Below are 121,896 nucleotides of genomic sequence, written 5' to 3'. Positions count from 1 at the left end.
AAACATGTAGCAAAAATGTTGTGTCATTAAGGCCAATCTACTACTACCAATGACAATGCAGTAATAATAATTAATACTACTACTTTTTATTATTACTTTGTTATTTTGTTATTTTTGGAGGCTTCAGTATACTTCATGGTGCTGCACAGAAGTCAATAGCCCCCTGTATTATATAGTGTACCATTATCGTACGTCTTATCCCTCATGATAACAGCATGGTTTGTGGTGTACTTGTGCTATCACAGGTATGGAGTCTACCTGACACTCCAGGTGATAGCTATGGAAATAAACACTATACAAACAAAAAAAGCCACCTTGTGTTTGCAAGTGTTACCAGGGCTGATGCCTCCTCTGATTACTTGGAACGTCCATGACTTTGCATTGCAAAAAGAAATATTTCTCAGCGCAATGTAAACAGACCCTAAGCACACCAAGACCATAGGAACAGGGAGATTTTCCAATACAACCAGTATCAAGCAGTCCTAACATCCCTCATCGCATGCCCATGCTTCCAAAATAAATTGGATGCAACCAGTTTAAGTCAATCACAAAAATGTTCCGACAGGTTTTAAATTTTTTCTTAAAGTGAACCTGTCACCATGAAATGGCGTGCAGGCAGCACGTTAGAGAACAGGAGGAGCTGAGCAGATTGGCATGTTACATCATATGCCACGTTATGGAGCTACTCTAATGTGGCACTGTATGGGGTCATTTCTGAATACAATTTCAGGGGAGCTGTGTGATGACTAATTTGCCCCCATTTTCCATACCACAAAAATTAGGGGCTTTTCCAGGATTTGACAAAAAAGCTAAAAATGAAAAAAAAATTTATATACTATACTTACTCACTTGATAAATCTCCCACTGCTCCTGCATCACTACTGTGGTGGTCCCTGCTGATCTTTGTCTATGAGACTGTTGCAGCCACTAGCCTTTAGGCTAGGTTCAAACCTGAGCGTTTTACAGCGCGTTCCTACACTCTGTAAAACGCTCAACAGGCAAAAACCAATGTTTCCCTATGGGCATGGTTCTCACCTGAGCGTTTTACAGCGCGTACGAACGCGCTGTAAAACGCCCTACGCCCCAAGAAGTACAGGAGCTTCTTTGGGGCGTATTGTTGCGCGTATTGTGGCAGTTTTTCATTGGATGCCTCTGTGGTTAATCACACAAACGCGCGTACTACGCGCATTTCCAAAATACAAAAACGCCCCAAAATACGCCTCAAAAACGCTCAGGTGTGAACCCAGCCTAACACTGATGCTAGCATTTAGGGCATATGACTTGTGAGCCCAGTGATTGGCTGCAGACGTCACTTGGGTATGCGGCACATCACCGCTGGAGGAAAATTGTTAAAGATTGTCGGGGACCTCTGATGTGGCAGAAATTTAGCGGTGGGGGATTTATCAAGTGAATAATGGTTACCTTTTTATTTTATAAAAGGGTTGTGTAAGAATGGACACTGGACCTGTAATGGAAAGATGACTTATCTAGTTCCCGGTGCTGGCTCCCCACTCCTTCTCCTCCCAGGCTGCAATGCTCTACTGGGCTCCCTCGCTGTAAACATCCGGTTACACAGTGCTGAAGCCAATCACTGGCCGCAGCAGTGACCGGCTCCCTTACATCGTGTGACCATTTGTCGCAGGTCACCACTGCGGCCAGTGATTGATTGCAGTGATGTCAAACTGGATGTTAACATCGAGGGAGCCCAGCACAGCAGAGCATCAGAAACCTGGAGGAGAAGGAGCAGGAAATCTGCGTCGGAAAGCAGGTAAGTAATCTTCCCTTTACAGGTCTGGCCAAGTTGGGGGTTTGCCAAAAAAATCCCATTCTTGTACAACCCCTTTAAAGTGGTTGGAGGACTCCGGTCCAGACACCACCGAGCCTGCGATCGGCTATTTTCGGCAACCCCATAGAAATGAATCGAGGACAGCTGCGCATGCACAGTGCACCCTCCACCACTTTCGTAGCTCCATTCATGATATAGGTGCGGGTTGCGGCAGTGGAAACTGCACCTATAAGACAATGGGGGAATATCCTAGTGATATGCCCCCATTGTCTGAGATGAGAATACCCCTTTGGCCCCTTTCACACGGGCGAGAATTCTGTGCAGGTGCAATGTGTGAGGTGAACTCAGTGCACCCGCACTGAATCCGGGAACCTGTTCATTTCTATGGGGCTGTGCACATGAGCGGTGATTTTCATGCATCACTTGTGCGTTGCGGGAATATCGTAGCATGTTCTATATTCCTAGTTTTTCACGCAACGCAGGCGCCATAGAAATGATTGGAGATGCGTAAAAATCGCATAGCATCCGCAAGCAAGTGCGGATGCGGTGCGATTTTCACACATGGTTGCTAGGAGATGATTGGGATGAGCAACCCCGGACCCCATTAAAGTCTATTCACTGTATTATTTTCCCTTCTAACATGGTTATAAGGGAAAATAATAGCATTCTTAATACAGAATGCATAGTAAAATGTGCCTTGAGAGGTTAAAAAATAAAAACTCACCTCATCCTCTTGATCGCGCAGCCGGCATCGTCTTCTTTCTTCTTCTTTCTTCTTCTTTCTTCTTCTTTCTTCTTCTTTCTTCTTTCAGGGCCTGCAAAAGGACCTTTGGTGACGTCAGCGCAGGTCCTGCTGAATGAAGATAGAAGATCAAGTGGATGAGGTGAGTTATGTTTTTATTATTTTTTTAACCCTCAATTGACATTATACTTAGCATTCTGTATTAAAGAACGCTATTATTTTCCATTAGGAAGTCTGGATTCGGGTCTGAGTACCACATTCAGTTTTTTCTCACGCGTGTGCAAAACGCATTGCATTCGCGCGGAAAAAACTGAACATCAGAACGCAATCGCAGACAAAACTGACTGCAATTGCGTGCCTACTCGCGCTGGTTTCCCGCAATGCACCCTGAACGCATCCGGCCCTCACCCGCGACGCCCGTGTGAAGGGGGCCTTTAGGTAACCTACACACATTGAAGATTAAGTATGGAAAACATGCAGCTTTTTTTTCCATGCTGGAAACGCCGCAGAGTAAAATAGCACCAGCAAAGTGAATGGGATCTGAAAAATCTCATGTACACTTTGCGTATATAACATAGTAACATAGTAACATAGTACATAAGGCCGAAAAAAGACATTTGTCCATCCAGTTCGGCCTGTTATCCTGCAAGTTGATCCAGAGGAAGGCAAAAAACCCCTGTGAGGTAGAAGCCAATTTTCTCCACTTTAGGGGAATAAAAAATTTCTTCCCGACTCCAATCAGAATAACTCCCTGGATCAACGACCCCTCTCTAGTAGCTATAGCCTGTAATATTATTACGCTCTAGAAACACATCCAGGCCCCTCTTGAATTCCTTTATTGTACTCACCATCACCACCTCCTCAGGCAGAGAGTTCCATAGTCTCACTGCTCTTACCGTAAAGAATCCTCTTCTATGTTTGTGTACAAACCTTCTTTCCTCCAGACGCAGAGGATGTCCCCTCGTCAGTCACAGTCCTGGGGATAAATAGCTGATGGGATAGATCTCTGTACTGACCCCTGATATATTTATACATATTAATTAGATCTCCCCTCAGTCGTCTTTTTTCTAAAGTGAATAACCCTAATTTTGATAATCTTTCAGGGTACTGTAGTTGCCCCATTCCAGTTATTACTTTAGTTGCCCTCCTCTGAACCCTCTCTAGCTCTGCTATGTCTGCCTTGTTTACAGGAGCCCAGAACTGTACACAGTACTCCATGTGTGGTCTGACTAGCGATTTGTAAAGTGGTAGGACTATGTTCTCATCACGGGAATCTATGCCCCTTTTGATGCAACCCATTATCTTGTTGGCCTTGGCAGCAGCTGCCTGACACTGGTTTTTGCTGTTTAGTTTGCTGTTTATTAAAATTCCTAGATCCTTTTCCATGTCAGTGTTACCCAGTGTTTTACCATTTAGTATGTACGGGTGACTTGCATTTTTCCTTCCCATGTGCATAACCTTACATTTATCAGTGTTAAACCTCATCTGCCACTTATCTGCCCAAGCCTCCAATCTATCCAGATCCCTCTGTAGTAGTATACTGTCCTCTTCAGTGTAAATTACTTTACACAGTTTAGTGTCATCTGCGAAAATTGATACTTTACTATGCAAGCCTTCTACAAGATCATTAATAAATATATTGAAGAGAATAGGGCCCAATACTGACCCCTGTGGTACTCCACTAGTAACAGTGACCCAATCTGAGTGTGTACCGTTAATAACCACCCTCTGTTTTCTATCATTGAGCCAGTTACTTACCCACATACAGATGTTTTCTCCCAGTCCGAGCATTCTCATTTTATATACTAACCTTTTATGCGGTACAGTGTCAAATGCTTTGGAGAAGTCCAGATATACGACATCCATTGATTCGCCGCTGTCAAGTCTAGAACTTACCTCCTCATAGAAACTGATTAAATTAGTTTGACATGACCGATCCCTCACGAAGCCATGCTGATATGGCGTTATTTGCTTATTTCCGTTGAGATGCTCTAATATAGCATCTCTCAGAAAACCTTCAAACAGTTTACCCACAACAGATGTTAAACTTACCGGCCTATAGTTTCCAGGCTCTGTTTTTGGCCCCTTTTTGAATATTGGCACCACATATGCCACGCGCCAATCCTGTGGGACATTCCCTGTCAGTATAGAGTCTGCAAATATCAGAAATAAGGGTCTGGCTATGACATTACTTAATTCCTTTAGGATATATACTCTACATTCGTGTGGAAATTGATTTTAAAATCCACAGCCTGTCATTCCACACCTTAGACATAGTGGTTTTCACCATAGACTTCAATGGAGTCGTTAACATAAACAGAACATCTGCAATAAAAACTGTTTTTGCTGGTTGGTGTGGATTTTCTGCAAACAAATCCGCCTCCTGTGAAGATAGCCTAACCATTTTTTTCCAATACCAAAAAACCTCTATAACTTGCCATTATGAAGACTAGGAAAGCTGGATGACAAAAACTAACGTGAGCTTTAATGGCTGCCATTAGTGATTGTCATTTCTGCAAAAGAGAGATATATAAGAAAGAGAGGAATACACAGATATATGAGATATACAGTTGCAAGAAAAAGTATGTGAACCCTTTGGAATGATATGGATTTCAGCACAAATTGGTCATAAAATCTGATCTGATCTTCATCTATGTCACAACAATAGACAATCACAGTCTGCTTAAACTAATAACACACAAATAATTAAATGTTACCATGTTTTTATTGAACACACCATGTAAACATTCACAGTGCAGGTGGAAAAAGTATGTGAACCCTTGGATTTAATAACTGGTTGAACCTCCTTTGGCAGCAATAACTTCAACCAAACGTTTCCTGTAGTTGCAGATCAGACGTGCACAACGGTCAGGAGTAATTCTTGGCCATTCCTCTTTGTTTCAGTTCAGCAATATTCTTGGGATGTCTGGTGTGAATCGCTTTCTTGAGGTCATGCCACAGCATCTCAATCGGGCTGAGGTCAGGACTCTGACTGGGCCACTCCATAAGGCGTATTTTCTTCTGTTTAAGCCATTGTGTTGTTGATTTACTTCTATGCTTTGGGTCGTTGTCCTGTTGCAACACCCATCTTCTGTTGAGCTTCAGCTGGTGGACAGATGGCCTTAAGTTCTCCTGCAAAATGTCTTGATAAACTTGGGAATTCATTTTTCCTTCGATGATAGCAATCCGTCCAGGCCCTGATGCAGCAAAGCAGCCCCAAACCATGATGCCCCCACCACCATATTTCACAGTTGGGATGAGGTTTTGATGTTGGTGTGCTGTGCCTCTTTTTCTCCACACATAGTGTTGTGTGTTTCTTCCAAACAACTCAACTTTGGTTTAATCTGTCCACAGAATATTTTGCCAGTACTGCTGTGGAACATCCAGGTGCTCTTGTGCAAACTGTAAACGTGCAGCAATGTTTTTTTTGGACAGCAGTGGCTTCCTCTGTGGTATCCTCCCATGAAATCCATTCTTGTTTAATGTTTTACGTATCGTAGATTCGCTAACAGGGATGTTAGCATATGCCAGAGACTTTTGTAAGTCTTTAGCTGACACTCTAGGATTCTTCTTCACCTCATTGAGCAGTCTGCGCTGTGCTCTTGCAGTCATCTTTACAAGACGGCCACTCCTAGGGAGAGTAGCAGCAGTGCTGAACTTTCTCCATTTATAGACAATTTGTCTTACCGTGGACTGATGAACAGCAAGGCTTTTGGAGATACTTTTATAACCATTTCCAGCTTTATGCAAGTCAACAATTCTTAATCGTAGGTCTTTTGAGAGCTCTTTTGCGTGAGGCATCATTCACATCAGGCAATGCTTCTTGTGAAAAGCAAACCCAGAACTGGTGTGTGTTTTTTATAGGGCAGGGCAGCTGTAACCAACACCTCCAATCTCATCTCATTGATTGGACTCCAGTTGGCTGACACCTCACTCCAATTAGCTCTTGGAGATGTCATTACTAGTCTAGGGGTTCACATACTTTTTCCACCTGCACTGTGAATGTTTACATGGTGTGTTCAATAAAAACATGGTAACATTTGATTATTTGTGTGTTATTAGTTTAAGCAGACTGTGATTGTCTATTGTTGTGACTTAGATAAAGATCAGATCACATTTTATGACCAATTTGTGCAGAAATCCATATCATTCCAAAGGGTTCACATACTTTTTATTGCAACTGTATAAGAAAGAGAGGAATACACAGATATAGGAGATATGTAAGAAAGAGAGGAATACACAGATATATGAGATATATAAGAAAGAGAGGAATACACAGATATATGAGATATATAAGAAAGAGAGGAATACACAGATATATGAGATATATAAGAAATAGAGGAATACACAGCTATATGAGATATATAAGAATGAAAGGGATTCATTGGTAGTGGTTGTACTATGTATAATGCATGTTTTGTATGTATAGCCTGAATTGTAAGCAAGTTGGAGTTTTTTGGCACCTGGAGGGTTACACAGTAATACCTACATCACACATACATATATATATATATATCACTCAGTGTAATGATAGGTAACATCTTCCCCAGAAATGCAAATGAAGTTCTCACTAGCTGGTGTAAGAACACACCACCCCCTCCTTCAGCGACCCCTCCTCAGCTCACAGTTCAAGCTAATCATTGACAGGACTTTTACAATCCAGTTCTATAGAGAAGCTGAGATAAGACAGTCCTGCGCTGGGAGCAGAAGACAGCAGAAGGAGCAGATCTCTTACATTCTCTCTGCAGCAACTGAATGGAAGTCTCTCCATCCTTACACATGAAAAGAGCCCCATAGTAGCCAAGAGATCAGGGGGGACAAGATGGCTTATTTTTGGCTGAAGGGTTACTACTGGATTTTATTGGTTTTGACAAGAGAAGTCGTTGGAAGTCCTGGAGATGGCATACAAGTCTGGGAAAGACTGAGTCAAGTGAACCCTTTAAATGAAAGTCAGCTTTTCACCTATGGGACATTTCCTCCTGGTTTTCTCTGGGGTGTAGGATCTTCTTCATTGCAGATAGAAGATGATCACTCCAGTAGGGGACCTTCTGTGTGGGACCAGTTTATGAAGACCCAACAGTCATGGAAAGGCATTCCTTCTATGGACCAGCCTGCAGACATCTCAGACAGTTTCTCTAGCAAAGAGATGCCAGCTCTGGATTTTTTAGGGGTGAATTTTTACCATTTCTCAATTTCTTGGCCAAGACTGTTTCCACAAGGAAATAGTGTCCCCAGTGAGCAGGGTGTGCGCTACTACAACAGCACCATCAATTTGCTGATCAGGAAGGGCATTCAACCGGTGATCACCCTTTACCACTGGGACCTACCTGTGCCCATACAGGAAAATTATGGGGGCTGGGAAAATCAGAGTGTCATCCATCTGTTTAATAACTATGCCACATTCTGCTTCCAAAAGTTTGGAGATCGGGTCAAATATTGGATTACCATGCACAACCCTTACCTGATCGCCTGGCATGGGTATGGCACAGGGATACATGCCCCTTGGATTAGAAGAGACGATGCTGCTGTGTCTGAAGTGGCACATAACCTCATCAAGGTAAATCACTGTGTGCAATAGCTGAATGTTTTTGACTGATCTCTACGGAGTCAGTGCATCCAAAGTAATTCCTAAGTATAGTTCATAGGGTGTTGAGTTAAAACTGTATCCAAAACACTTGTAGACTTCCATATCTGGTCATTACACGTTGCTATCTAGTGCATTGATTGACCAAATACATGGAAAAAGCATGTCCAACATAGTCCAGGTAATGGGGCACTGTACTGATCCAAAATGGAAAAAAAAAAGGATTAGTTATTGGCCGGTCAAAAATCTTTACATCTATGATCAATTAATGATACCTGTATGTTTATAAAGTTATGGAGAAATATGTAATAAGACAGCCTGAAAGACAATTACAAAAGTGCGTTTCTATCATAGTTTACCAGTAACCCCAGTAGGAGTTTACATAAATGTGGCAGATATTACAATGGATTTCTTTAGGCAGGGTTCACACTTATAGATGTACTATCCATTGACTTATAATACATGAGCCGATCTACCAGGGTTCTATGGAGATGCACCCTCCCAGACGTGATAAATGTACCGTAGTTGGCCCAGGGAGACCTGCTTGTTTAATATTCTAACATGATCAGATCAGATTACACAGTAACAAAGTTTATCTCATCTTTTTACAGAATTTGGGTGACATTTTGCTTTTCCAGATCATTTGCATTCTGAACACTGCAAATGATCCTGCACATTGATAGCATCTGTCCAACAACAATCTTTCGAAAACTGACCATAAATGATTACTGCCAATGCAAACAAGTTTACCATCCATAAAGATAATTGCTTTGTCCGTGGTTTGTAAAATGAAAAAAATTATGTTTCAGAATAATGGAAATCTGCTTCATTGGTTGGAATCAGGGGTGCACCACCAATGAGGCCAGGTGAGGCGATCGCCTCAGGCAGCACCAGGTATGGGCGAGAGGGGGTCAGCCGAAGGGCCATGAGCTGAAGGGAAGGGGTTAGGTTAAGACATTGGCATTGGGGAAGGGGTGCGCCGTTTCAGTTTTTGCCTCAGGCAGCAGAAAGGCTAGGTGCACCCCTGGTTGGAACACTTATTCATCCTTCCAAATTCCTGAGAAGAATGCACGTGGGCAATGCATGATTATTTTCATGACGCAAATTGTTTTCCATAGGAAAAATCATTTTAAGGCAGGGTTCAGATCTGCATTCTGTTCTGTCGTAGGTGATATTCAAGCTGACAGATTTGTCGCCGGATAGAGCCTATTGTCTTATAATGGGGTGTGTTAGGTTTCAACATAGCGTATAGCGCATGCTGCACTAATATTTTTCAGCAAATATTACAGAATACTCGACAGAGGATCTGAACTGAGCCTGAACACAGACGTGAACAGATCCCTTCTGTATACTCAAGTGTGTAGCTACGAGAGGGTTGGCAGCACTTGGGGACCCTGACAAGCCACTTTCCTTTGGCCACATTATTAGGGCTCATGCACACAAACGTGTGTCAGCTGGGCCCCTGCTGCGGACCGCAAAATTCGGTTCGCAATGCACAGTCACCGCCCGTAGGGCCGCCGTATGTGGACGCAGGACCCATTCACTTGAATGGGGTCCGCAATCCACATTCGACGGTCTGCACCGCAAAAAAGTAGTGCATGCAGTAGTGGAACAGAGGCACGGACTGAAAGCCCATGGAAGCACTCTGTAGTGCTTTTGTGGGCTTCCGATCCGTGCCTCTGTTCTGCACCGCACCGTATCTCCCGGATTGGGGACCCATTCAAGTGAAAAGGTCCGCATCCATGATATGGTGTGCACACGGCCGGCTGTTTGCGGGCCGCAATACGGGCATGGCCGGGCAACGGCCATGTGCGTGAGCACTTAAGATACAGGGGCTAAGGAGGCAAACTATCTCAGGTGACGGAAAGACTACCTACCACTCTGTATATGCTTATTCCCGTTGAGATTTCAATTTTTTTTTTAAAAAGCAGACATTCCCAAAAGGCAATTTCATCACTGAAAAAAATGGGAAAAAAGTATTAGCACTTTGTACTTTTCCCAAGATGAATGTAGAAAAAGTAAAAATGATTAGACTTCCAAGGAAGAGTATGCAGTGTATGTATGTCAGCTTGATGCCATGTGGCACCGCATAGTCAAAGCGTGGCACAACCATTAGAATACTGCGGCTGCGCCAGAATTGCTCAGTTTGTGACTTGTCCCGCTGGTCAGTGATGAGATATTGAATGCTTTATTTTGGCCACTGTCCTTATTGTATCCATTGTCAGCCTGGACACTATGGAGTGTCCTCCACGGAATCGTCCATCTCTGACAAGTATATTTTGCAGTCCTGCAGGTGGCTAAACTGCTTTCAGCATGTCAGTGTGACTGCGCCGGTCCGAATCAAAGAAAATTGCAAATAGAAGCCTATATACTGCATATTAATTCCTGCTGTTTATCAATGGGGTCACAAAAAGCTAGGAAATAAAACTTAACTTTTAATAACTATCTCAATAATACTTTACTTCAATATACTCAAAAACTGCAATTAAGCAAAAATCCACATCTCATAATCTCATATCAATAGATCATAAACATAAATCCTAAAGTTTACAGGGGAGACTGACAGGGGTACACTTGGGGAAAAAAAGATGTCCCCGCCAGATCCCTGGCTAGTACCTCAACCCACAGGAACACCCTGATGGTCCCGTACCTGCCCTGTCTCACCCTCTCATTACCCTAAACATACCCAACGTGTTTCCCCACATAGCGGTTCATCAGGGGAATAATATGGGGTAATTATTCATCAACACAAGATAAATCAAAACTAAGAATTAATAATGAAAGAGTTAAAAACATATAGTTGCTAGTACATAAATCTCAGATAAACATGATCACAGTGGGGATACCAGATCTCAGAGATACCAATAAAATTATTTCTAGTTTTTATGCCCACAGGTTTATACAGTTAAATCCTTCAAAAACCTGACATTTCAAGACCAAGGACAAAAGGACCAAGCATATCAATCAATCAATCAAGTATATAATTTCAACCATCTGTGGTCCCACAATTCATAATCAATTAGATAAATAGTTAAAAAACCAATATATAGTTTAGAATTCATGGAGCCCTAGAGGTTTTTACTGCCAGATATCCACCGGACATAAGGGTATACTCCCCCTACTGCAATATGCTTAAGAGCCAGGCCAGTGATTGATTAGTCCGAAGTTATGTAATAGATAAATAACAGATAGTGGTCCAAAGGACCTCTCACGTATATGTTCTGCGGGTTCCTATTATGTCCATTGCTCTGGGGTCCTTCCGCGATATGGATATGATTCCGCCTGCCCATTTATGTTTTGTAAATGTTGCAGGACTGCATGCGGAAAATCCACTGCATTTACAGTAACAGCACTGCAGAAAGTGTCTGCATCGGAATCCGCACGTAACTTGACAAGCGGTAAGGATTTTTAAATCTATAGCATGTCAATTGATGTTTGCAGATATCTGCCATAGATTTCACTGTGAAATCTGTTGCAAATGTGCAGCATTTCTGCCCAAAAAAATACAAAATCACAGCAAAATCTGCATGATTTGGTGCCGATTTTGCACTTCCTCTAAAATGCAGGCAGCAGGACTAGATGCTCCCAGTGTTCCCAGCCGTGCCTGTAGTGAGGTGAGTATAGCCACAAATGGGAAGTATCATAAATATATGGGGGCACATAAGAAAAATAAGAGAAAAATAAATCTTTCCATTATATTTCCCCTGTGTAAAGAATAAAGTATCTTTTTGACCAAAAATACTGACCGTTTATTTATTTGTCTCTTCTTTGCATCCATTCACAATTGTAGCTTCAAAATACTAAATCAAAATACTGCAATGTGTGAATGAGGACTAATGACTGTTGCTAAAGGGCTTTTTCATTGCTAACATACTGATGACCTATGCTAGGATAGGTGGCTAATATCAGCTCAGTGGGGATCTGATGTCCGGCACCCCCGCTGATCAGCTGTTAGCAGTAGTAAACAGTGCATGAAGCTGCAGAAGCACAGCGCTGTACAATCTGTAGTGGTCGTTCTCTGTAACTGCAGCTCAGCTCCCATTCACTTGCATAGGAGCTGAGTTTGCAGTACCTGAGAACAGCCAGCACACAGAGGGCCAGATTTACTAATCTTCTAGATGGTGTGAGCTTGTCCAGACCTGCAGCAGATTTATCACAAGGGCTCAGGATGGATGATACATGTGGTGCAGAGATAGACACTTCTCTGACTGTATACTAATTACACCACGCAACAACAAAAAAACTTCATCTGCTACTGGGCAAAAACCATTTGTCCTATACTAAATCGATTACAAATCCAAAGTCAGAATTGTTGTAACACGTCATGAAATTTTGCTATGCATAAGTATTCCTAAATGAATTAAAGAGGACCTTTCACCGATTCTTACCCTATGAACTAACTATACAGATATGTAGAGCGGCGCCCGGGGATCTCACTGCACTTACTATTATACCCGGGCGCCGCTCCGTTCTCCTGCTATGCCCTCCGGTATCTCCGCTCACTAAGTTATAGTAGGCGGAGATACCAGTCCCTAAGTTATGGTAGGCGGAGTCTGCCCTAGCGCTGGCCAATCGCAGCGCAGAGCTCACAGCCTAGGAGGTTATTTTCTCCCAGGCTGTGAGCTCTGCAATGCGATTGGCCAGCGTTAGGGCAGACTCTGCCTACCATAACTTAGGGAACGGAGATACCGGAGGACATAGCAGGAGAACGGAGCGGCGCCCGGGGATAATAGTAAGTGCAGAGAGATCCCCGGGCGCCGCTCCACATGTATGTATACTTAGTTCATAGGGTAAGAATCGGTGAAAGGTCCTCTTTAAGCACTTGGAAAGCATTGAATAATGTTGAACAGAACGAGTTTTACTCCAACAATTACCTGATCTACATCAAAGTTTGCGTAGTAAATAGTGTATGAAAATGTAATGGAATTACAAAATTTCAAAAAGTCTCGTTTTTCAGTTTAAAAGTCTTACTTGAGCAAGGCCCATTACTGTTAAAAGTGCTTCAGGCATCTGCTTTTGCATTTGTGAACGGTCATATTTTCCCGTTGTAAAAACCAGCAGTAGTTCCCCATCATGTTGGGATTGCAGCGGCCTTGATGCCTGTTCTCTATTGTAGAAATATCTTTATGGAACCGCTCTCCATGTTTGTCACTTACATGTCCCAAATTGGGTGGGAAAAAGTCAAGACGGGAATGCAAGAAATGCACTTTCAATGACATTCGGCAGCCAAGTTGTTCATATGCTGTAAGCATGTTGTCTACTAATTCAGCATAGTTTGCAGCTCGTCTGTTCCCAAGGGAGTTCTGCACTACTAGCACAAATGCATCCCAAGCTGCAAGTTCCAGAGGGTTGAGTTCTGTTCTGAATGTGTCATCATGCATTTGTTGATTTCGGGCCCAATAAAAATTCTAGCCTTTATTTTAGCATCAGTTTTCAGTGTGCTAAACTTCTACTTCAAATACTGGAAACCATTTCCATCACAATCAATTGCAATTACAAAATTTTTCATTAAATAAAGTTTAATGTGAAGTGGTGGAAGATAAACTTGAAGTGGATCGACCAGTGATTTGTGTTGTACATTGTACTGACCAACTGTGTGCTCGACTCTGAGAGGCCACTGTCTCATTTTGTAATGATTGTTGTCATCACGACTGTTCCATAGGCACAAGAAACACATATGCTTTGTGTACCCTAACTGTAGGCCAAGCAGCAGTGCTACCACTTTCAGGTCAGCACAAATTTTCCATTTATGTTCTAAATATTAGATCATTTTCAAAATTAACTCCATAGAAGCATGGGTATCTTTCATTCCAACCGCATGAGCCAATGGAACAGATGGTTTTTCGTTACCATTGTGCAACAAGACAGCTTTCAAACTTGTTTTGCTAGAGTCTATAAATAGCCTCCATTCATCGGGAACATGTGTACCATCTAACTCCATCATAAGACCATTTACATCAGTACAGAAACAGACATAGTATGCAGCTAACTTGGTGTGTCGATGATAAAAGTGTGAGTTTTTGGTGCCTCGTTGTAGCAAATTCCATTCCTGAAGTCTAGAAGCTAGCAGTTCTGACTTTTCTTTACATAATGACAGATCTCTTACCAGATCATCTAAATCTGATTGGCTCAGCAAGTGCGGCTGACCCTCCAGTTGTTCTGGATCAGGAAATACATTGTGACAATCAACATCTTCTTTTTCATCAGGATCAAAACCGTCTGTTTCAATTGTCGTTCCTGCTGTGGGAGGGGCAGGCACTGGATTCTCTACATCATGTGGTACTGGTTTAAGAGCAGACTCACTGTCAGGATACACAATTTGTGACTTGTTTCTCTTTGAATATCGGGCGATTTTAGTAATGCAAAAGTAACAGTCTGAATGGTGATTTTTCTGCTCACACCAAACCATAGGCACTGCAAAAGCCATTCCTTTCCTTTTACCATTCAACCACTGCGTTAGCCCAGAGTAACACACAGTGCAACAAACATGAGGTGCCCAGCTTTTATCTTGATCTCCAATTTGTCAAAGTAATACTTGTAAGCAAGACGCACTCACTTTGTCAGATTCTTGCATTGATCATAAGTAGTGTATTTGCCACATATGTAGAAGAAATTGTCTGGATCGTTAACACATTTGCATTTATCCATCTTAAGTTTCAAAACTGATAGCACTATAACAGATCACTTTATCAAAATCTGTCCAGCTTGCCTTATATACTTACTGCTGACATCAGCCTGAGTGCGTCCGGTCAGCCAAATTCCAAGTTCATATTTGGAATCAGCACGCTCATTTTAGTATAAATCACATGTTTTTCTCTCAGTAGCAAAATCATTGTTGCGCGGTGTTATTGGTTGGCTTACTTTTAGACTGAATTTTTACGCCAGAATTTTGGTTAAATTTTAGCGCAGAAGGGTGCATTGTAAGTGTCCCTTTCAGATAAGCCTTACCGCCTTGTTGTGCATGTCTCAAAAAAAAAACAGATTTGCCATATTATGCCAATTTGCACCACTTTGTAGGCAGTTTTTCGGAACAGACACATTAACAAATCTGGGCCAGTGTATGGAGCTGCAGGATTTTTTCGGCTCCGTACACTGTTTAGTTCCAGAACCACAGCTGCCACTAACCCTAGATTGGTGGGGGTGCCGGGTGTGGACCCCTACTGATCTGATATTGATGATCTATCCTATGGATAGGTCAGCAATATGTTAGTCCCAGAAAATCCCTTTAAAAGGATTATTCCACAAAAAAACAAATCCACTATCCACAGGATAGGAAATAAATGTATGACTGGCAGAAGCCCAACCACTGGGCCCCAACCATTCAGGGGTCCTGTGTTCCCTCTTTGGGAAGAGTCAGTAGCTCATGCCTGCTACTGTTCCAGTCAACTCTACAGGACTGGTGGAGAAAGCCGAGTACATCCCTTGGCTAACTTTGGAAGTCCTATAGAGGCATTCACTCAAATGGTGGAACATGGGTTCTCTGTTCTCATGGGGGCCCCAGAGATTGAACCCAGACAGCTGGATAGGGGAAAAGTGTTTTCATGCGACAACTATTTTAAAGGAAATGCGTGTTTAAGGTCCATGCGTTGTCTTCGCTCTTATACTATGCCATTAATTATTACTGTTTGTAGCTGTTGTAGCCTTGACTTTTGGATCTTGTGTGCTTACTTCAGATACTCATTCCATGTTTGCTTTGTAAAGGCCAGCGCTGACCAGTCTCAGCTAATAGAACGGGTGATATAGTGCTGTTTTTGCTTGATGTTGCTAATGCTAACTAGTTTCTTCTAAGTAATGTGTGATGGCCATCCAATATACTGCACAGTAACCTGCGGCGCTCCATCTGTTGTAAAGTAGCACTGCTGGGAGTTGTAGTTTAATAAGCATCACTCTGGTTATTTTCCATGTTTCAGTATGTTCCAAGAGCTCTTTCCTACTCCAGCTCTTGACTCCACGTCTTACATATAAAGACCACTGTAACATCTTATAGTCATCTGTAGGTCTGTGAAAAGATTGTCTTTGTTACTATCAGGAGGGGACCTATAGAACTGTTCATCCTGATCTTCCTAGTTATAGAATATAAGCTCCACGGTGAAGAGACAGACATATGCAGCAAATAGAAAATGAGAAAAGGGGGTATTGTAATGCACTGTAACAAGTATACATGTAAGTCCATGTAAATGTCATTTGTCATTACCCGTGTATTAGGAATATTTACTGGTGGGACAGTCCCTTTAATTAAAGGGGAAATCCACTTCATGTTTTACTTTTATTGAATTGGGTATATAACGCCACTGGGTTCAATTACTATTTCTGCTTACTTTGCAAATAATTCTTCACCACTATAGCATACAAAGTTATTTTTGGGTAGATAGAATTTATCTTTGCAGCAAACCTTGGTAAAAAAAAAAACAACATATAGTGTATAGTATTTCATCAACTAACAGTCAGATAATTAATTCTACACTTCCTATGAGTAGGTGTAGATTTGCAACAAAATGCACCCCATTTTCTGGCTTTCTACTTAATAAATTTGGAGACCATGCCAATATTCTATTCCTTTTTCTTGGTGAGTGACCTGCAAAGCTGCAATTTTTTAATGCTAATTTTTTTTGCATATTAAGTATATATAAAATCTGCCTTGGAACAGGATAGTAACCAATCAGATAACAAGATTCCAATCTTAAATATAACTTCAGTAAACTACACTTTAAAGATATACAGTAAATACAGATATGCTTCTTGTGCCGTGCTGGCCCGCTGGGGGTCTGCGTGGGGAGTGAAGCTGGATGGGAGTGGTGGTTGTAGTCCTCATGGTGGCTAAGCCTAGATCCAGAACTCTCCAGGGCTGTGCAGGTAGTGAATGGAGGGGTGCAACCTTTGCTCCCTTTGGGGCGCACCCTAGACTTTTGGCTTCTCCTGCCTGATTGTGGCTGGGGAGCCCTTGATGTTAAAATAAGCAGTGGGGTACAAGGCAGAAGAGCAGGTGGAGGGCTAGAGGATAGTAAAGGCAATGGTCAGGCCCATTTGGATGGAGAAATAGAGTGTCCTTACTTAATAAATGATGGGAGTTACAGTATGAATGCAAGCAGCAAGCACAGTTCTCATATATTGTACAGAGTAAGTTTTTCCCAAAGGCTGCATGTAGGAGGTGGCAATGATAGTAGTAATCCTCCCTGAGACTCTAGAGGTTCTAGCAATCTTGCCAAATTAACCAAAGATTATCAATTACTGCAATTACTATCAATATACTTTCTGCAGTGCCCAGTTGCAGGGTGCAGACCGAGATTGGTTGGTCAGTCTGTCTCCGAAGTGTGGAGGGCGCCGGAGGCAATTGCCCCTTTCCACATGCAGTAAAGTATTTTGCCATATACATACATTTACCTTATTGTCTCAGTCCTCCACCACCTGTAAATATTCAGCATTTCCATCTCTCAGGAGATAATCCTTAGCAAAATTGCTTTTCTGACAGTTTTCCACTCTCAGGAATGGTGTTTTCCTACATAACTGCTGTCTTGGCTTACTTTTCAGCAGGACATACAAAACAAGTCTCGTCTCTTGCTTGTGCAGTAACAGACCCTCTACTAACTAACCATAGAAACATAGAATGTGTCGGCAGATAAGAACCATTTGGCCCATCTAGTCTGCCCAATATACTGAATACTATGTATAGCCCCTGGCCCTATCTTCTATGAAGGATGGCCTTATGCCTATCCCATGCATGCTTAAACTCCTTCACTGTATTTGCAGCTACCACTTCTGCAGGAAGGCTATTCCATGCATCCACTACTCTCTCAGTAAAGTAATACTTCCTGATATTACTTTTAAACCTTTGCCCCTCTAATTTAAAACTATGTCCTCTTGTAGCAGTTTTTCTTCTTTTAAATATTTTCTCCTCTTTTACCTTGTTGATTCCCTTTATGTATTTAAAAGTTTCTATCATATCCCCTCTGTCTTGTCTTTCTTCCAAGCTATACATGTTAAGGTCCTTTAATCTTTCCTGGTAAGTTTTATCCTGCAATCCATGTACCAGTTTAGTAGCTCTTCTCTGAACTCTCTCCAAAGTATCAATATCCTTCTGGAGATATGGTCTCCAGTACTGCGCACAAAAACCAGGAGATCATGGGACCAGTCCACCACCTGGTAACGGTAACTAACAACTGGCAGTTTACTATTTCCTACCTATACATAGCCTTTTGGGATACATAGTATCCAGATCATCTCAGTAAACATTTTAACAGCTTTTAAAGTGAAGTGTAAAGCATTAACCCTTTAGCAGTGAATTTGTTATTAACCTTTAGCAGTGACAAGTTACTGCACTCGTAGATCTAGGTTACAAATTACCATTTACATGTAGTGTGCAATGTCACTTATTGTCTGTCCATTATAATATATGCACCTACCATAGAAACACAGTTAAGCAGTGCTGTACATCACTTTGATCAAAGGTCATCTGCCCTTGATTATTTCAAGTAATCTCTTTGACTTAAAGGTGAAAACAACAGATCCGTATTTTACACTTATGGTGAATTTTGACAACTGGATAATTGTTTAAGCGATTAATGACTTAATCACATTTACCTCTTTAAAGGAAATCTGTCAGCTCCAAAACACCCCCACAATGGAGTAATATGTGTATAATGTAAGTGCTGCTGAGTCCGGTTGTGCAGTTTTTATCTTTATACTCACTTGCATTCTGACACTGTGCTCCTACAAGCTAGCAATAAAATGCATCGAGAGGACTCCCATGCCCCCACACATAATGGAGAGGACTCAAAGAGGAGTCCTCTCAATGTATTAGTTTGTGGTAGTACAGCATCGAAACTAAAGTGAGTATGAAGATAAAAATTACATAATCAGACTCAGCATCACTTACACTATAGACCACTTACTCTAGTTTGAGGTCATCAGTATGTGATTGGTGGGGGTCCGACACCTAGGACCCCCACCGATCAGGTGCAGCCTTATCACAGCTCACCAAACAGAGAGTCATACATTGTATAGCAGCTATGCTTGGCATTGCAGCTCATCCCCATTCACTTCAATGAAACAGTGAGTGCCGGTGGCTTCTCCAACAGCTGATCAGCGGGGGTTCTGGGTGTCGGACCCCCACCGATCATATACCAATGACCTATCATGATGTCTATATGTAGACAGCAACGATTTACATAAAACACATCTGTTTTTATATTGCTGAAAGATCATACAATATACCTTTACATTACCACAATTCAATAGCGACAAACTATAATTTATTAATTCACATAGACGATTTTACAAGCAATGATTAAGCGTTTTCAGTACAATATTTCAGGCACCACATACAGTACATTTACCCAATTATCATGAGTCATTATCATTCAAATTTTAATTATTTTCTGCTAAGCTAAATCCGCCAATACTACTACATGAGTGGAGTATTACTGGAGCACAGCAGCTAGTATTTCTGTCAGGCCTGCGGCTCACATCTGTAATACAGCACCTATACATGTTTATGGGTCCACACTGCCCCTTACTGTGACTCCAATTTTATACAGAGAGTTTTTTTTCTCTACAATCTAATAGAAAAAGTCCCAAATTTTGGCCACAATGTATGTCCTAATTTCAACTGTATCTGCACCGATCAGCTCTCTTCTTCACCATTCCCCTGCTGTTGGCAGTTCAGTTCAGGCATGATGCAGAGATCCATTGCTCCGTTTGTCCTGGAACATGGGCTAAAGGTGCAGCATACTCTAGGGGAAGTTAAGGGGTCATCATACTGTGTGGGGACACCTAAGGGGCTTCCTACTGTGTTGGGTACACTTATGGGAGCATCATACTATGTGGTAGCACTTCAGGGTGCATCATATTGTGTTGGAGCACTCAAAGGCTTATGTACACTTTCGGAGGCAATTTTTGTTTATGATTGCATTTGACTCATTTTTGGCTAAAAATCATATTTTCATTTGGCTTTTATTGAAAATATTGAGCCATTCTGTCACAAAGGGTTAACTGTTTTTCAAGCTGTGTGACTGGTACTTTCACTTTCACTTTGTGCCGGTCATCTAATATCCCTTTTCTCTAAGCTACTGAGCAGTGGTGTACATAGATAATTAAGGACCCCATAGCAAGGATGAAACCAGGCCCCCCACACAGGGCATCTTTCTGCCTAAACCCTTTTCAATGACCCTTCGGCCATTTTTCCACTGCTTCATTTGCTAGAAGTTGTTCCTTTAGAGGGTAGAGTCCTGACCAAGTGTTCACCCCGAGTAGAAGAGGATATAACCCCAACTAAGACTGGGTCCTCTCTTGCCCTGGGCCCCATAGCAGTCGTATAGTCTGCTGCTACGGTAGTTACGCTCCAACTACTGAGAGGTCATAATCACTCATTCTTATCAGTAAGATAAGAACTGAGTTATACTGAGTGTTTAGGAGAGCAGAGATAAGGAGCCCGGCAGCTCCCCAAATGACGGAAAAGAAAGAAAATCCACAGGCAGCTAGTAGAGCATGTTATCTTTGTTCACAGAAAAGGATTCTATATTGTTAATAAAGACTAATTCAATAAATTATTTTTAACTCAAAATAAGTACAATGCAATAGTAAAAAAATTGCCTCCAAAGGTGTACATAGCCTTTAAGGGTGCATTATACTGGGTGAGGGGTGCTAAAGGGGCATGGATAGAGGCACAATGGCACTACTGTGAACAGGAACTTAAGTAATCTTTACTGTGAGGGGCGCCATTACTGTGAGGGGCACCATTACTGTGAGGGGGCACCAATACTGTGAGGGGGCACCATTACTGTGAGGAGGCACCATTACTGTGAGGGGGAATCTTTACTGTGAGGGGCACCATTACTGTGAGCAGGCACCATTACTGTGAGGAGGCACCATTACTGTGAGGAGGCACCATTACTGTGAGGAGGCACCATTACTGTGAGGGACTCATCATTACTGTGAGGGGGAATCATTACTGTGAGAGGGCATCATTACTGTGAGGAGGCTCCTCCTTACTGTTTGTGGGTCACAACAGGGAGGGGGCAGTGTTGGAGTCCTGGCATATCTTAAAAAATTTCAATGTCTCTGTGTCCTGATTTGTCCCTCTTTAATTTCTTTCAAATTGGGACTATAGGGTGGCACCCGGAATAGACAGGAATATATGGGCAGAGGTTACCCTACTGTGACCCTTTTAACCATACTACAAATATAGTACAGTATTGAAAAAATAAAAATTATATATTTTAATGGATCGCTCTGTCTCAGGGGTTGCAATCACAGACTTCTCTGATAACGGGGATCAAGTCCAAAAGGTGCTTTATTTTGGCACTTAAGCACCATCACACACATAAACATCAAAAATAAACAACTGCCCGTCTGGGCTCTACCTAATACTAGTGATGAGCGGCATAAGCAATATTCGAATTCGCAATAATTCGTGAATTTTTGGCCGAATATTCCCCATAAATTAGCAAATTCGAGAATTCGTGATCTCGTCATTGTTTACTTGATTGCAAAAATCGGCAATGTAATATATTCACGATAAATTTGCAATTAGAATATTCAACACTATTCGCGAATATAAATATATAGCACTATATTCAAAATATTTGAAAATTCTCAAAGTGGCGATATTCGCAATTAAAATTCGCGATTCAAATATTTGCGCTCAACACTACCTAATACACGTGTTGTCTCTACCTCACCTATAGAGCGCCGTTCACACATGGGATTAGATCCGGCTTCCTCAGCCATATATGGTCCAGCAGCCTCCAGGCTGTGACCACACCAGCTGGTCAACAAGTCCTCCCAACTCTGATCGTGCGACCCTCTTTCCGTAGGCTTCGCTGGGCCCCCCAAACTTCAAGCTTTACAAAGCCTCTCAGGCTCTCCTCTCTCAGGCTTCCTCAGCCTTTCTCCCTCCAAGTCATCCACAGAGGATTGTTTTATCCTTCCTTGATTACAGCAGCAGGCCTCATCTGCAATCACCTCCGATAAAAGACAATACATGTAGTGGAAGGGTGTGGACTGGCAGATCCCACTACCAAACCTATCCCCCAGTCCACATGAAATCCAGCCCAGAACAACATCTAGACAAAACTGTCTCAGCAAACGACACTTTGCTGAAACCACTGCAGCTTTCTGGATTTCAGTTATGTCACCCATCTGAGGTATCTGGGTGGGATATACACGCCTCCCAGCACTTATACTGTTATACCAAAAGTTTGGACACACCTCCTCATTCAAAGAGTTTTCTTTATTTTCATGACTATGAAGGCATCAAAACTATGAATTAACACATGTGGAATTATATACATAACAAACAAGTGTGAAACAACAGAAAATATGTCATATTCTAGGTTCTTCAAAGTAGCCACCTTTTGCTTTGATTACTGCTTTGCATACTCTTGGCATCCTCTGATGAGCTTCAAGAGGTAGTCCCCTGAAATGGTCTTCCAACAGTCTTGAAGGAGTTCCCAGAGATGCTTAGCACTTGTTGGCCCTTTTGCCTTCACTCTGCGGTCCAGCTCACCCCAAACCATCTCGATTGGGTTCAGGTCCGGTGACTGTGGAGGGCAGGTCATCTGGCGCAGCACCCCATCACTCTCCTTCATGGTCAAATAGCCCTTACTTTCAAAGTTTTCCCAATTTTTCGGCTGACTGACTGACCTCCATTTCTTAAAATAATGATGGCCACTCGTTTTTCTTTACTTAGCTTTCTTTTTTCTTGCCATAATACAAATTCTAACAGTCTATTCAGTAGGACTATCAGCTGTGTATCCACCTGACTTCTCCTCAACGCAACTGATGGTCCCAACCCCATTTATAAGGCAAGAAATCCCACTTATTAAACCTGACAGGGCACACCTGTGAAGTGAAAACCATTTCAGGGGACTACCTCTTGAAGCTCATCAAGAGAATGCCAAGAGTGTGCAAAGCAGTAATCAAAGCAAAAGGTGGCTACTTTGAAGAACTACTTAGAATATGACATATTTTCAGTTGTTTCACACTTGTTTGTTATGTATATAATTCCACATGTGTTAATTCATAGTTTTGATGCCTTCAGTGTGAATCTACAATTTTCATAGTCATGAAAATAAAGAAAACTCTTTGAATGAGAAGGTGTGTCCAAACTTTTGGTCTGTACTGTATATATATAAAATAGAAAAATGTGGCAGCACCAAAACATAACAATATAACGGGTGCTATGTCCAGGGTTGTCACTGCTTACCCAAGGTATATAGATAGAAATGGACAGCACATCCAGTAGAAAAAAATTTCAAAGTTTAACTTTGAAATATTTTTCTACTGGATGTGCTGTCCATTTCTATCTATCTATCTATATATATATATATATATATATATATATATATATTGTAGGAAGGCGCAAGGGGCCGTCATTGACGGAAGGTATGTGTCACCGAGGTCCCTGGCCTAGGTGAGGTAAGAGCCGGTAATTTCAAGGGTCAGCGGCAGCTAGTGCTGATTGACACTGTTTGCTGTTAGTATGGCTGTAAAGCTGATCCGGGCCGGCTCTTACTGGGAGTAGCCAAAGTGCTGGGTGGGTGGCTTCTCCCCACATTCAAGGCCGGGTCTTTACTGGCCTATATCAAACCCATGAAAACCAACCAAAGATAATGGGTCAATTAAGTACAAAAACACATGTAAAACTAGAGTAATCACAAAATAGCATAATTTTATTAAAAATCACATAACGACATAATTAGCACAAGCCACAATAAACAATTAACACAGGCCACAATAAATGTAAAATATTTAAAAACCAAGAGGACTGATGGTGGGCTGTTGGTATATGTTGAAAGGTTGGTTCAACCAAACCACTACAGCTCAAAAATACATGATAACAAAAATTCATATGCACATATATACAACAAACACTTGACCATGTGGGTGATGATACACACCACAGTGACTAGAGCAAAGAAACAACAAAATGTAATAGGCACATACCAAATACTGACCAACCAAACTTGTATACCGCACACGACCACCACCAGTCCACTCCCCAACGCACGTTTCGCGTTAGCTTTTTCAAGGGGGTACTTTTTGGGCTATATATAGGTTTCCTATATCAAACCCAGCCAGCAGTCTCAGCTGAGTGTGGATTACTCCTCTCTGACAATGGAGCGCTGTCAGTCTCTGTGTGTTTGGGAACTGAGAACTTGTGCCGTGCTAAAGGGCTGAGAGAAGCCTGCTGGTAAACAGGCCCTAAAGCCTGTTGTGGACTGCAAGTGGAGAAACTGTTGACCAGGTGAAGGCTTTTGTTCCGTGGACTTTTTATGGTGTGAACAAATACCAAGACTGCAAACCGTTACTTTTTTGTTTTTCCTTATGTGTGAATAAAACACTGAACTGTTATTAAAGCGAACCTTTCACCTCATTTTCACTTTATAAACTAGCAACAGTACCTTATAGATTATCTTCAGTGTGTTCTTATACATGTTAGTGCCGCTTTCCTGCGCTGTTTATTCTTGAAAAAATCGTCTTATAAAGTTCAAATTTTCTGCTCCAACAGTCACGCAACAAGTCAAGGGGGTATCCCTTCCCTCACCTCTGGCTGTACCTCCCCTGCCCTAACCCCGCCTCTATGCTCTGTAATTGACAGCCGGCTCAGTCGCCGGGACCGCGCTTGTGAATCCTGCGCATGCGCTGTCCTCCTCATTCGCCGCCCGTCTTTCTTGCAGACACAAGCGCGATCCTGTAACAGAATCGCGCATGCGCCGTACACAATGCCTGCCTGTCTGCTCTCCCTCCCGTCCGCGCGCCCCACGTGATCACTGTAGACTTGCCATCTACAGTAACGCCCATATAGGAAGTCCGCCTTCCACACCCCGCGTCCTTTCCTTCCCGATGCGCTCCACATTGGAACGCATCGGCACTACCTTCCCTGGTGCGCTCCACCCACCAGCTTACATGCTGGAACTAGCGCCTCCCAGTATACCCTGCCCTCTCATCAAACACGCCTCCTCTCCCTTGTCTGCCCAAACTCACCAGCACACAGCGGCCCCTCAAGAGTCCACACCTCCCCCTGCTTCAATCCACGGAACGCATAGTAACAATCCTATAATAGAGTTCTAATGCGTTCCACTGTGGAACGCATCACAGTCATTTCCTGTGGATTCACAAGCGCGGTCCCGGCGACTGAGCCGGCTGTCAATTACAGAGCATAGAGGCGGGGTTAGGGCAGGGGAGGTACAGCCAGAGGTGAGGGAAGGGCTACCCCCTTGACTTGTTGCGTGACTGTTGGAGCAGAAAATGTGAACTTTATAAGACGATTTTTTCAAGAATAAACAGCGCAGGAAAGCGGCACTAACATGTATAAGAACACACTGAAGATAATCTATAAGGTACTGTTGCTAGTTTATAAAGTGAAAATGAGGTGAAAGGTTTGCTTTAAGTTAAATACTTTGTTGTTGCCTCTATCCTGCGTCCGCTAGCCTGTCTACCAGAGCAAATCCCTACAATATATACAGTGGATATAAAAAGTCTACACACCCCTGTTAAAATGTCAGGTTTCTGTGATGTAAAAAAAATTAGACAAAGATAAATCATTTCAGAACTTTTTCCACCTTTAATGTGACCTATAAATTATACAACTCAATTGAAAAACAAACTGAAATCTTTTAGGTAGATGGAAGAAAAAATATTAATATAAAATAATATGGTTGCAAAGTGTGCACACCCTTAAACTAATACTGTGTTGAAGCACCTTTTGATTTTATTACAGCACTCAGTCTTTTTGGGTATGAGTCTATCAGCATGGCACATTTTGACTTGGCAAGATTTGCCCACTCTTCGTTGCAAAAACATTCCAAATCTGTCAGATTGCGAGGGCATCTCCTGTGCACAGCCCTCTTCAGATCACCCCACAGATTTTCAATCGGATTCAGGTGTGACGGTCACGTACACTACACACAGGGGGGAAGATAGTGACCACTGCGCTCCACCCTCACCCCTGGCCCTTCCTACTTGCCTCGCAAGTCCTAATGACAGGGGACAACTAGACGGCAGTCCCTAACTTAGGATACGTGCTGGGAAGACAGACAAGACAAATAACGGAATGTGAACGAACCGGGTCAGAACCAAGAGAGCTACGCAGTACAAAGGGTTAAGCAAAGAATGGTCAGGAGAAGCCGGGGTCAAATACCAGGAGAGTAGAGAAGTACCAGAGAAGTCCGCAAAGAGTAGTCAGGTGGGAGCCGAGGTCACAATACCAGGAGGGATGCGCAGTACAGGAGGAGCAGGCAAAGGATCGTCAGGGAACAGGATCAGGTGAGTAATCAGTAGTCTAACAAATAGCCAGGAACCTAGAATTAACAGGCAACCTGTGGCCAGCAGGCTGCCTGTATTTATAGTGGGGTCTGAGGGTCATGTGACGTGGCCAGCATCACATGACCGACAGACAGACAAGTCGAGCACCGAGTGATCAGCTCGGCGCTCAAGGCAGACCTAGGAGCAGGGAGCCTCCCAGCTAGCAAAGCCGCCCTGGGGACGAGGCCAAACACAGATCCTCGCTCCCGAAGCTAAGCAGCAGGTCTGCGGCTGATGGGAGACCGAGTGCGCCTTTGGCACCCCGGGACAGTACCCCCCCTTTTACGAGGGGCCACCGGACCCAAGACTTCAGGCGATGGCCTTTCAGGATGTTCTAAATGAAATTTTTGAACCAGTCTAGGAGCATGAACCTCCCTAGCAGGAACCAAAGATCTCTCTTCGGGTCCATACCCCTTCCAGTGAATCAGGTACTGTAAGGAATTACGCACTATCCTGACATCCACTATCTTAGACACCACATACTCGACAACATCATTAACAAGAACCGGCGGAGGCGAGGCTTTCGACGGTACAACAGGCTTTCGACGGTACAACAGGTTCAAAATATTTTTTAAGTAGAGATTTATGAAATAAATTATGAATGTGGAATGACTCGGGCAGCTCCAACTTAAACGATACCGGATTAATCACCTCTGTGATCTTATAAGGTCCAATAAAATGAGGAGCAAATTTTCTAGAAGCTACCTTGAGAGATAGATTCTTGGAGGACAACCATACTTTATCCCCAACCTGAAAGTTCACCCTCTTGGAACGTCTCCTATCGGCCTTGAGTTTTTGAGAACTTTGAGCCTTTTCTAGGTTCAATTGAACCCGGGCCCAAACTGTGCACAGTTCGGAGGAGAGTTTATCCGCTTCAGGGTTAGAGGAGGAGACGGACGACCCAGAATGAAAATGGGGATGAAAACCATGGTTACAAAACTCTCAGGGTGGTAGGCGGAGGAAAAAGACAACGAAATCTGACACCTTTGACAGAAAGCCCTCCAAAATTTGGACACAAACTGCACAACCCTGTCAGATACAATATTTTCCGGGATACCATGTAACCGTACAATTTCTTTCACAAAAATAGACGCCAGGGTCTTGGCATTCGGGAGTTTAGACAGAGGAATGAAATGAACCATCTTGCTAAACCTATCGACCACTACCCAAACCACAGTCTTACCCTCCGCCGGCGGCAGGTCAGTTATAAAGTTCATCGAGATATGGGACCAGGGTCTACTGGGAATGAGTAGGGGTCGTAGGTTACCAGCAGGGCGAGTCCTAGGTGTCTTAAACCTAGCACAAACCTCACATGCTGACACATCCCTAAATAGAGTGGGCCACCAATAAGATCTAGAAACCAGCTCTCTAGTGCCCTCAAAACCAGGATGTCCACAAAAGGCAGAATCATGACACTCACCCAACAGCTGGAGACGAAATTGTATGGGGACAAACAACTTATCTGTTGGGGTGGTTGCCGGTGCCAAATGTTGTTCAGCCTTAATAAGAGCCGAGATATCTTGGGTTAAGGCTGCTACGAAGATATTTGCTGGTAGGATGGATTCAGGCGGTGCCTCTGTAGGCTGAAAAGCATGGAAGCTCCGAGATAATGCATCAGCCTTCACGTTTTTACTTCCAGGCCTGAAAGTAATGGCGAATTAAAAACGAGTAAAAAACAATGCCCATCTAGCCTGACGGGGATTCAACCTCTTAGCAGATTCGAGAAACATAAGGTTCTTATGGTCAGTGACAAGAGTTACACAATGCCTTGCCCCCTCCAGAAAATGCCTCCACTCCTCAAATGCCCACTTAATGGCCAGCAACTCCCGATTCCCTATGTCGTAGTTTCTCTCGGTGGAAGAAAATTTTCTGGAAAAGAATTCACACGGTCTCAGGTTAGTTAGACTAGCAGGACCTTGTGAAAGGACTTCTCCTGCGCCGTCCTCAGACGCATCCACCTCCACAATAAAAGGTCTCTCCTGATCTGGCTGGATCAGAATGGGAGCGCTACTGAATGCCTTTTTTAGTGTTTCAAACCAAGTAATGGCCTCAGTAGACCAGTTCTCCAAATCCGCCCCTTTCTTAGTAAGGTCGGTCAACTGTTTAGCAATTACTGAAAACTTCTTAATAAATTTAAGGTAGTAATTGGCAAAACCTAAGAACCGTTGTAAGGCCTTTAAGCATGAAGGCCTTACCCATTCCTTAATAAATAGTACCTTACCAGGATCCATCTTGAAGGCGTGAGGGGTCAGGACATGCCCTAGAAACAGTATCTCCTGTACACCACAGACACATTTCTCTTGTTTAGCGGACAACTGATTCTCCCTCAACACCTCTAATACTTGTCTAACATGAGACACATGAGATTTGAAATCAGGGGAAAATATCAAAATGTCGTCAAGATAGACAATGACAAATTTACCTAAAAACTCTCTAAGAATATCATTCATAAAGTTTTGGAACACAGCTGGGGCATTGCTAAATCCAAAAGGCATAACCTGATTTTCTAAGTGTCCTGCCGGAGTATTGAACGCCGTCTTCCATTCGTCTCCCTCCTTGATTCGGATTAGATTATATGCCCCTTTCAGGTCAATCTTAGAAAACCAGGTTGCCCCCAGAACCTGGTTAAATAAATCTGGAATCAATGGGAGAGAGTATCTATACTGGATAGTGATCTTATTCAATTTCCGGTAATCGATACAAGGCCTAAGACCACCATCCTTCTTCTTAACGAAGAAAACCCCCGCTCCCATAGGAGAGACAGAAGGTCTAAGGCTTTCCTTAATATAATCCTCCATGGCCTTGCGTTCGGGCTTAGAGAGATTATAAATACGCCCCTTAGGAAACCTGGCACCTTCTACTAACTCTATGGCGCAATCACAAGGTCTATGCGGTGGTAGAACCTCCGGGGTAGGTGATGAGAACACATCAGAATATACCCTAATGACCGTGGGTAATATATCAGATTCTACTGAGACCCCAGCTTGTACCACAGACAAGCACGAGTCACACTTTGGTCCCCATTTCACCAACTCCCCCCTGGACCAATCAATAGTGGGGTTGTGTAATTGGAGCCAAGGCAACTCTAGTACCACCTCGACCGGTAAGTTCTCCAGGACTAAGAGGGAACATTTGTCAGAGTGGCACACCCCCACGGTTAAAGAAATCTCTGAGGTACATGACCTCACCATACCACCTTCCAGGGGAGTGGCATCAATAGCCATGACATGGATAGTTGTAGGAAGAGAAAAAATTGGAATACCCAGTCTAATGGCGTACTCAGCGTCAATAAAGCTGGCCGCTGAACCAGAGTCAATAAAGGCCTTACCCGGCCATTTATTAACCCCCAGAGATATTGTTATAGGTACCAAAAGCTTACATTTTGTAATATCAGGGTGTACCTGGTCTTTAGGTTGCCTTGCCTTGGGAGACTTAACGGAGAGGGCCTTCTTAGGACACTGGTTGATCCAATGGTCAGGATCTCCGCAGTAAAAACACACTCCACGTCTGCGGCGCTGATTCCTTTGAGTTATGCCGACCTGCATGGGTTCCTCGGTAGAGACCTCAGTGTTGTCTCTGGGATAGTCCTCAGGCTGGACCACCATCTGAGAAGAGAACTGTCGTTCCTGTCGTCTCTCTCTAACCTGTCGGTCAAGTCGGACTACAAGGGTCATTATCTCCTCTAGAGTCTCTGGAAGCTGATAACTCACTAGAAGATCCTTTAAGTCATCAGACAGACCTGACCTGAACTGACTCTTAAGTGCTGGTTCATTCCATCCTGAGGGAACACACCACCTTCTGAATTGGGTGCAATACTCCTCTGCAGGTAGATCACCCTGAACCAGAACCTTTAGAGCAGTCTCGGATACCAGTGTCCTGTCTGGTTCATCATACAGGGTACCCAGGGCCTGAAAAAATCCCTCCACTGATGTTAAACTACTGGCGTCAGCAGGTAAAGAAAATGCCCAGTCCTGGGGATCACCCTGTAACCGGGAAATGACAATGCCCACGCGTTGACTCTCGGGGCCAGAGGATACGGGGCGCAAACGGAAAAAAAGTTTACAATTTTCTTTAAAGGAAAGAAACTTCTTCCGATCTCCAGAAAAGGTCTCAGGAAGCTTAATCTGGGGCTCTAAATGTGGACTGGAGGCCTGAGGGATGGAAGTACCTTGTCCTAGCTCAAAAGAACTGAGTTTCTCCCCTAGCTCCTGCACCTTCTGCGTCAGGTTAGAGACATGGTCAGTCAGGGTCACCAGAGGATTCATGATACAGTGGTTAGGTTACGGCCTGTTAATCTGTGACGGTCACGTACACTACACACAGGGGGGAAGATAGTGACCACTGCGCTCCACCCTCACCCCTGGCCCTGTCTACTTGCCTCGCAAGTCCTAATGACAGGGGCAACTAGACGGCAGTCCCTAACTTAGGATACATGCTGGGAAGACAGACAAGACAAATAACGGAATGTGAACGGACCGGGTCAGATCCAAGAGAGCTACGAAGTACAAAGGGTTAAGCAAAGAATGGTCAGGAGAAGCCGGGGTCAAATACCAGGAGAGTAGAGAAGTACCAGAGAAGTCCTCAAAGAGTAGTCAGGTGGGAGCCGAGGTCACAATACCAGGAGGGATGCGCAGTACAGGTGGAGCAGGCAAAGGATCGTCAGGGAACAGGATCAGGTGAGTAATCAGTAGTCCAACAAATAGCAAGGAACCTAGAATTAACAGGCAACCTGTGGCCAGCAGGCTGCCTGTATTTATAGTGGGGTCTGAGGATCATGTGATGTGGCCAGCATCACATGACCGACAGACAGACAAGTCGAGCACCGAGTGATCAGCTCGGCGCTCAAGGCAGACCTAGGAGCAGGGAGCCTCCCAGCTAGCAAAGCCGCTCTGGGAACGAGGCCAAACACAGATCCTCGCTCCCGAAGCTAAGCAGCAGGTCTGCGGCTGATGGGAGACCGAGTGCACCTTTGGCGCCCCGTGACATCAGGTCTGGGCTCTAGCTGGGCCATTCCAAAACTTTAATCTTCTTCTGGTGAAGCCATTCCTTTGTTGATTTGGATGTATGCTTTGGGTCGTTGTCATGCTAAAAGATGAAGTTCCTCTTCATGTTCAGCTTTCTAACAGAAGCCTGAAGGTTTTGTGCCAATATTGACTGGTATTTGGAACTGTTCATAATTCTCTCTAGCTTAACTAAGGCCCCAGTTCCAGCTGAAGAAGAACAGCCCCAAAGCATGATGCTGCCACCACCATGCTTCACTGTGGGTATGGTGTTCTTTTGGTGATGTGCAGTGTTGTTTTTGCACCAAACATATCTTTTGGTATTATGGCCAAAAAGTTCAACCTTGGTTTCATCAGACCATAACACATTTTCCCACATGCTTTTGGGAGACTTCAGATGTGTTTTTGCAAAATGTAGCCTGACTTGGATGTTTTTCTTCGTAAGAAAAGGCTTTCGTCTTGCCAATCTACCCCATAGCCCAAACATATGAAGAATACGGGAGATTGTTGTCACATGTACCACACAGCCAGTACTTGCCAGATATTCCTGCAGCTACTTTAATGTTGCTGTAGGCCTCTTGGTAGCCTCCCAGACCAGTATTCTTCTCATCTTTTCATCAATTTTGGAGGGACGTCCAGTTCTTGGTAATGTCACTGTTGTGCCATATTTTCTCCACTTGATGATGACTGTCTTCACTGTGTTCCATGGTATATCTAATGCTTGGAAATTCTTTTGTGCCCTTCTCCTGACTGATACCTTTTAACAATAAGATCCCTCTGATGCTTTGGAAGCTCTCTGTGGACCATGGCTTTTGCTGTGGGATGCGACGAAGCAAATTTCAGGAAAGACCAAGTAGAGCAGCTGAACTTTATTTGGGGTTAGGGCTCATTCAGACGGCCGTATGCTGTCCGCAAAAATACTGAATGCTATCCGTTTTTTTGCGGATCCGCAAAAAAACGGATCTGCAAAAAAACGGATAGCATTCAGTATTTTTGCGGACCCATAGACTTCAATGGGGCCATGTCCTGATTTTCACGGACAAGTATAGGACATGTTTCATTTTTTTTGCGGATCCGCAAAAAAACGGATAGCATTCAGTATTTTTGCGGACAGCATACGGCCGTCTGAATGAGCCCTTAATCAGAGGCACTTTAAATGATGGCAGGTGTATGCTGACTCCTATTTAACATGATTTTGAATGTGATCGCTTAATTCTGAACACAGCTGCATCCCCAGTTATAAGAGGGTGTGCACACTTATGCAACCACATTATTTTAGTTTTTTTTTTTCTTCTTCCCTCCACCTAAAAGATTTCAGTTTGTTTTTCAATTGAGTAGTACGGTTTATAGGTCACATTAAAGGTAGAAAAAGTTCTGAATTGATTTATCTTTGTCTCATTTTATTACAGCACAGAAACCTGACATTTTAACATTTTTATATCCACTCTATATATGCACACACAATATGTATACATATATCTATTTTATCCATCCATCTATCTAAATATCTACCTATCCATATATATATATATATATATATATATAACTTTCTAAAGTTGAATATTGAGCAGTACAACTAACAGATTTGGTGTCCTGGACAGCATTCCATTGGACTTCTACTACTAGAAGAATGTGGGGGTTCACCACAGTTATATATATATAGATTTTTTTAATTATTTTATTATTCTCTTTCCATTTTCTTGCATTATTTTTGAATTCTTATTGCATTATGAACAAGGTTTGTAAAGCAGAAGACGCAGAACATACTTTGGATTAAAAGCCTCCTGGAGTGCCCATACATGTTTTATGTAGTCTGTGTACAGATGACAAGCAGTCTGATAGCAATATAACCGCTATCTGTGAACCTTGAGTGCACACCTGTTCTGTGAGTGACATTCTCACTGCAGCTTAGTCCTTTGGCTGCAGAGTGCAGGATCAGGAGCTCATGTACATGGTCATATTAAGGGCCTATGCTATATAGACCTAATAGACTACTATGGGCCCACACTGTCCTTCATGTACCATTGTATGGGATATTACATATTCAGATATTAGATATGCATCCTGGAAAGCAGTGACGCACCAAGGCACCATACGGTCGCCCACCGGATGCCTAGTGCTCTGTAATATATAAACGTGAAACCACATGGCGGTGTTCAGACTCCATGCACACCGCTCCGGGGGCAATATTTACCACAATCTAACAACCCACTTTCTTGATTTAGCTGTGTTTAAAGGGGTTGTCCCAAAAGAAATATTCTATATGTTTTTAGACCAGCAGCTGGATCTGAATACTTTTGTAGCTGCTTCTAATGTGTTTGGCCACCTTTAGAATATATGGAGAGTCTGTGAATCCTGACTGATTCTCTGTAGAAATGTTGAATGATTATATTAAAAGGGTATTCCTATCACAGACAATGGGGGCATATTGCTTGGATATGCCCCTATTGTATGATAGGTGCGGGTCCCAGAGGTGGGTCCCGCAACTACAACGAGAACGGAGCGGGGAGAGCTGTGGCTGGAGGACCCCAGATTTCCTGGGGTCTGTCCACCACCAAGCGCTGCTCCCCGCTGCTTCCATATAAGTGAATGGGAGCGCACTGCACACGCACGGCGCCTGCTCCCATTCATTTCTATGGGGCAGATGGATATGGTGGCCCCATAGAAATGAATGGAGGGCGGCTGCGCATGCGCAGTGCGCCCTCCATTCATTTCACCGCTCCGTTCTCATTGTAGGTGCGGGTCCCAGAGGTGGGACTCGCACCTATCAGACAATGGGGGCATATCCTAGCGTAAAGGGTTTCTCCCACTGACTAATGTAAAATGTGAATATCAGACATCATATAGTACATGACTATCTCTTTCTAGCAAAGCTAGAACCAGCCCTGTACTTCACATGGATCCAGAGATCTCCTCATTCATTGCTCTGCTAGATTTATATCAAGCTGACAGCTCAAGGGGCGTGTCCATTCTGCTGCAGCTCTCACCCTATCACAGCTCAGGAGGCAGTTGAAGGATGAGACTGAGCATGTGCGGCCTTCTTAGTGAGCAGGACAAAGAAATAAGAAAATAAGAAAACAGCAGGTGGCACTATACAGATAGATTTCAGTGAATAACTCAGTAGCTATAATACATTTTTAATTACATACAATTAGAAAAGAATTCAGATCCAGTTGCTGGTTTGAAAAATGTAGAATATTTTTTGTGGTTTTGTGGTTTAAATATGGCCATAGACGTTAGGTTTCGGTCATACTGATACACATATTTTCAATAGGATTCATCAACTGTGTGTCAGACAGTCCTCAAAAAGAAGGATGAGAGAGGTTAGATTTTTATCTTTATTTGGGTGATATGGTAATTCAGATCAGATCTGTATGGCCAGCTCATAACCATGTACAGTGGATATAAAAAGTCTACACACCCCTGTTAAAATGTCAGGATTCTGTGATGTAAAAGAATGAGACAAAGGTAAATCATTTCAGAACTTTTTCCTCCTTTAATGTGACCTATAAACTGTACCACTCAATTAAAAAACAAACTGAAATCTTTTAGGTGAGGGAAGAAAAAATATAGAAATAAAATAATATGGTTGCATAAGTGTGCACACCCTTAAACTAATACTTTGTTGAAGCACCTTTTGATTTTATTACAGCACTCAGTCTTTTTGGGTATGAGTCTGTCAGCATGGCACATTTTGACTTGGCAAGATTTGCCCACTCTTCTTTGCAAAAACACTTCAAATCTGTCAGATTGCGAGGGCATCTCCTGTGCACAGCCCTCTTCAGATCACCCCACAGATTTTCAATCGGATTCAGGTCTGGAGTCTGGCTGGGCCATTCCAAAACTTTAATCTTCTTCTGGTGAAGCCATTCCTTTTCTGATTTGGATGTATGCTTTGGGTTGTTGTCATGCTGAAAGATGAAGTTCCTCTTCATGTTCAGCTTTCTAGCAGAAGCCTGAAGGTTTTGTGCCAATATTGACTGGTATTTGGAACTGTTCATAATTCCCTCTAGCTTAGCTAAGGCCCCAGTGCCAGCTGAAGAAAAACAGACCCAAAGCATGATGCTGCCACCACCATGCTTCACTCTGGGTATGGTGTTCTTTTGGTGATGTGCAGTGTTGTTTTTGCGCCAAACATATCTTTTGGAATTATGGCCAAAAAGTTCAACCTTGGTTTCATCAGACCATAACACCTTTTCCCACATGCTTTTGGGAGACTTAAGATGTGTTTTTGCAAAATGTAGCCTGACTTGTGTCACATGTTGTTGTCACATGTACCACACAGCCAGTACTTGACAGATATTCCTGCAGCTCCTTTAATGTTGCTGTAGGCCTCTTGGTAGCCTCCCAGACCAGTTTTCTTCTCGTCTTTTCATCAATTTTGGAGGGACGTCCAGTTCTTGGTAATGTCACTGTTGTGCCATATTTTCTCCACTTGATGATGACTGTCTTCACTGTGTTCCATGGTATATCTAATGCCTTGGAAATTCTTTTGTGCCCTTCTCCTCACTGATACCTTTTAACAATGAGATCCCTCTGATGCTTTGGAAGCTCTCTGTGGACCACGGCTTTTGCTGTGGGATGCGACTAAGAAAATTTCAGGAAAGACCAACTAGAGCAGCAGAACTTTATTTGGGGTTAATCAGAGGCACTTTAAATTATGGCGGGTGTATGCTGTCTCCTATTTAACATGATTTTGGGTGTGATTGTTTAATTCTGAACACAGCTGCATCCCCAGTTATAAGAGGGTGTGAACACTTATGCAACCACATTATTTTAGTTTTTTTTTTTTCTTCCCTCCACCTAAAAGATTTCAGTTTGTTTTTCAATTGAGTTGTACAGTTTATAGGTCACATTAAAGGTGGAAAAAGTTCTGAATTGATTTATCTTTGCCAAAAAATTTTACATCACAGAAACCTGACATTTTAACAGGGGTGTGTAGACTTTTTATATCCACTGTATGCATAGGATAGGTGATACATGTCTGATCACTATAGGGCCAAACACTGGGACCCCCACTGATCACTAGAATAAGGCCTCATGCACACGACCGTTCCGTTTTTTTGCAGTCCGCAAATTGCGGATCTGCAAAACACGGAAGCCGCCCCCGTGTGCCTTCCGCAATTTGCATAACGGAACAGGCGGCCTATTGTAGAAATGCCTACTCTTGTCCGCAAAACGGACAAGAATAGGACATGTTATATTTTTTAATTTAATTGAATGGGTCCACACCCGAGCCGCAAAAACTGCGGCTCGGATGCGGACCAGAACAACGGTCGTGTGCATGAGGCCTAAGGGTGATGAGTCCCCCATGCCTCATTAAAGGGGTTGTCTCATCATAGACAATGGGGACATATTGCTAGGATATGCCCCCATTGTCTTATAGGTGCGGGTCCCACCGCTGGGACCCACACCTATATAGAGAGGACTCCAGTCTGGCCACCACCAAGCCGGCTCCCCATAGAACTGAATAGGAACGTACTGCGCATGCACGGCCCCCGCTCCCATTCATTTTTATGGGACCGACGGAAATAACCGAGCCAGTGCTCGGCTATTTTCGCCGGCCCCTCAGAAAATGAATGGAGGGTGGCTGTGCATGCGCAGTTCACCCTCCTTCACTTGCGGGGCTCCGTTCTCAATATAGGTGCAGGTCCCAGCGGTGGAACCCTCACCTATAAGACAATGGGGGTAGTGATGAGCGGCAGGGACAATATTCGAATTTGCAATATTTCGGGAATATTTTGGCAAATATTCGTCATATATTCGCGAATTCGAGAATTTGTGATCTCCAGTCATTATTTTCTTGATTGCAAAAATCGGCAATCGGAAAATCTGCGATAAAAATACGCAATACGAAAATTTGCGATCAACACTACTCCTAAAGTCAAAGATATTGCAGCCTTCTCATTGGCCCACATGCAAGAAGCAGTGAGGGATCATGGGTACTTATGAAAAAAAATCTAGAGTATTTGAGATTACGAAGATATAGCACTATATTCTAGATATTCGCAAATTCTCGAACTGGCAATATTCGCGATAAAAATTCACGATTAGAATATTCGCGATCAACAGTAAATGGGGGCATATCCTAGTGATATGACCCCATTGTCCATGATGAGACAAGCCCCTTTAGGGCCATAGTGTGGAGGAGTTTGAATGGAGCAGCTGTCAATTATACATTTATCAAGTAATAGCGGCCATCTCCTATAGGCCTCTTTCACACTACCGTTTTATTTTCCATTTTGCGGGCCGTTTTTTGCGTTCCGTATACGGTCCGTATACGGACCCATTAATTTCAATGGGTCCGCAAAAAAAAACGGAATGTACTCCGTATGCATTCCGTTTCCGTATCTCCGTTCCGTGCAAAGATAGAACATGTCCTATATTTGGCCGCAAATCACGTTCCGTGGCTCCATTAAAGTCAATGAGTCCGCAAAAAAAATGGAATGCATACGGAAATGCATCCATATCCGTTCCGTTTTTTTTGCGGAACCATCTATTGAAAATGTTATGCCCAGCCCAATATGTAATTACTGTATACTGTATATGTCATACGGAAAAACAGAACCGAAACGGAAACACAACGGAAACAAAAAAACGGAACAACGGATCCGTGAAAAACAGACTGCAAAACACTGAAATAGCCATACGGTAGTGTGAAAGAGGCCTTAAGAACAGCTTTCTCTGTGCTGATTTGATGCATGTAGTGTCCTAAAAAGAAAGTTAAATAATATGATTGGCTCCATCCATTGTTCTTAAAGGGGTTCTCCCACGATTAATTTAAAAATTTAAAAATGAAAATCCGACATCATATAGTACATGACAATCTCTTTCTAATAAACTTAGAACCAGCCCTGTACCTCACATGGATCCAGAGATCTACCTATTCATTGCTCCAATTGCTGTGCTAGATTTATTGCAAGATGGCAGCTCAGGGGGTGTGTCCTTTCTCAGGGGCGGTGTCCTTTCTACTGCACTTTGTGGCAGTTGAAGAATGAAACTGAGCATGTGTTCCACCTCAGTGAGCAGGACAGAGAAATTGGAAAAAGAGCAAACACCGGGTGGCGCTATACATGCAATTACAAAAGTATTCATATTCAGGCACTGGTTTGAAAAATGTTGAATATTTCTTGTGGGACAACCCGTTTAAGGAAGATAAGCCGCCACCAGAGATGTCTGGCACTGGCACTATTCCCATCCAGAACACGTCCACGTTCGGCTGCACTTCATGCATGACCATTCATGGGGCTTTGTTCTTTTTATACAGACCAGGTGTGGTATGTGTTTGGTAGCTGTAGAGTCTGACCTTCTTATCTGATGAGGGTATTTTTCACTGTAATTAGTAACAGGTACAAAACAGAGATAAAGAACTGTGCAGATCTGGTGTAAGAATTTACAACATGTGTCCTATTGAAGTTCATTCTGCCAGCGCAGACCATAGAGATAAGATGCCACATTTCTTTTTTCCCTGATCAGCATACCCTCCAGGTTCTCAGCTGCCAGAAGGCAGTACCCTCCATCACTAGACAGTGAGCAATGGGCTATGATGCCTGGCCTTTCCCTCACAGCTCTGTATGACTGGAGCAAGCCTTCAAGGCAATGAGAAAATTCAGAACATTTCTGGATTTCCAGAATTCCATGAACTATGTAACCCAAATGCTTGTTCAGCCTATACCTGTGAGGACAGCTTATCTTCCCTGAGACCAAACTAATTACAGACCTCCCAGGTGTCCCTCTTTTGGAGGGACAGCCCCTCTTTTTGACCCAAGTCCCCCTCTCCCTCTTTGTTCCTTAAATGTCCCTCTTTTTGGGGGACACACCCAAAAAAAGCCACACGGCCCAGAGATCCATAATAATGTGCACATCCATGAAGTATAAAATCAATATAGCAATTTTGTTAGATTACCCCTGAGGAAGCTGGACTTTACCGGCATTACGCGTGGGGCGTTGTTCTATTGACTCTATTGATCTTAGTACATCATTATTTTTTTTTAGGTATCATTTCATGTTATTTGATGCTACATTATTATTTATTTATTATTGATTCTTTATTTGATATTGCATTGTATTTCATTTTGTCTCGGACTTATTTGTGGACTTTGGTGGATGCTGTGTTTTTGTTTGGTTTTATTCTTACCAGCACATGGTTTAGTGTATACAATAAAAAAAAAAAAGGGCTGTATGTCTATGTAGTCTAATAAAATTGCTATATTGATTTTATACTTCATGGATGTGCACATTATTACGGTTCCCTTGTGGCTTTTTTTTTTTGGGTGTCTCAGCATCATATTTGAACCGTTACTGCACTCCTTTTCATTTGTAATGTGCCCCCTACATTTATTGTTATGAGATTCCTCTTTTTGATCTGAGGCATAGATTTTTATTATTACATTCACAATATTGACCCAGGATGTGTTTCCCTGGTTCCTCTCTGTATATTTGGTCCCGTCTTGTAGATGATTTCATTATTTGACACAGTTGGGTTTTTAGGAATTTCTATATTCAGATTATTTTTGTGCTCTTTCGTAAGAGAAAACTTTTCAGGTGTATAGATATGCAGGAAAAATGGATCTTTCACACAGTGAACCAGAAGTGTCCCTCTTCGACCTTTCAAAAGGTTGGGAGGTATGTAATCGAGCATGTTGAAATCCAACAGGTCGATCCTTTTGCAGCATATGGAAGCAGATTTTCCTTTCAGGACACTAGAAAAATTGGTCGATGACATGTCTTTTCTTAAGGAAAAATTATCATGGTAGATTGCAATATATTTAATTTTAGAGATAAGAAATTGGGATGGAGATGGACAGAGAAAGGAAGGGAGTTAGAGGGAATTTTCTGGGCAATTGGATTTGGGGGTTACTATACTCCTTAGGGCTCATTCAGACGGCCAGACGCTGTCCGCAAAGATTCGGATCCGTTTTTTTGAGGACAGTTCAGCATGTCCGCAAAAAAACAAATTGCATTCTGCATTTTTGCAGACCCATAGACTTCAGTGGGGACACATCCTGATTTTCACTGACAAGTATAGGACATGTTTTATTTGTTTTGAAGAAGAAGAAAGAAAGGGCCCCAAAGAAGTGAATAGGTCTGCATCTAATCCCAATAGGCCAGGCAATGGTTCCCTTAGGGTTGCCACCCGTATGGGAATGAACCGGACAGTCCGGGTTTGTAATCCTGTGCCCGGGTACAAGCCTTTCTCAGAGCCGGGCACAGGATTAATTTCAAACTGCAGACTTGCCAGCTAGCCTCACCTGAGAGCTGTCGGTGAGCGGTGGCGGGCGGTGAGCGTGAGCGAGCGGCCGGCATGTCAGTCAGCGGCGGGCGCGGCCAGGGTGTCAGCAGCGGATGATCAGCTGAGCCTGTCACTGCCGGCGCGGCGATCAGCTGAGCCCGATGCTAGCGCAGGGTGACGCTGTCTTCAGACACAACCTCCCTCTCCTTCTCTCTGCTAGTGAAAGGAAGTGACATCAGAGAGAGAGAGAGGGAGCGTGGGAGAAATGAAATCATTCTCCGGCAGCCTGCGCGTGGAGCTGCTCCAGCAGTTTCTTCTTCTTTTCGTCTGGGAGTCAGTCGACCTCTGCCACCAACGCCGTGACTACCGTCCTTCTCCACACACCTGGACCTCTGAACTTCTAAAAAAGGTATTTAAAACATTTGAAGTGTTTAATAAAAAATATTAATTGGAAAGGGGGGGGAGGGCGGGCAGGCACGGCCCTTGTTAGTATTGCACATAAAACATGCCCCCAAAAATGCCACAGGTAACCAGTGACATGTTTTGTGGGGGCATATTTTATGTGCAATAATACATATCGTCCAATACAGACACCAAATTTCATGTTAGTGCAAAATCCATTTTATTGATAGTTGTCGTCCAATCGACAAGTGCTTTTGGGGCCTTGGAGGGTCCCCTTCATCAGGCCAAGAAATGTGCTTGTCGTTTCAATGACAACTATCAATAAAATGAATTTGCACTATAGATGTACCGAACTACCGATACCGATACTAATATCGCTGCCGATACAGAGTATTTGGGCGAGTACTTGTACTCGCCCAAATGCTCCGATACCTTCCCCGATATTGGAACTTACGGTCGGAGGGAGATGTCCCTCTGACTGGCAGCGCCAAGGGAGCATACAGCCGACTTCCTTTCCAATCAGGAAGCCGGGAGGTGGGTTATCATCCACCTCCTGGCTTCCTGATTGGCTAGGAAGCCTGCTTCACTTGTTGCTAGGCAGCCTGGCTTCCTAACCAATCAGCAAGCTGGGCAGTATGTCATGACTCGCTTCCTGGCCTCCTGATTGGTCAGGAAGGTACGCTACCTACAATATTATTTAATTACAAAATTTGTGCATAGTGTATACTTTACCAAAAAATTGCCGCGAGGTGCTGAAGTGTTCGGGTTTGGCATGAAGAAAAGGTGGCAACCCTAGGTTCGCTGCATTTCTGGGAAAAAATATACAAATTAGCTCCCAAAAAGAAAAGAAAGCTGAACCTCTGATGCCACTAGATGTAAAGTAGCGATCCTATAAGTCAATGCTCGACATTGTAAACAGGTCTTGAAGCATAATTTGGATAATAGTAAGCCAGTACCTCATTTGAAGACAGCGTTTTCAGGGTTATTGCCCCTCATTAGTCCAGAACAGAAAGAACGGGCTTAACTGGGTGAGAGGCCTAAGTCAGGATTCAGGCCTTAGTCTTATGGAGAGCACTTAGTAGGCATAAGGAGTCTTATAGGCCTGGCAACATTCCTCTGGTTATGAGAAATATATCCTTCCACACAGAGAACATGTTCAGTGTGTCAGTGGATTTAGATTAACCACCAAACTCACTGGACCAAAGGATGTATTTACAGCAGGGAAAATGCCAGCCGTCCTGCTAATGTCACACAGCAAGAGATTGTAGCAGCACTCATCATTGATCCGAGGTCTTCAGGGAAGGTAAACACATTGATCACACCATGGTCAGTAGAGCTAATTATATTAAGCATTTACGGTACGTTTTTATTTTTACAATTTGTTGTATTTTTTAAGATAAAAAATTGGTCAGAGTATCTCTAGTCCACACAACATCCCGTACTATGGAACCGTAGACCATCCATGTGTCAGCACATGTGCGTCATCAATACAGCACTGTATTACAAAGGTATTCTCCCCTGGACGCAAGCCACTACAGAAACATGGAACGATGTTCTATAGAAATTTTATAGAAAAGCATCTACGTGCGTGAAATTAGAGCCATGTGGACATATAGTATAGTGCTATAGACATCCATGGGCAATGTATTTAAGCTCGGTATAACTCACATCGTGACCTGTAATACAGCCATGTGCTTAAAGAGGACCTTTCATCTGTTTAGCCCTAGTCTAATTAGGGTCTTACCTTATAGGGCGGCCCCCACTGATGTCATCGCACTTTTTTTTTTTTTCAAAGACCCCCCCCCCTCGTTCATCCGCTGTTGATTTTGGCACCTTATATTCTAATTAGCCGACTTGGTTATACTAGGCGGAGACTGGACCGGTTCTCTTCTCCCTGGCTATGAGCGGTGCGCTCTGATTGGATGTTCTCACAGCCAGGGAGAAGAGAACCGCTCCAGTCTCCGCCTAGTATAGCCAAGTCGTCTAATTAGAATATAAGGCGCCGAAATCAACGGGGACAACAGTGGGGGCCGCTGTATAAGGTAAGACCCTAATTAGACTAGGGTTAAACAGATGAAAGGTCCTCTTTAAAGGGGTTGTCTCACTTCAGCAAATGGCATATATCATGTAGAGAAAGTTAATACAAGACACTTCCTAATGTATTGTGATTGTCCATATTGCCTCCTTTGCTGACTTCATTCATTTTTCCATCACATTACACACTGCTCGTTTCCATGGTTACAACCACCCTGCAGTCCAGCAGTGGTGGATGTGCTTGCACACTATGGGAAAAAGCTCTGGTCACTGGGACTGCAAGAGTGCACATAGGCTGGCCCTTTTTCCACTATTTTTTGGCAGATTGGTTGGGGGAGATATGGGTAAATTCAGGCACAGATAATGGAGGACAGTCGTCTAGTCATGTCACAGGGATACATTCTTAAAAGATATAAGCTCCTTTCAAGAATAGCTTTTTCTCTAGTATATTACATTATTAAATCAAGTGAGTGTTAATCTCACAAGTTTTATAGAATACGTAATGTAACAATGCAAAATTAAGTTATTCAGGTGTTTTTTCCATTCATTAAAGCATCACGCAGTTTTCTGTAAGCCCTTTCTAATTACCAGCTCAGAAGGTAATCTGCTTCCTTAGTTTACTTGAGATTGTTTTTTCCCGCAGCAATAAAACATCAGATTTCTCGTAATACCATACCGCCATGAAATGTTATCAGCTTAACGATTCAGTTGTATTCAGTTCTGTATTTCTTTAGACTCATAATTACAATCTTTGGTGGATATACATCCATGCATCTCTGTAGATACCTGTATTAGCTAAACAATATATGCACAGCTGTATAGGTGTTGCAAGGATCTGTATTACAGTACCCATAGAAATCTATGAACACAGACTTCAGTAGTCAGTGTACTTTCAATAATCTTTGTATAAATTAATAGTATGGGTGACTATTAGAAACTTTGTAATATATATTATCAGAGAAAAAAAATTCTCTTTCCCCCCCTCCTAAACTACAATTCTCTGCTGAATACATCTTAAGAGAGTAGTTGGACTGTCAGCACTCTCAAGCATCAAAATACTTGGAGGTAGGAAGTGGAGAGAGAAACACATATAGGCTGGCCATAGAAGGCTATGAAGAGGGAGGGAGAAGGAGTGAGGAAGAGCACACAAAGATGCCTATGGAGAAGGGAGAGAAGGAGGAGGGAGGATGAGAAGGGAGGTGAGATGAGTAGCGATCTGCCAGAGGAAGAAAAAAGGCATTTTTTCTGATAAGATATATTACAAAGCTTGTTATATTGACCTGTACTATTCATTTATGCAAAGTATGTTGAAAGTAGACTGATCATTTAATCTCCATCTGCCTATGTTGGTTTAGATAAGTGATAAGAGAAGCATGTTTTGGGAGCGTAGGAAAAAACCGGGCTACTCAAGAGAAAAACAACAGCCACGTTGGAAGAATATGCCATTGGGTGACTATCACGCAGGCCCCGTTGGCATTATAGCTTACAAAATTGAGTCTAGCTCATAGCAGCTTCTTAGCTAGGGAGACTTCATGTGCCCCAGATGCTGGGTGACAGGGAGCACTGAGAGGCTACGTTGCCTTGCCCAGGGTATTAAAGGGGCTGTCCTATGAAAAATATTGTACAGTTTTCAAACCACTACCTAAATGTGAATGCTTTTGTGATTTAAATTTTAGCATAGCCGAGTTATTCAATAAAATATATCTGTATAGCGCCACCTGCTGTTTGTTTTGTTTCTTATTTCTTTGACCTGCTCACTGAGAAGGCCGCACATGCTCAGTTTCATCCTTCAGCTGCCTCCTGAGCTGTGATAGGCAGAGCATGGACACACCTCCTGAGCTGTGATAGGCAGAGCATGGGCACGCCCCCTTATCTGCAGCAGAAAAGACACTCCCCTTGAGCTGTCAGCTTAATAGAAATCTAGCAGAGCAATAAATGGGGAGATCTCTGGATCCATGTGAGGTGCAGGGCTGGTTCTAGAAAGAGATGCCTCCAGCCTTCCCCACAGCGCCTATACGCTGTGCTACGGGGGACCTTATACTATTATCTCTCCTCTTTGTGACTTTTTGTGAGCAAGGTCTGGATTTCACCGAAACGTCAAGATTTATAGTCACAATTAAGAACAGGCATTTCTTTCTTTGTTTGCCTATATACCAATTGGAGGATATGTTACAATAAAAGATTTCTTATTTGCATGAAAACCCTGAGTGTGCAGTGGTACTTCCCTTACTATGTACTATATGATCTCTGAGTTTCATTTTTTTACATTAGTCATGAAATAACCCCTTTAAGAAAAAGGGCTATGGTAGCAAACTGATTCTTTGCGCTGGGTAAAGGAAAGCCTGGCTACAGCTTTTGCATAACTTTTACCCAGGTGCTGGCTCTGTCTGTCATCCACATGTAGTGCATACTATACCGTTCATATTTGCTGGTTCAATAACACATCTATATTGTTATATTGTAGGCTCATGCTCTGGTCTGGCATACCTATGACACTCATTTCCGCCCATCTCAAAAGGGATACCTGTCCGTGACATTGGGCTCCCACTGGATAGAACCTGAGAAAAGACATATTGACTCATCAACCATTAACATGTGTCAAGAGTCCATGGATACCGTACTTGGACGCTTTGCAAAACCTATTCATATTGATGGGGACTACCCAGAAAGTTTGAAGAGAAAATATGGCTCCAACCTTCCTAGGTTTTCTGAGTCAGAAAAAGCTTCTGTTAAAGGGACAGCAGACTTTTTTGCATTCTCCTTTGGACCCAATAACTTTAAGAGATCAAATGATTCCAACAAGTTGGTTCGCGCCTTGATTCATTTAAGGGGGGTGTTAAACTGGATCAAGATGGAATATAACAATCCTCAAATTCTTATCATGGAAAATGGTTGGTTCTCAAATAGCAACATCCAAACTGAAGACACCACAACAGTCTACATCATGAAGAAGTTTATCAATGATATCCTACAGGGTAAGTAGCTACCCGCTGTCCTAACAGCCTTTATAATGTCCGTACTTAAAGACAACCTGCCACAACTTTATCCACCATGACATAATATCGAGATGACAGGTCCTTGGGACATTTCTTCTTTTGATTTTCTAAACTGCCAGAACCTCAGAGTTAGGCCTCATGCACACGACAGTATTTTTTCACGGTCCGCAAAACGAGGTTCCGTTGTTCCGTTTTTTTTTTCCGTGTGTCCTCTTTGATTTTTGGAGGATCACCAGACATGAAAAGTGAAAAAAAAATCTAAGTCAAGTTTGCCTTGAAAATGATAGGAAAAAAACGGACACGGATCACGGACGCGGATGACAATCTTGTGTGCCTCTGTGTTTTTTCACGGACCCATTGACTTAAATGGGTCTGCGAACTGCTGTCCGTGAAAAAAATAGGACAGGTCCTATTTTTTTCACGGACTGGAAACACGGATCACCGACGCGGATGACAAACGGTGCATTTTCCGAGTTTTCAACCGACCCATTGAAAGTCAATGGGTCTGCAGAAAATCACGGACAACTGAGCAACGGACACGGAACCCAACAACGGTCGTGTGCATGAGGCCTTAACTGAGCTTCTCTTCTCCCCCAGATTATACTGAGAATAGGCCATAACTAAATAAAATGTAGAGTACCCCTTTAAAAAATATTATGCCCTTTAAAAAATATTATGACCTTCGAACTCTAAAGACAAAAATCTAAATTAGTTAGCATGTCCTAATATGCAGGTGACCACGGCTGAAAACCCAAAATCAAACACAGTGCAACAGCACTCTGCATACACAAAATACATATAAACTAATACTATACTCACTAGATAAATGAATGTAAAGTACTTAGAAAATACGGTACTTTGCCTGTTTTGCGGACAAAAAGAGGGTTTTTCACAGTGGGTCCCGAGAAAATTGTGGGATGTGCCTGGACCGCATCTGTATTTGCAGACCACAAATCAGACGGTCATGTGCATGAGGCCCAAGGCTACAATACCCCACAGATAAGAGTGGTGCTGTTTCTGAAAAAGTATGCCTTTATTTCTAATCTGCACAACCTTTTCAAGCTTTTGTATTGTAAGGATACTTTCACACATGCGGCAGAGGATTCCGGCAGGCAGTTCCATTGCCGTAACTGCCTGCCAGATCCGGAAATACGGACGCAAACTGATGGCATATGTCAGACAGATCCGTCTGACAAATATCCGAAATACCGGATCTGTCTCTCCGGTCTCATCTGGAAAAATGGATCCGGTATTATTAATTTTTTTGCATTTTTAAAGGTCTGCGCATGCGCAGATCGGAAGGCTGGATCCGTTTTGCCAGAACACTTAATGTTGGATCCGGCACTAATACACTAGAATGTAAATTCATGCCGGATCCGGCATTTCGGCAAGTGTTCAGTATATTTGGCCGGAGAGAAAACTGCAGCATGCTGAGGTATTTTCTCCGGCCAAAAAACGTAAGAGGGACTGAACTGATGCCTCCTGAACGGAATGCTCTCCATTCAGAATGTATTAGGATAAAACTGATCCGTTTTTTTCCGGTATTGAGACCCTGTGACGGAACTCAATACCGGAAAACAAAAACGCTAGTGTGAAAGTACCCTAACTTGTTGTCTATGTAAATGCAATGTGAATAAGTTTATTGTTAAATAACCTGTAAATATTTAGGTTTTAGTAAATACTTGTATTCCTTATAAAAATTCTGGGGAACATTTTGTGCTGTTCCTCTGTTATTCCTCCTGAATATTTATGATTAAACTGACAACTGGGTGTGCCATTCTCCTTGTCAAAAGGGTGTGTCCCAATACAGTCTGAAACTGCCAGCACTGATTGGAGATCAGAGTGTGCCGGGACACACCCTCAACTGGTAACACTCAAAAGCCAGTATATCTATATATTTTCAGGAAGAATAATGGAGGAATTCCACAGTGCGGAGTTCTAAGAGAAGACAGATTTTTAGTTAGACATATCATAAGAGGTGACAGGTCCTTTTTACTTAGCTCTTGACTAATTTTTATTTTATTTGTTTTTGTGGACTGTCAACAGCTGTCAAATATGACGACATAAAGGTCTTTGGCTACACCGCCTGGTCCTTGATGGACAGCTTTGAATGGCAAGAAGGCTACAAAATAAGACGTGGATTGTTCTACGTAGATTTCACCGACAAGAGCAAAGCAATAGCCCCCAAATCTTCTGCATTATATTTCAAGCAAGTCATCCAACAGAACGGTTTTCCAGAAGAGGCCCCAGAAGTAGCGATCCGTGGACAGTTCCCATGTGACTTCTCCTGGGGAATAACAGACTCTGTGCTAAAGGTGAATATAGAGAGTACTAACACTATATAAACTATAGAGCTCTGTAAAGATCCGAGGAACACACTGCAAATGTCTGCAATTAGTAGTCTGTCCATTACTGATTGGTCTGTAACAGCTAGACTATTGTCCCCATAAGTACGCAGCCTAATTTGGTTTTTAAAAGTTCCAGTGATATTTTTCGTTTTTTTCATCTCCCCATTTTAAAAGCCATAACTTATTCTTTTTCTGTCGTCATAGCCATATGAGGACTTTTTTAGAGAACCAGTTGTATTTTTAATGGCTCCATTGTGGAGTCCCTCCACTGTATTGTATAACTTAAAAAAAAAAATTGAGGCAACAGTGTGAAAAAAACAACACAATTCCGCCATTTACGGTTTAGTTTTTACAGTATTCACTGTGCAGTAAAAATGACATGTTATCGTTATTCCGTGGGAAGGTACAATTAGGGAAATGTATGTTTTTTGTTGCTATCCATAACTATTTTATTTTGCTTCTTTATTTTATTTTTTATTTACTTTTCTATTTATCTGCGGACGGAACTGTGTAAGGGCTCATTTTTTGGGGGGTGAGCTGTAGGTTATATGGATGCCATTCTGGAAACTTTTGATCATTTGTACTAAATTTTTTGGGGACGCATTGTTTTTTTTTGCGTTCAACATGTGGGGTATATAATCAGATAATTGAATAGTAGATCAGGTCATTACTGGCATTGCAATGGCAATTAGTTATATATATATATAAATATATGTATAGTTTGTGAAATTTTCAATTTTGTTTATAGTTTTATGGTCTCCTTGGGGGACTTGAGCCTGAAATCAGATTGCTTGTACTATGCTGTTAGAGGCAGGATGTAATAGTGGCTGGAACTTGGCAGGCCACTGGCTGTCATGACAACTAATTGGGACGCTGTGATTGGATTCATGGCTTGCCGATCAGAGAAGAAAGGCAGCACCCTCCCTCTGTCTAACCATTCAGATGCCACGGTTGCTATTAACTGCAGCACCTGAGGATTTAAACTGCCAGTATCAGAGTTATTTCTAATCCCAGCAGTGAAAGCAGGGTGTCTTCTGTAAGGCCTCTTGCACACGGCCGTTGTTCTCAGTTCCCTGCATTGGGGACCGCAATCTGCGGTCCCCAATGCACGGGCCCCATCCATGCAGCTGCCGTGATGGATCCAGACCCATTCAACAAGTTCTATTGTTTTACGGATAGAAACCCCACTGAAGGACTCTTTAGTGCTTCCGTGGGGTTTTGTGCCTCCGTCCGCACCGCAGCTCCGAAATACGGATCCATTCAAGTGACGGTGAACACACGGCCGGTGCCCACATATTTCGAACCTGCTGTTTGCGGGCCTCAATACGGGCCACGGCCGGCAATGGCCGTGTGCATGAGGTCTTATGTAGATGGCAACTGCAAGTGATGGAGCCGGTCCTGCTCCGGAGCCAGCTCTATCACTGTGATGCACTATTACACCCCTAAGTGTTAACTCACTGCACTCAGTGATGTAATAGTACATCTGGGAGAATTAAGGGGCTAATAGCTTATGTCCGACAAAACAGGTATGTCTCATTTATTTAATTTTAGTTTAATTAATTAGATATATAAGTTTGTAGATGAATAAAATAATGGGGTATATTTACTTATATTATTGCTAGATCTTGTTGTAAAATGCACCAAAATTTGGCATGTCTCTTGTGCATAATGTTGCATGACCTTTAAGACCAATGTATGTAGCAAATGAACCAAAAAGAATAATCCACCGTGCCTAGCTCACCTGTTTCGGTTTTCCAGCTTGATAAGGGGGCATGGCTTAGCAAAAAGAGGTATAACTTAAAATGTGACAATTTAAACCTAAATTCTGAAGCAATGTTAAGCAAATAAACAAACCAATGGTTGGTGCAGTTAGACAAAAGTGTCCAACCATGAACCAAATGTGTTATACAGCACAAGCTGCCTGTTCAACTTTACACTGTCTACATTTTAAAAAGGATTAGTAAATCTGCCCATATGCGTTTTTTTATGTAGCTATTTTTTTTATTTTAATTATCAAATATTTTTCCGCTGGCAGCCATATTGAAATCATATTGTCATATACTTTATGACAGTTGAAATAAATGGGAATCAACAGAGAATTGACATAGATTATTATAGTTTCCACAAAGTGGCATACGCCCCCGTCCCCAGAGACCAGGGAGTGGCAAAACAGCCTTATCCGTTTACATAGTGTATTTTATTGCTTTCTTACTTCCTCCGGTTTCCCTGCTGTCAGCATTCAAAGCTGCACTGAAATACGTTGTCAGGACTGCTGTGCTGTTTTAACATAATAGAGAGGACTTATGTGTGTAAGCATGGTAGTCCTAATAATGTATTTTAGCGCAGCTCTATGTGCTGACAGCGGGGGGAATAGGAGGCAATAGGAAAATAAAAAACAGTGATTTGGACTCCATATCTGCAGTACTACTCATGTATTACTGTAGATAATGGTCCAGAATCAGGGTGACAGATTCCCTTTAAAGATAATGAAATGACTTTTCTCATTCTGTCCCCATCTATACAGAAAAGCTAACAAGTGAGCTTCAGGAAACAAGAAGCATCATTATATTGTATCTTCTCTAGTGACTAGTGTAAAGGCAGCAAAAGCATCAAACTAGTGAACAAAGGGACCAAAAATGTAGAAAGATATGTTTAGAATTAAAACTTGATTTAAATACTTCCCTTTAATTCCCTTTAAATTGTACTTTCTTCACAGGCAGAGCTGGTCCCATCATCTCCTCAGTTTGTGGATCGTAAATTGTATGTGTGGAACATCACAGGTGACGGCATCCTGCATGCAATCAAAGGAGTACAGCTAAAGACTCGAGCAGCCCAATGTACTGACTTCATCACCATTAAAAAACATCTATCCCTACTGAAAAATATGAAAGTCACTAATTATAGGTTTTCTCTTAATTGGTCTATGATTATGCCATTAGGTGACTTGTCCTCCGTTAACAGAGAAGTCCTGAGATTCTATCGTTGCATGATAACTGAGGCCTTTAAAGTTGGAATCAAGACCATGCTAACACTTTACTACCCAACACATGGATCTTTAAGTCTTCCTGGACCACTGTTAGGAAATGGAGGCTGGTTAAACAAGACCATTACTCAGGCTTTTAGTGACTATGCTAAGCTGTGCTTTCAGGAATTTGGTGATTTGGTGAAAGACTGGATCACCATTAATGAACCAAACCGCCTAAGCCAATATTACCATAACAACAGTAGCAACGCCTACCAAGCAGTGCACAATGCACTCATAGCTCATTCCATAGCCTGGCATTTGTATGACAAGATTTATAGACCTCATCAACATGGTCAGATATCCTTGTCTTTGCATACAGACTGGGCCGAGCCTGCAAATCCCTTCCTACATTCCCACGCCGAGGCTGCGGATCGTTTCCTGCAGTTTGACATTGCTTGGATCGCTGAGCCAATTTTCGGTTCGGGTGACTATCCTACGCTCATGAGGCAATATATAACCACCAAAAACCAAAAGGGAATGACTAAGTCTGTCTTGCCCTATTTCACAGAGGAAGAGAAAAAAATGGTGAAGGGTTCGGCAGATTTTTTTGCCTTGAATCATTTCACCACCAGATTGGTGATTCACGAGCCAAAAAATGATAGCAGATTTGAAGCCGATCGAGACATTCACTTTTTGTCCGATGCAACCTGCCTGACATCATTTAACGGACTTGCAGTTGTACCGCAGGGGATTAGACGACTTCTGAACTGGATAAGGAAGAACTATGGAGACATTCCTATGTACATTACAGCAAATGGAGTGGATGACAAAGCGTCAGAAAGTGACGAACTTCGAATATATTACCTACAGAAATACAGCCAGCAGCTATTACAAGGTAAGTGGTTTCAACAACAGCTTTTCAACATACTGTATGTAGCTTTACCCTTGACTTCCACCAGGTTTGGGCGATGTTCTACCTTGAATTCACTTCCTGTGCCTATGTACAGGGCTGACCCTACAGCTGGCACTGCCAGTGGCACGAGTGCAGTCATTTTTCATGTTTAAACTGGTTATCATAATAAGCCTATTTTGAAATTGCCTGTGAAGTTCCTAGCAGTGAGTACTATAAAAAAAAAAATTACAATAGAAACTGTGGCACAAGCCCTTGTAGGAGCAGAAGTGGAGGATATGAGTGGTAGTGGCTCTGGCTGCAATAATCATTCACAGTGGCAATCCTCAGACCAATGCTCCCTAGGACCATGGCAGGATAGGAGGGTGCACCCTTTCTTCTGTGAGGGCACACCCTGATGTTGGGGCTCCTGCCTGATGGTAGTTGGGGTGCCCTTGGTGTTGTGGGTTTGGTGCGGGTGCAAGGCAGGAGATCAGGGTTGCCAACCAGAATTTTTCTTTTTTCTGGACAACTTATCCCAAAATCATGGGCGGCCAACATTTTTTACAGACAAATTGGAAAACCATACTGAATGATAAAGATTATAAGTAATACAGGTCTGTAGCTCAATATACTGATCAGAACTCATTATCAGCATTTACTGTGAGCTGTACAATGATGATAATTACCACCAAAATAATCTAGTTAAGTATCACCAGCCTCAAAAATATCATGGACACATCTATTTTTTTTCACGGACAGAGGAAAAAAGTTGCCTATTTTTATGGACTGTCCAGAAATTTCTGTACGGTTGGCAGCCCTACAGGAGATGTAGGTGCAGTGGCCAGCGAATGGTGCTGGAGTTAGAAACCAAGTCAGTTGTAGAAAATAAACAAGTCTCTCTTTACTTAAGTGCAGAATGGGAGTTGTAGTACATCCAGTGGTAATAATACACAGCTCCAAACATTTGACAGTACAAATCTTCCCAGATAGCAATGATATAGGGGGATTGTAGTACTCCTTCTCTCCAAAGTCTATCTCTGCAGAATCTAAGGCTGGCAATAACGTTCTTGCAAACTTGTCTGTAATGCCCAGCTGAGGGGTTAAGGATTAAGATATGGTGGGCCAGGACCACGTTAAAGTGTGGAAGGGTGGCTTAGCAATGTCCCTCTCACTGCAGTAAAGTTTTCATCACACTCCTGTGAGCGCCTCGGCCTTCTCGAAGCTCATCAAGTACAGCACCGTGCATTGTATGTGCTTGGTAATGCAGCTTAGCCTCATTCACTTCAATAGGGCTCAGTTGCTCCTAGACCATGTGACCGATGAACGTGTCGTCACTGGCCTAGGAAAAGCTCAGAGAAAGGCGCGGTGCTACTGCAAGTGTTGCTACAGCTAATCGGCGGCGGTCCCGGTTGTTGGACCCCCACCCATCACATTCTGATGACCTATCCTGAGGAGATAGTGATTCTCTGGGATGAAGCTTAGGTCTTTGCGGGTTGAGCACATGTAACTTCCTCCACCAGCACACTACACACTGAGCTAGGTGTGGATCTAAGTCCATCTCCTAGCTTCCTACAGCAGCAGAGGCAGGATTATTAACCCTGACTGATCCATACAATGCATTAACATATTAAATAACATTACACAACAAAAACTATTTGCATGTACCCTATTCTGGGGTATTAGAACTGATACTTAGCAGAGCAGGGATTCTCAAAAAGGAGACCCTGCTCTATGACATCCAGAAGTTTATAATAACCACCAAAACTTAGACAGTTGGAGGAAACTGTCACATGCTGGCAATGTGTAGTTAAAACTAATACTTGTACCTAGTCAGCAGTTAATCGTTTGATAAAAATAAAAAATCCTATTAAGCAATTACCCAGGTACTTTCACAGAGCCCTTTTACACAGGCTGATGGTTGGGAGCAAATGTTCCTAGGAATATTCATTCCTAGGAACCTTAAAGAAGTACTTTACAAACAAATGTTTTATTCTCTTACCCGTTAGAAAGGTACATGACGTAAACTGTTATGAAGGTAATCTTCTCTCAGTGGGAATCACAGAAATCCTTATTAAAATGGTTCTCCAGGAATTATTTAAAATGGTCACCAGCAGCCTGTCCAAGAATGTGAGCAGAACTGGTTTCCCCCACTTGCATGAGTTGCCTAGCAGGGTGGGGCGTGGGGCCTCATTACACATTATACTGCTCTACAATAGATGGTAATAATGTGATCCTGCCTGTGATATGCCATCATGGCTGAGCAGCCTGACAGGAACACTCACCAATATGTAGTATACGCAAGTGCCATAGCATAGTGCGCAGTGAGATGACACCCCCTAGACAGCTCTGCAGGTGAGGCAAATAGTGCTGATCACATTGTAGGACAGGCGGCTTGTGGTCATTTTAAATGATTGCTGGAGAGCCCCTTTAAGTAAGCCGAAATAGAGCTGGGCATTGTAGTGCTGCATTTGTGAGTGGAGCTCTCCAGAGTTTTTTGAGAGAAAGAGAAAAAAGCTTGTACTCCCTTGGTCGGATTTCAGAAGATTCTACAGATTATATAGGCTCAGAGGAAACCTACCTACTACATCCTATACACAACCTTGGGAACATGCAAATGTCAGCTGTAAAGACTGCACTGAATGTGTACAGGGCCTGTGTGAACCAACTATTGAACTGCCTCAGTAAAGTACAATGGACTTGTTGCATTAAAACCTGGTTTTATCTTTGTACGGCCTCATGCACACGACCGTTGTGTGTTTTGCGGTCCGCAAATTGCGGATCCACAAAACACGGATGGTGTCCTTGTGCATTCCGCAATTTGCGGAATGGCGCGGACAGCCATTTATATAACTTGTCCGCAAAATGGACAAGAATAGGACAGGTTATATTTTTTGGCGGACCACGGAATGGAGCAACGGATGTGGAAAGCACACGGAGTGCTGTCTGCAACTTTTGCGGCCCCATTGAAGTGAATGGATTTTAATCCAAGCCGCAAATACTGCGGCTCGGATGCGGACCGAAACAACGGTCGTGTGCATTAGGCCTACCGCACTGCACTACAGTTTGCATCATTATATCACTGCCGGCCTTAGAGAGCCTGTGGAGTGCAGCCACCATGACTACTATCACTTTAATCTGCATTACTACTCCTATCCTCCCCACCTTCCTACTTGGTCGCTGTATGGCTATGACTGTCTGTAGCAGTTAGGCCAGGCCACATATACCTAGCAACCATTCCTTGTGTTGATACTGCAATCAGGGGTGCACCTAGCCTTTCTGCCGCCTAAGACGAAAACTGAAACAGCGCCCCCCCCATGCCAATTTCTTAACCTAACCCCTTTGTCACAATGAAAGCGCCCATTGCCCATGGCCCTTCCGCTGCCCCCTCTTGCCCCTACCTGGTGCTGCCTGAAGCGATCGCCCCCCCCCCCCCCCCGGCCTCATTGTTGGTGCACCCCTGACTGCAATATTACCAAAGAGGGGAAAAAAGTGAGTTGGCCACAGTCGAGTGATTCCCATTTACATTATGCATTATTGTTAAAGATTTTTCAAGTCCTGCAAGAAAATGCTAAGATCATAAAGATTCTAATATGAAAATCTAAAAACAATGTGAGGATTAAAAAAAGTTATTATTGCTGATAGGTAGAAATATCTAAATGGTTGCACTAATCCTGTCTTGTCTTGTGATTTGTCTTCTAGCCTACCTACAAGATAACATCAACTTGAAGGGATATTATGCATTCAGACTGACTGATAAAAGTAAACCACAATATGGATTCTACAACTCCCCCATTTACAACATTAAAGCCAAGGCGTCAGTGAACGTGTACAGAGCAATAATCACCGCCAATGGCCTTCCACTTGACCAAACTGGGAATTCCTGCAAAATGACGAAGGAGGAGGACTCGTGTTCGATCTGTACGTTTCTAGAGGAGAAGAAACCTCTCATCTTCTTCAGCTTCTGCCTGTTCTCCACCTCCACACTTTTATTAACTGTTACAATAGTCCGAAAGTACAAGCGAAAGAGGAGAAAACTGCACTCTGCCAAACACCATCATAATGCCTGCTTTCTCATTAAAAAGAAGGATGGCTTTAGTCAATGCTGATCCCGATTGCACCTTGAATTGACTATTTTCCCTTAGATTCACTCCATTTGTTCTCTGAAGTCAAAGATGTATAGACTGTTGCTATTGCTGAGCACATCTACAGGAGCTTCATCCCTCCGACATATTTATATCTCTTGACTTGCTTTGCTGGCGCAGAAAACTGATGTTCTCATGAGAGGAACTTATACAGGAATTAATTTATAAACTTGAGATTCTGATGAACTATAAATTTTGCATTATTTAAAATGAAAAAAACTACCTTTCCAGAATATTGGTATTTGTTTGAATTTCTCCTGACTTTTAAAAGATTGGTAGCACTTTTTATGAAAATACTGTTATGTATGTAATGAAAATGCTGCGTGAAAAGAGGGGTTATGCTCCTTCCTTAAGAGGTCTTGTAACCACTCTTGACATGTCTTAGCAGCTACTTGTATCCTCCCTGTAATAACAATTCTGGAACATCTATTCTTATGACTCTATGGTGTGCAATTACTTTATTATTCCTTTTAGAAATTGCGGACAAATTAATAGCAGTCTGTAATAAGGGTCCAGATGGGTGTTACCAGTTGGTAGTGTGTCCCTGCACTGTCTGACAATGGCAGCACTGATTAAATGATATCAGACTGTGCAGGGAAACACACCCTACTGGTAATACCCAGCTGGATTTGGAAACCGCTAGCATTTCATTCATAGCTTCTATCAGTTATAATAAAGGAATGGCACATCATAGAGTTATGAGAATAGATGCTCCAGAATTATTATATGGGGAATGCAAGTTGTTACTTAAAAGACATGGGCCAATGATAATGGTAACTATCTGGAGGGAGGGTTTCTAGAAATACTCGTTCATGAAAATTGCCCTGAGTAAAGGTGCTGCCTCTTGTTCATTGGGTGAAAGCATCACTGACACAGTCACCTAAATTATAATTTTTGGGCAGCAGATTGTGCTGTTTAGATGACAATCTGATGGCCAGAATCAATGATTCTCTAGGGGTACGAGCAAGAGCAGAAGCTCAGTAATACACACAGTAGAGACCGCTCATTCATAGGAGAGATTGCTGCAAGTAAATGCAGTTCTCACCTCCTCTGACGAGCAGGCAATTATTGGATTGAACGGTTCTTTCCCGATAATTGCCCTTGTGAAGGGGCTTCTACCTTCTACTTTGATTATAGGGTTAAAGGGGTTGTCTGAGATAATAAAAAATTGAAGACAAGCCTAAAATGGTTTAAAAAGAAAAAAAAAATAATAATTTATTCTCACCCCTTTCAAGAGTGCAGTTCTTTGCAGTGCTGGTCCGCTTCTCCTTGGTAAGCAAACAGAGGTGATCACATGTCTGGATAGGGCACATGATGGCTGCAGCCAATAAGTTTTTTTCAGTCAGCGTGTTGCTAGTGACACATGAAAAGTCTTTCATCAGCAAATGATCTATTAACATAAATGCAGTTAACAAACACCATCAGCGATCATTAATGCGGCAGTCATCGCATGTATAAGGATGACCAATCGTTAATATGATTTTTTTCCCCATATGGTTTTCATTTTTTGACAGCATATCCCCTTTTTACAGGGCGATGTGCTGGCAACAAATTATGATTTTTATTTGCACATAAAAGAAGTAATAACCCAACAAATAAATGCTTGTTGGTTGTCAGGTGAGGTTTATATGGTACACTGTACCTTGTATTACTTGTTCCCGATCACTGGCCCATAGTTTAATAGAAAATAAGTGGTCACTAGGTTTTGGTGCTGCTTATCATATGGAAGACGGTAGATTCAGACAAGTCACAGGTCAAGAAAGCTACAACCAAAATTCCCAAAAAGTTGGACGCTGTGTAAAATGTAAATAAAAACAAAACGCAATGATCTGCAAATCTCATAAGCCCCTATTTTACTCACAATAGATCATAGAACACATATCAGATGATGAAAGTGAGACCTCTTACCATTTCATGAAGAAAAAAAAACTCACTTAGAACATAATGGCAGCAACGCATCTCAAAAATGTTGGGACAGGTCCGTGTCTACCATTGTGTAGCATCCCCTCTTCTTTCAACAACAGCCTGTAAACGTCTGTGAGGAGACCATATCCTGGAGTTTTGGGAGAAGAACGCTGTCCCATTCTTGTCTGATGTAGGATTCTAGCTGCTAAACAGTCCTGGGTCTTCTTTGCATGAAATATTTTCTATTGGTGAAAGGCGTGGACTGCAGGCAGGCCAGTTCAGCATCCGGACTACTCCTTTGCGAACCATGCTGTTGTGATGGATGCAGTATGTAGTTCAGCATTGTCTTGCTAAATATGCAAGGCCTTCCCTGAAAGAGATGTTGTCTGGATGGGAACATGTCGTTCTAAAACCTCTATATACTGTTCAGCATTGATAATGCTTTTCCAGATGAGTAAGCTGCCCATGCCATAGGCACAAATGCAACCTCATACCATCAGATATACAGGCTTTTAAACTGTCTGCTGATCTGGATGGTCCCTCTTCTCTTGAGTCCACAGGACATGGCGTTTGCGAATTACATTTTTTTTCTATTTTTGTCTCAATTTGTCCTTTTTAATTGAGCTTTGACCCATAGTGGTGTTTTTGGATCGTGTTGACATATGACTTCTTCTTTCCATGATACAGCTTTAACTTGCATTTGTCGGTTGCACGGCAAACTGTGTTCACAGACAATGATTTCTGGAAGTGTTCCAGAGCCCATGTTCTGATTTCCAGTACAGAATCAAGCCTGTTTTTAATGTAGTGCCCTCTGAGGGCCTGTAGATTACTACCATCCGATATTGACCGTCGGCCTTGTCCATATGAATTTCTCCAGATTTTCTGAATCTTTTGATGATATTATGTAATGTTGATGGTGGGATATTCAAAGTCTTTGCAATTTTATATTGACAAACATTTTTCTGAAATTTCTTCACAGTTTTTAGATGCAGTTTTTCACAGAGGCAGAGGCCCATCTGCTTCTCTGACATTCTCATTTAATACCCAGTCATGTGACTTAGTTGAAAATTGGTACCATTTACTTTTCCGGCTTTTTTGCCCCATCCCAACTTTTTGGCCATCATGTTCTAAATGAGTTATTTCTTTAATGAAATAGTAAAATGTCTCACTTTCAACGTCTGATATGTGTTCTCTGATCTATTATGAATAAAAAAAAAGGATCTATGAGATTTGCAGATCATTGCACTCTGTTTTTATCTACATTTATTTACATTTTACACAGTCTCCCAACTTTTTTGGAATTGGGGTTGAAAATTACGACTAGCTTCCGACTCAGCGCAGTCTTGACAGATGAACTGTTAGTAGTGTATTTTTTGAGCAGTCTCCTTGCCTTCCAACTGGCTCTGGTTCATCAGGTGAAAGCATCATTGATGTAGTCACCTAAATCACCATTCCTGGCCAGCAGATCATCCTGTGTAAACCGAAATGTGCTACCCAGAAAGAATTATTCTCTACGGGGAAGAGCAATCACAGCAGCAATCTCACATCCCAATATAGCGGAGATGATTTCTGCACGTAAATTTAAAAAAATTATAAAAATTTAACAATATATTACAAACATCTCAAAATAACACAAAAAAACTACAACACACAAAAAACAAGCCCTTACACAGCTACATTGTTGGAAAAAGTTAAGGATCTTGAAATATACGCCCTTTTTCTATAAAACATGCAAAAAGACCAAAATATTTTTTTAAAAATATATACTTATTTGGTATCTACATATTCATACTGACCTGTAGAATAACGTTAAAAGAATTTTCCAGGATAAGAATTGATGATCTATTCTCTGATTAGGCCATCAATATCAGACTGGTGGGGGTCTGACTGTCCATCCCCACGCCAATCAGATGTTTGAAGGGGACTCTTCATTGCTTACTTAAGTCCATCTACCTGCAGGCCTTCTATTTAGTATGGGCGGTGCTGGGCATTGCAGCTTTGTCACGTTAAGCTATAAGAGGGGAAAAGATTGCAAAAAACAATGGCAGAATAGCTGTTTTTTTGCATCCCCCAAAAAACAATAAAAGCTAAACAATAAATGATATGTGCTCCAAAGTGGTGCCATTGTAAAATACAACTAGTTCTACATACAAAATTACATCAGTGGAAAATAAGACAGTTAGTTATAACTCTTGGAAAGCGACCATGCCCCCTCCTTCACTTTGTGGGATCCATTCTGGAGACAGCAGCAGGTCCCAGGGGTGGAACCTGCACCCATCTGACATTGATAGCATAGCCTAGTGATATGCCACCAATGTCTGACATAAGACAACCCCTTTAAGACCCAAAATAGTATGTTCCTTAAGGGTTTACAAGTAAACAAACAACACTATTCCCAAAGCTTTTGTCCCAAACCTTTCTTTCAAATTAACTTTATTTCCATAAACTCAGAAAACATAGTTAATGGAGCTGTTAGCATAATATATTTATTTTTGTAAAAATTATATTTTGTAGATATGGTGGGTATACAGTACATGGGGGTTACTTGTGTTTGTATTCCGTTTGTATATTCTGTATATTTATATTTTAGTTGTCTCAGTCAAGCCTTTTAAGGCCCCTGTACACATTAGTATATTGTTGGCCGAACAACAATTTTTAGGGGACCAGCCAGGGGAGCTTCTGACTTTCCTCTGACAGATGATATTGGGGGAGAGATGAATTGGGTGAATAATTTTTTTCCATCCTATCCTTTGTTCTCACTAGAGATACAGAAGTGTCTGGCAGCAGCTGTCTCCTTTCCCCATTGACAACACATACACGTTCCACTAACTCTAGTGTGTGTTTATAGGGGAGTTAGGAGAGATAGCCGTCGGCCTTCCTTCTTGGCAAGTGGTTTGGACAAACATTTGAGCAGACAAAGAATTGACAGGATTGAATTGATAGGATTACAACTGTTGGCCAAACGCTCCCGATCCTCCCATACATATACTCGGCTGAGCGTGCATGTGTTGAGAATGAGAGAGGGGAGAAAGCTGCTGGACATCTCTGGTGGGTGTGGTATATTTCCCCAAATAAAAAAGGATTGCTCACGTTGATGGCCAACATGCCCGACTCTTCTCTTCCCTGATGTCTTGTGTCAGAGGACAGATGGGAGGCCCTATGCACATTAGATGGCTGGCTGATTCTTGTGGAAATCCAACATGCCTAATCTTTCTTTCCTCTGACATCTGTGGGGATTTGGGACACATATGGGATAGTTGACTAATCTTGCAGAAGTCAGTGGGTTCAATGGAACTTCCTGTAATGTGTATGAGCACCTTTGAGGTTTGTATTACAAAATTATTTCGTAAACAATGTCTGTTGGTGACTCTAAGGCCTCGTTCACATTTCCGTTTTTTACGAAACTGTGCTATCCACATTTTTTACAGGCTGCACACGTAGGCACCTTTTCACATATCAGTGGTTTTCCACTGACCACGGGTAAGTGAAAAAATCATGGAGACATGCACTACTTTGGTCCGCGTTGTGCACCATACATGCCCATTGAAGTCTATGGATCTGTGAAAAACTAGTGACAGAATACAGATGACATCCCTGTTTGGTCTGTTTTTCACTCACCAGTGGTAGTAGATGAGAAATACATTTTCAGCTGAACACTGTCCATGGAATATGGATGATACATAAAAGGCAAAAATGGACACACGGACAAAACATGGATCCCTCACGGATGAAACATGGACGGATTTTCCATGGACATCAAATGGACACGGAAATGTGAACGAGGCCTAAAAGCTGCTCATTGTGAATCAAATACATAAATAAATGTGTGCATCCTTTTATTAGTTGATAATGTTTCTTTTATGTGACTGTTGTAATATCTGTATAGTTGTATTGACCCCAAGAGAAAAATGTTCAGTGGACTTTAATGAATAAAATAGCAAAATATGATTCGCTTCTATTCTCTGATCCATTGTTCTGATAAATGCTGGGTCAAAGGACCACTGTAATGTTTAGTCGGCAGTTGTACATAAATTATATATCTACCTGGTCATATTACAGGTCAGAAGCTGAACCTAAAGACACACAGCACCATATGAGACCGTAACATTTTATTCTAGGGAAAACTACCCCTTCAACACTATGTGATGGAATGACAAATTTCGTAAATATCCTCATTTTTCTTAATCAACTTTGTTTCCTATCACAATGCAAAATATAAAAATAAAAAATAAATTAAAGAGCCTCTGTCAGCATGATTAACCCTATTAAACCAGACAGACTGCCTGGTAGGGTTGATCACGCTGATTAAATCAATACTTTTCTTTTGCTTTTAGCTTGAAGGGCTGCACAGAAATCATTACGAGGGCGTTCATTAAAGATTTCCCCTGACCCACTTCCTGTGGACTGAGAGCGATGAAACTTGGCACAGTTATTAGTCCTTCTCTACATAGGTGCCACCTAGGGACACACACTTCTCCCATCTCTTTAAGCAACTGTAAACACCTCGCTTGTAGAAGTTGCCAGGTTGCTCTAAAAGCCACGTTGTGACTTCGGAAATCAGAGTCTCATCATCTGGAAAATGCTTGCCCTTCAAAAATAACGTCATTGTTGGAAAGAGGTGGAAGTCCGATGGTGCCAGGTCGGGTGAATAAGGGGGATGCGGTACAATTTCAAAGCCACAGGAGCATGCTTCCATTTGTGCAACATGTGAGTTGTGAACTGGTGCATTGTCTTGCAGAAGGTGGACACATTTGGTGAGCATGCCACGTCTCTTGGTTTTGATGGCCTCCCGCAATTTCCGCAGCAGTGAAGCATACTATGCCCCAGTGATCATGGTACCCTTTGCTAGGAAATCCATCAATACTACTCAGTGCTGGTCCCAAAATACTGTGAGCATGAACTTTCCTGCACGTGCTTTCTTTGGAGGCGGTGAGTCATGATGCTTCCATTGCATCGACTGGACTTTAGTCTCCGGATCATAGTGATGTACCCAGCTTTCATCCTGTGTGATCAGTCTGTTGAAAAAGTCCTCCTGGTTTCCATGGCACATCGTCAATAGAGCCTTCGACTCGTTCCTGCTTCTGGAAAGGTGTGAGCAGCCGGGGAACCCAGTGACCGGATACCTTATGCATGTGAAGATGGTCTTGGATGATTTTTTCCACGGACCGCACACTAATCTTGACAATTTGGGCTAGATGGCGAATGGTTACGCGGCGATTTTCCAAAATGGCGACCTCCACTTGCTGGATGGTGTGTTCATCGATAGCAGAGTGGGGTCGCCCTGGAATTGGAGCTGAAGTCCGACCACATTTGAATTGACTATGCCAGTTCTTGACTACATCATATGATGGGCAATCATCACCATAAACCTCTTTCATCTCATAGAACATCTCCTTTGGTGTGCGGCCTTTCAAGTAAAGGAACTTGATGACTGCTCTGTATTCCACTGGGTCTATTATCAAGCCTCACACTGCTTCAGCACCTGTAAAATCAAGACCGGTATCAGTTCTGAGATGCAAATTGTCATGCAACCTATAGAGACTTATATCATTACACATGTGCAGTTTCAGCGTCCTGCGATAAATCGAAGTGGGTAAGGGGAAATCTTTAATGAACGCCCCTCGTACTTTTATACAATGTAGTTAGTTGGAGTTAGTTAGCTACACCTTGGTGCTCAGTACACTCCCATATCCCATTTCATTGACAGGGCAAGACATCTCGTCTTGCCTTGTCTTCTTGGGCCTGCGCTGTGACTCACAAACTCGAAGCCTGCGTTTTAGATCAGTTGCTGCTTGCCGAGCAGCGCCGATTCATAGTGCACAAGCGACAATGACATCATTCTACCAGGAAACATTCTTTCTCTGTCTCTTGAAGCCACCGGCTACTCCGCTTCCGGGTGGAATAAAATCATCAATGCCTGCCCACTGTGAATGTGCAGTGACCGGCTGCCCTTGTGTTATGACAAATGGTCATATGACACAAGGGGATCCGGTCAAACCAGATGTTTACAGTGAGGAAGCCCAGCGGAGCATCGGGGAGCCAACTCCAGAAAGCAGATAAGTAAGCTTCCCTTTGCAGGTCCTGCCAAGTAAGGGGGTTCTCAAACCCCACTTTCTTGCACAACCCCTTTAAAGGGGTTCTCCTGGCTTTGAATATTGATGAACTATCCTCAGGATAGGTCATCAATATCAGATCGGCGGGGGTCTGACACCCGGCACCCTGCCGATCGGCTATATGAAGGGAAGACACGCCGTGTGCGGGTGTCGTCTCCCATCTCTCTTCCTGCTCGCCATAGACATAGCAGCATCGAGCAGGAACAGAGAAGAGAGACGGCATGCGCACGCCTTCCCTTCATACAGCTGATCGGTGGGATGTCAGACCCCTGCCGATCTGATATTAATGACCTACCCAGAGGATAGGTCATCATTATTAAAAGCCTGGAGAACCCCTTTAAGGCCCTTTTGCATGTGCTGAGGATAGGGAAAATTATTGGAAGAGAACTTCCAAAAAACACTAGTTCCCAATAATTGCCCTGTGTAAATCTTCCACAGATCACCCAAGAAACAAGCATAATGTTCATTTGTTGGGTCATCCGTCATTTACGTGGCACATAAAATCTTCTGTGTAAACAGAAATGTGCTGCTGACAAACAACTAATCTGTATGAGGATGAAAGGTCATAGGGATGATCATTCATCTCCAAACAGAGGGGATTATTGCAGAATGTCAAAGCTGGAAATGATCAGGAATGAACAGTCTGTTCCCAGCCATTGCCCTGAGTATTGGACCCTAGAAATGGGCCCTTATGTTAACCCATATCATAGTGTTACCATTAGGCCCCATGCATTGTGCACCTATAGTGCCCATTGTGTCCTACCTTTTGCCTCTCTGCGGCCTAAAGCCGAATACTTTCAGGCCAAACAGGAAGGCGCAAGGCAACAAAAAAGCTAATCATAAGTAGAACACATTAGAATCTGTGTCTCCCTTTTAATTTAGAGGTCATCATACACTAGTTTAGGAAATCTGAATGATGAGTCGATGACTGACTGCTTCCTTTTTTCACACCAGTTTTCCCTTTCTCTTTATTTGATATATTATACCTTTATAATATATATTGTAGGAAGGCGCAAGGGACCATCGTTGATGAAAGGTATGTGTCCAGGCTCGGACTGGCCCACAGGGGTACAGGGGAATCCCCCGATGGGCCCCTGAGCAAGGTCTCCCACCCCCTGCACAAGTGGCACATAACACATTAGATTTACTGCACTACATACATATATTCAATGTACAGCACCTCAAACAGCTTATGCTCATATAAAAAACTTGTTATTTGAATGTATCCGTAAGGTGGGTCCCCACAATCAATTTTACTGGTGGGCCCTAGGTACCCCAGTCCGACACTGTATGTGCCACCGAGGTTCCTGGCCTCGGTGGAATAAGAGCCAGTTTTCATGTGTCATCAGCAGTTGCTGTTTGACACCTTGCTATTTAGTATGGCTGTAATAGCTGATCCGGGACGGCTCTTACTGGGAGTAGTCAAAGTGCTGGGTGGTCTCACGGCCTTTGGTGTGCGCCGTGATACGGTTGCCACGCATGCAGTTGCCTGTGGCAACGTGTTGCTGTTATAGCATGCAGGGGCAGTGACACGACCATTGTTGTGTGCGCCATGAGATGGTTGCCACGCATGCTGTTGCCTGCGGCAACGTGCTGCTTTTTATGCATGTGTTTACACTTCCCCTTCAAGTTGTTTCCTCCTTCTTTCTGGTAGTCGTGGGGTTAATGTCTTCTTTGGTGTGGAACTGGGTGTGGTCTCTATTTATCCTTATATTTTGAGCCTGAGATCTAGTTTTGTCTCCAGCCTTGGTGTGTGTGTTGGAGTGTTGATGTTCCTGGATTCCATCTGTCCGGTCTTAGGGCCATCCTAGTTGAACATACTGGAGGCCTGAGTTTGGGAGGTCTGCTCTGTCCTGAGCAATGCCGATCTGGTGTGAACTAACACCTAGGATAACAGGTGACTTTTTTGCTGTATGAACTGTCTAGGTGTGAACGAACACCAAAACTGCAAGTGGACTGTCGTACTGTTTTGTTGCCATAAGTGTGAATAAAACACTGAAGTTTTTGAGTTACAAACTGGTCTTTGCCTCTATACTGCGTCCGCTTGTCCTGTCTACCAGAGCAAATCCCCACTATATATATATATATATACAGTATATACCTTTTATATTTCGGAGAATGTAATAAAAACTGCATGTATAGTAAAATTTGATCCCTACTCTGTTATGTGGTGCTGTATATGAAAGGCACCATAATGGATACTGAGTCAGTGAATGTACAATAAATCCAATAGTGTGACATCTGCATAGTTGTGATAACCTCCCCAGGTCATCTCATCTGAACACACTACCTACTGGTAGCAGGCCCATTGCAAACATTGACAGAGATAAGATAGTCCCCTGTGGCACTGCACAGTACAGAGGTGGGGACTGTATCTCTCAATCATCTACCAGTCAGGAGAACTAATAAATTCATGGTATAACCTAGCGGCTGGTCCTACAGCTGGAGGGCTGGCTCTGCACTTTGTCATGGCAGAGAAGATTTATGAAAGGGCTGCTTCAGTCGTAGCATTTTTGGCTGATGGGGTTGTAAATTTCTTTGGCTGACTGATGGAATTCCAGGTTAGGTATATGGCCCAATGACATTCCATAGATAAGGAGCCCTGGAGATAACATTGTGCTTCGGCTTAGAACAAAAGGTGGACTGCTTACATACATAGTCTATCGAAAAGTAAATGATTTCTTAACAGGGCAATGTAATCTCATTTCTTTGTATTGTCCTTGGATCTCTCTTTTTATCCCATCACACCTATGGTTTTGCTCAGCTTATTTGCTCCTTTGGATTTCTGAATCTTTTATGTAGATTTTGTTGATATATTATAATCAATCTGTGGTCTTGTAAACTCTCACGGTGTGTCCTTATCTGGTTAGCACTTTTTTTTCTTCTCCATCATGTCTATTTGTTGTCCATTTACTCTTTTAAGTGATCTTAACCCATACAGTACCAGCGCCGAACATGTACGGTGTTGGAGACTGTGTTCAAAATACCATCGACGTAGAGGTACGGCGCGGTGTACACCCGGTCCCTGAGCGAAATCGCTCGGTGACCGGGGTATGACCATCCCAGATCGCTAAACGACCCTCCATCCTTGTCCCTTGTGCAGAAGAGACTTTTTTGTGGGCAGAAAATACTTCTTTTTTTTTACACATTTTTTTTCTCCTTTTTTCTCCTAAATTTAATTTCTAATTTATTACAAGCCCCTTCACGTGTGAAAACACAACATACAAACCCCTTACAATAAATAAAGGTTTACACATTTCACACATCAGACCCCAATAAAATAAAAATGGCCCGTCCCTCCTAACGAGTATACTCAGCTGAAGAGGCATACGCCATGCTTGCCTCCAATACTGAGTCTGCCAGTGAAGGAGAAGAGGATGCCACTTTCCTCTACCCCCTCATCATCATCATCCGGTGACGAGGGACCCTCTAGAAGGCACCCGAGAACAACAGCTGAGGCAGCCCCCCAGAGTGACCCCATATGGACCCCACCCCCTGAGGATTATCAGCCCCAAATTCCTGAGTTTGTGGGCAGCTCAGGAATTCTGCTAGATTGTGCGGGCTTCACTGAAATTTATTATTTTTTTCATCTTTTTCTCTGAAGATTTTATAAATTTGATGGTAAGCCAAACAAATCTATATTCCCAGCAATTTATTGCTCAGAACCCTACATCCACATATGCTAGACCCCTAGGTTTGAACCCAGTAAATGCAGCAGAGATGATTACCTTGTAGGGGCTCTTGCTGCATATGGGCGTTATTAAAAAAAAACTAAAATGAAACAGTATTGGAGTGAGGATGTCTTGTACCACACTCCTATTTACAGTAATACCATGGCCCGTAATTGATTCCAATCAATATTAAAGTTTTTGCATTACAACGATAATGCACAGTGCCCACCCCAGAATGACCCCGCATTTGACCGTCTGTTCAAAATTAGGCCCGTCCTTGACCACTTCAACGCAAAGTTCTCAGAAGTGTAAACCCCAAAACAAAATGTCTGCATAGATGAGTCCCTATTACTTTTCAAAGGGAGGGTAAGATTCTGCCAATACCTGCCCAGCAAGCGGGCAAGGTATTGCATAAAACTGTATAAAAGAGTAGCTCTGGGTACACTCACAAGTTCCAGGTTTATGAAGGGAGGGACACCCGGATTGAACCCCCAGAATGCCCCCCCTGTCCTAGGAGTTAGTGGGAAGATAGTGTGGGACTTACTGCACCCACTGCTGGATAAGGGTTACCATCTCTACGTGGACAGGGCCGTCTTTAATATTGATTGGACCCTGGGCAAGAATTTACTTGGGCCCCCTGAATCCCGCCCCCCCCCCCCCCCCGCACTTTGCTGTACTTGCTATACAGCAGCACTTACCTGTCACGTCCAGGGCCTCCCGGTGACGTCTCCTCTCTGTCATCATCTTCTCTGTAGATCTTCTCTCTCATCATCTTCTCCACTCGGTCTGGACAACTTCTCTCAGCCGCCTCGCCTCTGCAGAGTGTGACACACAGACATCTTAGCTTCCTCACATTCTATCATTATCCCCCAACTGGAGTCCCCACAGTGTTATCCTGCTGCTTGCTGTGCCCCCCCTTCCCCCCCAGGGGTGTAGGTATAGGGGGTGCACAGGTAGCAGTCGCTACCGGGCCCAGGAGCATGAAGGGGCCCAAAGACACTTGTGCCGCATAAGAAGACACACAAAGCACTGAGGGAAGGGTGGCCCAAGCTGAACTCTTGCACTGGAGCCAATGAGCCTTTAGTTACGCCCCTGCCCCCCCCCCCCCCCCCAATATCCCCAAATACTATCCTGAAGAAACATTACTGCCCCCCATAGTAATAGTGCTCCTCATAGTCCCACCAATAGTAATTCCCTTCTAGAATGCCCTCATTAGTAACACTGCCCCAACCGTGATAATGCTCCTCAACAATGCCCCCATTATTAGAAGAGCCCTCCCATATTAATAATACCCTCACAGAGTCCCCAGTAGAAATAAGGCCCCCTATTGTTCCCCCAGTGGTAATAAAGCTCCCTACAGACCCCTCAGTAGTAATAAGGCCCCCATAGTGCGCTTAGTAGAAATAAGACGGATCTATAAGACCCTCCTATAGAGCCCCCAGTAGTAATAAGACCGCCTATAATGTCCCCTGGATCTGCAGTGCCCCCTGCAGTTATAATCCTCCCTCCACCATACAGTCCCATGTAAATAACATCACCTCCTCCCCAGCCGCCTCCAACGCACAATCCCATGTAAACATCACCCCCTAAGGCTACTTTCACACTTGCGTTCGGGCGGATCTGTCCTGTACTTGTACAGGACGGATCCGCACCGATAATACAAATGAATACATCCGTTTAGGACCGATTCGTTTGTATTAGATTTGAATTTCTAAGTCCCAATACGGATCCGTCCTGACTTACATTGAAAGTCAAAGGGGGACGGATCCGTTTACAATTGCACCATTTTGTGTCAATGCAAAGGGATCCGTCCCCATTTACTTACATTGTAAGTCAGGACGAATCCGTTTGGCTCCGCAAGGCCATGCGGACACAAAAACGCTGCTTGCAGCATTTTGGGGTCCGCCTCCAAAACGGAACGGGGGGCTGTACGGAGCCGAACGAATGCATTTTGAATGGATACGCATCCATTCAGAAGGCATTGGGGTTAAACTGATGCATTTGGGGCTGCTTGTGAGAGCCTTGAAACGGATCTCACAAGCGGATCCCCAAACCCAAGTGTGAACGTAGCCTAAACATTAAGTCCCATGTACAGGGTGGGCCATTTATATGGATACACCTTAATAAAATGGGAATGGTTGGTGATATTAACTTCCTGTTTGTGGCACATTAGTATATGTGAGGGGGGAAACTTTTCAAGATGGGGTGGTGACCATGGCGGCCATTTTGAAGTCGGCCATTTTGAATCCAACTTTTGTTTTTTCAATAGGAAGAAGGTCATGTGACACAAACTTATTGGGAATTTCACAAGAAAAACAATGGTGTGCTTGGTTTTAATGTAACTTTATTCTTTCATGAATAATTTACAAGTTTCTGACCACTTATGAAATGTGTTCAATGTGCTGCCTATTGTGTTGGATTGTTAATGCAACCCTCTTCTCCCACTCTTCACACAGCTAGCACAGGCTTCCAGTATCCGTAGTTTCAGGTGCTGCACATCTCTTATCTTCACAGCATAGACAATTGCCTTCAGATGACCCCAAAGATAAAAGTCTAAGGGGGTCAGATCGGGAGACCTTGGGGGCCATTCAACTGGCCCACGACGACCAATCCACTTTCCAGGAAACTGTTCATCTAGGAATGCTCGGACCTGACAGCCATAATGTGGTGGTGCACCATCTTGCTGGAAAAACTCAGGGAACGTGCCAGCTTCAGTGCATAAAGAGGGAAACACATCATGTAGCAATTTCGCATATCCAGTGGCCTTGAGGTTTCCATTGATGAAGAATGGCCCCACTATCTTTGTACCCCATACACCACACCATACCATCAATTTTTTTGTTCCAACAGTCTTGGAGGGATCTATCCAATGTGGGTTAGTGTCAGACCAATAGCGGTGGTTTTGTTTGTTAACTTCACCATTCACATAAACGTTTGCCTCATCACTAAACAAAATCTTCTGCGTAAACTGAGGGTCCTGTTCCAATTTTTGTTTTGCTCATTCTGCAAATTCAGTGCGCCGATCTGGGTCATCCTCGTTGAGATGCTGCAGTAGCTGGAGTTTGTAAGGGTGCCATCTGTGAGTAGCTAATATCCGCCGAAGGGATGTTCGACTAATGTCACTCTCCAGTGACATGCGGTGAGTGCTACGCTGTGGGCTCTTGCTGAATGAAGCTAGGACAGCCACTGATGTTTCTTCATTAGAGACAGATTTCATGCGTCCACATTTTGGCAAATCCAACACTGAACCAGTTTCACGAAACTTAGCAAGCAGTTTGCTAACTGTAGCATGGGAGATGGGTGGTCTCGTAGGGTGTCTTGCATTGAAATCTGCTGCAATGACCCGGTTACTGCATTTACCAGACATCAACACAATTTCTATCCGCTCCTCATGTGTTAACCTCGGCGACATGTCAATGGCTGTAAACAAAGAAAAACTTGTAAATAACTCATGAAAGAATAAAGTTATGTTAAAACCAAGCACACCATTGTTTTCCGTTTGAAATTCCCAATAAGTTTGATGTGTCACATGACCCTCTTCCTATTGAAAAAACAAAAGTTGGATTCAAAACGGCCTACTTAAAAATGGCCGCCATGATCACCACCCATCTTGAAAAGTTTCCCCCCTCACATATACTAATGTGCCACAAACAGAAAGTTAATATCACCAACCATTCCCATTTTATTAAGGTGTATCCATATAAATGGCCCACCCTGTACATAAACATCATTCCCCCCCACCATCCACTTTCAACATACAGTCCCATGTAAATAACATCACTCCCTCCCCCAGCCACCTCAAGCACACAGTTCCATGTCAATAACATCCCTCCCTTCAGCCCTAACATACATCCTAATTAAATAACTACAACTCCCAGCATTGCTCTGCCTCTCCCTTCACTTACCTCTCCAGTCCTCATATACAGACATCAGCATTAGGCTCCTTCTCCGCTTCACTCCGGTCCAATCCTGCACTGGTCACATGATGGTGACATCATCCAGGTCATCCTATCACAGCCTGTTTTGCTGATCACATAACCTGTGATGTCACCACAGGTCCTTCACCTCTACACCCAGTGTATTAGATTCAATTGTATTGCCGTTCTGTGTACGGCAATACAGTTGTATCTAGCAGGCAGGACATTCGGGGCCTGGGACAAAACATCAGGGGCCCAGGCCCCGAATATTTTAACCTAGCAACGCAGTCACTAGTGAATGGGAGTCGGGAAACGGAGTTCCCTTGGGCCCCCAGGAGCAACTGGGCCCGGGGCAGCTGCCCCTTTTGCCCTGCGGCAAAGACAGCCCTGTACATGGATAATTACTACACCAGTCTACCACTTTTCCAGTCCCTAGCTTCCAGAGGTACTGTGGGTGCAGCACAGTACGCAAAAATCAGAGAGGCCTCCCTAGATCCCTGGTAGGGCAACCACTAAGAAAAGGAGAAAGCCGTGCTCTCCTCAATCAGAACACGTTGGCGGTTAAGTACAAGGACAAGAGGGATGTCCTTTTACTGACGACCATTCACAGTAACACCAGCTCCCCTGCCACTGTACGAGGTACCACAACCACTACCCCCAAGCCATACTGCATCCTGGACTACAATAAACACACGGGGGGTTGATCTTTCAGATCAAGTTCTGAAGCCTTACAATGCCACATGAAAAACAAAAGTGTGGTACAAAAAGCTGGCCGTACACATTGTACAGATGGCGCTGTACAATGCGTTCATGCTATTTAGATCTAGAGACCAGACAAGAACATTCCTAAAACTTCAAGAGGTGGTGATAAAGGCCGTAATTCTTCAAAACCAAGCAATGGAGTACTTCTGTAAGTTATGGTGCCCGAGTTGTACCAGGGCAACATTCCCTGGTGAAGTCCCCCAAACAGCGAGAAAGGGAAGGACCCCAAAAAGATGCTGGGTGTGTTCCAAATGGGGGATAAGGAAAGACACCATTTACCACTGCGAAACCTGCCCTGAAAAACCTGGCCTATGTATCAAGGATTGTTTCAGAATCTATCACTCATCCATGGAATAATTTCATCCTTGATGTACCCTGTAATTTTACCACCTTATATCTGATTTTGTCACACTCGCGTTCGTATCCGTCACGGATCTGCACAAACTGCTTCCGTTCAGATAATACAACCGCATGCATCCGTTCAGAACGGATCCGTTTGTATTATCTGTAACATAGCCAAAACTGATCCGTCTTGAACACAATTGAAAGTCAATGGTGCCAGATTGTGTCAGTGAAAACGGATCCGTCTTCATTGACTTACATTGTGTGTCAGGATGGATCCGTTTGCCTCCACATCGTCAGGCGGACACCAAAACGCATTGGGGCTAAACTGATCCGTTTTGGACCGCTTGTGAGAGCCCTGAAACGGATCTCACAAACGGAAACCAAAACGCCAGTGTGAAAGTAGCCTTACATATCCACTTTTCACCAACCAATAGTGCCCTTACCACCCCTTAAAATGTTCATACAGGGGTGCACTTTCCAAAATGGGGTCACTTCTTGGGGTTTTTAATTTCTGGGGACCTCAGGAATTATTAACGTGCGACATGGCACCTAAAATCCATATTTAGGCCTGCCAGCAAAATCCATATTTAGCATTTTGCCTGCTGTGCGCCCATACAGCAGGCTACAAGCACATATGGGGTGTTTCCATAATGGGGAGAAAATGGGTAACACATACTGGAGTGCATTTTCTCCTGTTAGCCCTTGTGAAAGTGAAAAATTGGGATCTGGTTGTATTTTTATTTTATTTTTACAGCCGTGAGCTTATAAATCCTTTTACAAGTGTTTCTGCCTTCTGTGAAACTCCAGTTTGGTCAAAGGTGCCCATTCCACCCCTTGAAATGTTCATACAGGGGTGCACTTTCTAAAATGGGGTCACGTCTTGTTTTTTTTTATTTATGGGGACCTCAGGAATTATTAACGTGTGACTTGGCACCTAAAATCCACTCCTGCAAATTCAGGCCTGCAGAATACGTATTTTGCAGTATAAATCTAGAGCCCTGCTGTGTCCCCATACAGTAAGCTACAAGCACATGTGGGGTGTTGCCTTATTCGGGGGGAAATGGGTAACAAAATGTGGGGTGCATTTTGTCCTATTACCCCTTTTGAAAGTGAAAAATGTGGGTTTAAAGCAACTTTTTCTGTACAAAATTGCAATTTTTCATTTTCACAGCCAAGTGTTTCCTAATTCTGTGAAACGCCTGATAGGTCAAAGTGATCACTACACACCTTGAAATATTCCTTGAGGGGTGTAGTTTTCATAATGGGGTCACTTTTTGGGGGTTTCCACTGTAGGGGTACCCCAGGGTGTCTTCAAATGCGACATAGCTTCCAAAATCCAATCCTGAAAAATCTGTCCTCCAAAAGCCCTATGGCGCTCCTTTCCTTTTGAAACCTGCTATACGCTCATACGTCCTTTTTGTGCACATATGGGGGGTCTTTGTAAACGGCAGAATTAGGGTAACAAATATTGATATTTATTTTCCTTTTAACCCTTGCTATGTTACAGTAATAATGTAAGAAAATCGAAAATCTGAAAAAAAAAATGAAATTTTGAAATTTCACCTCTATTTTTCATTAAATTCTTGTGGAACACCTGAAGGGTTAACAAAGTTTGTAACATCAGTTTTGAATAACTTGAGGGGTGCTTAAAAAAGATGTCTTTTGAAATTTTGTTGAAATTTTGAGAAATTGCTTCTAAAATTCTAAGCCTTCTAGCGTCCTAAATAAATGAAATTACATTTACAAAACGATGCCAACATAAAGTAGAGATATGGAAAATGTAAAGTAATAACTATTTTGTGAGTTATTAATATTTGCCATTAAAGCAGAGAAATTCATATTAAGAAAAGAGTGAATTTTTCCAAATTTTCTCTATTTTAGTTTTTTTTAAATAAATAAAGGTGAAATATATTGACTCAAATTTATCACTAACATGAAGTACAATGTATCATGAGAAAACAATTTCTGAATGGCTTGGATACGAAAAACCGTTGCAAAGTTATTACCACATAATAGAGTATGTCAGATTTGCAAAATCAGCCTGGGATTTAATGTGAAAAGTGGCTCGGTAGTGAAGGGGTTAAAGCTCTGGTTAGGGTACTTTCACACTAGCGTTTTTCTTTTCCGACACTGAGTTCCGTCACAGGGGCTCTATACTGGAAAATAACTGATCAGTTTCATCCCCATGCATTCTAAGGCCTCTTTCACACTTGCGTTGTCCGGATCCGGCGTGTACTCCACTTGCCGGAATTACACGCCGGATCCGGAAAAACGCAAGTGTACTGAAAGCATTTGAAGACGGAACCGTCTTCCAAATGCTTTCAGTGTTACTATGGCACCCAGGACGCTATTAAAGTCCTGGTTGCCATAGTAGGAGCGGGGAGCGGGGGAGCGGTATACTTACAGTCCGTGCGGCTCCCGGGGCGCTCCAGAATGACGTCAGAGCGCCCCATGCGCATGGATGACGTGATCCATGCGATCACATGATCCATGCGCTTGGGGCGCCCTGACGTCACTCTGGAGCGCCCGGGGAGCCGCACGGACGGTAAGTACACTGCTCCCCCGCTCCCCGCTACACTTACCATGGCTGTCAGGACTTTAGCGTCCCGGCAGCCATGGTAACCACTCTGAAAAAGCTAAATGTCGGCTCCGGCAATGCGCCGAAACGACGTTTAGCTTAAGGCCGGATCCGGATCAATGCCTTCCAATGGGCATTAATTCCGGATCTGGCCTTGCGGCAAGTGTTCCGGATTTTTGGCCGGAGCAAAAAGCGCAGCATGCTGCGGTATTTTCTCCGGCCAACAAACGTTCCGTACCGGAACTGAAGACATCCTGATGCATCCTGAACGGATTACTCTCCATTCAGAATGCATTAGGATAATCCTGATCAGGATTCTTCCGGCATAGAGCCCCGACGACGGAACTCTATGCCGGAAGACAATAACGCAGGTGTGAAAGAGCCCTACATGGAGAGTAATCCGTTCAGGATGCATCAGGATGTCTTCAGTTCAGTCGTTTTGACTGATCAGGCAAAAGATAAAACCGTAGCATGCTACGGTTTTATCTCCGGCGAAAAAAAACTGAAGACTTGCCTGAATGCCGGATCCGGCATTTTTCCCCATAGGAATGTATTAGTGCCGGATCCGGCATTCAAAATACCAGAATGCCGGATCCGTCCTTCCGGCCTGCACATGTGCAGACCGGTAAAAATGTGAAAAAAGATACAAGACGGATCCGTCTGGCCGCATGACAAGCGGAGAGACGGATCCGTTCATGCAATGCATTTGTGAGACGGATCCGCATCCGGATCCGTCTCACAAATACTTTCAGTCACATCAAAATCGGCTGATTCGGCGGGCAGTTCAGACGTCGTGACTGCCCGCCGGATCACACTGCTGCAAGTGTGAAAGTAGCCTTATGTAGTATACGGGAGTTGTAATACCCGTTACTACCAAAGGTCACTTGGTGTGCTGTCGTCCCTCCTTAATTATGGGGAGTTGTTGTATGTCAGTTTTATAAAATGTAATGTAATGTGTGTATTTCCCTGTCATTGAAACTTGCATGTACAGGCCTGCTAGGGGTGTCATTACCGCTTCTAGTCCATAGAGGGAGCTAGGGAGCCCTAGTTTATATAAGGCCAGACAGGGAAGTGCAAGGCAGACGGAGTCTAGTGTCTGTAACCTACAGATGGAGATTAGATAATGTCTGAGACCAGTCCAGGCCTGAAGCCTGCTGTTCAGGAGAAGATTCCCTCCTGAATTCCTACATGCAGAAGCAAGAATACCTTAGCCTGAGGAACCATTCAGAAGCTAGGAGAGACTGAGGCAAATATCAGAGGAGCCAGAGGTATTGAGGAAACAGAGGAGGTACTTATGAAAGCCATAATCAAGGATATAAAGCCAGTATTAGGTTAATGGGCCTTGGTGAAGAATTGCTACATTCCAGGATCAGACAGAGTTAGAGTGCAAGCTCCTTTGCTGCGAATCCTGTGTCTGACACTCTGTGATTACCCTGCTGTACTGTATTGCCTGCATCGACCGAATTGCAAAATCGACTGTATGCTGAGGAACTGCGTTTCCAATATTGTCTCTGCCTGCAAACTACTAAAGTTGAAGTTCTGTTTTAACACCACGTTTCCTCAAATTATTCCTGCATCCGCAAACGGCGTGCCACCGTTTACTTGGCACTGGCGTCACGAACTATCCTTACCTATACCTGCCCTTGCAGAGAGTCAGCTGTACCAGGTTAGTGTATATTGCACTACATCACCCAGAAACACCTAGTACACACAACTTGAGTACACTGCACTTCTCTTTTGGCGTCACGAACAGGATACGCACGCTTTCTAGTGCAAGAAGCGTGTACTTTGTGCCTTATACAAGTGCCCTGTGACCAAAGTGACAATTTTCCTGTTTAATGAAAGTGGACTTTGTGGATTAAAAATCATACCCAAAGTGTGTCAAAAACTTCTAAAAAGCGCTGTACAGTATTGCGCTGCACAGAGGAAGAAAATCGCCGCATTGGATTGTGGTTTTGTGGACTTTAAACATTCCTGCTTGCTGTCAGTGAACAGACAGCGTTTGTACCTAAAGATGGCCGCTGAGCTGGCTGAATTTACTGCTGCGTCACCTTCATCCCGAAAAGGCGGGAAAAATTGGCGCCTTTCTGAGGAAAAGGCGGGAAGAAGGTCAAGGACAGGCGCCACGGCTTATCTGGACATTTGCATGTCTGCCAGCATGGACACCGCCTTCCCTATATTGAGATACCTGGGGGGCGGCCTCCCAGTGCAATGGGAGGAGCTGACTACTTTAATTGACGCATCCCAATCGCTCTCCTCAGTAGGATCGAGCATGTTGGATTGTGAGCAGAGTGTTACTGCAGCGTCCGCACCTATGATTGGAAAAATGACCGACACCGGTGTAGAGCCAGAGGAGGCTCCACCGGCCTACGCTCCGGGACCGGAGCAACCTGCCTGCCGCACCAGGGAGAAAGAACCCGAGCCCTACTATGGCTCATGGAGGGACTTTTTTCAGCCATCGTTTAAATGGTCTTCCCTGATGGCGGAGATCCGAGAGGCCGCTATCAAGCGGAATACTAAGACTAAGATCGTGTATGAGGAGCTAACCAAGACCATACATGAAAGACATACGCACACCCAACCCCGCCTGGAAAGGAGAAAGGGAGTGGTGCTGTCGTTTGACAAATCCCGTGGCTACGGGTTTATTCAGGACTATCTTACTGGCAGAGACCTCTATGTGAATCGCAGGTCTGTCAAGAGAGACTACCTCCCTTCGTACCAGCACAGCCTCCGCGAGGGAGAGGAAGTGGAGTACACCCCTGCCGAGAGCCTGCGAGGCCCCTATGCGACTGCTGTGACCCGTCCGAAGCGAGGACCTGAGGATTGGGAGGCAGACGAAGGAGAAGACTACTCTGGCTGCGAGCGAGAACCGGAACGCTCTCCAGAGCCGGCCCATCACGCCTTCCAGGAGCGGAGCTCCTTCATTGGGCCGAACGTCTTCTGGCAGCCAACCGTGTTGGAGAAATGGGTGAGTCCCTACCCTTCCCCCGAGCTGCCACGTCGGGAGAAGACACTATCTGAGCTGGAGCAGCAAAGAGGATTGAGTGCTACCTTCCAGAACATCCGGATGGGACGGAGACCTGAGGCAAGTCCAGAACCTGAAGAGGCCGAGTCTGCATCAGCGGTGACTGTACCTGCGCCGGCGGCGCCAGCAGAGAACAGCGACTCCGACACCGAGAGTATTGGTGAGCAGATCGTCCGGCTGGAGGAGAAGTTGCGGGAGTTGCGTAAGACCTACACCGCCAGGATCCAGACGCCGCCGAGGAAGGATGAGGTAAGGGTGCCTGTCACCACCCGCCGACCGCCTTCTGTTGTCACCGCTCCATCAGTGCCCCAGACCGGACCCGCGATTGCTGTGAATTGCTGCACCCAGAGCACCGGACCGCTTGCTGCGGCGGTACCAAGTATGTCACACCCTGCAGTGATTATGCCAGGGCCGGCACGGCCCACCAGAGGGTTCACCCCTAGGCCTATGGGGCCAATACCTATTAGGGGCCCCTTTACCCTGCAGCTGCCCCCTGATACAGTCATGTGGGCCCATCCTCCTGTAGAGGAATACTACAGAAGATACCTCCCAGCAGAGCCAAGTAGCTACAATATGCCACTGTGATCAGCCTGCTAGGCCCTTGATTCATTTCTTCAGAGGGTATGTTAACCCTTCCAGGACAGGAGTCCTATGTTGCTGGCCCTTTGTTGCAGCTGCCAGTTTGTCCACGGCTCAGTGGTAGGTGTTGACCACTGAAATTACAAAGTCAGCAAGGCCACGTTTGTTTCCAGGACCTCCTGCCTGCTTTTGTTACCCCACGCCAAGTGTTGGCCTGTTCCTTTGTTGCACCCTTTTACCCTTCACCCCCTTTTCAGGTTGATCAGGGGTTTTACAGCACTTTTTCTGCTGTCATTTTATTGTGCAACCTGTTACTAAGGAACCGTGCCCGGAGACAGACTCAAAAGATACCTGAGCCTCTGAGATTCTTACTCTTTTAAAGTATTGTGCCCAGAGATGGACTCCACCGCATGAGAGCCTCTGTGATTTAATGAGAAATAACCTGGGTACGGACTCATGTTTGTTATTTGAGCCTCCAAGAACTTTTATACCGTTTTCTACTGTTTGATCATGGACTTATTCATTGTCATGGACTATCCTGGTTATAATGTTACGCTGTGCCAGGTCAGCGCCCCCGTTCCATTCACTATCCTGAGAGAAGAGAACGACGCCCCTTGTCACTACCCTGCACCTTTGCCAATTGGACCTGATGTAAATGCAGTTGAATTGCATATATGTATGCCTGCATGTCTCTTTTTCTATTTCAGGTAGAGATTCCAGTTGGGCGACCCATGATGGAGTACGAGGGCGTACTCAGCTTAAAGCAGTGGGGTATGTAGTATACGGGAGTTGTAATACCCGTTACTACCAAAGGTCACTTGGTGTGCTGTCGTCCCTCCTTAATTATGGGGAGTTGTTGTATGTCAGTTTTATAAAATGTAATGTAATGTGTGTATTTCCCTGTCATTGAAACTTGCATGTACAGGCCTGCTAGGGGTGTCATTACCGCTTCTAGTCCATAGAGGGAGCTAGGGAGCCCTAGTTTATATAAGGCCAGACAGGGAAGTGCAAGGCAGACGGAGTCTAGTGTCTGTAACCTACAGATGGAGATTAGATAATGTCTGAGACCAGTCCAGGCCTGAAGCCTGCTGTTCAGGAGAAGATTCCCTCCTGAATTCCTACATGCAGAAGCAAGAATACCTTAGCCTGAGGAACCATTCAGAAGCTAGGAGAGACTGAGGCAAATATCAGAGGAGCCAGAGGTATTGAGGAAACAGAGGAGGTACTTATGAAAGCCATAATCAAGGATATAAAGCCAGTATTAGGTTAATGGGCCTTGGTGAAGAATTGCTACATTCCAGGATCAGACAGAGTTAGAGTGCAAGCTCCTTTGCTGCGAATCCTGTGTCTGACACTCTGTGATTACCCTGCTGTACTGTATTGCCTGCATCGACCGAATTGCAAAATCGACTGTATGCTGAGGAACTGCGTTTCCAATATTGTCTCTGCCTGCAAACTACTAAAGTTGAAGTTCTGTTTTAACACCACGTTTCCTCAAATTATTCCTGCATCCGCAAACGGCGTGCCACCGTTTACTTGGCACTGGCGTCACGAACTATCCTTACCTATACCTGCCCTTGCAGAGAGTCAGCTGTACCAGGTTAGTGTATATTGCACTACATCACCCAGAAACACCTAGTACACACAACTTGAGTACACTGCACTTACATGCTACATTTATTTATTAGGGAACTGCAGTATCGACTATTCCCTAACATATGAAATTTCTGATCTTCGAAGCAGGAGCAAAAGCTATTCATGGAAATCCTGGGAAGTATCATGTTAGTGCAGAAGCATAGAGCAGACCGGTAGTAAGTACTAGCTGTGCCAACGTTCTAGAGGAAATATGTTTGCTTGTGTTTTTTATTGTGTTCCTGCAAAATGGTTGCTACAGAATCAGAAATGTTAGGCCTAATGCACACGACCGTAGTTCGGGTCCGCATCCAAGCCGCAGTTTTGGCGTCTCAGATGCGGACCCATTCACTTTAATGGGGCCGCAAAAGATGCGGACAGCACTCTGTGTGCTGTCCGCATCCGTTGCACCGTTCCGTGGCCCCAGCAAAAAAAAAATTGCATGTCCTATTCTTGTCCGTTCTGTTCCGCAAATTACGGAAGGTACACGGGCGGCTTCCGTTTTTTGCGGATCCGCGGTTTGCGGACAGCGAAAAACGGAACGGTCGTGTGCATGAGGCCTTAATAGCAGCTGGAAGTAATCATAGCTAAAGACCTTCATATTTAGAAGTTCGGGTTGGGGTATATGCTGAATTGTGTTATGGATTCTGTTACCACGGACCGTAACGCAATTCCATGACGGAATGCATAATGAAAACCGGATGGATCCGTTATGCAGGCCATAGACTTCTATTATGACAGAATGAATAACGGAATGCCTCTAAAGGCATTCCGTTATGCATTCCGTCATGGAATTGCGTTACGGTCCTTGGTAACAGAATCCATAAAGCAATTTAGCATATACCACAACCCGAACACGAACTTCAAAAGATGAAGTTCGCTCATCCCTAATAGCTATCATGGGCGATAGAACCAGCTCCAGGTGTAGGTGGGTCTAGTGAGCTTCCCGTCTCCATCCTTGGTTTGCAAGTAGAGCATGTTCACCCAATTTATTATGGGCCCTGGCACATGCCAGCTCGGCTTGGACACCTGGTCCTCCTAGTGCTCCCCTGTTGCTGTGGACACAATGTGCGCATTGTGTTATTTGTGACATGACTGTGTGCTAGTAGGTGATGTTGCATGGGTAACAGAGAGATGGAAAGAGCCAGGAAAACCTGGTCGATGCCCACAACAACTATGCTATTTTCTACATTGATGCTAAAAGGGTTAGGCTCTATTCACGTGACAGAACCAAAGTCTAAATGCCTATTTACATGGCTGTTTTTATTAACAGCCAGTGCATAGCGGGCGTCAAAAAATATTACATGTCCTATTTTTGGCCGTTTTCAGTGCCAGGCGGACTGCACATGAGTGCACCCGTCTAATGGCCGTTAAAAGTGGATACACTATGTTGTTGCCTGGCTTGCAAGTGGATGAGGTGAGATTTTTTTTTTTAAAAGCACCTGTAGGCACTTCCAGGGGTGGGTCCATTAAATATAATGGGGCACTATGTGGTGGCCTTTATATATATACTGCAATCCTATGTGAGGGCCAATATATACTGGGGCACTAGTATCAGCCCCCATGTCTCTCATCAACCCCCATGCCTCTCATCAACCCCCATTGCCTCATATCAACCCCCAGCCTCTTGTATGCAGCCCCCATGTAACAGAGCACATAAAATAAAAAAACACTTACCTCTCCTGCTCTGAACGTTCTCATTCCTCACCTCCAGTGCTCCTCCTGCTCATTCTGCCGCTGGCTGTGCTGTGAACTGACACGCACTACGTGAGGTCACAGAACGCCCTCACGCTGTGGGCAGCCAAAGCACAGCTGACAGCCAAGGACCAGGAAGCAGGTGTCACGGATGATGTTGCAGAAAGCTGGAACTTATAAATAAACATCCGACTGGCTTGATCCCAAACTAAGGAGCTTTTGGGTGAGCCCTATAAAACCCCTAGAGCTCTCCCTGACTGCTATGCCCATGCAAGGGTCTCTATGGTAGACGATTGCATGCCCACGTACCTAATACTGTGTGACACCTGAAAACCCTGCGACCACCGGCTCCCTGCACTTAATACGGACGGAGTCAGGGTCACCTAGAATCAAGCCAACAAGGAAACACAAATAAAGGAAAAAGACTTATGTGAGGAAACAGCAGCAGCACCCTCCAGCAGTGAACACCTCATCCAGTCTAAATAGGTGACACCTGGGAGAAGGAAAGGAGATGACAAAGTGAAACCAAAACAAAGAACGTCATGCAAGAGGTAGAGAAGAACGTCTGCCAGACCTTCTCACAGAACTGGCGGTGACAGCGGGGAGAACTGAGCCTTCACCACTTCCCAGTCCTTTGGTACTAATGAGCGCTTCCATAATGGAAGCACTCATTAGTATTCACCCCATAAGACGCAGGGACATTTTCCCCCCACTTTTGGGGAGAAAAAAAGTGTCTTATGGGGCTAAAAATACGGTATATTTAAAAAAAAAAAGTTTTTTAAAGTGAACATACTTTACTTCTAACATCTGATGTTCAAGAGCCTAATTTGCATAATGAATGTGATGATGCCACAATTACATTTTCCACCAATCCAATAGCTTATGTGGTTCAGAGCCTAATTTGCATATTACGATGATGTCATAATCACATTTTCAACCAATCCAATTGCTTGTTTCAGAGCCTTATTTGCATATTCTGATGATGTCATAAAGACATTGTCTCTTAACCGGCGCCTGATGCTGTAACCTGTGCAGTGCTGTTGTCTTCTCAGTGGGACATAGTTCTGCTCTCTTGCGTCCTTAGTGATTATTTGCTACAGGAAGCGATTTTACTAAAGATGTCTGGTTCTATCCAGACCATGTGGCTTCTACTGCTCGTAACATCTGTCTTCATCGGACAGTCTCTCTGTTGCATACCATGCGACTCCAGAGGGAAAATGGCTATGGAAGAATTCAACACCTTTATTAAAAGCCAAGTCGATGACATTGACTCAATAGAAGCCTATGTCAACATCAAGCGGTTTGCCAAAGTCACCGAGAAAAAAGTCCTGAACTACCTTGAGGATGAAGTCGGCATACTGGGTACTTATATTATTACTATTATTTCTATTTTATGTAATCTACTAGCTGAAGGACCCGGCTTCGCTCGGGTATATTTAATCTATTTCATTTCATGTTTGTGTGTGTCGTTAAAAGATATCAACACTATCCACTATATCAGTGACATCTACAGCACCCCTCCCCCAAAACAGTGACCTCCACATCCCCCCACCCCTTAACACTGACCCCCCCACAGTGCTCCATCCCTTAAAATTGGACCTCAACAGCAGCCCACCCCCTTAACTTTGACCTTTACGGCAGCCTTCCCCTTTAACAGTGACTTTCACAGCATATCACCCCCTTGACACTGACCTCCACAGGGGCCCGGCCCCTTAACAGTGGCCTTTACTGGATCGGGGCGTGTCCTTTTGAACAGCTCACTCTAAGACAGCAGCACTGTACTGTGTGAGTGTGAGCTGCAGGGAGAAAGTCACCCTCCCTCACACCTCTGCAACTGACAGAAGTTGATTTTTACCTTCATTTTTTCAATCCCTATTGGCTCAGGAGTGTGTGTGGGGGGGTGGCCTAACCAGATCTGGGCGTGGCTTAGCGGGACCTAGAAGTTGATTTTTAACTTCATTTTTTCAATCACTCTAAGACAGCAGCACTGTACTGTCTGAGTGTGAGCTGCAGGGAGAAAGTCACCCTCCCTCCCCTGCAGCTGATAGAAGTTGATTTTTACCTTTATTTTTTCGATCCCTGTCAGCTCAGTGGGGGGGTGGCGTGGCCTAACAAGATCAGGGCGTGGCTTAGTGTGGCCTGGGGCGGGGTTTTAAGTCTTTTGAAGGTGGACACATTGCGGCAGGGGGCGTGTCTGGGCTCCTTCCTGCAAGAGTGACGCCCCTCTGGGCACCTTACTAGCTCATTTGCATACCAAATAAACTGGATTTTCAGAGGATAAAAACATCTATTGCTGGAACAAAAGCACATCTTGAAATAAGGTGCTAAGTGCTATTAGGCCATGGCTTTGCTTCAATAGCAATTATCCTTGTGACAGATTTCCTTTAAAGCTCTCCTACAGCAGTGAAGATAAATGGCTGGGTTGTTATGGAAACCTGGAGTAAAATTGTGTATGTGGAGGCTGGAGGACCTGCTAGCTTCTATTGGCTGATAAGGGTCATGTGACCAAGCTTCTATTGGCTAATAGTGCAGATTCCTTTAGCGGACATACACACACACACACACACACACACACACACTGAGCTTGATAGATAGATAGATAGATAGATAGATAGATAGATAGATAGATAGATAGATAGATAGATAGATAGATAGATAATTATTGTACCATTATTTTTCTTCCAGATAAATATGCTATATCCGAAATTGCGTCTGAATATAAAAAATCTGTGGACGTCATCCAGGATATAGATTTTAAGGGTAAGTACAATATTTTATACGTAGGTGGAAATTCTACTTCTCTTATTAATAGGAATTAGTGTGTTGGGGGCTCAGACTGATAGATGAGGGGATCGGACTCTCATTCTTCTCCTCTTTATATATCTTAGAGATCCAGCTTCTTCACATCATTGGACTCCATTTCCAGCGCCTCAAAGAAAAGCTCAAGGTTATCGTCCAGGACTCAAACCAACGTAAGTGGAATCTTCTTCTGTCTACCATTGTACTTATCTTCTACGTGTCTGGTAGGTTGTCAGAGAGGATGTTTTCAACTTGTTTTCCTTTCCCTACAGCCTAGTGACAGGAGGGAGCGATTGTAATAAAATGTTCTATACTGGGAATTGCTATGCGTGCAGTTTTCTTTTGTATTATTGCAGGGTTATAGATAGAGCCCTCATATACAGGGGATTTCTGTTCTCTATTGTTCTCTATTAGTAATTCTGCTTTTCTTCATTTCTCACTTTTAGGGAGGTGTCCAAATAAACAAGGTGAGTTCTTCTATAGTATAGTATAGATATAACACGTGCTATAATATGACATATACCGTATTTTCCGGCGTATAAGACGACTTTCTAACACTAGAAATTATTTTTAAAAGTCGGGGGTCGTCTTATACGCCGGGTATACTCAGATCCGATGGAATATTCTAACCCCCAGGAGTTCCCATGCTGACGGGGACGCTTGCCTGGGGGTTAGAATATACAGGGCCCCGCCGCTCACAGGAGTATACATTTATAAACTGTAATCCGTAACTTTAAATCAGCGCTCATCTCTTTACTAGGGTAACTTACTCTCAGCTCTGGTAACAGGCAGTGCAGGCGGCGCTCACTCACCAACATCACGTGCCTGCTCCTCCCACTAGGCGGCGCAGGCGCGTGATGTCAGTGAGTGAGCGCCGCCCGCACTGCCTGTTACCGGAGCTGAGAGTAAGTTACCCTAGTAAAGAGATGAGCGCTGATTTAAAGAGCACCTTTCACTAGAATAAAAAATCCCCCTGCACTTACTATTATCCCTGGGCGCCGCTCCGTTCTCCCGGTATAGGCTCCGTTATCTTCATATGTTAGGCTCCACCCAGTGGAACCTGCCGGCGTCTCCTTCTCCCAGGCTATAGCGCTGGCCAATCGCAGCGCTCAGCTCATAGCCTGAGAGGAAAAAAAAACCTCTCAGGCTATGAGCTGAGCGCTGCGATTGGCCAGCGCTACAGCATGGGAGAAGGAGGCGCCGGCAGGTTCCACTGGGTGGAGCCTAACATATGAAGATACCGGAGCCTATTCCAGGCGAACGGAGCGGCGCCCAGGGATAATAGTAAGTGCAGGGGGATCCCTGGGCGCCGCTCTCCATGTCTGTAATCTTAGTTTAGATTTTTTATTCTAGTGAAAGGTCCTCTTTAAAGTTAAAGTTACGGATTACAGTTTATAAATGTATACTCCTCTGAGCGTTGGGGAGGGGGATCTGTGGATGGCACTGTTATGGGGAAGGGGATCTGTGGATGGCACTGTCATGGGGGGGAATCTGTGGATGTCACTGTTATGGGGAGCGGGATCTGTGGATGGCACTGTTTAGGGGGGATCTGTGGATGGCACTGTTATGGGGAGGGGGATCTGTGGATGACACTGTTATGGGGAGCGGGATCTGTGGATGGCACTGTTTAGGGGGGGATCTGTGGCTGACACTGTTATGGGGAGGGGGATCTGTGGATGACACTGTTATAGGGAGGGGGGGTCTGTGGATGACACTGTCATGGGGTAGATCTGTGAATGACACATATAGCAGAAGATGCTATATAGTGTAATCCATAGATCCCCCCATAGCAGTGTCATCCACTGATCCCCCTCCCCATAACAATGCCATCCACAGATCCCCCTCCCATAACAGTGCCATCCACAGATCCTAGCCAGTTCCCTGGACTGGAGAAGATCGTCTTGAAGACAGGGAGGGCTGGGCATTCAGGGGTAGTCTTATACGGCGAGTATAGCCCAAACCCTATATTTTAAATGAAAAAGTTGGGGGTCGTCTTATACGCCGGAAAGTACGGTAAATGCATTACACACAGGCCTCATGTAGTAATAGTAATGTAGACCCAAACTAGAGATCCCCACAGCCACCAATCAGATCACTGCTGTTATCTCCTACCCTGTACTGGACATATGAAATCCGGTATCTGATTGGCTGCCAGGGATGTTTGCACTAGGAGCTGCTGCGTTCTATAGAGGCCCGGACCGTTCTGGGGCGGCTCAGAGATTTCTGTCAATGGAAATCTAGAAAACAAAGTGACGAACACAGAGGCACTGACATCATGTAATAATAAGAAGACCCAGAGATTAGAGGTTTCTGAGTCTGACAATGAGAACGGTCAGTAATGTCTTCTTTCTTCTCCATTCCTCAGGTGCAGACAGCTGTGGTAAGTACATTTTATACCAGATTCAGCTTCTTGTCATTATTATTATTATCTATAAGATTGGAAGGTTATAACACAAGTGCATTTCCCCAGGATTAATGGTGCAAACCTACATCAACTGTCAGACCTGCGCCGAGGAGAAGGTTGTCTGCGCCGGGGGCCCTCCAAAAAATCAAGGTACAGTATAAGATTTTTATCATAGGCCAGAGGAACTAGAATTACACTATATAATGCATGCCAATGGACCTTTCCCACTAGTGTGTGTAAACTATGTGTAAACTGTGGGTACTGTGCCTATTATACAGAGGTGAGCAGCACTACATAGGCACTTTACACAGCACTCGCTGACTATTATATGATGTCTCCTCTTTTCACAGACTACTTGGAGAGATGCAGCTGCCTGTGCACCTCCAACAGATGTTTTGGTAAAGTAGAAGTTTCTATTCTTACATCTACATTCATATAGTACATTAGTAAATATATAGGACCCCAAATCCTCACCGTATGCTAAATATTCCAGTCACTTCCACTAGTGTGTAGTTTATTGCAGAAAATCAGACTTCCTGAAGCAAGAGGACATTTACATTAATATGATTCAGTCCATAAGCAGGCTAGAAGGGTGATTTGAGGCAGCCTGTACAGTATCCTGTCCATGTGCAGGTGACAGAGGGGTGATAGATACCAGCACATGATTATCATATTTATTCTAATATTATAAGTGTCTTTAATGCTCGGCTCACATTTCATTTCTTTCTTCTTTTCTCAGATCTGAAAACTGGACGGTCCTGCTCTCCATGTAAAGATCACAAGTCTCACCTGGCAGAGACTGTAAACTGTGGAGGTGAGGAGATAGCAGAATATAACCAGTTACTATCAGTCTCCTCTATGATGGCCGTATTTCCTATTAGGTCTTATAGAAGGAGACGTGTTATTGAGACAACCCCTAAATGTAGGACAGAATATCTACACAATTACTTCTATAAAAAAAAATATTGTTTTCCTGTTTTTTTCTAGAGATAAATATAAAAATCCCAGAATATGAAGAACTAATTCTGGACTGTACTTTTGAATGGTACGCAAGGCTGGAGGACACCTATAACAACGTGTTCACCCTGGTAAGTACAATGCAGGGTAAAATTGGGAGATTGTTCAGTTTAGGTTATACCTCTCAATTTAAGGGGATCTATCACGATGAACATGGTATTTGAGCTGCAGGCAGTAAAACTTGTGCTTTATACATTTAAATTCTTGCTCATTCTGGACTTTGAAGTCCAGGAGGCGGTCCTATCAGTGATTGACAGCCTTCCCTGTGTTTACACAGATAGCTGTCAATCACTGGACTTCAAAGCCCAAAATTAGCAAATTAAATGAATAAAACAAAAGTTTTACTGAATCTTTTCTCACAAAACTATATATCAATCTTCTCAGCTCATCCTGCTCTATAACATGCTGCCTGTAGCTCAGACATGTTCAATGTGATAGGTTCCCTTTAAGGCAGCGCTTCCCAAACGTATTCCTTCATTACCCAAAACCACTTAGCAGAAAGTCCTTTCACCCAATATCATCACCAGGCTGCTCAATATGGTCTAAAATCAGACTTTCTGTCATGTCAGCAATTTTCTAAATTTTTGTCTTAATGATATGACTATGATAAATTACAAATATTATTTTATAAATAGTTGTGATATCTGAGGCTCTAATAATTCTCCATATTTTTTCTATAGCCTCGTGAACACAATCCCAAAATCACCCGGGAGCCCTATCTTGTGATCAAGGGCGTACAGATGGGGGACTCCGGACGGTACACGTGTACCACCATCCTGGACTCTGAGGTGCCAGTGAGTAAGATCACCTATAACGTGGCAGGTAAGGACATATTATTACTGGCACTATGCTGAGTGGTATTTCTTAGATACGCGGGATTCATATCTACTTGTGGGTGATAATTAGTGAGAAAGGATCTAGTTCTGAAAATCTGAATTGTCACCTATAATGTGGGGCTATTTTACATTAGTATTTGTAAGGAAAAAACCTATAATGGAAAGATTTTAGCCATTTCTGTGTTTTGGAGCCACTTTTGGTTTTGACAGTGCTTCTGAGCCTCCATGATGCAGACGATTCTGATATTCTGACATATATTTCATGTTCTTTATGTATAAGATACACTACAATGTCATTATCGTTCTCTTCATGGAATTAACTATTAATGTAATTGTTTTCTTCATTTAGTTATCAGCGAATCGGAACAGGCGACAAAAAAATACCATCCTCGCCCTACACTTCCTGATGTGCTTGACATCACAGCGCCTGAGCCGCCACTTCTAGAGGAGCTACAGAACAACAATGCTTCCCTCATAGCAATATCTGTGGCCGGCTCCGTCACCATCATGCTGATCGCTGGCATATGGTAGGTAGCATCTATAAGATACTCTGTGGAACAGGCGTAGTATTTTAGATAAATATTACACATTACACTTAGTCCAGGCAGTCACTGGATGCTCCAGATTTATCACAATACTGAACGCTTCATGATAAATTTGGCGCATATTACAAGGCCAGACATGTTATAATGTCAGTGGACTGATAAGCAGCTAATGTAAGAAGAAACATTGGAGGATCTGTGCACACATTTCACTCAGAGCTGACATGTAAGTAGCAAATATCAAATAACTGATAGATTTTCTTTTTTCAGCATCTGCATGTTCTGGAGGAAAATGAAATCTAGAGAGCCTCTGGAAAAAGAGCCAGTGTGAAGGCGAACCGTCAAGCACCATCCTGTACTGCCACCTGCCAGGAAAAAAAAAAAAATCTGAAAATTATAACCCTACCCCAAAAAACATTAAAAAAAACAAAAAAAAACTATCCCTTCCCCATTTTCCTTTCCCCCTTCTCTCCTTAACCCCCCTCCATAAAAATATTAAAAAATAAAAAAATATTTCCACAAAAAAATCTAAAATAATTTCCCCTCCCCCTTTCTTCCCTACCCTTTTTCCCTAAAAAAATAAAAAAATATAAAAAAATCTTGACTGCAGCATTTTATTTCCCATTCCTTACCTGCCTATATATCATATAAGAACTACAGAGACTATATCGGAGAAAGACCAGGAGGATGGAGTCTCTTCTTGTTATTCTTGTCACCAGCGCCAGTTTCAAGATCTATAGTCATATAACTTATGGTTTGACTGAGCGGAAACATGTCTTTATTAGAAAACCTTCCTAAATCTAGATGACTAACTTCAAGCACCTGGGCTCCAATGTAAAATACCTAACAGGGCCATGAACTATCATGTGTGGTGTGCAGCACTGGTCTACTCATATGGGACATGTGGACCTTTTGGACTCTCAGATTAAAGGGCCTAGGGTGTGACCTTCTGTCTAAGGCTACTTTCACACCTGCGTTCGGGTGTCCGCTCGTGATCTCCGTTTGAAGGGTCTCACAAGCGGCCCCGAACGCATCCGTACTGCCCCAATGCATTCTGAGTGGAGGCGGATCCGCTCAGAATGCATCAGTCTGGCGGCGTTCAGCCTCCGCTCAGCAAGCGGACAACTGAACGCTGCTTGCAGCGTTCGGGTGTCCGCCTGGCCGTGCGGAGGCAAGCGGATCCGTCCAGACTTACAATGTAAGTCAATGGGGACGGATCCGTTTGAAGATGACACAATATGGCTCAATCTTCAAACAGATCCGTCCCCCATTGACTTTCAATGTAAAGTCTGGAAGGATCCGTTCAGGCTACTTTCACACTTAGAATTTTTTCTACGTTATAATGCAGAGGGATCCGTTCTGAACGGATACAAACGTCTGCATTATAGGAGCTGATCCGTCTGAGCAGACATCAGGCGGACCCGCTCTGAACGCAAGTGTGAAAGTAGCCTAACCATTCAAATTAGCTGACATAACTGTATGAACCATGCTCCGCTCCTGGGCCCATTACCCTCCCATCCAAGTTTTTGGCAGGAGCATTTAGGGCTCTTTAACACAAGCGGATGCCATGCGAGTAATCCGCTGCTTGAAAGAGTGCCAAGCCCTGCTCCGGACAGCAGAGACACGGAGTATTAACATGATTGATAATACTCTGTGCCTCGGTTCTTCATAAATCCAGCGTTAGCGCCGTTCACAAGATTCGCTGCGCCTGCACAATTCATTCCCCATTATGGGCAGAGGCACAAGAGCATTTAAAGGGCTTCTGTCACCCCACTAAACCTTTTTTTTTTTTTTTGCTTACTTATAATCCCCACACTGCGATTTATGCCTACATAATCAAATTAATCATTTTGGTCCTGTAGATTTTGTTTAAAACATGCTTTTAAAATATGCAAATTACCTTGCTACCAGCAAGTAGGGCGGCTACTTGCTGGTAGCAGCCGCATCCTCCGATCCTAAAGACGCCCCCTCCGCATTGTGATTGACAGGGCCAGGGAACGGAATCGTTCTCTGCTGGCCCTGCCTGTTAGCATTCAAAACCTGCACCGTGGCTGTACCTGTCTTCAATCGGCGCAGGCGCACTGAGAGGCTGCCGCTCGCTCCATCCTCAATGCGCCTGCGCCGATGACGTCACATCTACACCCGGCGCAGGCGCATTGAGGATGGAGCGGCCGAGTGAGCGGCCGCCTCTCAGTGCGCCTGCGCCGATTGAAGACAGGTACGGCCGCGGTGCAGGCGCCAGATTTTGAATGCTAACAGGCAGGGCCAGCAGAGAAAGATCCCGTCCGCTGGCCCTGTCAATCACAATGCGGAGGGGGCGTCTTTAGGATCGGAGGATGCGGCTGCTACCAGCAAGTAGCCGCCCTACTTGCTGGTAGCAAGGTAATTAGCATATTTTAAAAGCATGTTTTAAACAAAATCTACAGGACCAAAATGATTAATTTGATTATGTAGGCATAAATCGCAGTGTGGGGATTATAAGTAAGCAAAAAAAAAAAAGGTTTAGTGGGGTGACAGAAGCCCTTTAATGCGCATGTGCCGACCTGTACATCTAGCCGGCCTTGTGCCTCTGCCCATAATGGGAAATAAAGTGCGCAGGCACAGCGAATCTTGTGAACGGCTCTGGCGCTGGATTTCTGAAGAACCTAGGGTGGGCCAGAGGGGTAAAAGGGGAGGGGGTTTCATATGAAAAGTGACGAGGGACCTGGGCACCGGCCGCTTGAACGCCGCCCCTGGGCACCTTCAGAACCGAATTAACATATTGAATAAAAGTGTTTTTTAGCGAAAATAAGCTACGGACAGCTATACGGTAAGTAGCATTCCAATATGGGGACTATAATGCAGATCATGGTGTTAGTGTTCTATAATGGTCAGGGTGAAAGACTCCCTTTAACATCTAGCAGGCAAACTCTTTCAGCTCTGCTACATCTGTACTCTCTCATCTCTGCTACCTTGGCTGGGTTAAATAGGAACCTTTTCCTCTTCTGCTAGAACTTAGCTGTCTGTAGTCTGTCTCTTACTTTATCTTGAGCTGTATCTTTATCTTTAATCCTAGGAACTTCTTCCTGGCTTCAAGCTCACTTAGCTTGGCTGTAGGAAATGCAAGCCCAGGAGGGGACATGCAACCACATAGATCTCATACAGGGGCTGCTCTCAACTGACTACTAACTCCTCCCTCTCTAGAGAGGGCTGGAATGGACAGAAGGCTCCATCCCAGAGAAACCAGCTCTGCAGATTGCCGCCACCTGCTGGTGAACCAGGCACATTACATGTTAACAGTAGTTTATAAGGAAATAGATATACACAATGCAGGATATGGAAATTAATATACAAGATGACATAGGATACACCATTAAAGATAGTGGGGATCCAAAAGAGGTGGCAATGCCACTCTGGGGTATTACACATGGACAATTCCTATATGTATTTTCTTTCCATGTCCGTTCTCAGTTTTTTTGCAGACCGTATACAGAACCATCGATTTCAATGGGCCCACAAAATAAACGGAAGGTACGCCGTGTGCATTTCGTTTCCGTATGTCCGTATTTCCGTTCCACAAAAAAATAGAACATATATTATTGTCCACATTATGGACACGGATAGTACTGTTCTATTAGGGGCCAGCTGTCCCGTTCTGTAAAATACGGATTGCACACGGACGTCATCCATATTTTTTGCGGATCCGTTTTTTGCAGACCGCAAAATACACACGGTCGTGTGCATGAGCCCTTATACTGTACATTTTACCAAGAGTCACACATTTTTGGTCAACTCTCTGGGCCTCTCCGTAGTATCTGGGATGGGTTCAATTACAAGTATTACGGTATATCCATTTTCTTAAAATAAGATATTGAGACCATATGCAATAAACACACAGTCTTATATAGGAGACAATTGATAACTTTCTGTTCAGGGAATATCTGGAGAGGCAGGGCTTCCTTCTTGAGACTGTGTGCAAGGAGCTGTGCTCAGTAGTGAAGCAGCAGCCAGAGGCCCCTACTGACTGCTGCCCCACCAATCAGCTTTCACTTTGTCTAGCAGTTCAGTGGAAGGGAGAAGCACTGCCCGTTTTTGCTTCTGCCGTGCAGCCCATGCCCATCCTCCTTCCCAGAAAAAACACTGGTGGGAAATAGGTATGAAAAAAATTATATTTTTTTACTGTCACTTAATAGCACCCACCCCCGCACCGCTGTAGGGTGCCTTGTGGAAAATACAAACCTGCCAGAGCCATATTCACATCTCTTGCGATTAAATACCCAAGATGGCTTCCACTTTTTTCAGCACAATTTTTGTATAAGTTAAAAAAAAGAAATTAGATTACTTCTTGAAATTATTTTCCTGTCCAATTTGTCAAATTCTCTTAGGGGGTCATTTATTAAACTGGTGTAAAGTAGCACTGGCTTAGTTGCCCCTAGCAACCAATCAGATTCCATCTTTCATTTTTCATAGCTCCTTTGGAAAATGAAAGGTGGAATCTGATTGGTTGCCTTCGGCAACTAAGCCAGTTCTACTTTACACCAGTTTGATAAATGATCCCCTTGGTGTGAATCGATTCTACACAAGTCAAAGTTGTTTTCATTTTTTTGAGAATTGGTATATGACACTAAAGTCTCCTAGGATTTTTTTAGTGTCTTTTTATCTCTCTTTTTTCTTTTTTTTTAATGAATTTTATTTGCTCATTCTCCCCCTCCCCCTTTTAAGCTCTTGAACGCAACGACAGCAATTGGAAATAATGTCAGAGTTACACTGATATACATAGCTATGGGTAAACGCGTGTTTCATGGTGTTTAAAAACACATTCAGCCCCCCGACAAACAGCAGCAGTAGCATGGTGGAAGCAGCAGCCTTACTGTACAGAACATGATGGAAGGCAGGCACACAGCAGCAGTAGCATGGTGGAAGCAGCAGCCTTACTGTACAGAACATGATGGAAGGCAGGCACACAGCAGCAGTGGCATGATGGCAGCAGCAGCTTTAAGTTAGAGATTGAATATGATGGTAGGCAGCAGCAGTGGCATTGTGGGGTCAGGGGGCAGCAGTGATACAGTAGAGAACATGATTGTAGACAGACACACAGCAGCAGTGGCATGGTGGGGTCAGGAGGCAGCAGTGATACAGTAGAGAACATGATTGTAGACAGACACACAGCAGCAGTGGCATGGTGGCAGCAGCAACTTTAAGGTACAGATTGAATATGATGGTAGGCAGGCAGGTGGGCAGCGGCATGATGGGGCCAGTAGCAGCCAAAGAGCTATTACTTGTCCTCAGCCAAAGGAGTATGAAAATCCTCACAGATCCATCCTCATGATATCTCATTCATTTTGACAAAACTGATGTTTTGTAAACTAGGAGAGGATAACTTTGTCTGTTTCGATGTTATAATGCCCCCTGCCATGCTGAAACCCTCCCTGAGATGACACTGGAGGCTGGACAAGACAGAATAGATGGGGCATACTAGGCTAATTCAGGCCATTGTTCCAGTCTGCCTGCCCAGAAATCCATGGGGTCAGGGACCACAATATGTGCTGAAGAAAGGCTAGAGTCCAGGTGGGACTGAACATTGGTTTTGAGGCGGTACATCTCCATTTGCTGACTTGCGTCAGCCTGTTGCAGCACATGAAAAAATTGCTCCATCATGTTGACGATACTGATCTGGCTTCTGCGTTTTCTGCTGCTTGTGGTAACAGAGATGGCGGGAGGTGGGGCCAGAGAGGGGCTTCAGACACGCTCGCCAAAAGCTGCAGAAAGCTGCGTACACAATATATCTTGGTAATAAAGCAATTTCAGCATCAAGAAAACATTCCTCCATTTTGCATTCAATAGAGAGGGTCTAATAGCATGACTATCCAGTAATCACCAGATTGCTTTAAGTGAATGGAGAGAATACCCCTCTAAAGGGACTGTGCCAACATTAAATGTTATTTTAATATAATTCAGCACAAAAAATTAGATACTTTTGTATTTTTTCTGTTATAAAAATGCTCCAGTGAGAAATTCTCTTTACTTAATTATCATGATATTGTCATTAATCTCACTAACCATGTGTTGTCCCCGGACTGTATCGCAGCCCTTAACTTAGGACTGGGGTACAGCCTGGTCGAACAATTTGATCCTGTTGAATTTGAGGTTGACCTATATAAATATGTACTTAAGCTGTATTTGAAGAAAGTGTTCAAAGATCTACATCTTGTACGCCACCTATTAAACAGGGAGAAATCCCTGCTTATACTAATTACCTAGGGTTTAATATCATGGATCCGTTTAATAAAGAGGAGATATGATGCTTGGAGTTACTTACTGACACAGATCTGCGGGAGATAGATAGTGGGAGCCTGGAGAGAGAGAGGTTTAAGGGAGGGATTAAGTCCACTTTTTGCCCCCCGAGGAGGAATAGGAGACGGTTGCCTCCGCTACAGAGGGTAGTACCCATGGAAGCTTATTTCCATCTGTTCTGCGTGAGTAGGCAGAAGAGGAAAAAGAAGATGAGGAGATTGAGAGTCATTCTCCTGATCACGACAGCGAAGCCTTGCCTGTTGGTACTCTGGGACACATGGCTGACTTTATGTTAGGCTGCCTTTTCCGCGACCCGCACGTTATACGCATTTTAGACAACACGGATTACTGGTTGTTCACCCTTTTTGACCCCCGCTACAAATCCTCTGGTGGAGAGGACGATCAAAACGGTGCAATACCAGAAGGTCTTTTTGAAAAATTGCTCCAAAAATATCCATCTGACAACACTGGCGGCAGAGTCCATTGTATCTTGGGCAACCGAGGAGGAAAGACAAGGGGAACACACAGCAGTTCCAACAGAGGCAGGGCAACACTCTCCAAAGCCTGGGACAGTTTTATGACACCCCGCCAGCACCCTCACCCTGATGCGCGGCCTACTGTCACAAAGAGGGAACATTTTGGAAGATGGTGAAGGAGTACATAGCAGACCGTGTCAGCGTCGTCAATTATCCCTCAGTGCCTTACAACTACTGGGTGTCCAAGCTGGACACGTGGCACGAACTGGCTCTCTATGCCTTGGAGGTGCTGGCCTGCCCTGCCGCCAGCGTTTTGTCTGAGCGGGTATTTAGTGCTGCTGGTGGCATTATAACAGATAAGCATATCTGCCTGTCAACTGAAAATGCTGACAGGTTGACCCTTATAAAAATTAACAAGGCCTGGATTGACCCTGAATTTTCCACTCCACCAGAGGAAAGCTGATGAACATAAAGGCACTTTAAATGTGTTGTTTATAATGTACTGAATACACTGTATTCCCATGCACCCCTTCCACCACAAAAAAGGTTATATGGTTGAATCTTCCTTTTCTCATCCTCCTCCTCATCCTCCTCTTCCATCATTGCAGCATGCTTATTCGTCGCATATAATGCCCTCGCATATAATGTTTTACAGGGTCAGCTCAACTGCAGGCCCTCGCATATAATGTTTGACAGGGTCAGCTCACCTTCAGGCCCGCACCTACAATCTTTTACAGGGTCAGCTCACCTGCAGGCCCTCGCGTATGTTTTACAGGGTCAGCTCACCTGCAGGCCCTCACCTACAACCTTTTAGAGGGTCAGCTGACCTGCAGGCCCTCGCATATGATGTTTTACCGGGTCAGCTCACCTGCAGGCCCTAACCTACAATCTTTTATAGGGTTAGCTCACCTACAAGCCCTCGCATATAATGTTTTACAGGGTCAGCTCACCTGCAGGCCCTCGCATATAATCTTTTACAGGGTCAGCTCACCTGCAGGCCCTCGCATATAATGTTTTACAGGGTCAGCTCACCTGCAGGCCCACACCTACAATCTTTTACAGGGTCAGCTCACCTGCAGGCCCTCGCATATAATGTTTTACAGGGTCAGTTCACCTGCAGGCCCTCGCATATAATGTTTTACAGGGTCAGCTCACCTGCAGGCCCTCGCATATAATGTTTTACAGGTTCAGCTTACCTGCAGGCCCTTACCTACAATCTTTTATAGGGTCAGCTCACCTACAAGCCCTCGCATATAATGTTTTACAGGGTCAGCTCACCTGCAGGCCCTCGCATATAATTTACAGGGTCAGTTCACCTGCAGGCCCTCGCATATAATGTTTTACAGGTTCAGCTTACCTGCAGGCCCTTACCTACAATCTTTTATAGGGTCAGCTCACCTACAAGCCCTCGCATATAATGTTTTACAAGGTCATCTCACCTGCAGGCCCTCACCTACAATGTTTTACAGGGTCAGCTCACCTGCAGGGCTTGGCATATAATGTTTTACAGGGTCAGCTTACCTGCAGGCCCTGGCATATAATGTTTTACAGGGTCAGCTCACCTGCAGGCCCTCACCTACAATCTTTTATAGGGTCAGCTCACCTGCAGGCCCTCGACCTACAATCTTTTGCAGGGTCAGCCTGGTGTTTAATCTGTATAGTAATGTACACATCCACTTCCTGAGGTGGTTGCTCATGCTCAGCTCCATCAGTCAACTGCCACCTGCGCAAGGATATACACAAATCTCACACAGCCAGGCTTGGACTGGCCCACTGGGGAGCCGGGGAAATCCTTCTTTGTCACACCCCAACAAGTTGGCACGGATGGCAGATGAGGGGGATGTCGGTTCAGGGACAGCACTGCTGCAGCCAGACACTTCCTCTGCCAGTCAGGGGAATGTCAGCTCCAGTAAACAGGGGACCAGGAGAGCAGGACAGGGCAGACAGGTGCTGGTAGTGGGTACAGAAAGGGCAATCTGTCACAAAGATCGTGATTGCCAAACAGTGTGTTGTCTTCCTGGCGCTAGAGTTCGACACATAGCAGATAGGGTTGACAGATTACTGGGAGGGGCTGGAGAAGATCCAGCGTTCATGGTCCATATCGGAACCAATGACAAAGTTAGAGGAAGGTGGAGAGTCCTTAAAAATGATTTTAGGGATTTAGGTCAAAAGCTTAGGGCAAGGACCTCAAAGGCAGTATTTTCCGAAATACTACCTGTACCACGAGCCACACAAGAAAGGCAGCGGGAGATAAGGGAAGTTAACAAGTGGCTCAAGAACTGGTGTAGGAAGGAGGGGTTTGGGTTCCTAGATAACTGGGCCGACTTCTCTGTCAGCTACAGGCTCTATCGTAGGGATGGGCTGCAGCTCAATGGGGGAAAGATGGATAGAAGGTTGGAAGAGTGTTTAAACTAGGGACTGGGGGGGAGGGTAATTACGTTATAGGATGGGTAGATAGTGCAGATAGAGACCGGGGGCAAGGTAGTGGGACTGGGGGAGGAATGGAAGGAGGGACTAGAACAGTTCAGAAGGAAAGGTGTAGGGTAAAAAATATACATAAACCTCTTAATTGTATGTATACTAATGCCAGAAGCTTGACTTATAAAACTGGTGAACTGGAATGTGTGAGGATGTGAACTGGATGTGTGAGGAGGACTATGACATAGTGGGAATAACTGAGACATGGCTGGATGATAACTATGACTGGGCAGTTAATTTACAAGGTTACAGTCTGTTTAGAAAGGATACTCAAAAGTGGAGAGGGGCAGGGGTCTGCCTTTATGTAAAGTCCTGTCTAAAGCCCACAGTCCGAGAAGACATAAGTGAGGGACATGAACATGTGGAGTCACTGTGGGTAGAAATACATGGAGGCAAAAATAATAATAAATTACTAATAGGAGTTTATTATAAACCATCTAATATACCAGAGTCCACAGAAAATCTACTACTAAATGAGATCTACGAGGCGGCAAATCATAATGAGGTGGTTATTATGGGGGACTTCGACTACCCAGATATAGACTAGGAAACTGAAAGCTGTACATCTCATAAAGGAAACAGGTTCTTGGCAATAACTAAAGACAATTACCTTTCCCAACTAGTTCAGAACCCGACTAGAGGGACGGCCATACTGGACTTAGTATTAACCAATAGATAGTATTAACCAATAGACCTGACAGAACAACAGATGTGCAGGTTGGGGGACACCTGGGAAATAGTAACTATAAAGTAATAACCTTCCAATTATCCTTCAAACGAGCGTTTCTTCAGGGAGAAACAAAAACTACCAAACTTCAAAAAAGCAAAATTGACCAGGTCCGAGAACACTGTGAAACATCCACAGTGCAAGATTCAAAACCGGGTTCCATATATAGAGAGCGCACAGTTATGCACCAAAAAGGGGCCCAGTATAGATTATTGACCCCGATTAGGAAAAGAGGGGATGGGAACAGGGGAGGGGGCAGGCAAAATAGCGCAGTGTGGATGCGCAGATCATAAACCAAAATGGTATGTAGATTACAGTGGGGACAAATATTTAGAACAGGTATACGCCCCTAGGGGCACAGTGCACATAATGTACACCGCTCAAGGGGGAAGGAAGAAACGTACCACAGGCTAAATCAAACTATTAGTGAATACTCTATTATATCATAGTGATTAGAGCATATATATATGTATAAATTGATGTTCTTTATGGGGTAAATCCAAAGCGGCACTATAATGGGGGTGGCCACATATCCTCCCCTTCAAAATACTACAGTGCTCGAGATATATATATTAACCCAATGTAAGATAGCATATGGCTGGCTAAAGAAAGCAGGAATAATCGATATTTTTATTCAATCCTGCAGGTGACATGGTGTTAAGCATATGTATCCATTTTGACTCTTTCTGTCTCAGGATAATGTCAATGTCACCTCCCCTGATGGAATGTTTTACTATTTCCACCATTGAGAAGTTTACCGCTTTCGGGTCTCCTCCATGTTTTAGAACCACATGTCTGGATAAAGGCTTATCGCGCTTATGGCGAATATCGCCAATATGCTCCAGGATCCTCTTTTTAAAGGCTCTACAGGTTTTGCCGATGTATCTAAGGCTGCATATACATTGGGCCATGTAAACCACGCCCACTGTATTGCAATTTGCAAAGCCACGGGTCATATACGTATGGGTCTGTTCGGTGTTCGTAAAGGATTGACCTACTGTTATGAAGGAGCAAGCCTTACACTTACCACACCTGTAGGTACCATTTCTCCTATCTACTAGCCACGTACTAGAGGGGGGGGCAGGTTCATAGTGACTATGTACCAGTTGGTCTCCTAAACTTCGACCTCGCCTAAAGGTAATTGAGGGATGCTCCGGAAGAAGATCAGTCAGGTCAGGGTCAGCTTTAATCAATGACCAGTATCGCCCGATAATCTGGCGGACTTGATTAGCTTCAGTGTCGTACGTACCTATAATTCTGATCACTTCATCTGATGTCTTATTTCTCCCTACAGAGTGGATTAATGCTGATCTATCACGAGATCCAGCATGATTCCACGCTTCATAGAGGCAGTCCTCAGAATACCCCCTCTGTTTAAACCGATGAAATAGGGTACTGGCTTGTTTGTCAAACTCGATTTTATCAGAACAGTTCCTGCGAATCCGCAGAAACTGTCCCTTAGGGATACCTTTTTTGAGTGGTTTAGGGTGAAAACTATCCCATCTCAATAAGCTATTTGTTGAGGTGGATTTACGGAACAGGGTGGTTGTAAGGGTGTTATTAGTGTCCTTGCTAATCTGTAAATCGAGAAAATTGATTGTTCTGGATTGTAGTTCATGAGTAAAGAATAGACCGATGTGATTGATGTTAAGGTCCTTCATGAACCCATCAAAATCTTCCGCAGTACCTGACCAGAATAGCAGGATGTCATCGATGAACCTCGACCAAGATATTATATGGCGGGTCCATCTCTGCATCCCTTCAGTGAAAACAATAGTGTCCTCCCACCAGCCCAGGAGCAAGTTGGCGTATGTGGGCGCACAAGGGCTCCCCATCGCCGTGCCCCTGAGCTGGTGGTAGAACCGACCATTGAAAACAAAGTAGTTATGTCTCAAGGCAAAATCTAGGAGTCTGATGACAAGATGATTATGTTCCTTGAGATCGGTGGATCTGGTGTCTAAAAAATATTTGATTGCTGCCAAGCCCTTATTGTGTGGAATAGAGGTATAAAGGGCTTCCACATCAATAGAGGCTAGCCACACACCTGGATCCAATGAAATACCATCTATCCGTTTCAGTAGATCATTTGTATCGCGGAGATATGAGGGTAGAGACATCACAAATGGGCGCAGGATCTTGTCTATATAGGTGCCTACATGTTCTGTAAGGCCCCCTATCCCAGATACAATTGGACGGCCCTTGAGGGGGACCGTGCCTTTATGAACCTTGGGGAGACAGTAAAACGTCGCCACCCGAGGGTTAGATGCTTCAAGGTAATCATATTCACGTCGGTCAATGAGTCTCCCCTCAAGGGCCTCCTGTAGGATCTGGGACAGTTCCCTCGCATACAGCTGAGTTGGGTCCAGCCTGAGCAACTCATAGCTGGATCCATCAGACAGAAGTGACATACACATGTTGCAGTATTGTTCACTAGACATGACAACAATGTTCCCCCCTTTGTCCGATGGTTTAAAAATGAGTTGTTTGTTGGTGCTAAGATCCCGTAGTATTTCCATTTCCCTCTGTGTGTAGTTTTTCATACCGCTCACCTGCACTGATGTCAGATTCCCCAAATCCCTGGTTACAGATTTAAGAAACAAGTCAATATGAGCCTCACCCAATGTTTTGGGAGGCATCCTCGTACTCTTATTTCTAAGACTTGTAAATGGACCCTGGCCCGGAGGACGGTCATTGTCGTCCAATAAATCCACTAGGGCATCATAACCCATAAGGTCACTTGGATCAAGTCCAAGTTCGATGCTCCTCTTTTTATCAGAGGCGCAAAATAGCTTGCGCCACCGTAACTTTCTCACAAATAAATGGAGATCCTTTACCCAGTCGAAAAGACAGAAGCGGGTAGTCGGCACAAAGGACAGTCCCTTATTTAATAATTTTAGTTCAGCCTCAGATAGATCAATCCCGGATAGATTAAGAATCACAGGCTGACCCTCTGGTGAGATCAATACTTCTTTACTGGTTGGCATTGTGTTTGCGTACGGTCTCTCAGGATATAGGTGTTGGGTGGGGGTGGGCCTAAAAAAGAAGAATTGGTGATCCTCTACCCATCTTGGCTTCTGAGAGACACTGCCACTCTGAGAAGCTCTTTTTATACCCAATCATGTTGCCAATTGACCTAATTAGTGTTAATTGGTCTTCCAGCTCTTCGTTATGCTCAAATTTACTTTTTCCAGCCTCTTATTGCTACTTGTCCCAACTTTTTTGGGATTTGTTGACACCGTGAAATTTTGAATCAACATATTTTTCCTTTAAAATGATACATTTACTCGGATTAAACGTTTGATCTGTCATCTACGTTCTATTACCAATAAAATATTGACATTTGCCATCTCCACATCATTGCATTCAGTTTTTATTCACAATTTGTTTAGTGTCCCAACTTTTTTGGAATCCGGTTTGTACATACCTTATAGAAAAAAAGGGTTAAGGAACAAGAAGAAACCAATGTGGATAAATAGAACTAAAGAAAGCAATAAATAACAAAAATAAAGCATTTAAATCACTAAAACAGGAGGGGCGCCAGGAAGCACTGAAAAAATATAAGGAAAAAAATAGAATATGTAAAAAACAAAAGTCGCCAAACTAGAGACCGAGAAATTAATTGCCAAAGAGAGCAAAACTAACCCTAAAATGTTCTTCAATTATATAAATGGTAAAAAGTATAAATCTGAAGGTGTTGGCCCTCTACAGAGCAATGAGGGGGGAGTTGCAGAGAGCGACGAGGAGAAAGCAAAGCTATTAAATAATTTTTTCTCCACAAAAAAAGTCAGATGAAATGCAGAATGTAAAAGTAAATTCCCCATTAAAAGTGCCCTGTCTGACCCAGGAAGAAGTACAACAGTGACTTAAAAAGATTAAAATAGACAAATCGCCAGGACCAGATGGCATACACCCCCGTATCCTAAGAGAATTAAGTAATGTCATAGCCAGACCCTAATTTCTGATATTTACAGACTCTATACTGACAGGGAGTGTTCCACAGGATTGGCACATAGCAAATGTGGTGCCAATATTCAAAAAGGGTGCAAAAACAGAGCCTGGAAACTATAGGCCGGTAAATTTAACATCTGTGGGTAAACTGTTTGAAAGTTTTCTAAGAGATGCTATCTTGGAGTACCAATGAAAATAAGCAAATAACACCATATTAGCATGGCTTCATGAGGGATCGGTCATGTCAAACTAATTTAATCAGTTCCTATGAGGAGGTAAGTTCTAGACTTGACAGTGGTGAATCAATGGATGTTGTATATCTGGACTTCTCCAAAGCATTTGACACTGTACCACATAAAAGGTTAGTATATAAAATGAGAATGCTCGGACTGGGAGAAAATGTCTGTACGTGGGTAAGTAACTGGCTCAATGATAGAAAACAGAGGGTGGTTATTAATGGTACACACTCAGATTGGGTCACTGTCACTAGTGGAGTACCTCAGGGGTCCGTATTGGGCCCTATTCTCTTCAATATATTTATTAATGATCTTGTAGAAGGCTTGCACAGTAAAATATCAATTTTTGCAGATGACACTAAACTGTGTAAAGTAATTGACACGGAAGAGGACAATATACTGCTACAGGTGGATCTGGATAGATTAGAGGCTTGGGCAGAGAAGTGGCAGATGAGGTTTAACACTGACAAATGTAAGGTTATGCACATGGGAAGGAATAATGCAAGTCACCCGTACATACTAAATGGTAAAACACTGGGTAACACTGACATGGAAAAGGACCTAGGAATTTTAATAAACAACAAACTAAGCAGTAAAAACCACCATCAGGCAGCTGCTGCCAAGGCCAATAAGATAATGGGTTGCATCAAAAGGGGCATAGATGCCCGTGATGAAAACATAGTCCTACCACTTTACAAATCACTAGTCAGACCACATATGGAGTACTGTGTACAGTTCTGGGCTCCTGTGAACAAGGCAGACATAGCAGAGCTGGAGAGGGTTCAGAGGAGGGCAACTAAAGTAATAACTGGAATGGGGCAACTACAGTACCCTGAAAGATTATCAACATTAGGGTTATTCACTTTAGAAAAAGACGACTGAGGGGAGATCTAATTACTATGTATAAATATATCAGGGGACAGTACAGAGATCTCTCCCATCATCTATTTATCCCCAGGACTGTGACTGTGACGAGGGGACATCCTCTGCGTCTGGAGGAAAGAAGGTTTGTACACAAACATAGAAGAGGATTCTTTACGGTAAGAGCAGTGAGACTATGGAACTCTCTGCCTGAGGAGGTGGTGATGGTGAGTACAATAAAAGAATTCAAGAGAGGCTTGGATGAATTTCTGGAGTGTAATAATATTACAGGTTATAGTTACTAGAGAGGGGTCGTTGATCCAGGGAGTTATTCTGATTGCCTGATTGGAGTCGGGAAGGATTTTTTTCCACTTGCCTCACAGTTTTTTTTTGCCTTCCTCTGGATCAACTTGCAGGATAACAGGCCGAACTGGATGGACAAATGTCTTTTTTCGGCCTCATATATTACGTTACTATGTTACTAGAAGCTGTCTGCGATAAGCTCCGCTCCCTGTACACAGTAGGATGCATGCTGCCTGCGATTCATCCTAAATGAGAAGGAAAGGCTCCATACCAGCGCTGATTAATGGGACCTGACAAGTTTTGTGTAATCAGCACTCCTGGTCAGTAAGGCTGTTTCCACATGATCTGATTTCCATAAAATTGCATAAAAAAACACAGCATTTTGCCACGATTTTATGTAAATTAGATCATGTGGAAACAGCCTTACTCTGACCAGGAGTGCTGATTGGACTAAAACCTGTCAGTCGATAGCACTGACAGGATCTCCTCCAATGAGGCAGCTCTGCTAGAAGGACTGCTACCTGTGTGATCAGTCTGGAGTAGGGTTGAGCGGTTCTGTGTTCGGCAATTTAATGGCGCTTTTTGAAAGGTTGTAGAGCATCCAATCAACAAGCATTTAACTTGTGTGCCCTTAGAAGCCATCACAGCCATGCCTACTAATGGCATGGCTGTGATTGGCCAGTGCAGCATGTGACCCAACCTCTATATAAGCTGGAGTCACGTAGCACTGCACGTCACTCTGCTCTGATTAGTGTAGGGATAGGATGCTGCTGCTGTGAGGGAGAGAATAGGACAGAATCTTTAATCTGAAGTGCTTGTTAACTCAGCAATCTACCTGGATTTTGTTTTGTGGGTGCAGTGCACAATCTTTTTACCCTGCCCTGAGCCCAGTGACACAGAAAAATAACTTTTATCCGCCTGTTAGTTAGGTGGGCGGCGGCGGTCATTTTATGCAAGTTCTATGCACCAGCACAGCATATGTGCATTTGTGACAGTCAAATAGAAGCTTGAAATACTGTAATTATAATCTGGGTTTAAAAAAATCACCCAATTTTGGCAAGACCCTACATCTGTGGCCTTTGCAGCATTTGTCATTGTTAAATACAAGCTTGAAATACTGCACTCATTTTCTGGGTTTAAAAAAGCATCCATTTTTGGCAATACCCTCCATCTGGGGCCTATGCAGAATTTGTCAGTGTGCAATTTAAGCTTGAAATACTGCAATAATTTTCTGGGTTTTAAAAAACACCCTTTTGGTGCAAAATACTACATTTTACAGCCCTTGCTGCATCTGTCAGTGTGAAATACAAGCGTTATATACTGTTGTCATATTTTGTTATTAAAAAAAACCACCCATTTAGGGAAAAATTCAAATTTTGCGGCGTTTGCTACATCTGTCATTGTTAAATACAAGCTTGAAATACAGCAATAATTTTCTGGGTTTAAAAAAGCACCCAATTTTGGTAATACCCTCCATCTGGGGCCTATCCCGCATTTGTCAGTGTGCAATTTAAGCTTGAAATACTGCAATAATTTTCTGGGTTTTAAAAAACACCCTTTTTTTGCAAAATACATAATTTTACAGCCCTTGCTGCATCTGTCAGTGTGAAATACAAGCGTTATATACTGCTGTCAAATTCTGTTATTAAAAAAACACCCTTTTTGTGCAAAATACAAATTTTACAGCCCTTTCTGCATCTGTCATTGTTAAATACAAGCTTGAAATACAGCAATAATTTTCTGGATTTAAAAAAGCACCCATCTGTGGCAATACCGTACATCTGGGGCCTATGCAGCATTTGTCAGTGTGCAATTTAAGCTTGAAATACTGCAATAATTTTCTGGGTTTAAAAAACACCCTTTTTGGGCAAAATACGAAATTTTACAGCCCTTGCTGCATCTGTCAGTGTAAGGCTACTTTCACACTAGCGTTCGGAGCGGATCCGTCTGATGTTTCATCAGACGGATCCGCTCCGATAATGCAGACGTTCGCATCCGTTCAGAACGGATCCGTCTGCATTAAAACTTAGAAAATTTTCTAAGTGTGAAAGTAGCCTGAGCGGATCCGTTCAGACTTTACATTGAAAGTCAATGGGGAACGGATCCGCTTGAAGATTGAGCCATATTGTGTCATCTTCAAGCGGATCCGTCCCCATTGACTTACATTGTAAGTGTGGACGGATCCGCTCGCCTCCGCACGGCCAGGCGGACACCCGAACGCTGCAAGCAGCGTTCAGCTGTCCGCCTGGCCGTGCGGAGGCGAGCGGAGGCTGAACGCCGCCAGACTGATGCAGTCTGAGCGGATCCGCATCCATTCAGACTGCATCAGGGCTGGACGGAAGCGTTCTGCTCTGCTCGTGAGCCCCTTCAAACGGAGCTCACGAGCGGACAGCAGAACGCTAGTGTGAAAGTAGCCTTAAATACAAGCGTTATTTACTGCTGTCATATTCTGTTACTTAAAAAACACCCTTTTTGGGCAAAATACTACATTTTACAGCCCTTGCTGCATCTGTCAGTGTGAAATACACGTGTTAGATACTGCTGTTATCTTCTGTTATTAAAAAAAAACACCCATTTTGGGAAAAATATAAAATTTGCAGAGAATGAGGAGAGCGTTGAATAAGGGACGTGGCCCCGGTCGTGGCGCTGCTGGTAAAGCTCCTGTTGCAGGGAGAGGACGTAGTCGATCTGTGCCAGCTACACGCACAAGTGACACACCTTCCTCAGGTGCGAGTAGGCGACAGAACCTTCAGCGTAATTTGGTCGGACCTAATGCAGCTCTACGAATGGTGAGGCCAGAACAAGTACAGGCGATAGTAGATTGGGTTGCTGACAGTGCCTCCAGTTCCTTCACATTGTCTCCCATCCAATCTCCTGCTGAAAGATCAGAGTTAGCACCTGCAGCCGATGTCCATCGGTCTTTCACCTCACCACCTTGCAAATCAGCCAAGCAGTCTGAGCCTCAAGTCATGCAGCAGTCTCTTCTGCTTTTTAATGACTCTATTAGCAGGGTTTCCCAGGGCCATCCACATAGCCCTGCCCCAGAAGTGGAAGAGATTGAGTGCACCGATGCCCAACCACTTATATTTCAAGATGAGTACATGGGAGGACCATGTACTCAACTGCTGTGGCTTTCTGCAATGTGCAGACCGACAAGGAGGGCAGGGGTGAAGACTGGGTAGAAGATGATGTGAAGGACGATGAAGTCCTCGACCCCACATGGAATCAAGGTCATGCGGGTGACCTGTGTAGTTCGGAGGAAGAGGCGGTGGTCGCACAGAGCCACCAACACAGCAGAAGAGGGAGCAGGGTGCAAAAGCGGAGCGGCCGTCCCCTAGACAGTACGCCTGCTACTGCCCAACGCAGCAAGGGACCAAGCACACCAAAGCCAGCTCCAAGGAGTTCCCTGGCGTGGCAGTTCTTCAGACAATGTGCTGACGACAAGACACGAGTGGTTTGCATGCTGTGCAATCAGAGCCTGAAGCGAGGCATAAATGTTCTCAACCTGAACACAACCTGCATGACCAGGCATCTAAGTGCAAAGCACGAGCTGTAGTGCAGTAGACACCTCAAAAACCAAGAAAGGTCGCTGGCTCCCCCTGCTTCCTCTTCTGCTGCAGTCTCGGCCTCTTCATCCATCTCTGCAGTGACAGTGCCACCTGCCACCCTGCAAACAGAGGATCTGCCAGAAACACCACAACCTGGATCACCTAGCATCTCCCCAATGTCCCACGGAAGCGTTCAGCTCTCCATATCACAAACACTGGAGCGGAAGAGGAAGTAACCCCCTAACCTCCCGCGATCCCTGGCCCTGAATGCCAGCATTTCAAAATTACTGGCCTTTGAAATGCTGTCATTCTGTCTGGTGGAGACGGAGAGTCTTAAAAGCCTTATGGCAGTGGCTGTCCCACAGTACGTTGTGCCCAGCAGCAACTACTTTTCCAGGCGAGCCATCCCTTCTCTGCACAACCAAGTGGGGGACAAAATCAGGTGTGCACTACGCAACGCCATCTGTGGCAAGGTCCACCTAACTACGGATACGTGGACCAGTAAGCACTGTCAGGGACGTTATATCTCCCTAATACTAACAGCACACTGGGTAAATGCAGTGGCGGCTGGACCTGAGGCGGATAGCAGTTTGGCCCATGTCCTTCCACCACCGAGGATTGCAGGGTGCTTCAGTTTGCCTCCTGTTGCTTCCTACTCCGCTTCCTCATCCTCTACCGGCTCCTCATCCGGTCAGCGTAACACCTTCACCACTAACTTCAGCACAGCCAGGGGTAAACGACAGCAGGCAGTTTTAAAACATATCTATTTGGGGGACAAACCCCACACCGCGCAGGAGCTGTGGACGGGCCTTGAACAACAGACCGATGAGTGGTTGGTGCCAGTGAGCCTCATGCCCGGCCTGGTGGTGTGCGATAATGGGCAAAATCTCGTAGCAGCTCTGGGACTAGCCGGTTTGACGCACATCCCTTGCCTGTCGCATGTGCTGAATTTGGTGGTGCAGAGGTTCCTTAAAAATCACCCCGATATGTCAGAGCTGCTGCAGAAAGTGCGGGCCGTCTGTGCGCGCTTTCGGCGTTCTCACCCTGCTGCTGCTCGCCTGTCAGCGCTGCAGCGTAACTTCGGCCTTCCCGCTCACCGCCTCATATGCGACGTGCCCACAAGGTGGAACTCCACCTTGCACATGCTGGCCAGACTGTGCGAGCAGCAGCAGGCGATAGTGGAGTTTCAGCTGTAGCACGCACGGGTGAGCCGCTCTGCGGAACAGCACCACTTCACCACCAATAACTGGGCCTCCATGCGAAACCGTTGTTCCTTGTTGCGCTGTTTCGAGTACTCCACCAACATGGCCAGTGCCGATAAAGCAGTTCTCAGCATTACTACCCCACTTCTATGCCTCCTTGAAAAAACGCTGCTGGATATGATGGAAGAGGATGTGGCACAGGAGGAGGTGGAGGAAGAGGGATCATTTCATAGGGTTTCCGGCCAGTCATTCACAAGTGGCTCCGAGGGTGGGTTCCTGCACCCACAAACGCCAGGTACACAATTGTCCAGCCAGGGCACAGTTCTGGAGGATGATGAGGTGGAGGATGAGGAGATGGAGGAGGAGGAACCGTGTTCACAGCAGGGTGGCACCCAAACCAGCTCATGGCCCTCACTGGTGCGTGGCTGGGGGGATTACAGAGGACACAGACGATACACCTCCCACAGAGGACAGCTTGTCGTTGCCTCTGGGCAGCCTGGCACACATGAGCGATTACATGCTGCAGTGTCTCTGCAACGACCGCCGAGTTGCCCACATTCTAACTTGTGCTGATTACTGGGTGGCTGCGCTGCTGGATCCCCATTACAAGGACAACGTACCGTCCTTAATTCCGTCCCTGGAGCGTGATCGTAAGATGCGCGAGTACAAGTGCGCGCTGGTAGACGCACTGCTGGTGGCATTCCCATCTGACAGCAGGGCCACAGTGGAAGCACAAGGCGAAGGCAGAGGACGAGGAAGAGGTCGCCAATGCAGATGGGGCACCACCAGCACCTCCGAATGCAGGGTTAGCATGGCCGAAATGTGGAAAAGCTTTGTCAGCATGCCACAACAACCAGCACCACCAGCTGATATGGAACGTCTTAGCAGAGGGCAGCATTTCAGCAACATGGTGGAGCAGTATGTGCGCACACGCCTACATGTACTGAATGACGGGTCTGCCCCCTTCAACTTCTGGGTCTCCAAATTGGGCACATGGCCTGAGCTTGCCCTTTACGCCTTGGAGGTGCTGGCCCGCCCTGCAGCCAGTGTATTATCTGAACGTGTGTTTAGCACGGCAGGGGGCGTTATCACAGACAAGCGCAGCCGCCTGTCCACAGCCAATGTGGACAAGCTCACATCCATTAAAATGAACCAGGCATGGATCCCACAGGACTTGTCCGTACCTTGTGCAGAATAGACATGTATACCGGCCTTACCCAGCCATTGTTATACTACAACGCAATTGCTCATTGTTGTATTTTTGATATTTCCCACTCTTTTGGGGTGTACCCTAATAAAAAAACAAAAAACAAAAAAAAGAAACCAGTGTTGGCTACCTCGTCCTCCTCCACCGCTACGTCCACCGCCTCCTCAACCTCCTACTCCATATGGACCTCTACCTCATACATCAAGATAAAAAAAAATTATTTGTAAGTATTTTATTTTATGTCATTTCACTAATTTGTCTGTTACATTTTGGGGTGAAATTCAGCAATTTTTGGCTGTGATTTACCCCTGCTCTACCTAGTAGACAGGTAAACAAATTTCACTAAATTGTCTGTTACATTTTCGGGTGACATTCACCAATTTTTGGCTGTGATATACCCCTGCTCCACCTAGTAGACGGGTAAACAAATTTCACTAATTTGTCTGTTACATTTTCGGTTGAAATTCACAAATTTTTGGCTGTGATATACCCCTGCTCTACCTAGTAGACAGGTTAATAAATGTCACTAATTATTCTGTTACATTGTCGGGTGACATTCACCAATTTTTGGCTGTGAAATACCCCTGCTCTACCTAGTAAACAGGTTAATAAATTTCACAAATTTTTCTGTTACATTGTCGGGTGACATTCACCAATTTTTGGCTGTGATACACTTGCTCTACCTAGTAGACAGGTTAATAAATTTCACTAATTTTTCTGTTACACTGTCAGGTGACATTCACCAATTTTTGTGTCACGGGACACCGGGGAGCTTGCTCTCCTCAGCGCCGCCGGCGTCCCATTTCTGTGCAGGAGCGAGAACGCGCACTGCGTCCTCGTCTCCTTGGTAATAGGGGGTGGGTTGGACCGGCCGCGCACGTCTCCTCCCCGGGGCCCGCATCCTCAGTTTCCCTAGCAACCTGGGGAGGTCTGAGCGCCGAGCTGTTCTTCCTAGTGCGGGTCATGTGGCGCTGGCCACGTCACATGACCCCAGCTAGCCAGCATTTAACAAGCAGCCTGCTGGCCAAAGGTTGCCTGTTAATTTAGGTTCATGGCAATTGTTTGATTCCTGTATGCTTACCTGATCCTGTTCCCTGACATTCCTCTGCCTGCTCCTCCTGTACTGCGCATCTCGGCTTCCACTTGACTATTCTTTGCGGACTCCTGTTGTACTTCACTACTCTCCTGGTATTTGACCCCGGCTTCTCCTGACTATTCTTTGCTTATCAGTCTGTGCTACGCTGCTCTCTTGGTATTGATCCGGTCCGTTCACTATCCGTTATTTGTCTTGTCTGTTCTCCCAGCACGTATCCTAAGTTAGGGACTGCCGTCCAGTTGTCCCCTGTCATCAGGATTCATGAGGCAAGTAGCCAGGGCAAGGGGTGAGTGTGGAGCGCAGTGGTCACTATCCTCCCCCCTGTGTGTGTGTACGTGACCGTTACAGATTAACAGGACCAATAACCACTGTATTATGAATCCTCTGGTGACCCTGACTGACCATGTCTCTAACCTGACACAGATGGTGCAGGAGCTAGGGGAGAAACTCTGTTCTTTTGAGCTAGGACAAGGTTCTTCCATTCCTCAGGCCTCCAGTCCGCATTTAGAGCCCCAGATTAAGCTCCCAGAACCCTTTTCTGGAGACCGGAAAAAGTTTATTTCCTTTAAGGAAAATTGCAAACTTTATTTCCGTTTGCGCCCTGTGTCCTCTGGCCCCGAGAGTCAATGCGTGGGCATTGTCATTTCTCGACTACAGGGTGATCCCCAGGACTGGGCATTCTCTTTACCTGCTGGTGCCAGTTGTTTAACATCAGTGGAGGTTTTTTTTCAGGCCCTGGGTACCCTCTATGATGAACCAGACAGGGCTCTGGTAGCCGAGACGGCTCTAAAGGCACTGGTTCAGGGCAATCTACCTGCAGAGGAGTTTTGCACCCAAATCAGAAGGTGGTGTGTCCCCTCCAGATGGAACGAACCAGCCCTTAAGAGTCAGTTTAGGTCAGGTCTGTTTGATAAAATGTACTGATCCCCTAGGGGACTCCCTGGGAATCCCTATTACACCCTATAAAGGTAGACTCCCTGGGAGTCTACCTTTATAGGGTGTACTAGGGATTCCGCCCGCTATTAGGGATAGGTATCCGGACGGGGACGCTCCTTGCGGGGCAAGTACCTCGTATAGGTAGGCAGGGTGATCTAGTCCCTACCCCTTTACCAGGGTTGATTAGGGATTTCTTGCTCGCGTTTCCTGCCTTGCTGAGGTCTCTATGTTGAAATTATCTCCATATGGTAACACATCTATGTAATCCATCGTATGGGAGGCTGCATGCATTCAAGTGACTCCACCATCTACGCCTACAGCATCTGATGGGTGAGAAATTTCCTTTTTTGTCTGCTTTCCATCAGTGTTACCCATTTGTGTTTGTATGTCCTGGCCCCATTAGGCTGTCTTCATGTTAGTCTTTATGGAGGCCCTCTAGGCCGGTGCTTTATGTTAGTGCTTCACTTTTTTAGACATAGTATTAAATGTTAAGTTTTACCCCTTTGTCTCGTAGGGGATCAGTACATTTTGTCACTTATTATTGGGAGTAACTTGTCAAGTGTAGTTACTTGGCGTCATAGATTAGTTGTGTTCAGGTCTGTCTGATAACTTAAATGATCTTCTAGTCAGTTATCAACTTCCAGAGACCCTAGAGGAGATGATGACCCTTGTTGTCCGACTTGACCGACGGGTTAGAGAGAGACGACAGCAACAACAGTTCTCTTCTCAGATGGTGGTCCAGCCTGAGGCCTATCCCAGAGACAACGCTGAGGTTTCTACTGAAGAACCCATGCAGGTTGGCATGACCCGAGGAAATCTTCACCGCAGACATGGAGTGTGTTTCTACTGCGGAGATCCTGACCATTGGATCAACCAGTGTCCTAAGAAGGTCCTTTCCGTCAAGTCTCCTAAGGCAAGGCAACCTAAAGACCAGGTACACCCTGATTTTACTAAATGTAAGCTTTTGGTACCCATAACAATATCTCTGGGAGTTAATAAATGGCCGGGTAAGGCCTTTATTGATTCTGGCTCAGCAGCCAGCTTTATTGACTCTGATTACGCTGTTAAACTGCGTATTCCTATGTTTGCTCTACCTACACCTATCCATGTCATGGCTATTGACGCTACTCCCCTGATGGGTGATATGGTAAGGTCATGTACCTCAGAGGTTTCTCTAACCATGGGTGTGTGCCACTCTGATAGATGTTCCCTTCTAGTCCTGGAGAACTTACCGGTTGAGGTGGTACTAGGGTTGCCTTGGCTCCGATTACACAACCCCACTATAGATTGGTCCAAGGGGGAGTTGGTGAAATGGGGACCTAAGTGTGACTCGTGCTTATCCGTGGTACAGGCTGGGGTCTCAGTAAAGTCTGATACTTTACCCACAGTCATTAGGGAATATTCTGATGTATTCTTATCACCAACTCCGGAGGTTCTACCACCCCATAGACCTTATGATTGCGCCATAGAGTTAGTAGAAGGTGCCAAGTTTCCTAAGGGGCGAATTTATAATCTTTCTAAGCTGAACGCAAGGCCATTAAAGATTATATTAAGGAAAGCCTCGGTAAAGGGCACATTAGACCTTCTGTCTCTCCTATGGGAGCAGGGTTTTTCTTCTTTAAGAAAAAGGATGGTGGTCTTAGCCCTTGTATTGATGTCCAGAATAGATACTCTTTCCCATTGATTCCGGATTTATTTAACCAGGTTCTGGGGGCAACCTGGTCTTCCAAGATTGACCTAAAAGGGGAACACAATCTTATCCGAATCAAGGAGGGAGACAAATGGAAAACGGTGTTCAATACTCCGGCAGGACACTTTGAATATCAGGTTATGCCATTTGGACTCAGCAATGCCCCAGCTGTGTTCCAAAACTTTATGGACGATATTCTTAGGGAGTTCTTAGGTAAATTTGTTATTGTCTATCTTGACGACATTTTGATATTCTCTCCTGATTTCAAATCTCATGTGTCTCATGTTAGACAAGTACTAGAGGTGTTGAGGGAGAATCAGTTATCTGCTAAACAAGAAAAATGTGTCTTTGGTGTACAGGAGATACTGTTTCTAGGACATGTCCTGACTCCTCATGCCTTCAAAAAGGATCCTGGTAAGGTACTAGCAATTTAGGAATGGGTAAGGCCTCCATCCTTAAAGGCCTTACAACGGTTCTTAGATTTTGCCAATTACTACCGTAAATTTATTAATAATTTTTCTGTAATTGCTAAACCGACCTCACTAAGAAAGGGGCGGATTTGGAGAATTGTTCTACTGAAGCCATTTCTTCATTTGAAACACTAAAAAGGGCATTCAGTAGCATTGATCCAGCCTGATCAGGAGAGACCTTTTATTGTGGTAGTGGATGCGTCCGAAGACGGCCCAGGAGCAGTCCTTTCACAAGGTCCTGCTAGCCTTACTAACCTGAGACCGTGTGCCTTCTTTTCCAGGAAATTTTCTACCACTGCGAGAAACTACGACATAGGGAATAGGGAGCTGCTGGCCATTAAATGGGCATTTGAGGAGTGGAGGCATTTTCTGGAGGGGGCAAGGCACTGTTGTCACTGACCATAAAAACCTAATGTTTTTCGAGTCTGCTAAGAGGTTGAATCCCCGTCAAGCCAGATGGGCTCTGTTTTATACTCGTTTTGATTTCTCCATTACGTTCAGGCCGGGAAGTAAAAACGTGAAGGCGGATGCATTATCTCGGAGCTTCCATGCTTTTCAACCTACAGAGGCACCGCCTGAATCCATCCTGCCAGCAAATATCTTCATAGCAGCCCTAACCCAGGATATCTCAGCTCTCATTAAGGCTGAACAACATCTGGCACCGGTATCCACCCCAACAGATAAGTTGTTTGTTCCCATACAATTTCGTCTCCAGCTGTTGGGTGAGTGTCACGATTCTGCCTTTTGTAAAAATCCGGGTTTTGAGGGCACTAAGGATCTGGTTTCTAGATCTTATTGGTGGCCCACTCTAACTAGGGATGTCAAGTCCTACGTGTCAGCCTGTGAGGTTTGTGCTAGGTCCAAGACAACTAGGACTCGCCCTGCTGGTAACCTACGACCCCTACCCATTCCCAGTAGACCCTGGTCCCATATCTCGATGGACTTTATTACTGACCTACCGCCGGCAGAGGGTAAGACTGTGGTTTGGGTAGTGGTCGATAGGTTTAGCAAGATGATCCATTTCATTTTCCTGTCTAAACTCCCGAATGCCAAAACCCTGGCGTCTATTTTTGTAAAAGAAATTGTTCGGTTACATGGTATCCCAGAAAATATTGTGTCTGACAGGGGTGTGCAGTTTGTGTCCAAATTTTGGAGGGCTTTCTGTCAAAAATGTCAAATTTTATTGTCTTTTTCCTCCACCTACCACCCTGAGAGTAATGGGCAGACTGAACGCCTTAATCAGTCTGTGGAACAATTCTTGAGGTTGTATGTTGCTGATGACCAGCAATTATGGGTTAAATACCTTCCATTGGCTGAATTTGCTTTGAATAACCGTGTTGATTCTTCTGCTGGGGTTTCACCTTTCTTTTGTAACCATGGTTTCCATCCCCGTTTTCATTCTGGGTCATCCGTCTCCTCCTCTAATCCTGAGGCGGATAGGCTCTCCTCTGAACTGTGCACAGTTTGGGCCCGGGTTCAATCGAACCTAGAAAAGGCTCAAAGTTCTCAGAAACTCAAGGCCGATAGGAGACTTTCCAAGGGGGTGAATTTTCAGGTTGGGGATAAGGAATGGTTGTCCTCCAAGAATCTCTCTCTCAAGGAAGATTCTAGAAAGTTTGCTCCTCGTTTTATTGGACCGTATAAGATCACGGAGGTGACTAATCCAGTATTGTTTAGGTTGGAGCTGCCTGGGTCGTTCCACCTTCATAATGTGTTCCATAAATCTCTACTTAAAAAATATTTTGAACCGGTAGTACCATCGAAAGCCTCGCCTCCGCCGGTTCTTGTTAATGATGCTGTCAAGTATGTGGTGTCTAAAATAGTGGATGTCAGAAAAGTGCGTAATTCCTTACAGTACCTGATTCACTGGAAGGGGTATGGACCTGAAGAGAGATCTTGGGTACCTGCTAGGGAGGTTCATGATCCTAGACTTGTTCGAAAATTTCATTTAGAACATCCTGAAAGGCCGTCGCCTGAAGTCTTGGGTCCGGTGGCCCTGCATAAAAGGAGGGGTACTGTCACGGGATGCCGGGCGCTCGCTCTCCTCAGCGCCGCCGGCGTCCCGTTTCTGTGCAGGAGCGAGAACGCGCACTGCGTCCTCGTCTCCTTGGTTATAGGGGGCGGGACGGACCGGGGAGGTCTGAGCGCCGAGCTGGGCACTCGGTGCTCAGCTGTTCTTCCTAGTGCGGGTCACATGACCCCAGCTAGCCAGCATTTAACAAGCAGCCTGCTGGCCACAGGTTGCCTGTTAATTTAGGTTCCTGGCGATTGTTTGATTTCTGTATGCTTACCTGATCCTGTTCCCTGACAATCCTCTGCCTGCTTCTCCTGTACTGTGCATCCCTCCTGATATTCTGACCTCGGCTTCCACTTGACTATTCTTTGCGGACTCCTGTTGTACTTCCCTACTCTCCTGGTATTTGACCCCGGCTTCTCCTGACTATTCTTTGCTTTTCTGTCTGTGCTACGCTGCTCTCTTGGTATTGACCCGGTCCGTTCACTATCCGTTATTTGTCTTGTCTGTTCTCCCAGCACGTATCCTAAGTTAGGGACTGCCGTCCAGTTTTCCCCTGTCAACAGGACTCGTGAGGCAAGTAGGCAGGTCCAGGGGTGAGGGTGAAGCGCAGTGGTCACTATCCTCCCCCCTGTGTGTGTGTACGTGACCGTTACATTTTGGCTGTGATATACCCCTGCTCTACCTAGTAGACAGGTTAATAAATTTCACGAATTTTTCTGTTACATTCTTGGGTGACTGTAAGGGGGGAATATTAATCACCAATATTTATGCAAATATTGATACTTAATATTCATAAATAGGAGGAACCGTCTATTGATAACTCCGCCTATTTATGCCTTTATAAAACAACAATACTTTCGCTATGCTTTACACTGATCGCTACACTAGCTGCATGCGCCTTACTAGACTAACTATCGCCAATAACTACACGCCACACAGATAGTTATAAACCAAACACAGTATTTATTAATGCTAAACAATACACTATGCACGCAACGCACTAACAATACAGCACTAAATATACAGTACTAAACTACACTACACGTTCCCAAATTCCACCCACAAACTATCTATACGATACACACATTCAATATTAACAGCCCACCCACCTAGTACTATATACTATCCCTATGGGGTAGACGAAGGTTGACGGTGGTCTTACAAGGGTGTAAGCCGACCACAAAGCACAAATATACCGCGGGAGGTGATTAGGGTAAATCAGGGATCAGGGCAACAAGGGGTGTAAAGGGTTACCAGGGGTGTAGGATTATCAGGGGTAATAGGGGTAAATGGGTAGGAATACAGAGGGTTACCAGGGGTATGTAGGGTAGGGTTACCAGGGGTGTGTAGGGTTACCAGGGGTGTATAGGGTTACCAGGGGTGATAGGAGGGTTACCAGGGGTGTGTATATAGAGCAGGGGAGTAGCATGGGGGGTATATAGCAGGGGATATATAGAGCAGGGGGATATCAAGAGCAGGGGGGTATATAGCAGAGAGCAGGTATATATCAAGCAAGAGAGAGCAGGTATATATCAAGCAAGAGCAGGGGGGTATATAGCAGGGGAGCAGGAGGGGTATATAGTATATATCAAGATAGGATACTCAGGGTATAATGCTCGTTGTCCAGGGGGGCTCGTTGGTCCAGGGGATGATTCTTCCTGCCGGTGGTCTTCTGGACTGCTGAGCGGAGCGCCGCCGGCCTATTTAAGCTTGGCAGCGCCCGCTCGCAGTCCCCCCAATGCCGCCGTGCGCATGCGCACCGCCGGCCTGAACTCGTTGGCCGGCGCGGTGATATGACGTCACCGCGCCGGCCCGAGGATCTCAGAGCGCGCTTACAGGAGGGGGGATCCATTGATCCTCCCACCTGTGAAGCGGACGCCTACCTCCGGCGCTGTAATTACAGCGCCGGAGGTCAGCCACTCACAGGGGCATGGGAACTCTTTGTTCCCATGTCTCTGTTAGGAGCATCATCTCCGGCGCAGCCGGAGATGGTGACAAAGGGCAGAGGATCTTATTGATCCTCTGTCCTTTGTAGAGGCCGACGCTGGACATAATTGTCCAACTGTCGGTCTCCTCCACCACCCCCAGCAGACGCATCTGAGCGGGGATTTGGGGCACCAGCGCAACTGCCATATATGTTTATGGATGCTTGAGGCACATCCATAAACATATATGAATGGATACACATGCATTTAGGGGGCATATATATATCTATCTATATGATAAGGGGGCATATATTAAGGGGGCACATATAAGGGGGCATATATTAAGGGGGCACATACATATATATCTATATGATAAGGGGGCATATATTAAGGGGGCACATACATATGAATTCCCACAGGGGCATGAATGAGCCCCTGGGGAATATCAGAGGCGGATGGGCGCAGGTGCTGGGCACATCTGCGCACATCGCCCTCTGAGGGGAACGTTATGCACCGCTAATATATACATATATATATGCATGCCCCAGTAGGCACGCATATATATTTATGTATACCTGCCACCCTTCCTCAACAATCCCCCTGTTGTTGGTAATACGACAATATCTTGGGGGGAAGGGTGGAGGCATCTTTGCCCCCCTCAACCCCATCCTCGGTGATGGTCCAGGAAAACCGGAGTGCACCCTGTCTCTTAGGTACCTAGACATCATCTAACCCAACGACTTCCTCCGACCTGCCCTTCACCGTAACCGACTTCTCCATCCACAGGATACACAGTCGTCTTTGTTTCCCAGGAACTCTCTTCTGCCTTGATTGTTACGGTGTCAGCCCCTCCTACTGTTCTGGACTTCCGGAGTGGCTTGACCCTCGCAGCCTTTGACTGGTCTTTCTCTCACTCTTCCGGTGTCGGTCACTCCTGATAAGTTTAGAATGACCACACCCTCGCTGTCTCTCTGCATTGCTGTCGATCTTCAGGTGTCGTCCACGCCCAAGGAATCTGGAGTGGGTCCACCCTTACAGTCTCAGTCTCTATTCTGCACCAACTTCCCTTAAGCATGTCTTGTTCCATCTTGATCGAAGGATGGGTGCGGTTCTCCCATGGACAGCTGAATCGGTCTTTACAAGGCAGGTCAGATATATATATATTTTTTCAATAGAGGTGATGTCACGGTACCTAAATTCTAACAACGGGAATACCTCCGTTACACTACACATCCAGGTTATTCCCTTATGATCCTTACCGTTCAGGGGTCAAAGTGGCAAATGGCAACCAGAGGGGGCCTGTCCCTATCGTGCCCTAATCTTATTCCCATTCACACCACCTATTTACACAATAACCCCCAACCCCCCTAAATCCAAGAGTTCAGTCCAATTGTCTTGTTCTTTGGGCGATTAGGCCTCAGGACTTTTTGTGAAGTCAAGTCCTGAGCCTTCGGCGGTTGTTTTCGTGAAGTGCCGTCTGGTTCTGGTTTAGTTGGTCCGTTAGTCTCTTGACTCTCCGATACATCCACCATAGTCCAAGGTACATGAGTCCAACCAGAACCAGAAGCACTATCACCGGGTGTATCAATAAATTGAAAAATGACGTTGCCTTATGACTGTATCCGAAAAGACTCTCCCATCACGAAAACTTTGAGTCCTTGTCCAATGCTGTGGCAACCGCGATAATCTTTGTTCGATCATGGGTGAGTTGAATGGTGGCTTGCTTCTCCGTCTCCCGAAGACGTTGTATGATCTCTTCCTCTTGGCTGAAATCCATCAGGAGATGTCTAAGTTCTTTTCCGAAGCCAAGAGGAATCTTCTGAAGTCTTACAGGAACATCGGGGCGGATGTCAAGTCTTTTCTCTGGGGTAATTGGGGTTGTTCCCTGCTGCTCTGCAACGTTCAAACCTAAAACGGGACTAAGGGTGCAGTACGCTCCGGGGCGGAGTGTTCCCGTTCGGTGCAGTTAAGCCCAAAAATTGCATACGATGGATCACTCCCTTGGTACCAACACCAATACCCCTGCCCCAAATATTTTAAAGAGGATGAGGGCATTGGGTTGGCCTTCATCTCACAGGACCCCTCGGTGTTCCAACACTGGTGTCTGAGCACCCGCTCCCGACTACCCTGACAGAGGATGGCATTCTCCCTTATCCGACATCCCTCTGTATCAAACAAAGAGGGATGGCCCTCCTCATAGGTTAGAACGCCCGAGGGAAGCTGGGGATGAAGCACCGTCTGGTTGTTAATCATCGTT

The 121,896-nt window shown here is 44.3% G+C and overlaps 2 protein-coding genes across 2 annotated transcripts; both read left to right on the top strand.

The window, feature by feature from the left end:
- Positions 1-7,228: 7,228 nt before the first annotated feature.
- KLB (klotho beta) lies at positions 7,229-59,906 on the top strand. Its single transcript, XM_040418968.1, has 5 exons — positions 7,229-8,085; positions 45,548-46,058; positions 48,126-48,394; positions 51,144-52,287; positions 55,984-59,906. The coding sequence occupies exons 1-5, from the start codon at positions 7,351-7,353 to the stop codon at positions 56,388-56,390; spliced, it is 3,066 nt and encodes a 1,021-aa protein (XP_040274902.1). The 5' UTR covers positions 7,229-7,350; the 3' UTR covers positions 56,391-59,906.
- A 22,374-nt stretch (positions 59,907-82,280) lies between these two features.
- LOC120991036 lies at positions 82,281-89,032 on the top strand. The gene is made up of 11 exons (XM_040419927.1): positions 82,281-82,370; positions 83,859-84,010; positions 85,334-85,408; positions 85,537-85,620; positions 85,894-85,914; positions 87,813-87,827; positions 87,918-88,001; positions 88,202-88,249; positions 88,591-88,665; positions 88,839-88,939; positions 89,003-89,032. Exons 1-11 carry the CDS (start codon positions 82,366-82,368, stop codon positions 89,030-89,032), a joined length of 690 nt encoding a protein of 229 aa, XP_040275861.1. The 5' UTR covers positions 82,281-82,365.
- The last annotated feature ends 32,864 nt before the right edge of the window (positions 89,033-121,896 follow it).

This window comes from Bufo bufo, chromosome 2 (genome assembly GCF_905171765.1).
Source record: "Bufo bufo chromosome 2, aBufBuf1.1, whole genome shotgun sequence".
Classification (NCBI taxonomy): domain Eukaryota; kingdom Metazoa; phylum Chordata; class Amphibia; order Anura; family Bufonidae; genus Bufo; species Bufo bufo.
This window is presented reverse-complemented; position numbering and strand designations above follow the sequence as displayed.

Coding starts and splice junctions, on each gene's coding strand:
- LOC120991036 (XM_040419927.1), top strand. Junction 85,409..85,536: donor CCAGGATATAGATTTTAAGG/GTAAGTACAATA, acceptor TATATATCTTAG/AGATCCAGCTTCTTCACATC. Junction 88,940..89,002: donor ATAACAACGTGTTCACCCTG/GTAAGTACAATG, acceptor TCTCAATTTAAG/GGGATCTATCACGATGAACA.
- KLB (XM_040418968.1), top strand. CDS start 7,351: ATGGCTTATTTTTGGCTGAAGGGTTACTACTGGATTTTATTGGTTTTG. Junction 8,086..45,547: donor TGGCACATAACCTCATCAAG/GTAAATCACTGT, acceptor GTTATATTGTAG/GCTCATGCTCTGGTCTGGCA. Junction 46,059..48,125: donor TATCAATGATATCCTACAGG/GTAAGTAGCTAC, acceptor GACTGTCAACAG/CTGTCAAATATGACGACATA.